The sequence below is a fragment of the Mustela erminea genome, chromosome 4, assembly GCF_009829155.1.
Source record: "Mustela erminea isolate mMusErm1 chromosome 4, mMusErm1.Pri, whole genome shotgun sequence".
NCBI lineage: Eukaryota > Metazoa > Chordata > Mammalia > Carnivora > Mustelidae > Mustela > Mustela erminea.
The window spans coordinates 136,223,888-136,368,066 of NC_045617.1; the positions used below are offsets into that span (position 1 = coordinate 136,223,888).

At 40.7% G+C, this 144,179-nt stretch overlaps 1 long non-coding RNA gene across 1 annotated transcript; it reads right to left on the bottom strand.

Moving 5' to 3' along the window:
* Nucleotides 1-21,895: 21,895 nt before the first annotated feature.
* Nucleotides 21,896-74,465, bottom strand: LOC116589152. Its single transcript, XR_004285213.1, has 4 exons — nt 74,305-74,465; nt 38,451-38,532; nt 38,233-38,348; nt 21,896-22,304 (listed from the first exon to the last, which is right to left on the bottom strand). It is a non-coding gene; the product is annotated as an uncharacterized LOC116589152 (long non-coding RNA).
* Between the last annotated feature and the right edge of the window lie 69,714 nt (nt 74,466-144,179).

Consider the following 144,179-nt stretch of genomic DNA (forward strand, 5'->3'; position numbering starts at 1 on the left):
GAAACCATGTCTAATTCCTGTCTCATACAGCTTCATATCTCTAACTTTCCTTATGGTGCCAGAGACCGAGTGTTTGTCTGATAATGAATGAATGAATGAATGAATGAATGATATTATAAGTGGTAAAATACAAACTGGCTGTTGCATTCTCCCATGAACTAGTTTTAGTTCCTTAAGGAAAAGTATCAAGTTTGGCCTATAGGGGAAATAATTTCCCCTTTAAGCCATATTTGTTGTGTGTTTTATTTTTCACCTTCTTCTGTATTGGAACCTGATATGTTGAGTCTGAAACACAAGATTTTACCATCAAGTGTCCATAAAGAAGGTCAAGGAAAATTCTAGCCTCTGGATTCTACTTCTTCTTATACATTTATTTATTATTTTTAAATATTTTATTTATTCATTTGACAGACAGAGATCACAAGTAGGCAGAGAGAGAGGGGGAAGCAGGCTCCCCACTGAGCAGAGAGCCCGAAGCAGGGCTCGATTCCAGAACCCTGGGATCATGACCTGAGCTGAAGGCAGAGGTTTAACCCACTGAGCCATCCGGGTGCCCCTCTTCCTATATATTTAAAGGTTTAAGTGTTTCAAGTTATTTGTAAGTGAATAATGAGACCCTAGAGCCTGCACATATCTGTCTGGATTGGTATGTTTATTCCTATGACAATGACTCTATTATTTCATAGTTGCAGACAGCAACCCGAAGGCTCCTGGAGCAGGCATCATGTTTTCAATGAGTAACTTATTGGCTTGACCACAGAAACTGGACCACTGTATGCTGACAGGCCACTAGTTTTCTTCCTTTCTGGAAGGCCATGTGGGAAGGCCAGTCGGAAGTTCTTGCAAGTCTAGGGGCATTTGAGGTGGAGGGCTAGGCAGAAAGTGTCCATTTATTAATTGGTGATAGACAGGTGAATTTATTGCGAGTTAACCCAAGCCCCAGACACTATCATCTGTTCTCTCAGAGTCAGTGTTCACAATAGCCTTGCATCACACAGTATTATGATTATTTTTAATGATTATTATGATTATTATTTACAGGTAATGAAAGAGAGCCTACGAGAACTTAAGTCCTCTGCCACAGCTCATGGAACTAGTAAATCAGACAGCGACACAGACCAAACTCTGCAGATTCCAAGCCTTCTTCTCTTTGCTAGGCCTGGTATCTCCTAGCAATAGAAATTTGGTAGGTCATCAGGAGTGACCTGTTTTGTTTTGTTTTTGTTTTTATCAGAGTCCTTCCAGGGCTCCTTAAAACACAGCACTCACAATGAAAGAGCACACCCTCTGGATTTCCAGGGTGTTCCTTAGCCTGGGAGAGAGCCCGCAGGAGATGGCGTGAGCCAGTGCCAATCCCATGGGGGGTGACCTGTCCTATTCTGCCGTTGACTCAAGGGCTTCCATTTTTCTCCATAGCCAGATTTTCCAACTGCCCCATTGTCATAGCCTTTCTGCTGCTTTCGAAAGTTCCTTATTTTCGTTTGTTTCTTCCCTTTTTGCTTATTTGGGCAGGAACGAGGAAGGGCCATGCACATCCAGACACCCCAGGTGGCTCAGAAGTGGTCAAGTGACCCCTTTCCTTGCAAAGGCCTTCCGGGCAGAGATTGGTGACATGACAGCTGACATGATCTCGCCTACCTTCTGACAAATAAACAGAGGAGGAGTTTTTATTAGTAACCGGGACAAAAGAGCAAACAGAGAAGCAGCAGTAAGTGAAGAACTCACCACAAAAGGCTTCTGCAGTCACACAGCCCCACTGGTCTTCAACCTGGGAGACTCTAGAACTCATCCTTGAAGCTATTACCAGCAATTACCTGCAACCAAATCTCACCTGCTCAGCCGAAGGCCATAAAGATGGCTCCCAGCACAGCCAGGAAGAACCTAGGGCTTGTGTCCGGACCTTGGTCCCACACCTCTCATGTCAGCAGGGTTGTGGGGTATGTCCATTGCCAGCTGATAAGGGCTTTCCTGTGTCACTCTCCTATGGGGACAATTTGCCTTTTGACACGTGGAATGGGGAATCTGTCATTACTAATTTAGGGTTGAATGTTTATTTCCTCTTGGGTGGTTCTATTCCATACATCTTTTTCTTCCCAATTAGGATTGATGAATTATTTAACCAAGCAAGACCTTGAAGGGACCTCTTCCATCCAGATACCTTCTCAGATAAGCTCCCGTTGCCGGTGCCTGTTTTACTCAGGTAGGTTGCTTCTAGAGGGATTCAGACAACACCGAGAGATTCATGGGTCATTTGGACTCAGAGGAACTCAAATGGCAACAATAGTATTGATAATGACTAGTGTGTCCTTGCTATAGGCCAAGACTTTTGCTAAATTTTTACGTTTTACTATTTTTTTGAAAACTTGGAAGAGCTCCAATGATCTCAACTTAAAGGAGAAATGAGCTGAAACAAAGGGTGGTAAAAACTTTCCCAAGCCCACTTTTTTTTATGGCCCCTTCTGGCAGAATCATGGTGTCATCCTTCCTCACGCTGTCCTGCCCTCCTTAAGTGAAGCAGGGTCACACAGAGGGTGACTAGCCCTCTTGCTTCCATTGTTAGTGGCCTGAATGAAGTCCATAAGTCTCTGAGAGTCAAAGCAATGAAGGTGTATATCTAGAATGATGGATCTTAAGGTTGCTATTTAGAAGTTAGGGAAGAGGCACCTAGGTGGCTTAGTTGGTTAAGCTTCTGACTCTTGACTTTGGCTCAGGTCATGATCTCAGGGTCCTGGGATCAAGCCCCACCTTGAGCTCCATGCTGAGTGTGGAGTCTGCTTGAGATTCTCTCTTCTTCTCCTTCTGCCTCCCCCAACCCCACTTGCTCACATGCTTTCTCATTCTCTCTAGAAAAGAAAAGAAGAAAGAAGAAAGAAAGTGGAAGGAAGGAAGGAAGGAAGGAAGGAAGGAAGGAAGGAGAAGGGAAGAAGGGAGGAAGGGAGAAGGAACCCAAAAAGCAGGGGCCAGAGGAGGCCATGTCCTTGCAGAGGGCAGGAACAGTGTGTTTCAAGAGGGCGTTCAAGGGTTCATGAGCAGCAGCAGGTGTGGAAGAAGATGGAGAAAAGAGGATGGGAGTTTTAAGGAGAATTTCTCAGGGTTGTGAATTAGACCTGTTCCTTGAAAGTGTCTCAAGGTATACAGTAATAATTGCAATTACTGTTACATTTTTATTGGTGGGCACACAGTGTTTCTGAGTGGACTGGCAAGTCAGGAACAGACCACATGGAGCCCTAATTCTCAGATGGGTTGCACACCCATTTTTTTAAGCATGTACTGACAGGTATATTGTCCTAAGGATGCAAAGATAATAAGGTAAGAGTTTTAAGATTAAGAATCTCACCAATGAGTGTCTACCCTTCTGTCTGGAATGACTGTTCCACCTTTGCCTTTCTTGGCTGTGTGCTCATTGTATCTGCACCCAAGAGGAAACAAAACAAAGTCAAGGTCCTTGGGAGCTTGGGCTTGGGAGGGGTGGACTGTAATTCACAATGCCAGAAGTGACCCAAAAGGCAACTTAATTCAAACACTTCGTTTGACAAATAAGAAACCTGAAGCCCAGAGGATGAAGTGGCTGCCCAGGGTCTTGGTGTAACAGGACCCCAACAGAGATCGGAGACCCCTGACTGTCTCTTCTCACAGTGGGCTCTCAGTTGTTACTGGGATGAATCTGGGGATCTCAGCCTGCAATTCCATCTCACTTACCTTTTTTTGGAGTGGACAAGACTTGTCAGGGACTGCAAGAGGGGTTGCATGAAAGCTGGAGGCCAGAGGGCCCTTCCATATTGCCATGGTAAATGTCTGTGATACAAGTCACAGCTCTCGCCCAAGCAAGTCTTCCCAGCTGCTCTCAAGTCCTGTCTCCCCTGGGATTCTGGTCTTGACACCACTTCCAAGCAGGTCCGAGGACTCTGGTCATTCAGTTTTACCTTTCACTGAGGGGAGAGTGTGAGAGGGCTATGGGACCCTGTTCTTTTCTGGAGAGTGTTGACTTCCTGCCTCTCTCCACAACCTCATAGATGGGAGGCCCACACATCAGAGATAAATTAATACTTGGAAAGATCAAAGGTTCATCAGGAAGGCAATTCATTCCAGTGATCTATCAGCTGTTTGGGGTTGTCTAGGTGGGGAAAGAGATGACAGTTCTGCTTGAGGGACCACCAAAATGCTGCACACGTGGCAACGTTGGAGCCACAGAGGAGGCTGGGAGGCTGGATGGGCCTCAGCCTTGTCACTCATCAATGGTGTCAGCCATCCCAGCACCTGATTCCCTTGCTTGTTTGTCAAATGGGGAGGAGACATTCTCCTGGGCCTAATGTTATGAGACTAATCTTTCTCTCTCAGCCCAGTGGAGAGCCTGCCATCCTCCCATGGAGTAGCTCGGTCCCTGAAATTCACCGTCAAGACAGGGGAAGAATTAGGGTGGGGACAAATTTTTGTGTCTCCAATGAGTCCTCAAGGCTCTGGGTCTGCCATCGACTGGAGGCTGGAAGGGCAAGTGGGTGCTTCCTCAATTTCTCTCAGACACACAGAGGCCCCAGAGCTCTGAAGTGGGGTGTTGTCTTAGAGATGCTGTGCCCTGGGGCTAGCCCTGGCCTGTGGACACCCCCAGTAGGCCAGTGTAAATGACTGTGTTCCTGACCTTGCCAGTTCCTCTCCCAGAAATGTAGGCCATGCCATGAATTTACTGTGTGATCTTGAATGAGCCCCTCGACATCTCTGGCCCTTGGTTTCCCCGTCTATCAGTAATGATCTCTGTCCAACCATAATTGACCCTATGTTTTCCAAAGTGTGGTTTGTGCCAACCCCTGCCCCACTTCCTATCAGACTTCCTGGGGACATCTGTCTAAAATATGTGTTCCTGGATCTCATGCCAAGGAATGCCAATTTAATGGCATTGGGGTTGGCACAGGTATCTGCATTGTTAACAGACCCCAAAGGTGACATTTTAATGCCTTTCACTTCCATAAATTCATGTCCTGGTAGCAAACTGAGCCATTGCATGTAGTACTGGATCACATCACTTACAGTGTTGATTTGCAAGTATTTTCATCACATAACTCAGCCTTCTTTGATCATGCAAGCTCCAGGACAACCAACATTTTAGTCTTTTTTTCTCCTTTTTCAAAATTGCCCTACAGTGCAGATTGATTAGAAAGGAGTGGAAAGGAACTTTCTAGGGTGACAGAAATATGAGGGATAGAGGTTACTCTGGTGTATTCATTTGTCAAAGACCTGAATTATAACACAGAGAATTTGAATTTCACCGTATCTATGTTGTATCTCAATTAAATAAATTAAATCAATTAACATTGAAAAGAGCAACAAAAATGTTGACTCAAAAGTCCCATATAGTTAACACAGAAGCTGCCAGCATGAATCAGAAATGCCTCGGCAACGTTTGAAAAGGCTCTGCGGCCAACAGTTTCTTTCTAAACTGAGCCCTTTCCCACCCCGACCACCAAAGGGATGGCAAAGCCAATCGTAGGGTTAGCCCTTAGAGTGGGGAACGGCAGGGACTCTGGAGTGACTCAGGGGAGCTTGTGGAGAAGGAGGAGCGTCCTGTCCACACCAAGAGGGTCTGAGGCGTATGCAATCAGCCCCAGCTTCCGTCCTCTGCCTCTCCTGCCACGGTCACCAGGATGAAGCTGTGAAGGCTGCCCAGCTTCATTCCAGACATTTCTCTGGCGCTGCTTTCCTACATGAAAATGTGCATTCCTTCCTTCCTTCCTTCAGTCCGCACTTACCGAGCATCCCCGGAGCAATTACCGGGCTGGGTGCCACAGTCGCTAAAATGAGCAAGAAGCTGTGTTGGTCCTCAAGCCCTCACAGTCCAGGGGGTCAGGCTAGGCAATGTGCAATCTGAGGGCAGGCTGCGGGGACACCTGGGGGGCTCAGTCGGTGAAGTGTCTGTTCAGCTCAGGTCATGATCCCAGGGATCTGGGATGGAGTCCCCCATTGTTGGTGGGGAAGGGTCCCTGCTCAACAGGGAGTCTGCTTCTCCCTCTCCTTCTGCCCAACCACGCCCCCACCACCCCACATGCCGGCTTGTGCTTCATCTTGCAAGCTCTCTCTCTCAAATAAATAAATAAAAATCTTAAAACAAAAAAATCTGAGGGCAGGATGTGACCCATGCTCACAGGTCGTCTGAGCCTTGACCCCAGAGGAAAAACTCGTCACCAAGGGTGACGCCTGGGGCACAGAGGAAGGGATTAATGGTGAACCAGGAGGGTGTTCTGGAGAGGGAGATGGCATCATTTAGCTGGGGGAGTGGTGAAAAGGGAGGCCTGGGAAGGGGCTAGATCACAAATTTTCTCTGAGTTTGGACTTTATTCTGAAGGTGCCAAGCCATTGGTTGTTGTTTTGTTTTTGAGGGTTTTGTTGTTGTTGTTATTGTTGTTTGTTTGTTTGTTTTTATTTCCTTCCCCTTTTAACCTAAGGGAACACAGAGTAAATTTCTGCCACTCTGGTCTCCACCCCACAGTGAACGACCCTGAACTCTGACAGGTAGACCTCATCCTTGGGGTCCACTTCCTTCACCACTTCTCTTCCAGTCATGAGGAAACCCAGAAGCACAGCTTGTGGACCTCAGGTTCTCCAAACTCCAGCTGAATATGCAAATCTTGATCTTCTATGACTGTACCTGGGACTCTTATACCTCGTGTGACTTCCACTCTGGCTTGTTAAATAATCGGTTCCACCAATTTCACCAGCGGGAATGCACGGACCATCTCATTCATCCCAAGGTGTCCTGTCTGGTAACCTTGACAACACCAAAGAGAGCTGGGGAGAAGAACATTTCCAAAAGTATAAAGTCAATGCCATTGCTGGTACATATTCAGTCACCCAGTCCTTTATCTGGAGACTCATCTGTTCCTGTTAAACACAATTGGGGGACACCTGGGTAGCTCAGTGGGTTAAAGCTTTTGCCTTCAGCTCAGGTCATGACCCAGGGTCCTGGGATCAAGCCCCACATCGGGCTCTCTGCTAGGCAGGGAGCCTGCTTCCTCCTCTTCTCTCTCTGCCTGCCTCTCTGCCTACTTGTGATCTCTCTCTCTGTCAAATAAATAAATAAAATTAAAAAAAAAAAAAAACACACACACACACACAATTGGGACGAGCCTAGCATTTTCCATTTCCAGCCCAGGGCGTATGAAAAGCAACAGCTCACAGTGAGGGCAAGATCCAGTTCCAGAGGTGAAAGGGAGAATTTAAAAGGCACAATCACCTGCAGCAAAGGAAGAAGAGAGAGAGACAAAAGTTCTCATAATTCCCTTTGGGGGAGCATGGTGGGGAGGGCATTTTTTCCAGTAGCAAACATTTTCACTGTTGTAATGAAACAATTCTTTTAACAGCCACCATGTAGAGGCTACTCAGGTTTGCTGGGCTCTGTTTAATAAGGTAGGGACGGGTGCAATAAGATCAGAAAAAATACCATGAAAATGATTATAATATAAAAATGTTAGTGTTTCAAGGAACACGTCTCAGTTGTCTGGGAATTCCATTTGTGGGGACTGCGTCACTCTCCGGTGGTACAAATGAATGAAGCATTTCTGTGTTTGTAAATTACATCCAGCGACTCTCAGGTCATGGGCCCACAACAGGCTTTACACATAACCTTACAAACAGAACTCTAAGCCTTTCTTTTCCCACAGTATCAGCCTGCTTCCGTGCATAACAAAGTGCTTTAAAAAAGGACTCCTTTACCCCTTTTTAAGGTAGCAGGCAGTGAAACTCCCTGGTTCCGACTCAAGAGTCTTTTCCAAACTTGCAAGAGCAGGAAGACACCATTTCCCCCTGCCTCTTAGACCCGCACTGGGAATGGTGGTTGTCCCCGTGCCCAGCACTCCCTGTCCTTCAATCCGGGACCAATGAATCATATAGGTCAGATGCAGTCCACAGCCGGCAAGATTCTGCTACCATCAATAAAACTTTGCGCAGGAGAGCTTTTGGGGCAGTGTTTGGTGGAGGTGAGATTTTGAACCCCCTCGAGGCTGGGTTTTGTGATCCTTGGTTGAAAGCATCCAGGCTTGAAAGCCATGGTTGGGTGGAGCTCTTAGGAAAAAATTTAGGAGCTATCATTTAGGTTTTTGATAATACTTCAAGCTGGCGAAAAGCTCTCAAATTCAATTTCCTGCAGCAATTATTCTTTTCAATTTACAAAATGCTTTTGAATGTACTACCTTATCCCTTACATTCTGACCCATGTTTCCCAAAACTCCTTTCTTCTGACATTGGCTCCTTAGTTAGGGGAAAAAAAAAAAAAAATAGTACGCAGTCAGAGGAATAGCCGGTCCGGGTTTCTGTTAACTAAGTTAATGAAATGGAAGCCTCCTCATTGCATAACTTGGGGTTTTCTGACATCGCCTTTTCCTGAAAAATTAGCAAAACCAAAAGGGGAAGATAAAAGCATTATTTTCTTTCTTCACATTTCACTGGTATTTTTCGAATCTCGGCGGTGCTGCTCCTGAAAAAGGGTTTGGTTGGGGAGGTCCAAACTCTTGTGCTGGCTCGAGTCAGGGTTTTGGGTTACTTGTGTTCGGTGACACCCCACGTTTTCCTACCTTGCTTTGAATGAAATCCTAGCGGCCTGAACAGGGACGAACAGAAGGCCATAGACCAAGAGAACTACGCTCAGGCCATTTACTACCTTCCGGTTTTGCCTTCCTGGGCTACAGCATGAGACTAACAAGCCCTCCCCACCCCCCCACCCCCCACTGCTCACCCACCTCCACCTGGCCTGGCTCACAGTTGGTGTGTGGGCAGTGGGAGAGTGCACAAGAAGCATTTTTTTTTTTTTTTTTAGATTTTATTTATTCATTTGACAGACGGAGACTACAAGTAGGCAGAGAGGCAGGCAGAGAGAGAGAAGGAAGCAGGCTCCTGGCTCAGCAGACAGCCCAACGCGGGGCTCCATCCCAGGACCTTGGGATCATGACCTGAGCCAAAGGTAGAGACTTTAACCCACTGAGCCACCCAGGCGCCCCAGACGAGAAGCAATTTTAAAGGACAGACCTTTACGTGGCACAAGATTGTATTATCCCTGGAACAGAACAGCCTATTTCTAGCTCTTTGGGAAATGGTGACAGTGAACTTCCAAACCAGAAAACCCGTGGAGGTCATCCATGTGGTTTCTGGTTAAACTGTCAAGTTCCGTGCTTCTTATCATTTTATTCGAAAGCAGATCTCTTGAGAAAGAGTTGGCATGATTCGAATTATTGGACGCATTGCCTTAGACATCACACCCCACCTCGGTGGCGGGGAGGGGCTGTCAGAAGCAAGGTAAGGAGAGTATCAGGAAGGCCCCCCGACATTTACTCCTCACCTGGCATATTTTCTCTGTTCAGGTTTTCTGATTTCAGTGTGTTTGCAAAAGGCTAGTGAGACAGCCAGCTGCTTCTGGCGGAAATTCCTATGGACATCGCTGCAATCAGACCCATTGTGCACAGTGGTATATTTGGTCATAGTTCTTGTCCCTGTGCAAATCGCAGTGGCTAACATACTCCCAGCAGGGCAGAGAGGCTGCGTGAGCCCGCACGAGGGTCTGTGGGATGAATTTAGCTTTCCTGGCACCCAGAACCTGGAGAGGCTGCAGATTTGGGTGGATGTTTTCCTTTGCCCTATTTGTCTGCCTCTCACCTGCTTTACCAGCCAGCTGGCATTTCCACTGCCTCCCTGGTGTTGACTGGAACTGGGGATGTGTTTGGCTTTTCACAGGCTGTAAGTAATTATTAACTCTGTGGGGGAGGTTACCGGTTTATGTGCATAACATCGCAGGGGGCTTTGAGATGCCGCAGTCTGATAAGACCTTCAGAGGCTGTTCTCCTGGGGGGTTCCTGGGAACCCGCAGATGGTGCCATGGCCCCACACTGGGACTGACCCAGTTTCCTGAGGAGGAAGTGCTTTGCGCTGGAGGGCAGGGAGCGCGCTCCATCCCCAGCCTGGCTCCCCGATCTCATACCAGGAACCTGAAGCAGTAAAATCCTTTAAACAACAAGGTTCGGGTTTCGCATAAAGCTGTCTGGTTTGGTGAAAGCAAGCAGCCGGTTCACATACAGTTTGGACCTTTCCTCTGCATTGCCCAAGAGCACCTTTCAGGCTGTCGTGCCACCTGTTTGTGACGGAGAGAAGACTGGTTCCAGAAAGGTGCCCACAGTCCCTCGGGGGGGACCATAAATTGAGAGTTCTCTTGGGGCGGATACCTTGTGACAGGGAGACAGGAGACTGGCCAGCGGATCACAAGGAGAGGGAGATGTGGACCAGGCAAGAACGAAAGTGAGACAGCTGCCTCCCCACTCTTGCCCTCGAGGAGTGAGAGCTCCAGCACAGGGACCACACCTTTGCCCACGGAGCAGTACCAAATGTCTTGCTTCATCCCCAGCTGTGAATGTCACATGCAGTCTGAGAGAGACAATCAGGACTTAACCCTTTCCCAGGAAGCCTGGTGCCCGCCAATGTACGTGGCACTTTGCAACTACAAGCAGACACCCTTGTTTAGTTAACAGCCACTTGCTCAGGATTTCTAAGCATTCCGTGCTAAATGATATGAAAGCCAGTATACCAGTGATAGACACTCGTGGGAAACTGGCTCACTCTCTTCTCTGGCCTAGGCCCCACACTGTGCATCAGTTGCCCCTTCTGGTCAGTTCTCCACCCACCTCCGCAGCTGCTCAGGGACCTTCTGAGCAGCCTCCACCTCCAATCAAAGCCTGCTCACAGGAAGAGAGCCTAAACTAAGTCCATTCACACTAAAAAGGCCAGTATGTTACCGCTTCCAGTGATACTGGCACGATTATTATCCTTACCGGGAGAAAGAAGCTTCAGCCAAAGGAAAACATATCTAACTGTAAAGTTTTGAGAATAGAGGAACAAGTACTTATTGAGTGTCTACTCTATCCCTGGTATGCGACAACACAATCTAGTTTAATCTGTAAAACAACTCTCTGAGGAGGCAGTTTTCTATTCATTTCCTCAAGGAGTAAAAAATGAGTAACCTCTTTAAAGGTACATAATGGCTTCAACCTGAAATGGCTTCTGGATTTCATTGTTAGGTCTCTAGTTCATTAGGATCCAGGTTTCTGGAAGAACCTCAGAGCTGCTACGGGGAAAGGGGAAGCTGAGTAAGTGAGAATGAAGAATAGAGGCATTTCCCCTCAGTTTTGGCCAGAGCAGCATCATGTGCATACGTTTTAAATCTTGAATTTCAGGAAAGTTTCTGCATTGAGAGTCAACTAAAATATAAAATTTGAAAATAACTTATTTGGCAAAGTGGCACTTTTTGAAGGGATTGAGGCAGGGATGTACATGGCTATATTCCCTTTTTAAGCCATCACCCTTGGCCGGTGTGGAGAATGGATTCAGCCTAGAACCAGTTGTGCCGAGGGCAGGCATGGAGGACCTGAACTAAGGCTTATGAGGTTTGCAAAGACAAGAGGCCAGATGTGAAAGATGCCAAGGAGATTGGCTTTCCAGCCCCTGGTGACTCCAAGCCTGGTGTTTGGACCAGCGGCCTCGGCACCATTTGGGAGATGGGGAGAAAGGCAGGCTCCCCTCCCCCAGAGCAACTTCTTTCAAGATATGTCTCCAAAGGCAAAGGAAACAAAAGCGAAGATGAACTCTTGGGACTTCATCAAAATCAAAAGCTTCTGCACAACAAAGGAAACAGTCAAGAAAACAAAGGGGCAACCCACGGAATGGGAGAAGATATTTGCAAATGACAGTACAGACAAAAGGTTGATATCCAGGATCTATAATGAACTCCTCAAACTCAACACACACAAAACAGACAATCATATCAAAAAATGGGCAGAAGATATGGACAGACACTTCTCCAATGAAGACATACAAATGGCTATCAGACACATGAAAAAAATGTTCATCATCACTAGCCATCAGGGAGATTCAAATTAATACTACATTGAGATATCACCTTACAACAGTTAGAATGGCCAAAATTAGCAAGACAGGAAACAACATGTGTTGGAGGGGATGTGGAGAAAGGGGAACCCTCTTCCACTGTTGGTGGGAATGCAAGTTGGTGCAGCCTCTTTGGAGAACAGTGTGGAGATTCCTCAAGAAATTAAAAATAGAACTTCCCTATGACCCTGCAATTGCACTCCTGGGAATTTACCCCAAAGATACAGATGTAGTGAAAAGAAGGGCCATCTGTACCCCAATATTTATAGCAGCAATGGCCATGGTCGCCAAACTGTGGATAAGGAAGATGTGGTCCATATACACTATGGAGTATTATGCCTCCATCAGAAAGGACGGATACCCAACTTTTGTAGCAACATGGACGGGACTGGAAAAGATTATGCTGCGTGAAATAAGTCAAGCAGAGAGAGTCAATTATCATATGGTTTCACTTATTTGTGGAGCATAACAAATAGCATGGAGGACATGGGGAGTTAGAGAGGAGAAGGGAGTTGGGGTAAATTGGAAGGAGAGGTGAATCATGAGAGACTATGGACTCTGAAAAACAATCTGAGGGGTTTGAAGTGGCGGGGGGGTGGGAGGTCGGGGTACCAGGTGGTGGGTATTATAGAGGGCACGGATTGCATGGAGCACTGGGTGTGGTGAAAAATAATGATACTGTTATGCTGAAAATAAATAAAATAAAATTAAAAAAAGGAAACAGAATCTGCATTTTGACCAGATTACCCAAGTGATCCCTATGCCCCCTTCAAGTGTCAGAAGCATTGCTTTAGGACTGTTTGCCTTGCAAGGGGAAATGAGGAAAGACTAAAGATGACTTTGACCTTCTGTTCAGGCATCCCAAATTTGGGGCGTGTTAGAAGAGCACTTCACCTCAGCAGCCCAGTTAGAGCAAGGGCTTGGGGTACAAAGACCACTATTTAACTGAGCTGGCAAGGAATGACCCTAGTTAAGGACCCAGTTGCTCTCTTCCCATATTCTTCCTTTCTCTGCAGGTACAGATTTCTTCAGGCATCAGGACCATCTCTCCAGATTTGAAGTATGCTACTGCACTAGTTTATAGTAAACCTTTGATGCCTAGACTCTTCTTGACTTTCTTTTATTCTCCCCCCACATTTCCTTGTCCAGTGTTTTTTTTTTTTTTTTTTGCTCTGGGCTTGCTAATTTAAACTCAAATGCCGGTGGCCAGGTATAATACATCTTCAAAGAAATATTTCAGTATTCTCCGAGTCTTAATACACTGCCATGAGAGATGAGACTACTTGAAGCATGGAGTTAATGAGGTCACATTTGGGGGCACAGGGGTCTTTAAGACCTGCTAACCTAGACGGCCCCATCTCCTGTGGCTCCTCTACAGATAACTTGTACTCCTGAAATTCTTGATCTCAAGGGACTATGTTCATTCCTACGTGGAATGCAATTCCCCAGCTTCCTGGCAGACTCCGGGCTGAGATAGGTACCCCCCACCTGTGTGGTCTCCTTGGGCGTATCTCCTTCAGGGCGTTCTATCACACTATGCCTTGTTGATTTACATGTCCCTCCCACCCTTGATTCTGTGTCTTTTCATCTTTCCACCCTCAAAGCATAGCAGAGTACCTAGCTCATACCGGAGGCACAATAAATATTTGTTAAATGAGTCAATGAAAGAATGTGTGACTGTGGATGAGGCTGGTTTGGGGGGTAGGATAGATCTGGGGAGTCAGAACTGTAGTTCATTGAACCGTTTGGGGTTAGACTCATGATCTTCTTGACCTATGCTAAGGTCAGGAGCTACTCTGTATTCTTACATGGGTTTTTGAACATCTCTGAATTACTCTTAATATCCTCATGGGCCCTTCTGGTGAACAATAATCTAGAACATTCTTCCCCACCTTAAATTTACAAGCAAACATCAAAACCTGCTGCTCGGTTATTTTGCCTAAGAAACACATACCTCTGACTTTGAAGTGGCTTTGGGTTTGGTCACTTATTTTTACTTTTATGGGTGTCTTATTCTTAGTTGCAGAGGTATTTTTAGTAAGTTTTTACTCATTGAACACTTACAGCCCAAGAAACAATAGGCTTGCTTAAGTTGACCCTGGCCAACTCTGTTTGTGGGGGAATTCCTGGCCTTAATAAGTGATGCACTCCTACCCAGTCTAGCTACCCCAAACAAATTCCAGGACAATACAAAGAATGTCAAGAATAGCCAAGCAAGAAAATACTTCTGTTGCAGCTTCAAGCTTCGAGGATGCATTCCTCCCCACCTTAACTAAAGAATCTCCCCACAGAAGGAGGAAACAAAAATCCCTGGGAGCCAAGAATGACAGAGTATGTGTCTACATGAATGGACACTATTTTGTGTTTTGTTGTCACTATTGTCATCAATGATCCTCTGTTGTTGCGCAAAGACCATAATATTATCCTGATGGGCAAGCTGGCATTATGATTTACCTTGTAATTATTCTCTACTAACAATCCTCTGAACATAGTCTACCAATCCTTTTTTCTCTGCCTTTCATTCTTTATCCTAATACCTCTGAAATGTAGTTCTCATTCTGCATGCTCCCAACCTCCATGGTGGCCATTTCTTCTTCAAGGTTCCATTTCCCCATAGCTCCACTCAAAGTTACAGAGTCCTATGTGGACATAATTGCTCTTTTCTGGTCACTACCGCATGTATATTACATAAGAGCATCAAGAGTATCTTTGGAAATGAACCCCAAGCTTATTTTGAGCTGTTTCTTTCCTGTGCCATGGTAACATCAATTGGCTTATTACATATCACAGATGAGCCACCCATATGGACAAAGATCATTCTCTTGCCCTCCAGCAGAAGGACGGCAGCAGGCTCCTCTTCCCACGTTGGAGAGAAATGCCTTGATTTCATGTTCCAATCATCAAAGTTAGATGGCATGCACATGGTCAAGACTCAGACAATCCTCTGAACATAGTCTACCAATCCTTTTTTCTCTGCCTTTCATTCTTTATCCTAATACCTCTGAAATGTAGTTCTCATTCTGCATGCTCCCAACCTCCATGGTGGCCATTTCTTCTTCAAGGTTCCATTTCCCCATAGCTCCACTCAAAGTTACAGAGTCCTATGTGGACATAATTGCTCTTTTCTGGTCACTACCGCATGTATATTACATAAGAGCATCAAGAGTATCTTTGGAAATGAACCCCAAGCTTATTTTGAGCTGTTTCTTTCCTGTGCCATGGTAACATCAATTGGCTTATTACATATCACAGATGAGCCACCCATATGGACAAAGATCATTCTCTTGCCCTCCAGCAGAAGGACGGCAGCAGGCTCCTCTTCCCACGTTGGAGAGAAATGCCTTGATTTCATGTTCCAATCATCAAAGTTAGATGGCATGCACATGGTCAAGACTCAGACAATGTGAAGATGAGTGGAGGTCCTGGAAATGATGCTGGCTGAGAAGAGAGAAGCACCAACGGCCTCCTTTGCCTCTTTTCAACATTTCTTAGAGCCAGTCCCAACTTGATACACTACTTCTAATTTAAGAGACTTCACTGGATTTCCTCTTGTGTCTGCCATAGTTTTGTTAATCCCCAAAACAATATTGTTTCAACTCTAACAGCATTTTTGACTAGGCAGAAAATTGACTAATGCAGGCAAAGTATACTTGAAATGATTAATATTTTTTCAAGTTTCTATGTTGCATGTCTAAGGTTAAAATGAAAGATTCAGAATCCATTGTCAATGGAACCTACCACTGCCATCTAACCAAAAACATTGACCAAACTAGCTTTTGATATGCAAATGGGTGCCTGGCTCTGGCACCATCATGGAAAAGCAACAACTTTTCACTATGCGAACAATTTATATGTTCTATGAAATAGCCAAGGAAAGAAAGAAAGAAGAAAAGAAGGAAACGAAAAGAAAGAAAAAGGAAGGAAGAAAAGAAAACTGAAACACCATGTCCAAACTAAAAATGCTTTCATCGATCTTAGTGACAATAAGAGATTTTTCTTTTTTAACATCTCTGGAATGGACAAGAGAACATAGGGGTAAACTGTGTTTAAAGTCCCATACAGCAGGGGGCTTTCAGCTCAGGTTATGATCTCAGGGTGATGAGATGGAGCCCTGCATTGGGCTCCCCACTCAAAGGCATCTGCTTGTGATTCTTTCTTTCTTTCTTCCTCTGCCCCTCCCCCTACAGGCACACAGGCTCTCTCTCTCTCAAAAAAAAAAAAAAAAAAAAGTCCCATATTGCAGGGAATATTATTTTATGTTCTAATTCAGTTATTTTATTTCCTTTCTTCTTCTTCTTTATGTATTTAGTTGGGTGTTTTTTTTGTTTTGTTTTGTTTTTTGGTTTTTGCTTTGTTTTTGTTTTGTTTTGTATGTGCATGTTTTGTGTTTTGCTCTCTGGAAGATGACAAATTGTATAGTTTAGTGACATAAATTACCTGAACAATTTACTGGAGAAGTTCTTGGCAGAAAAGGCCTGCTAGCGCCTGTGTTCCCTTCCTTGCTGCTGTGGGAACGCTATGTACCCTCCGGAGCCTGGGGCGGCCTGATTGGGCTCTATTATTTTCATATGCACAGTCTGCTGCTGAGAGGCTTAAGAAGCAGGGCACATTCTCCTACTCTGTCTAAGAAGGGTCGGGCCAGACCTTATTATTGCCCCTTCTGTTCTGCTCCTCTGCCTCCAGTAATGCTCAGGATTTGGTAATTCAGGGAAAAGACGATGCCAGTTATGCCTCTGGACAGCTATGACATAATTGCTGTCCAAGGCATGCCAGGATTTTATAAATTCCAGCCTGTGATCGGTTCCTACCCTGAAGAATGTGTTCTGATGGTGTCTACCAGTGCTGGCATATCTACAAATAAGATCTAAGCACCATTGTTAATCATCTGGCACCTTTTAAAAAGACAGGATCGTCGTGCTGTCTAGCTTTTGGTGCTATTATGGTCTGATATGCAATTGCAAGACGTGTTAGTGCTTTCCTCTACTGGCTCCAAATCAGGGATGATCAAAATGTTTGCAGATCAGGGCTCAGCCAGACCCTTGAGCTGCAAAGGCTCCTTTAACCTGGCCTGAAAGTGGTGGCTCCCCGGTCTCTCCAGGCTTACTCAAGCTTTCATACTTCTTCTGGAGGGCACAGGTATAAATACATTAAATGTATCCAGAAGACAGCACATAAAATAGTCTCAACTTTAGGTGGTAGTGAGCCTTACTGATTCAAGATATCCTCGGCCAGAGAATAGAATGGGATGGGCCACCTTTTTCCTTCTCTTTCCTTTCTCACATTCCAAAGGTGAGTTTGGTGCTGCCCAAACACCAGACATAGAATGTGCCCAACCCCAAAAGAAGAGCCAGTTAAAACCATCAGTTTCTCCCCTGAGGTGGTCTCCCAGTCCCTAAGTTCCCATGTCTGGGGTTAACACCTGTATCCCCTGTGTGTTGTTGAACACCTGACTTTCTGCACCTGCTGAAGGCTTGGGCATGTCTTCCTCATGATCGCCACTGCTAACCCTCGCAACCCGGCTCACATCTGGGTAGTGGAAACAACTCCTAATCCGTGTACCGGCATTCAGCCTTTCTCTCTACTCCCTGCCCCCATGACTGCCAGAACGAGCATCCACAGGTGCTCTTGGCAGTGCCATTTGGTGACACAGTAAAAGGTTTTGGCAATTACCTTAGACGTCCAACAACAGGCTTTATTGTAACATTTCTCCTTCCTCTCTTATTTCTCCTCAACACTGCCCATTTCCAACTCAGACAATGTGCTTGTTTTTCACTTCACAAGACTGGCTAGATATTTGCCCTGAAGGCATTGTTCAAATCTTTCCACTAATCTGGGACTGTCTCTCTCTCCTACTCTCCTTGCTCCTCTCAAGACCCGAGTTCGTTATCCAGGAGCCCACTATTGTTAACCAGGGGCTCTCTCGGGTGGCCTCTTCACTCTGCTTCCTCTGTTCCCTGGAAGGTTTTAGTCTATTGATGCTTGAGTCAATAGCAAATCATTTTGACCTGATGATCTTTCGTTTTATAATGACTCACAAGGCACTCCTGGTATTTGGAGCGTACCTGCACCAAACCCTCCCCAACCCACCTACATCACAGAAAAGTTTTTGAAGTCAGGAGCATGTCTCCTCTTGTTTGGATGCTGTCCCCCCAGCAAAGTCATGTATCTATTCAGCATTCTTTCAACAAATGCCCATCAGCATATAAGGGCTGCAGGCATAAGGTGTGAGGAAGACAGACCCAGTCCTTGGCCTTAAGAGCCAGTGTGGAGTGGGCTTATAGAGCCAATATCCTGGGACATAAAAGGAAACAAGGCATATATTTTCCGAAGGAAGAAAAAAAGCATATGTGATAACTTCATGAATGGTGGCAAGAGAGTTGGGAGAATCACATCTAATGATGTATTTCATGACACAATGATGTAGGTGGAGAATACCATGGCAGGTGGTGAACACAGCCCATCTGCCAGATTCTGCAGACTTTCTACATCCTCTCGAAATAGTAGGGCCAGTCTTCAGGGGTATTCTGGAAGTATTCTATATCTTGGTCTGCGTGATGGCTACACAGGTGTATACATAGATAAAAATGCATCAAGCTGTCCCTATTTCATAACTCCATAAAAAAGGTCTTGTGTGTCTGTGTATGCTTAAAGAAAAACGGTGAGAAGGAAAGCAAAGTGAAACACCTGACTGCTGGTGTGACCTCTTATTCCCATAAAAACACTCCCAGATCAGTCCTGCCTGGATCCCAAGGACACAAGCTGGAGATGTTTTTTGGCCATAAAGTGCAGAGCCACCCAAATGGGTTCTTGTTGCATTCCATGGGAGCCTTGGAGGGAGTCAATGTTCTCACATGCTGGAGGATTAGTACTGAACCTGAAGATCAGGGCAACGTTTCTGAACTCTGGCAGCACATTAGGACCACCTGAGCATTCTTAACAAAACCCCAGTGCCTGGACCCCGCCTTCTGAGACTCTGATTCAGTTGGCCTTGGATGGACCTCCTGTACCACTATTTTTAAAAAGGTGCCATTTTTAATGTGCAAGAAGAATTCCTAATCCCTAGTGAATCCCATGTCTTCTTCAGAGCGTTAAGGAAATGGGATTTCACAAAGTTTAAGTGATTTGCCTCAAGCAGTGCTCCTGGGTACACGTCTCAATTATCGGAAGAGCTTGTGGAGTGTATCCATGCCTGAGAAGAACCACTGGCTCAAGGTTACAAAGGACTGAGTGGTCAGAGCCAGGAATCCCATCCAAGTGCTTTGATTCTTAACCTCTAGTTTGTTCCACTTCATCTCCCCCAAAGGGAGACATCATTATTGGCAAAAGCTTTTGAAATAAAAATTGTAGCTATGGCTTTAATCTCAATTTGAACTCATTAGAGCAACCCCACTGACTGGAAACATTAGAAGGAATCTAGGAAGGTGGAATTCACTCTTTAAAATTCTTCTTGATGGGAATAAACAATGTCAATGGCTCTCCCAGGTCTTAGTTCTCACTTCGCTTCTCACCAGCCTCCCCCTCCCCCAGCCCCCACTGATAGATTCTGTCGGCTCAGTTAATACATTTGACATAACACACTTTGTGCCATCACTCTGGCACACCTCCACATTAAAACACAGTAACTCGAGAAACCAGAAAAATGAGGTGGGAATTAGTAAGAAAAAGACTAATGTAGAAGCTGATGTATCTTGAAACATCTGAGAAAGAGCATTAATGAGATCTTCACAAGCTAACTTAAAACTTCCAGCAATAAATGAGCTGCCCAACGAAAATGACTTCCCAACTCTATAACGATAACTTGAAATCTTCAAGCAGTTGCTTAAGACATTGACTACAATGTCTGTTTTTAATTCGTTAGTGAGATCAGCATCTAGAAGCAAATGCGAAAGACTTTCTCAGAAATCCATCAATCAGATGAGTTGAAAATAGCTCATCTCCCTACAGCTTTTTATCTGTGCCTTCCTTTGAGGTAATCAAGGCCATTTCTGCCTTCACATGTGATGATGCTCTTTTCTCCATTTTATCACTTTCATTTGGATAGTGATGTACATTTTTGCGAGGGGATCATTATGTTTTTAACAAGAGTACAGAGTACATTCAAACATGAAAGAAAGATTCCTCTATTAGACTGTGTCAGTGTGGTTAGTGCATGTTAGATGAGAGATTGGTTTAGATCAGATCTAGCTTGTCTTCAGGGCTGGCAAATGTAGGAAATAAGGTATGGTGGAGCCCTGATGCCGAGTAGCACTGAATTCAGCTGCAATCTGGCATGGGGAGGACAGCACGGGGATTTTTCCAGATGCTCTCATCCTTCCTTTGTTTTTCTTAGTAAATTTTTAAAAATTTTAATTTCAGTGTAGTTAACATACAGTATTATCCTAGTTTCAGGTGTACAGTCTAGAGATTCAACAACTCTATACGTGACTCAGTGTTCATCATATAAAGTGCCCTCTTAATTCCCTTCATCTGTTTCATCCACCTCCCATCCACTGCCCCTCTGGGAACCACCAGTTTGTTCTCTCTTAAAGAGTCTGCTTTGTGGTTTGTCTTTTTTCATTTGTTGGTTTGTTTGATTTCTTAAATTCCACATGTGAGTTAAATTATAGGGTATTTGTCTTTCTCAGGCTTATTTCACTGAGCATTATATTTTCTAGCCCCATCCAGGTTGTGGCAAATGGCAAGATTTCATTCTTTTTTTTTTTTTAAGATTTTATTTATATATTTATTTGAGAAGGAGAGCAGAGGGAGGAGCAGAAGGAGAGGGACAAGCAGACTCTGTGCTGTGCATGGAGCCGGATGGGGGGTTAAATCCCAGGACCTTGAGATCATGATCTGAGCTGAAACTGAGTCAGATGCTTTAACTGACTGAGTGACCCAGATGCCCCAAGATTTCATTCTTTTTTTTTTTTAATGACTGAGTAATATTCCAATGTGTGTGTATGTGTATGTGTGTGTGTGTGTACATGTGTGCATGTGTGTGTGTGTACCACCTCTTCTTTATCCATTCATCTATCAGTGGACATTTGGGTTGCTTCCATAATTTGGTTATTGCAAATAATACTGCTGTAAATATACTGGGTATATTTACTGGCATGTATATACTATACTATAAATACACTGGGTATATTTACTGGCATGTATCCTTTCAAATTAGGGTTTTGATCTTCTTTGGGTAAATCCTGGGTCATGAAGTTACTGGGGCATAGGGTAGCTCTATTTTCAATTTTCTAAACCTCCATACTGTTTTCCAGAGTGGCTGCACCAGCTTGCATTCCCACCAACGGAGCACAAGGATTTTTCTTTCTCTGCATCCTTGTCAACACCTGTTGTCATCTTTCCTTTCTGACTTAGAGGAAGTGTTGCTTCACAGATATTCAATAAATGTTTGTTCATCCATTCATTCATTCATCCAACCAATTACATAAAGTTGCCAACTGTTTAACAAGTGCTGCTAGGTGTTAGAGTATACATGTGAATAAAACACAGTTCATGACTATAAAGTTTTTATGGATTCCTTACTGAATGAATGAATATAAGGAGGAAAGGGGAAAAAAAAAGTGTTTTCAAGGGGCACCTGGGTGGCTCAGTTAGTTAAGAGTCTGACTCTTGATTTTGGTTCATGTCATGATCTCAGGGTTGTGAGATCAAACCCTGTGTCAGGGTTCCACACTCAGCGTGGAGTCTGCTTGAGATTCTCTCTCTCCCTCTGCCTCAGGCCCTCCCTCTGCTCTAAATAAATAAATAAATAAATAAAATCTTCTAAAAACCAGCAACAAAAAAAGTGTCTAGGGGAATAACAATACTAGAACAGTGTTAAGAAAGTATGAAGTTTTGAATCAGGCAGATGCTGGTTCAAATCTAAAAATCCCTTCTTATCAGCTCTTCATGCCTAACGTCAAGAATTCAGAGTAACAGAAGCATTTGGTCAAGAATACTTAGGTTCATTGGGATCCTTTGAGAATCAAAATGCAAAATAAGACTAGACGTGACAGATTTATTGAAGAAAACACCTGTGAAGGGTAAGGAAGGAGGAAGAAGGAATATGTAGGAAGATGCCTCAGACCATGATGCAGGTCTGATTCCTGGGAAGCAGAAAGGGAAGGGAGGAGGGTTGGATAGGGAGAATCTGAGATTCCAGTGCAGTTGCAAGAAAGTTTTAGCCGAGTTGATGGGAGTCTTTGAGCCAAAGTCACTCACTGGAGGAAGCCTGCATCTTATGGAGGAAGCCTTGGCATCTATGCTTAGCCATTACAGAATAGCAATTTACCTGAAGTGTGGCTTCTGAGAATGTGGTCACGGATCCAGAGGGTAGCATGGATCTGGGGTTGCTGTTCACTTATGCCATTTCCACAGCATGACATCCAAGTAGCCCATGACTACCACAGTCGATTTCACTGGAAAAATAAAAAAGAAAATTCAATTAATGTTTGGTTAAATCAAGAGTTGAGAAGATTAAAAAAAGAAAGAGAGAGAGAAGATAGTAAATCTTACAAGCTTTGTGGCATACAACTCTTTTGCAGTTAAGAGAAGCCATAGACATTATGTTAATTTGGAGGTGTTCCAATAAAACTTTATTTACAAAAACAAGCAGGAGGACTGTTGGACTGTGGAGCATAGTTTGTGGATACCTGGTTTGCGTGGATAAGGTGCTATTTCCTCACATTATGTCTAGAGATAAGATTGCAGGTGATGCTTCAGGGACTCAGCATGACATAAGACTTTTCCATCTTTTGCTCTTTTATTCTCAGCATCATTTTAAGGCTATCAGCTGATTTTCAACAGAAATATTCTCAGCAGTTTTAAAGATAGCAAATGACTTCTCAAGGGATGCCTATCCCTTATATAAGGGAGGAAATGACATCTTCTAAATTCCCTAGCAACAATGAACTCATTAATTAATCACATATTTATTGAGCAGTTACTTCAGATCAGGTATTATTCTAGGTGTTCCCATAGTTAACAAAATAGAACAACTTTTTGTCCAAATGAAGCTGACATCCTAGTGGAGATGGAGGGGGTGATGGAGGATAAACAAGATAAGTAAAATATGTAGTAGTAGATGGTAGGAGATGCTATGGACAAAATAAAGTCAAGGAAAGGGAAGGATACTCCATGTGGTGGCAGTAAGGAGAAATTGCATTTTTAGTGAGGTGGATCAAAAAAGATGTCATTGAGTGGGTAATATTTGCAGAAAGATAAGGTAGTGTTAAACTATGAAAATAAATTATGGAAAAATTTTCCAGGGGAGGGGAATCTATCCAGTGCAATGTTCTAATGCCAGATCTATGTAGCTGGAGTAGAGTGAACCAGGAGAGAGGGGGAGACTCGAGGAAAAACAGGTCAGGAGGCCAGGTCACGTGGTGGGGACTTCTGGGGCTCTGTGATGACTTTGGCTTCTATTCTGAGGGAGATGAGAAGCCATGGGACCATTGTGAGCTGAGGGAAGAACACAATTTACATATTAACAGAGCCACTGTGGACACTGTATTGCGACTACATGGAAGGAAGCGGCAAGATGGAAGCATGGCATCCCATTAGGAGGCTTCAAAGCCAAGAGTTGCTGGTGATTTGGAGCAGGACAGCAGCAGCAGAGGTAAGGAGAAGCCTAGAGTTGCAGAATCTGTGGATTGACTGGATATGGACGGACCGTGAGAGGAAGAGGAAGCAGTGATGACTAAGCTGGCAGACTTGCACACTGGGGACACTAGGGTTGACATTTAGTTAGATGGTGAACATGGAGCAGGCAGAGACACTGGAAAGGCCAAGAGGATGAGTCGGACCAGTTGGACTGAGAGTCTTATCAGCTCACTGGCTAAAGATGCTGAATAGGCAGTTGGTTATGTAAGTCTCTGCATTTAGACTTGAAGTCTACCCTGGGAATCTTCGCAGATGCTTCCATATCATTGCCTGGAATTTTGTCATATAGGCAGCTTACCCCTAGCTGCAGGGAAAGTAGAGATGTCCATGTTCACCTTTTCCATCTTCCACAGAGAAAGATAGCAAGAGAGAAAGGGATTGGTATTTCAATGAGCAACATCTGACTTATTGTCTCTTAGCTCTTTCTATCAGGGATAATGAAATCTACTTTACATGATTATGGCAACAACTCACCCGAGCTAATCTATAGAAGGCTCCAGGCATACATAACGTGTTCTTTAAATACCCGAGTTCCCCTCCCTTCCCTTCCCTTCCAGTGACCTGAGATGTTCTGGTAAGTTGTTAACTCTGTCAATAATACTTATTTTTGGACTTCCTCATTTAATGAAGCAGTGACACCACTATTTTTATAATCACTGCTGTGGCAGAAGAAAGGAACTTTTCCTCCCCCATGTTTCCGCCCCCCACAGCCACATACTTTCAAGAGCTGGATCAGTGAAGCTGGTTTTCTTCCTCTCAGTGACTCTTCCTTCTCATTTCTCAGAGGGTTTCGTTTTCACTTTTACATTTTAGTTTCTGTGCGTAATGATGGTCAGAGAATCTACAAATTCTTAGTAATGATCAACCATCATGAGACAGGCACAACTCTCCCCCAGTCTGAGACTTCATTGAAGAGTGTCTGGGAAGAACATTCACAAATACAAAGAAGTCCAAAGCAACATGAAGGGTGTCTCGTTCAAGGCCAGGTGGAGGCATGTGTTCGGGCCACTTGGTGGGACAAAGTCAGAGCGAACCCAATGGCTGTCAGAGGAAAATAACTCTAGAGACATTATTCTCCACTCCCACATCTGGCAGAAAACTATGTAGGAGCATTCTGAAGCCCTGTGTCAGCCTTATCTGTCCATTTTATATTTGCTTTATATCCCTTTCTCTCTCCCAGTGCAGGGAGAGGGCAAAATGTTTGTGTGTGTTTCTACCTATACAGGATGGCCATAAAGTCTTGACTCTAAAATAATATCCTTTTATCCTTTACTGTAGTGTGATAACAGTAAATCTTTTACAATGTGTTTGTCTGCTTTTCCAGACTTTGTGGCCACCATGTGTGTGTATGTGTGTGTGTGCGTGTGTGCGTGTACGCGTACACATGCATGTGTGAGTGTTATGTATTGGTTACTAGGGCTGCCCTAACAAAATACCACAGAGTGGACGGCTTACACAACAAAAATTTATTTTTTCACAATTCTTGGAGGCTACAAGTCTGAGATCAAACCTTCAGCAGAATTGGTTTCTTCTGAGAGCTCTCTCTTTGTTTTACAGATGGCTGCCTTCTCCCGTGTTCCCATACAGTCTCCCCTCTGTGCATTGACTGTGTCCTAATCTCTTCTTATAAGAACACAAGTCATAGTGTGTTGGGATCCATCCTTGTGGTTTCATTTTAACTTAATAATCTCTTTAAATATACTCTCTTCAAATACAGGTACATTCTGAGGTATTGAGGGTTAGGACCTCAAGATATGAATCCTGGAGCTACATAATATACAGCTCATAACGGTATATATTTATATATAAATATAAAATGTTACATATAAAATACATATATAAAGCACATATTATGTTTTATATAATGCATTATATTTATACCTTTTATACATATACATACATGTATCTGTGCACATGCATTATACACACAAAGATTTTGAGATATTGTCCAATTTGTGCTTGAAACTTCCTCCTGTCTGTAGAAATGCCAGTCCCCTGACTGCCTAGGGCAGCTTTCCCCTGTAACTGTAGATGTCTGCCAGAGGCTCATTGTCCAGATCTGTTAATCTTTATAAGATGCTCTGAAGGGCAGAATACCTTAACCTTCTAACCTCACCATGCCTGTTAAGTAGGAAAGACGGTGCTCTGCTCCTAGGGCAACTTCACCTGTGGTGTTCATGAGCAGAATCTCAAAGCAGAAAAGCCTCTTGGATGGGGGATAAAGGGAGGGGGGTGGGGTGCGTGCTCCGTGCTTTTGTTTCCCTAAAATTCCTTTAGCAGCAGGCAGGAAAAGTGACCACAGCAGGGTAGGCTTCTGTTTAGGCTGAGGAAGCAGGGAGCCAGCCAAAGACCAGGAAAAGACCCATGCTTCTGGGTTAAAGATAAACTGAAAAGGTATTTTAAGAGCTAGCTGTTGGTCCAGTGGGAACAATAGATAAGTTAAAGGCCTGGGTATTAAGCCAATTTCATCTCTGAGTAATATTTTTTAGGAAACTATGAATGACATTGAGATTGGCAACCATTGTTCACTTGAAAGGAGATTTTTCAAGAATCTTGACTTTTCCCGTGATGTATGGTCAAAATGGGGAGAAGAAGCTAAGATTTCCCTGTCTCTCAACTTCAGTCCTTTGGGATTGACTTCTCTACTTGTCAGTTACAGATTGGTCAATTTTATTTTCAATCATGTATAGGCACTAATTTGTCCAATTTCTTTACTACTCAGATTAACAAGTCTGGACCAGCAAAGTTCACACCTCCTGGGAGTTGTGAGACATAGAGTCTCTGGCCCCTCCCAGACCTACAGAATCAGAATCTGCATTTTAAAAAGATCCCCAGTTGATTTCTATTCATATTTAAGTTTAAGAAACAGCGGTCTAAGGGCCTAACACCCTAGTTGTGACCTTTTCTGGAAGGTAGAGACCATATTCAAAAGTATAATACTCTATTAGGAAACATTTCCTATAGTACCCCATCTTGAGTAGGCAATAAACAACCGGTGTGCTCTGATGATCGACAGGTGATCATTAATAGAAGAAACAAGTGAACAGTAAGAGATGTTCTTTCAAGACTCCAACAAACTGACACCTGCCTATTCCTTGGTACATTGGTAACTTTATTATTCATCTAATTACAGTATTTTTATGCTGTGTTATCTTGAGTCACTTACTTGACCTTCTGTGACTTAGTTTCTCTTCTACAAAATGGGATTTAAAATAATACTTATCAGGGCGCCTGGGTGGCTCAGTGGTTAAGCCTCTGCGTTGGGCTCAGGTCATGTTCTCAGGGTCCTGGGATGGAGCCCAGCATTGGGCTATCTGCTCAGCAGGGAGCCTGCTTCCTCCTCTCTCATCATCTCTCTGCCTACTTGTGATCTCTCCCTCTCTGTCAAATAAATAAATAAAAGCCTTATAAATAAATAAGTTTATACCTGTGAAGCACTCATATTGGCATATTGTGTCTGGCATATGGTAAGAGCCAAATAAGTGTTAGTTAAAAATACAATACAGCAGGACCTGTATAAATGTTTATGTCTCAAAATCTTCCCATGTGTGAATTGTTATGATTTTTTTTTAATGTATTATCTGGTTTCTCCCTATATATTTGCATACTACTTTTCCTGTTGTTCTTTAGGTTTCTTGAAGGAAGAATAAAAGACGGTTACCATCTTCCCATAAAAGTATATAGCACAGTGCTCAGCACACAGTAGACTCTTAGTTTTGCAGAACTATGTATGTTCAGGTGCACAACCATTTTGAGAGTGAGAGCTGATTTGACTAGTTTGATGTTTTTCCACTGCATTGATGACAACATTGGCTATAGTTCACATATTCATTCATTCCCTCATTTGACAAAGGTTTGAGCACCTACTGTGGTCTAGATTCTGTCCTAGGTGTTCAAGATATGCAGGAACAGATCTTTTAAAAATTCTTTGAGGAGTTTTGCTCTAAAGAGAAGCAGAGAAACTAGGTACTCATGAAGGGAGAGGGGGGTGGGCAAGAGAAGTTAAAAAATGGATGATGTGTTTCTCCGCTGGACTTATTTCGCTAAGCATGATACGCTCTAGTTCCATCCATATTGTCGCAAATGGCAAGATTTCATTTCTTTTGATGGCTGCATAGTTCCCTGATATGAGGAAGTGGTGATGCAACATGGGGGCTTAAGTGGGTAGAAGAAGAATCAATGAAACAAGATGGAATTGGGAGGGAGACAAACCATAAGTGACTCTTAATCTCACAAAACAAACTGAGGGTTGCTGGGGGGAGGGAGGTTGGGAGAAGGGGGTGGGATTATGGACATTGGGGTGGGTATGTGCTTTGGTGAGTGCTGTGAAGTGTGTAAACCTGGTGATTCACAGACCTGTACCCCTGGGGATAAAAATATATGTTTATAAAAAATATAAAATTAAAAAAAAAATGGATGATGTGGGGCGCCTGAGTGGCTCAGTGGGTTAAAGCCTCTGCCTTCAGCTCAGGTCATGATCCCAGAATCCTGGGATCGAGCCCCACATCGGGCTCTCTGCTCGGCAGGGAGCCTGCTTTCTCCTCTCTCTCTGCCTGCCTCTCTGCCTACTTGTGATCTCTGTCTGTCAAATAAATAAATAAACAAAATCTTTAAAAAAAAATGGATGATGTTACAGCACGTGCATACTCATGGAAATTGAGACGAGATGATGAGAGAGAGATGGGGGGCAGTTCCCTCCTTGGGATAACAAGAGAGGATGAGCTCTAATGCACCAGTGTTGCAACTGACCTTGGCTGGCAGCAATGACAACTTCACCATAAAGAAAGGAGAGAAAGCAGAAATACATGGATGGCACAGATGCTGGGTAGATGTGACAAGAGGGAGAATGGGGAATTTCTCATCTAATTGCTACTTAAAAAAAAAAGTGACATAGGAAACAAGGTAGGTATCAGCTCTATCAGGAGACAGTCAAGGGGAGAAATTGGAATTTTCAGGGGAGAGAAGGTGGGCAGTAGTCCTTGAGGACAGCGGGAGAGGTAATGGGGTCTGCACACACAGAATGCCTGCCCGATGGTGGTAAGGTCCATTGTCCACTGTGGTTATGAGTTTAAGGGAAGACCAGGCAGCACATTGGTGTGTTTTTCTTTGGTCCCTTTTAGCTCCCCGGGTGCAGGTGTGGAATAGGCCAAGAGCTGCTCCTCACCAGATTGTACTCATGATTTGGCACCGCAAGTACATAGCCACTGGAAAGACTAGATGCGCCAGTTCCTTAGGAAACTCACAGAACAAGTACCCTGGATATGAATTATTTGCATAATAAGAAATCATTTACTCCCAAGGACTATGCCATATCCCCTGGTATTATTCTGTTCGTGTTGGGTTTTCATATTCCTCTTATCAAAGGCTTTCATTTCTGGAGAAGTGACTGATATTCCCATAATCTTTCACCCGTATAATTCCTTGCCTTCACTTGGACCCCACTTGGACCCCAAGTTTACCTATGCCTTCTTATGACCCTTAAAATATAGTGACCTTATTTAGTACCTCTGCCTTGGAATGGGCAACCCACAACTGGAAATGTGTTTGCTCTGCTGACTCAGTAGTTTGTTGAACAGCCTGAAAGCGTTAATGCAGCTCTTTCTGGGATTTGGGGTATCTCTTCTATGTCAGGACCTTGCTTTTTTCTTTTACATTCAGAATGGAAATTTTTTTTTCTTACAGATAGATTTGTGTCACCCAAATTTCCTTTTTCGTCCCTTCCTCCATGTCAACTTACGTTATTACCCAACTTCCATGATTGTCCTTTACCTGAAACAGCAAGGCTCCAGAATAGCTCTTAAAACTTTGCTGCCCCAACAAGGAGGAAATAATGAGCTTTTTTCTCTTGAAAATCTTTTGTAACCTCCTGTGGTGAGTGCAGGGGTTGCTCTGTGCATTCTCAATTCTCTCTGGCTCCTGGGCCACTCTAGGGCAATGGGAAGCTGACTGTGCTCTGGTCACTAAATTGTCCTTGACTTGGGGGTTGCATTGTGCTCTCTAATGTAAGCATTGTTGGCTGCATATTTCTTACCATGCACAGGTGCAAAAAGTACCCAGGGGGCTTCCCCACAGCTCTGGATCATGCATATCCTTCCCTTGATTACATTCTGTACCCTCTTCACACCTCCCCTCCCTTGAGTCTTTCCTGATAATGCCAGCGTAGGGACATTCTGTTCCAAGCTCATTAGTCAAGAATGTTACCAGACTGCCCTGAAGATTTTTTTTTTCCTCCCTGGTGTGGGCTCTCCCCAGTTCTGCAGGAAATCTGAAAATCATGCTGTCTTTATACTGAATTCAACTCAAGATCACATTTCCTCACCTGTGCCCGGGCATTATAGAGATGTTCTCTTAAGACCCCAACAAACTGACAAAGATGTTCAAATTAACAGTTCTTCTGCATGTGGAAGAATTCGATGACTCCCTGGGATAGTCATTCCTGAACTCGTTCTTCCAAATGGTGCAGCTTTTGGCTTCATCTTGCTGGGAAGAGTAGCCCTTCTGAAACACTAAGAGCAGGGTAACATTTGTGTCTGCCTACAGCCACTTTGTGGGGATCTCTGGGAAAGCTAGAGAGCCAAGCATTTGATTCATGAATATTTATCAAGTGCCTACTATGTGGCAGGTGCTGTACTTTGAGAATCACAGAAGTGATTCTAAAATTTTGCCACATTTCAGAATCTCCTGACGAGCTTAAAAATAATACTGATGCTTATGTTGAGCCCATATCAAATAAATCAAATCAAGACAGCAGAATTTTTTGAAGCTCCTAGCAGATTTTTGGGACACCTGTGTGGCTCAGTAGGTTAAGCATCTGCTTTTGGCTTAGGTCATGATCCGAGGGGCCCTGGGATCAAGTCCCTGTCTGCTTCTCACTCTCCTTCTGCTCCCCACCCCTCACCCCATGCTCTCTCTCTCTTTCTCTCTCAAATAGATAAATAAAAGAAAAAGAAAAAAGCTCCTAGCCAATTCCAATGTGCAGTCAGGGTTGGAACCAGTGTTTTTGACAGTGCTCTTCAGCTTTAATATGAAAATGAGACCCCGGGACATTTTGTTAAAAATGCAGAATTTGATTCAGTAGGCCAGGGTAGGGCCTGGGCTTCTACATTTTCTTAAAGTTCCTCGGAAATACTGATGCTGCTCGTCTGCAGACCACACTTTGAGTAGCAAGAAATAAAGTTCCTTTATCCCTTGATGTGTCAAACTTTCCTGCCCTTGAGTCTTCACATAGGCTCTTCCTTTTTCTCTGAAATCACCTCTCTGGAAATCCCCAGAAAAATGCTTTCTCATCTTTTGGTCCTTCAGGTTTCCCCTGACCACCCAATAGAGAGTAATCTCTACCTTCTTTCTCTATAAATCTCTATTTCTTGTTTTCTCAAGGGTTCTTCTGACACTAGTGCAAGTGCCAAGAAGCCAGGAGCCACCTCCATTTTGTTCTAGACAAATTATATTCAGCATTTAGTGGATGTCTAACACAGAAAAAGCAGCTGATAAATGCTTGTTGAATGAATGACAACAGGGGTGCCTGGACAATTTCACCTGTTTTTCTATTTCAGGTGAGACAAGAAGAAGTGAGAATAGTCCAGCCTTTTCTGTGAAATAGAAGAGAGTATCTTTGAGCATGTCTTATCTGGCTCTTAAAAAAAAAAAAAAAAAAGAAAGAACTTTGACTAAAAAAGTATGGGCAATCTCAAGAAACTCAAGAGCCATTCCTAAAAACAGAGCTTGAGGAAAAACACTAGGACAACCTCTTGCATTGCTTAGTGAATACCTTCAAAACGCTAAATCATCAGTTTGACAGTATTATCTTTTCAGGTCACTGCAGCTCACTAAGATAGCACCGAGTTGAATAATCAACAGAGAAATACCATAAACATCTCAGAAACTGAAGTGACCTTGGGGCTGGTTCATTACTAAACTAAGATCATATCAGAGGCCTTAATTCACCATAGGCAGTGTCTCATCCTTGCCAAATCTGGGCTTAAGATGGCAAGTAGACTGATAATCACATGTAACTCCTCATTTCAGATTTAACTTGTGAAAAATAGAAATTTGTATTGCTTTCTCATGGATGGTGCAGTGGTTAGAGATAGTACCAAGGCTGTGGGTGCCCCCATATAAAGGACCGTGGAAAGTCGAAGTAAAGTTATTTGATAGGATTAAGAGATACAAAATTTATCCAGTCTCACAAAATGGGAGGAGAGGGCTATTACTCTTGAGAGAACTAAGGCACAAAAGAACTAATTATTCACCTGAAGTTGTTCAGCAACGGGATAGAGGAATAGGACCAAGTCATCTCTCTACCCAATGGAAGCCGGTCTACTCAGTGACACAGTTTCCCTCTTCCTAAATTCATGACACAAAAGATTTATGTATTATGTTTTCTTTAATCTTTCTGAATGGGGCACTACAGAATCTCAGCCTTTTTCAAGCATACAGATTCTAAGGGTAATGAATTTTTGTATTTGCCTTTAGTGTTTATTTAGTTTTTCATTTTGAAAAAATTGACTGTTACCATTGACCTTTTCCTTCATACTGAGAATGCCCATGGGCTGTGTATGCTGGTGAGTGTTTGTTAGTGACGCTACCTTTCTACATTATAGAAAAATAAACAGGGAAATGCCCAGAAGGAGCTGAAGTAGTATTTAGGGACAGGACACAGGACACATTCCATCTATGAGTCTCGTGATACTGCCTGAATCAGTGCCACAGTATTATTTAGTCTGATCCCCATGTGGAAAAGGAAACTTTTGGTAGGATTGTCCATCTCTCGTGCACATTTCCAAGGTCTGAATGTCTCTAAAATGCATGGAACTGAAATATTTTGTGTAATTACAGCCTCTAGAGGCCTCTACAGCAAAAGATATAAATCAGTAGGAGTACGTGTATTCCAAGGGAAGTTTCTCTGTTTGTCCTTCAGCCATTCAGTTCTAAATTCTATGAGAAGAGAATGAAATTCATTCTGTTGTGGGCTCCAGGAAAATCTTTGGAGAACAAGCATGTGATCAGCATACATCGCACATTGCTAGCAAAGCTGAAGAAGCTGCCTTGAGAGATTATAGAAATCATAGGATCTCAGCCCTGGATACCAATTGGATGGGTCTCACCTAAGTAGAGAACATCCTCTAGGCCTGGTGAAGAACAAAGAGCTCAGAACTTTGGGGAAAGTTTTTCTTTGTTGGATTTAATTTTAAAACATGTCTTCCTTAATTTAAGCCTATGTCTGTATCACTCTATCTTCTACACATCTATCATAGTTCTCACCTCTTAAGCAATATATGTAAGATCAATTCTTTTTCTGGCCATTTTACATCCTTTATAGGAATGGTTTTATTTATAAGTTTAAAAATGAAAATGTCTTTCCAACAATAATCCTTTGAACATTTAAACAAAGATATGAAGACCTGTCTTACTTAATGTCCTCTACTACACTTGAAATGAAAATGATTGATTGTTATGTATGGCTCTAGGCCCCTCATGCCAGATGGTCTTCATGCACTCATTTATTCACCAGGCAATCACAAATTCATACAATACACCGTATTGTATGAAATATACAGAGTGCATTATTTACCTTGTGCCTTCAAGAAAGTAGGTTTATTGGGGGTTAGCTTCTTTTTTAATTTTTTTAAAGATTTTATTTATTTATTTGACAGACAGAGATTACAAGCAGATAGAGAGGCAGGCAGAGAGCCTGAGCAGAGAGCCTGATGCGGGGCTTGATCCCAGGACCCTGAGATCATGACTTGAGCTGAAGGCAGAGGCTTAACCTACTGAGCCACCCAGGCGTTCCAGGTGTTTCTTTATTAGTATCTTTTTCACATAGTGATCTGCCTCTAGCTAAGTCCATCTACTTCTGTCTGTGGCTGGGAAGATGTTTGTCAAAAGATTCATGATAAATATCTTCAAATTCGTGTTAAAATGGTCTTGAGAGAGAGTGGAACTATACCACACAATAGATAGTTTAAAGAGACAGGTAACCAGAAGGAAACATAGACAAGAAACTAGAGTCTAAAACAGGTAGTGAATTGTCTTGTGAGTAGCAACTTTCCCTTCACTAGAATCTTCTCAGATGTTGTCGAGGGGCATCCTGCCACTAACACCAAACTAGAGAATTTGATTTAATTACTGGAGTTGTGATTTCAACTGTCTTTAGACTTCTCCACTTTTTTCTCCCAATTATTTGGCTTTGTTTTGTTTTGTTTTTAAACATTTCATTTATTTGACAGACAGAGATCACAAGTAGGCAGAGAGGCAGGCAGAGAGAGAGGGAGGAAGCAGCCTCCCCTGCTGAGCAGAGAGCCCCGATGTGGGGCTTGGCTTTGTTTTTAAGGAGTGTAGAGAATAAACCCTCCCTCTGCTGAACTGCTGAAAACTAGCCCACTCTTTGCCTCATGGAGCCATCCATGCATGACCCAGGCAAAGGTTGTATCATTTACCCAGTTCCAGGCATGGCTCAAAGAGCTTCACATGCATTTAATCTCACTATTCTTCTAACAGTTTTATAGTTTTAGCCTCTACATTTAGGTGTTTCATCCATTTTGAATCAGTTTTTGTATGTGGTGTGAGGTAAGGGTCCAATTTCATTCTTGTGCATGTGGATATCCAGTTTTCTCAGTATCAGTTGTTGAAGAGATTTCTTTTCCCCATTGAATGGTCTTGGCACCCTTGTCAAAAATCATTTGGCCTTATATTCCAGGGATTATTTTTAGGCTTTCTACTTGATTCCATTGCTTTAAATGTCTGTCTTTATGCCACTACCATGCTCTTTTGATTACTGTAGCTCTGGGGTTAAGTTTTGAAATTAAGAAGTGTGAGACCTCCAACTTCATTCTTTTTCAAAATTGTTTTGGCTATTTGGGGTCCCCGGAGAGTCCATAAGAGTTTTAGGATAAATTTTTCTATTTCTGCGAAAAATGCCAGTAGGATTTTGATGGGAATAACATTGAATTTGTGGGTCATCTTAATATCATTATGTCTTCTGATCCATGAACACAGTATATCCTTCCATTTATTTGTGTCTTTAATTTCTTTCAACAATGTTTTATAGTTTTTAGTGTACAAGTCTTTTCTTCATCCTTGGTTAAGTTTATTCTTCTGTGTTTTATTCTTCTTGATGCTATTGTAAATGGAATTGTTTTCTAATCTTTCCATTAATAACCCATTTTATAGATGATGACACTGGGGCACAGAGACATTAAGTCACCTGTTCCATGAGTAGTAGTACTGACAGGACCACCAAATTGTGAAATCAGGATTTGAACTCAGTTTGCTTGATCCCAGAGTTGACTTCTTCAGTGCCCCACTGCACTGTCGTTGCAGAAATAGGAATGGACCTTCAAAGGCCCTCAAGATGGTGATTTCCAGTGGAAAAGCAGGATTTCTGTGGTTTCTGACCACTCCTCCCTGTCCTTCCTTCACCCTTCCAAACTCTCTTTCCAACAGTTCATTGCAAAAGGGAGACAAATTGTAAACAAGAGACCTTCAACTTTCAAACTTTAGAAGCTTGATGAAGATTTATAGCCCATTCTCTTTAGAGTGCCCCTTTTCCTTCCTTAGCTGGACTGTGAATAATTCTTATCTACTTATGTGTTCTTATTTTTTTTTTTACAGTTTACTCCAATTTCCCAGAATAATTTCAATAAATGATTAGAAACTGGTTTGAACACATAGCAATAAATTTTTTTAATGAGCTTTGTAGTAAAGCCTTTGTCATTTTCCTTATTATGGATTTGTCTGGATTGAACAAGGATCCCTTTGTATAACCAACCTCAATAAACCAATACACCAAAGAGAGGCTTCATTTATCTCTGGTACAGTAGCACTAACCTAATTCAGGTGGCTGACTTGAATTAGTATGATAATCTCTCTCACAAACCCAGATATCAAAGGCTTGAAAATACATGTGGAAATACCCCAATGTTTCACCTGTTTTATTAGGGCCATGTTCTAAGAACTCAATGGAGAGCCCCCAGATGAAAGTACTGGAAAAATGTCTATTCTGTAACATCCTCTATGCAATCAAATGAGGAAATAATGGAGAAAAAGGTGGTGATTCTTCATTCCTTTGTCTCTCTTTCCATCCAAATAACCACCAAATTCTACCCATCCTTATTCCTACATATCTCTCCAGTCCATTCACTCCCTATTCCCACTGCCACTGTCTTCGATCAGGCTCCCATTCTCATTGCCCCAGATTGTTACTGCAGTGTCCTCACTGGACCTCTACTTTCAGTCTCCCCCCAGGGTGATCCTCCAGAAAATAAGGCTCATCAATGGATCTCCTCACCTGAAAACACTTGATTGTAAGTCATCCCTCTTTCTTTTTCTTACCCCTTCCTCTATCATGCTACTTTATTTCTTCTCCTCTAGCTAGACTTGTATATTTTAGGACATGCTATTCTCTCTTTCTGGAGCACTAGCCTTGCTTATCTTATATATCAGTCCAGGTCCACGCAGGAAAATGAAAACCACTGTAGTTTAGACAGAAAGAAATTTAGTAGAAGGCATTGGTCACATAGATGACTGAAGAACTGAGAAAGCAAGCAGAAGAGGTGATACAATGCCAACTGCCAAAACAGGAAATAGATACCATTCTTTGGCCTGGAGGGATAAAGAGAGAGAATGGTGTTATTTGATCCCAAGGTCAGATAGACACTAAACTCAGAGTAGAAGCTGGAGCCATGGAGAGAGTGGATATCTTATGAGAACTGGAGCCATTGAGAAGATGCAGCCATTGCTTGAGACCCTAATGAAAGAAAAAGGAAGAAGGGACAAATACCAAGCCTTTTTTCTCCTCCCATTATCCAGAATCCCACAGTGCTTCTCATTGGCTGAATTTACATTGAAGCTATAAAAGAAGAGTTTGAGTCCTTCCTATACACAGCAAGAAAGAGAAGGGTAGGAAAGTGATCTGTATATTTAACTAATTCCGTCTTTTCAGAATTCAACTTAAATGTCATTTCTTCTGGAATATTTTTCCTGATGCTGTCATGATATCCAATTATGGCCCTCTCTTTAAATTAATTTTATTATTCTTACCTTTTACTTTTTAATATTTTTACCTTTTAACATTTTATTATTATTACCTTTTATTATAGATGCTCATGTCATTATTGATTTCTGATTTAATCCATGAGGTCTTTCGGAATATCCGTAGTCCCAATAACATAGTTTCATAATAATAAATATTGGTTAAATGAGAAAATGATTTTGGTAATTGCTTTCCCTAGAAATTGTACCAGTTTGCACTGGCCAAAACAATAAAAGTGCTTATTTTTGACATCTTCACCAGACTGTATGCAAGTAAACTGCTTGATCCTTGTGGACCTGAGAGTTGAAAATTGTATGTCAATGAAATTTATATTTGCATTCTTTTTATTGCAAGTGAAGATAAGCATCTTTTCATACATCTAAGAATCTACAGTGACTATTTATATCTTTTGTCTTTTTTTCCATTTGGTTGTTGATCTTGGTAATACTGATTTATAGGAGTTTATATATTAGGAGAATTAGCCCTTTGCCTCATGTGAGCTATGAATGCTTTTTCTTAACTTATTATTCATTATGAGACTTGGGTTCTTATGGTTTTACCATATAAAAATTTTCAAATTTGTTAATATTTTCCTTTAAGGGTTTGAATTCAATATGGCTTTTGACTTACACTTAGGTCTTCCCTAAAGGATTATATTTTTTTAAATTCCCAATTTTCTTTTAATATTTTAACCATTTTATTATAAAAATTTTTATGCTTAAATCTGTGATCAGTCTGGAATTTATTTCGATATATGGTAAAAGACTTGGATAAAGCTTTATTTTTTCCCCTAAATATTTTTTTAGTTGTCAAAACAACATTGCTTAATATTTTTTTCTCACAAACACAAAAGGTTAGTTTTATCACATACTAAACATGGATGTCTCTTTGGGTTTGTTTCTGTACTTTCCATTATGATCCACTGATTTGTCTATTGATGCAACAGTTCCATAATGATTTAATAACTATACATTGAATTTTGATTGCAATATTCAGATGTTCTGGTTAAATGCCTATTGAAAATGTATGACAAATAATGAATCAGAAATAATAGTAGTGACAAAGTTTCCTGTTAGAGATTCCAAACTAAACCATGAAGAGACATATAAAATTAAATAAGCAAGACTTCTGCATTCAGTTTGCATATAGGCTAATCTTTCCACTGCAAGAAAATCTGGATCAATTACAAACACATTGTATTTTTAAAGATGCCAGGATACTGCAGAAACTAGAAGGACTGGATATACTAATTTTTAGTAAAGAAAAAATGTTTCTGAGGAACATTGATATCATTCAGACATCTTTTTTTTTTTTTTTTTTTTTAAAACTTAGGGGCATTTGTTAACTATGAGCATAGCTTCAGCATTGGGTTTACCCAAGCAAAGAGACTCTAGTGGAATGAAAACCAGCAAAAAGCTGCAGCAGTCATGAAGAGTTGGTGTGACAGGATGAAAACTCACAGGGACCTAAATGCACCATCAGATTCCCATGGAAATTTTCCTTGGTTCTGGTGTTATGTGGAAGACAGGGGATCTAAGATGGAAGATTCTAAAAGGCAGAATAAAACCTCTCTCAGACATGTGTGCTTGGGAACCAAAAAAAAATTCTAGGATAACATTGACGGTGATACATAGCCACTCTCCCCCTCAAGACACTTTCCAGAGTGTGAAGACACATGGATATGAAGCTGCCTATTCGATCCCTTGATCTTTCAGTACTGAGGAGATGGAGACTCTTCAGGCTTTCAGTCAGAAGATCAGATATCCATGCCCTAAGGGCAGAATTAAACCAGAGAGAGATAATTCTCACTACATTTCAACCCAACAGGGCCCCAGCTCAATTTCTGATTGAACCGAGTTGTTCAGAACCTCACCTTGTTTGCCCAGCAGAGAAGAAAAGGAATATCCTCTGTTGTAAGAAAACATCTTGTAGAATGGTCCTTTAGTACACAATATCTGGAGAAAAATTAAAAGTTATTAGTCATGCAAAGAAATAAAACTGGCTGATAAACAACAGAAAAATAATATAATAGCTATAGACCCACAGATGATCAATGTATTGGAGTTAGCAGATGAAGGCTTTAGCAAAACTGTGATTATTATGCTAAAGAAAACAGAACAGGAAGAACAAAGTAGATCAAAGTGTGGATAATTTTAATAGATAAATCAAATCTACAAAAAAGAAATTAAGTGGATATTTTAAAACTGAAAAACAGGATAAACATAAAGAGAACCTCAACAAGGCAAATTGTAGTCAGATTGCTTAAAATCAAAGTCTTAAAAATATCCAGAGGAAAAATAAGCACATTACCTTTACAGGAACAACAGTAACACTGAGAGCTCTATCTCAACAGTAGTGATTAAAGCCAGAGGTAAGTAAATAATACTTTTTAAGGACTGAAAAAAATTAAGAACTAATTCATATCCAGTAAAAACATATCATTTATATCCAGTAGGAACATCCTCAAAAATGAAGGTGGAATACATATGTTTTCAAAGGCAGAGTTAGAGAATTCGTTTAAAACAGACTATACTAAAGGAAAAACTAAAGAACATAGAACCAAATCCTTCAGATTAAAAAAGTGATTCCAGATGGAAACATAGAAATATTGGAGGAAATAAAGAATAGTATAATGGGAAAAATACATGGAGATTTAAACAAATGCTAACCATATAAAAGAATAATCTTAATGTCTAGTGAAACAAATTATATGCAGAACTCGAAATGCATGGCAATGGTAACACAACAGTGATTGGAAGTAAACGGAACATAAAGACTCCTACCAATGTCAGGAAAGTAGTAGAAGTAGTAATTTATATTAGTACTATAATAAGCTGAGAATGCCTATTATAATCACTAACAGAATAATAAGGTAATTTAAAACTAACAAGTTAATAGAAGGAAAAATTAAGTAATAAAAAAACTGACTACCTCAAAAGAAAGTAAGAAAAGAAGAACAAAATAGAAATATAAATAAGCCAAATGGAAAAACAAAAGGTAGCCAATACATACTGTAATGTATCCACGGTTACATAAAATATAAATGAACAAAAAGTTCCTAGTAAAAGAATATTTTTGTTAGACTCAAAAATAAAAATATGCTACTCAGAAGAGCCTAAGTTTGAAGTAAAAGAATAGAAAAAGATACACAATATAAGCATCAATCAAAAGAAAGTTGGTAAATCTGTACTAATATCAGATGTTATATTTTAAGACAAAAAACATTACTAAAGATAGAGGGACACTTCACCATGATAGTGCCAAATCAAGCAGGAAGAAATCACAACACATTGATACATCAGTATAAAAACATTCTTCAAAATACATAAAACAAAAGTGAAAAACACAAATCTAAAATCATAGTGGGATACTAAAGATCCTCTTTTAGTACACAATAGAAAAAACAAAAAAATCAGTAAAGATATAGATTATGTGGATAAGAATATTAACTAAACTGATTTAATTGACAATAGAGAATATTGCATTGAAAAGTGATTAACACTTTTAAGGGCACAAGAACATTTTCTGAAACTGACCATATGCTGGGTTATAAAGAAAGCATCAACAAATTTTGAAAGATTGAAACCATTCAGTTTGTTTCTTCACTATAATGGAATTAAACCAGACATCAATAACAAAAGGATAAATAGAAAAATCTAAATGCATGGAAATTAAACATATGTTTTGAAATTATTCATGAGTTAGAGAAAAGATCTAAATGAAATTATAAAACATGTTAAATGAATAGTAATAAAGACACAACACAGCAAACTTACAGAAATCCAGCTAAAGCAGTTAGTGGAGGAAAAGAACTCCCTGAAGGACATATATGAGGGGAAAACATGAAAATTTAAGTTTCTATCTCAAGAAACTATAAAAAGAATAGCAAATCAAAGATTAGGGAATTTGAGGAAAAGAAACAAAAAAGATACTAGTGAACAAGAATAAAACAGGAAAGAAATAAACAACTGAGAAAATCAACAAAGCCAAAATTGGTTCTTTAAGAAAAACCAAAAATACTCTAGAATTAACAAACCCATAATAAAAATGATCAAGTAAAAGAAAACACAAATTGCTACTGTCAGTGATGAGAAAGAAACACTACTTTAGATCTAGAGACAGCCAAAAAATAAGAAAATGTTATATACAATTTTACTAAAATAATGTGTTAATTTAAATGAAATATATAAAAATCCTCAAAAAAAACTTATATAAGAACAAAGAGAAAATATGAACGTTACATACCTATTGGAAAGATTGAATTCTTTATTAAAAACCATCTCACAAGAAAACCCAGGCCCAGATGGCTTCGTCTTTGAATTTCTCAAAATATTAAGGATAAAATAATACTATTTTGCATATAGTATCCAGGGAGTTAAAAAAAAAAAAATGAAAGAAAGAAAAGAAAAAGAAAAGGAAGAGTAAGAGTAAGGAAAGCTTTCTTAGAATGCAAAGAATATCTTAACTGAAACAGAAAAAAAGATAAATAGGGTTTTATCAAAATGTAAACTCTGTTCAGCACAAGAAACACTAAGAAAGTGAATACCAAGGCAGCATCCAAGAAGAAAATATTCACAATACATACATCTGACAAAGGTCATGTATTTTATCCAGAACATTATTTTAAATGAAGTCACCTAGGGCTCTTACTGTTCCCTGCCAGCCAGGTCCAGTAGGCATAACGACACCAAATATCTGTGCCAGCATGATGTTTGGAGGCCTACCAGGTATCAGGTTCCTTCTGGACGATATTATGACAAATAACAGAATTGACACTGCCCAAAGCAAAACAGTTAAACTGCAATATACTCCTTGTTTCTGCCATGTGTATACAAATGATTTCTTCTGGAGCTCTAGATGAATTCATGAACACAAACGTGCCCAAAGGTGAGAGAAAATAACCGCAACATTTCAGGGCCTTGAATGTATTGGTGAAGTCTCCAGGGGTCTAATTTTGGGGACACTTGGGATATCCCTTTACACTACTCACCAAAGAAAAAAAGCACAAGATGGACAGTTCTCTTTGAATTATAAAGGCAGAATATACCATATTTAAACATGCTGCTCCAATCCATTTATCAGCTAACCCACAAGGATATTAGTTTTGAATGGATCAGAAGAGAAGCCTCTGAAGCAGGTTCATGCCACATGGCAAGCTGTTCTGGCCATTGGGTCATAGGCTGCACCACAACCAACTGTATTAGAAACTGGTTCTTAGAAGGCACCGGAAAACCTTGAGAGAGCATTCACAGAACAAGGTGTAAGTTTTAGAGTATGGGCGTGTTCTCTTCTGCCAATAATTCTCCATTTGAAAAGTAGCTCCAGGGATGCCTGGGTGGCTCAGCTGGTTGAGTGGCTGCCTTCAGCTCAGGTCATGATCCCAGCGTCCTGGAATCGAGTCCTGCATCAGGCTCCTTGCTCAGCAGGGAGCCTGCTTCTCCCTCTGCCTCTGCCTGCCTCTCTGTCTGCCTGTGCTCACTCTCTCTGACAAATAAATAAATAAAATCTTAAAAAAAGAAAGAAAGAAAGAAAGGAAGAAAGAAAGGTAGCTCCAGATTATGCCTGATCATGGGAAGTGAAATGACTCTGCAATTCTAACTTCTCTTAATGAAATGAGTATTATCTGATCCACTACGAATCCTAGCATCCCATTGTAAAAAGAAGATGGTATACACAAAACTGGACCTGAGTAGGTCCAGAAAACACAAGTACAGTGTATAAGAGAACAACACAGACTCACATAGCAGCTGTTCCTACTACTTCGTAGTAGTAGGGTCTGCCTTGACCCAGTCCCATGCCACATGGAAGATTCTTATGACCAGGCAATGAAGGGCGAGATAATGTGAGCCTGGTTTACAGATGTTATCCACACAGCATCTACCTTATAGTCTTATGTGGGGCTCTCCTTGAATAGTAGGGGTGTAGGGACAGTCCCCCAGAAGTCCTAACTTCGTACACTATATTTAGTTGCCCACTTTGCGTGGAAGGAGGGATGATTTTCTATGGATCTACATTAATTCATGGAAGGTGCCGAGGAGCTGACCTGCTGGATAGGGACTTGTAAAATTGACTATTTTATTCCGGAAATTCTGTGGGGGGTGGGACTAGGAAGTGGATGAGCTTTTGGAATGGGCATACAGTATGTAAATATTTGTGTCCCACATAAATGTCCGGACAGTATCCACTTCAGAGACTTTCAATAATCAAGTTGTCAAGACAAGTCACCTTGTGGATCTCAGTCTGCCTTTTTCTCCCACCATCCTGCATTGATGAACACTGGGGGCAGGAAGGGCTAAGCTTGGAACTTGGTGGATTCACTGGGACATCTCTGAGTGCTGCTCTCTTGCCCAAACCTCTGGTAAAAAGAAAACCATGACAACCCAATAAGCATAGAATGGCCAAACACTCATAGCCTATAGAAATGAAGGTCCAGCTATACCCTCATAGAGAACCATGCCAGGCCAAGATGAGTGTAGGGAAATTTGTGATGGATGGTAAAACAAGGTTTGTCTGATTATACATTTAGTCTTGTGACCATCTAAGTAAGTAGAACTACACTTTGTATTAGTTGATTCTTTTTGCTCCTGCTATCTTATACCTTACATGGAGAGGACTGAGAGTGACTAATGTTTTAAGTTTTTGAAGGCAGTGTGACTGAGTTTATCCTGAAAGGATACAACATTTGATCGGATTTTGTGTGTCTCCTGTGTTGGGAATCATAATAGTTTTCATCCAAAGTATAAGAACAGATGCCAAGGGGCAAAGAGGTGGAGTGAATATTTTCTTTGGCCCATTGAACCTACTCTCCATCCTTCTCCAATTTACTCCGTGTCCAGAAAATCCACTTTTTTTTTTAAAAGATTTTATTTATTTATTTGACAGATAGAGCTCACACAAGTAGGCAGAGAGGCAGGCAGAGAGAGAGGGGGAAGCAGGCTCCCTGCTGAGCAGAGAGCCCCAAGTGGGGCTCGATCCAAGGACCCTGGGATCATGACCTGGGCCGAAGGCAAGAGGCTTAACCCACTGAGCCACCCAGGCGCCCCCAGAAAATCCACTTTTATGGATTATATTAATGGGCATTTTCACTTGCCTTCTTGTTGGGTTTGACCAAAAGAAGTCCCAAGCAGGGATCTAGACGGCAAGAGCAGAGAGAGAATTCAGGGTATTTATTTCTCTAGTTTCCATCCTGGAGGTGGGTCACATCATTCTACTTAAGGATTAGTTCCTAATGGAGACCTTCTGGCTTCTGGTAACTACTCCTTCTTTGACTCCTTCAGGTTTAGTAGTGGGAATAGCACTACCCCTTGCTGACTTCCCTAAACCCTACACATACCTTTGTAATGGGCTCTCTACTAAATTCCCCTTAATTACTCATTTGGGTGTGCCATATTTTCCACTTGATATACTATCATTTTATATCTCCTCTTTAAAACCCTTCTTATTCATGCATTCCTAATATTAACAGATGACATTACCACCTACCCAGTTATCCAAGACAAATATCCATGTAAATAACATCCTGGTGTGTTCTTTTCTCTTCAGTCCTCATGGCTCATTCACAACCAACTCTTCTTCAACATTTTTTTAGGGGCATCTGAGTGGCTCAGTTGGTTAAGCGTCAAATTCTTGGTTGAGGCTCAGGTCATGGTCCTGAGGTTATGGTATCTCCCTCTCTGGGCCTCCTCCCTGCTTGCTTACATGCTCTCTCTCTCACTGTCTCCAATAAATAAATAAATAATCTTTTACACTTACCATGCCTACTGCTACAGCTTTACAACTCAATACTTGCAAGTCTTCTAATATAACTTCCCTTTTTTAAAATTAACATATAATGTATTATTAGCCCCAGGGGTACAGGTCAGTGAATCACCAGGTTTACACACTTCGCAGCACTCACCATAGCACATAGCTTCCCCAATGTCCATAACCCCACCCCACTCTCCCTCCCCCACTCCCCTTGGTGACCCTCAGTTTGTTTTGTGAGATTAAGATTCTCTTATAGTTTGTCTCCCTCCCAATCCCATCTTGTTTCATTTATTCTTTTCCTACACCCCAAACCTCCCACGTTGCATCTAACTTCCTCATATCAGGGAGATCATAAGATAATTGTCTTTCTCTGATTGACTTATTCAACCCAGCATAATACCCTCAAGTTCCATCCACGTCATCGCAAATGGCAAGATTTCATTTCTTTTGATGACTGCATAGTATATCCATTCATCTGTTGATGGACATTTAGGTTCTTTCCATAGTTTGGCTATTGTGGACTTTGCTTCTATAAACATTTGGGTGCATGTGCCCCTTCAGATCACTTTATTTGTATCTTTAGGGTAAATATCCAGTAGTGCAATTGCTGGGTCATAGGGTAGCTCCATTTTCAACTTTTTGAGGAACCTCCATGCTGTTTTCCAGAGTGGTTGCACCAGCCTGCATTCCCACCAACAGTGTAAGAGGATTCCCCTTTCTCTGCATCCTCACCAGCATCTGTCATTTCCTGACTTGTTAATTTTAGCAATTCTGACTGATGTGAGATGTTATCTCATTGTGGTTTTGATTTGTATCTGCCTGATGCTGAGTGATGTGGAGCACTTTTTCATGTGTCTGTTGGCCATCTGGATGTTTTCTTTGCAAAAATGTCTGCCCATTTCCTGATTGGATTATTTGTTCTTTGGGTGTTGAGTTTGATAAGTTCTTTATAGATTTTGGATACTAGCCCTTTATCTGATATGTCATTTGCAAATATCTTCTCCCATTCTGTCAGTTGTCTTTAGGTTTTGTATAACTTCCCTTTTGAGTTCTCTGCCTACCTATCCATCCTACATGCTATTGCTTTTCAAAAATGCGTAATCGAGCACATCCCATTACTGCTTAAACCTTTTGATGTTGCTTCCTCATTCACAGTCCAAAGCCCTGAGAATGATATGGAGGGTTCTTCAAGCTCTAGAGCTCCCTATTTCTCTCTTCTTTGCCTCACACAGTTTGCTTTGGACATACTGAATTGTTTGACTTTCTGAGAACTGATTAGGCTTGTTGGTGTCATCATGCCTTTGTGCATACTGATTATTCTGCTTGGCAGGCCCTTCTTGATCTTGTCTACCTGGGAAATATGAAATCATTTTTTTAAGACACGACTCAAATATCACCTTCTGTAGGTACACTTTCTTTTTTTCTTTCCTCTTTTTTTAATTAACATATAATGTATAGTTTGTTTCAGGGGTACAGGTCTGTGGTTCATCAGTATTACACAATACATAGCACTCACCACAACACATACCCTCCCCATTGTCCATCACCCAGCCACCCACCCCTCCCAACCCCCTTCCCTCTAGCAACCCTCTCAGTTTGTTTCCTGAGATTAAGAATCTCTTGTGGTTTGTCTCCCTCTCCGGTTTTATCTCTTTTCATTTTTCCTTCCATTCCCTTATGATCCTTTGTCTTGTTTCTCAAATTCCTCTTATCAGTGAGATCATATGATAACTGTCTTTCTCTACAAAATAAGTCACTTACACTTTCTTGACTTACTTGAAAATCATGTAACATTTATTTTCTTACTTTACATTAACTCCTTTAGTAAATATTTATAAACACCTAATACCACATACTTAATCTATCATCAGAGATATAGTGCTGAATGAAATATGGTCCCTATTCTCTTGGAGCCAGTAATCTAGTAGAGAGATAAAGATAAATAAAAACAGGTAAATATATAGTATATACATTTGTGATTCAGGCTAGGAATAACATCAAGTAAGTTGAGAAGCTTGGAATTCCCAGAAGGAAGGCTATTTTATAGAGGATCATCAGGGCAGGTCTCATGGATAAGGTGATATTTGAACAAGGGCCAGAATGAAATAAGACAGCAAGCCTTGTGGGTAACTGAAAGAACACTGTGCTAGGCAGAGAACCCTACAATCTCAAAAGTCCAGCGGCAAGTATGCACTTAACCTTTCAAAGGATCAGCGAGGTGGCCAGTGGAGCAGAAAGCTATGAGTGAGGTAGAGAATTGCAGGACATGAGATGAAAGAGCTCTAAAACTTGGAAGAATATTCGATTTTTCTCAAGGAATGATGGGAAGATGTTGGGGAGTTTTAAATGGGAATATTAATGTGATCTGACAAAGTCATTTTTTAAAATGATTCTGTGGGCACCTGGGTGGTGCAGGGGGTTCAGCGTCCAACTCTTGATTTCTGCTCAGGACATGATTTCAGGGTCATGAGATCAAGCTCCCAATTAAGCCCTGCTTCAAGCTCCATGCTCAGCATGGAGCTTGCTTAAGATTCTCTCTCTCCCTCTCTCTCTCTGCCCCTCCCCACTCTCTTTCTCTTCAAAAACAAAAAGAAAATTCTGCTGGCAGTAATCTGTAACTCAGCTAGGGCAGAGTCAAAGAGGTCAGATAGGAGGCTGTTGTAGTGATCCAGAAGGTGGTGGTGATATAAACCAGGGTAGTGGCAGTGGATGTGATGAGAGGTGCCTAAATTCAAGATATAGCCTGCAAGGAGAGCCAATAGATATACTGAGGGATTAGATGTGAAGGAGGCACACACACACACACACACAGAGAGAGAGAGAGAGAGAAGAGAGTTAAGAATGACTTCAAGGTTTTTGCTTCAGCAGCTGAGAAGTTGGGTTTGCTCTTTCCTGCCCTGTGGAGTCCAGCAGCAGGTGCAGCTCAGTGGGGTGGGAGGGGGAGGCAGATGAGGAGTATGTATTAAATTCAAGCTATACACTAGACGTCTCTGCGGAGATCTCAAGTAGACAGCTGGATATATATGCCAGGAGTCAGATGGGTGGGATAAAGATCTACTTATGATCTACTTAGTTCTCTGTAATAATACCCATGACATCCTGTTGGATTTCTTTTGTTTGCACATTTGCACCCCTAAGTAAACCATAAGCTCCTTAAGGCCAGCAACTATGTCTGATTCAACTTTGTGTGCATAGCAGCTGGACCAATGCTTAATAAATACATATTGAATAACATGAATGTGTGCCCTCCTTTGGCCTCCTCTTCTTCTGCCTTGCATACCTGTTCTCCTAATTCTCATCCCCGTGGAGGAAGAGATACTCCGGACACATCTATTTCCTCTTAACACCCAGTACACCATATATATTTGCTATGTTGAATTAATTATCCTGTACTCTATTTACACCTGTATTTTGGATACACTTTTGGATTAACAAGCACAATTATAATTTTGAGATGAGCTTCTCATCTCAATACCTCTCCCATCTCTAGTCACCTTTTCAGTGTCAGGCAAAACTCAACATAAGTGGGAAAAAATAAAGGAATTTATCCCGTAGTCAAATACAATTGACTTTAGCATGCTCAACTCTTATCTCTATTAATATATTCCTCCACTTTGTGGTGTCCTATAATTTTAAAGACCTTTTGCACACATTTTTTCCTATAATTCTTAAAACCAATACATCACCAGTGAGGACACTACTTGCCAAGTACTGCACTCTTATTGAATGACAGGGCTTAGATTCAAACCTGTTGTTCTTGTTTGTTTGTTTTTGTGGGGTTTTGTGTGTGTGCATGATTCTAATTTCCAGACTCCTTTCCTCACACCATTTTATCTTCCTGGTGGTCTCTATATTTTTAGCACAAAATGTTGAGTTTTGAAACTAAATTTTCTACTGAAGACTATTGCAAGATGTGAGGAGGAAGAAAGATAAGTGTTGGTGAAGATGTGGAGAAATTGGAACTGTCATGCACCATTGGTGGGAATGCACACTGCTGCAGCCACTTTGGAAAACAGTATGGCGGCTCCTCAAAGAAACAAAAATACAACTATCATCTGATCCAAGAAACCCAGTCTGGGGTATTTATCTCCAAGGGATCCCAAAGAGATACGTTCACTCCCATGTTCATTACTGTGCTATTCACAATAGTCAAGTTGTAAAAACAACCTAAATGTCCACATATGGATGAATGAATAAAGCTGTCACACACACACACACACACACACACACACACACACACACACACACGAAGATTATTCAGCCATTAAAAAAAAAAAAAGAAGAAGAAAATTCTGTCACATACTACATGGATGAACTTGGGAGGACATTATGCTAAGTGAAACAAGCCTGTCACAGAAGGACAAAGAAGACACGATTCCTTTTATATGAGTCTCCAAAATGGTTAGAATCAGAACAAGAGAGAGTAGCGTGGTGATTGCCAGGGCCTGGCAGGAGATGGAAATGGTGGGGGTAGGGGCAGTTGCTGTTCAAACGAGTACAAAGTTTCACTAATATAATATGACTAAGTTCTAGAAATCTGTTGTACAACATTCTTACTTAACAGCAGCATGTTGTGCACTTAAAATTTTGTTAAAAGCGTCTCTCTTCAGTGGTGTTCTTTCCACAATGCAAGAAATTGGAGATGATCTGTTGCCTAGAAGAGAGAAGATAGGCTGCCACTGTGCTGGCAAGATGTTGAAAAGGTCACACTGATTGGCAACGCAGGTCGTAGGCATTTAGCTTAGCAGTGGGGTGACCCTGGTGCAGACCCTTGTCTCGTGAAGAAAAGGACACTCTATGGTCATAATTGGTGATTTCTGTTTGCGCATTTTCAGTTGTAACTTTTTTTATTTTTATTTTTTTAACACACAGAGAGAGAGAGAGAGAGATCACAAGTAGGCAGACAGGCGGCAGAGAGAGAGAGAGGAGGAAGCAGGCTCCCCGCTGAGCAGAAAGCCTGATGAGGCGCTCGATCCCAGGACCCTGAGATCATAATCTGAACCAAAGGCAATGGCTTAACCCCCTGAGCCATGCAGGTGCCACTTTTCAAGGCAAGTCCTGGAATAGAACACAAACTTCTGCTTGCTGAGTTCTATACTCCAAAATGTGAAGCAAATGTCATGTTTTCTCCTCATTCTACAGTTTCATTTTGCTCTCTCGTGCAGGGACCTCTGCATTCCCCCTGCCCAGCCAAAGTTCCTTGACATTCCTTCCATCAATATTTCTGTTTCATATCTAGAACAAGCTCTGGAAAAGAGGTGAGGTTAACACCATGACCTTCTCTCTTGTCTCAGACACCTGTGTTTTCAGACCCAACATACGGAGTATTTCTGTCTCTTTTAAATTCCCCGTCATGCCAGACAGACATCAAAGGAGACCATCTGGATCATTTACAAGATGCAGACAACATACCATCCACATAGGACATGGAAATAGCGAATGTTGAAACACCCAGACCTTCCCCCTTCTCTCTGAGGGGGTCCTTCGTGAGTGTTTTCACTCTCTGCGGCGAGGAAGACACAAAGGGGTCTCTGTGTAAAGCGTGACCAACCTTCACACATCTGGAATGCTCCTACGATCTGTCTGCACCAAGTTTCTGGAGAAGGACCAACAGACCCTGGCAATGTACCTCGTGCTACCAGGGCACGTCACAGACTCTGTCCTAGGACATGTGCTGCGCTGTCTGCTGCCGCTGCCACAGTCTTACTCCACTCGGTTGGTGGAGATGTGTCCACTGACTCCCAACACATCCTTCTTCTCCTGCTGCTCCCTAGGCTGGTCTGGGTTCGGGATGTGACACCAAATCATTCTGGGAGCTGGATCCCTGGTTGCAGTTACATGGGCACCCACTCTCCCCCACCCCACCCCTTCCCGCGTTCTTCATGGGCATGGGAGTGTCCACATTTGACAGTCAAATGGCCAGTCCGAATGATGTCATCTGCCTTGTTGTCAGTGTCATGATTCTGTCTGATAGTTTGCCTCACTGGCTCCTTTCACTGGCCTGTTCAGGTCAGGGTCATTTAGAAAGTACAGAGCTGAAAGAACATGCACCGTTAGGAAACCTCTGCATTTTCACAAAAAAGCCTTCATTCAATTTTCCCTTCTCCTGGAGCCTTGGTTATTGAAGTCAGGCTAGGAATGGTGTTCGTTATGAGGCAGCCTCAGTATCTATAATCACGTGATCGATTTTTACATGCTTTCATGGTCCAAGCTCAAATATAGAACTATACATTTCTACTGCCGTGTTCATTTGATGTGCCAGTATTTCATGGAGATCCTGGGGTGGCAAGTTATTTTTATCTCAGTTTTTACAGAATATAAAAATTCTATGCATCTGATGACAAATTGTCTTTTTTTAAAAAATTATTTAATTATTTGACACAGAGAGAGAGAAAGTGAGAGAGAGCATGAGAGGAGAGAAGTTCAGAGGGAGAAGCAGACTCCCTGTGGAGTTGGGAGCCCGCTGTGGGACTCAGTCCTAGGACTCTGGGATCATGACCTGAGCGGAAGGTAGTTGTTCAACCAACTGAGCAACCCAGGTGCCTCCAATACCAAATTATCTTAATCATCTCTTTAACTTTTATGGATATGACTAGTTCTCACTTCGGTCAGTATAAAAATTTTTTGAGGGGCATCTGGTTGGCTCAAATGGTTAAGCGTCTGCCTTCATCTCAGTTCATGATCTCCAGGTCCTGGGATCGAGCCCCAAGTCCAGCTCCCAACTCAGCGGGGAGCCTGCTTCTCCCTCTCCACTGACTCTCCCCCTGCCTGTTCTCTCTGCCTGTCTCTCTCTCAAATGAATAAATAAAATCTTCCAAAAAAAAAAAAAAAAAACTATTTTGGAAGCAATAAAGAGAGAAGGAGGTGTTATAAATTGTTGGGACCTTTGTAAAGTACGCTCTGTAGTAGCGGGCCACACACTAACAAGAATTTAGGTCCTGTCATGGTCTCTTTCTTTATAACTGGTCAAAAAAAGAATTCTGTACTGTTATTGTTCTCCAAACTGCATTTTTAAACTTACTCTGACTTTTAGGTAAGCCCTCTTCTGGTTTCTTTCAGGACCTGTACCTTTGTCCCAGAGGAAATTTGAGGAAAAACAAGCTTGTGATTCTACCAGCTCTGAGAATTCACCAAAGGAGGTGGTGGGACACACAGCCTCCTTGCAGAATGCTAACTCATACGTATTTTTAAGAATCCAGTGTAACCAGGAGTATTTTTCAGTTGGTCCCCTTTAAATATTTTTTGAAGATTTTATTTATTCATCTGACAGAGACAGATCACAAGAAGGCAGAGAGAGAGAGAGGAGGAAGCAGACCCCCCGCTGAGCAGAGAGTCTACATGGGACCCAATCCCATGACCCCGGGACCACGACCCTAGCTAAAGGCAGAGGCCCAACCCACTGAGCTACCCAGGCACCCTAAATTTTTTTTTTTTAAGTGCATTCAAATTTATATACTTATTCCAGAGCATGTGGAAGGCAAGAGCCTGCTGGGTTGGGCTGGGGGTCTTTAAAATGACCAAGGACTCCTCACTGTTCCACGCACGCTACTCCATGAGAGGAACAGTTCTCTGGGAGAGAATTATTTCCATTTCCACTCTACTGAGGGGCTAAGACAAAAAATAAATGTCCTCAGAACAAAATGCAAATGTGAAAGAATCATAAAAAAACAAAGACACGAAACATTGAGGAGATGCCATTGCAACTTCTTTAACGTTTAAAGTTAGAACCATGGAAAATCGAACTCCAATGGAAATATCTTAGATTTCTACCCTGAGTTTCTTTTTTTTTTTTTTTTTTGTCAGAGAGAGCGAGCGAGAGCGAGCACAGGCAGACAGAGTGGAAGGCAGAGTCAGAGGGAGAAGCAGGCTCCCCGCGGAGCAAGGAGCCCGATGTGGGACTCGATCCCAGGACGCTGGGATCATGACCTGAGCCGAAGGCAGCTGCTTAACCAACTGAGCCACCCAGGCGTCCCGTCTACCCTGAGTTTCTACCAAAGGGAATTTATCTATTTGCTGGTATATCATCCATTCTTTGGATGTTTATAGCTATTATTTTTTTAAGGATTTTATTTATTTGTTCGGGAAAGAGAGAGAGCATGAGTGGAGGGAGGGATAGAGGGAGAAGCAGACTCTCCACCGAGCAGGGAGATGTGGGGCTCCATTCCAGGAGCCTGGGAATCATGACCTGAGCTCTAGTCAGACGCTTAACTGCCTGAGCCCCCCAGGTGCTCCCACAGCCATTCTTAACACATTATCCTAGTTAATTAATTTTTGACCTATTTGAAAGGAGCTAAGATTGTCCTACGGAGATTACAGAATTCAATTTTGCCTTCATTAGAGATTAAGATAACTGGATTATTTCAGTATATAAAACAAATCTATTATAGATGTTCTCTCTGAAACACACTCTGTCCCACAAATATACACATATATTCCTGCACATACAAGCCATGTATACACGTGATCTACACATAAATGTGCACTATTTCAGGAGCTGGCAGTAGGGAAATTTAGTTCTCCCCAGAATATGCCTTGTGCTATACACATAGCCCTTGTACTAAAGCCTATATGTTAGTCGTTCAGTTGAAGGGATTGAGGACAAGAGTGTCATTTTAGGAATCTGTCCCAAGTATGATTAAGATGGACTGCTTAAAAGACACAATAGAAGATCTTTTGTTGTGAAGAGCAAACAGGCATCATTTAGTTTGCTTCACTGACTTTCTGGGGATGTCCTTACTTGGCACTGAATAGAATCTGATTTGCAACATTTGGAAATTTACTTCCCCCTGTCAGGGCTTCCCTCTTATAGTTGCTGGCTCCCAGTATGCCCCCTAGGGTTACTATAAGTAGGTGTACTGAGGGCATATTATTATTTATTATTCTTTTTTAAAATTATTTAAATTCAATTTAGTTAACATATAGTGATTATTATTTGTTTCAGAGGTAGAATTTAGTGATTCATCATTTGCATATAACACCCCGTGCTCATTCCATGAGGTGCCCTCCTTAATGCCAATCACCTAGTTACCCCATCCTTGCCCACCTCTCCTCCAGCAACCCTCAGTTTGTTTACTATTCTAAGATTTGTATACTATTACAATTTCCATTCTACTATTGGAAAATGAACTATTGGAGAAATTGAAGATTAGAGAGGTTAACCCGGCCTCAGTCTTAGGGTTAGAGAATAGTGTGACTTTGTGTCTGTTGGACCCAAGATATATGCTTTGAACCCCTGTGTTAGGTTGTCTCCAGAGTTCTGAAATCTAGCTGGGACTGAGGGGCCATCTGTTCCCATCCCAAAGTTAAATTAAAAGGAAAAGAGATAAAAGCTTACTTATTCGTTAACTTTCTCTACTGGCCTATCTTTCTAGAATAACCAGAGTAAACTGTCTTACAGAAAACCCTAATTAAAAGTTGTAGCACCCTGAGGCTCATAAGGATTATGATAAATAACAGCAATAAAACAGAAATCTATGGCTCAGCCCCCATCCAGAGATAACTAGAATCCCAACTGCCTTACCAAACTTTGCTTGGGAGAGGTTTCCATGTCCTTCCACCACTCAAGATGGCTCCTTCTCTCGTTCCTTCATGTTGGTCTCTGGAATTCAGCTCTCTCTGGTGCTCCCACTCTCAGCCAGCCATCAGGTTGGCAGTGTTTTCTCTCAGCTTCCACATCGGCAATGATGTTGCTATGACCCTCATAGCTTTTCTGTTCAGCTCCCTGAACTGGATGGATACTACTCTCGTACTTTGGCTCCTGGGACACCAAGCTGTATTGTGTTCCTAGCTTCTCACTGTACTTTCAGCAATTCAACACCTCTATTTCCCATTCTTTATGGGAAAATCAGGACATCTAGTCCTCAAGTCACAAAATTCATCTTCCTTGGAGGTAGGTATAGTCACCAAGCCAATGCCAGTCACCTGGCCTCTCCCTTAGGACCCAGGCCCAGATGTTAAGGAGTGGCCTCTTTCCTGGGAGAGCTCTGCTGCTGCGCTTCAGCCCTTAATCTTGGCATGTCTACTGGGGTCCCTTGGTCCTCCAGAAAGGTCCAGACATGCCTGAACTCGTGGTGTTCACATGATTTAGGCCCTTGCTCTGGGAACTTTGCCTCCTATTGGCGGGGTCCTTTTTTTTGTTCCTGGGTTCTCATTTAAGTGATCCTCTATCAGATCTTAGCCCTCCAAAACCCAGCTCTGAAACCATACTCTGAAAGTCCTCAGCTTTACCCATCCAACTCCCAACCAATATGGTACCCCCATTTTTCTGTGACTAGTGTTGATATATACTATTATCCTTTTCTAGGACACAATTTCCTCTCACTAGGTTGAATGAAGTCATATACATGCCTGTACTAAAGGTCCACTAGGCAACTGTTCCAGGAAACTCTTTTGTTCCTATCCAGAGGGCTCCAAGGTGGGATAGTCATACCCTCCTTGGTGAGCAAGACAGTCTTGGCAACAGAGCAAGAAAATATTGAACTAGTATTTTCATTTATGTTTTACCAGAAGAGAAGTAAAGTGCAAACTTTATAGTCTCGGCTCTGTGTCTTGACATGGTTGTCCTTTGTTCACATGACAAAGGATGCCATATCACCCATGGACCATGAGGGATCCCAAGAGAAAGTTGTACTGAAGGCTTGCTAGTCACTTGGTAGCTGGTTGTCAGCATAGCGGCACATATTGTCATTTGTTGCCTGATTTAGTGGATTACAGTTGTTTTCCGGATTTATTAAATGAAATCTCACAATATGATTAAAGGCATACAAAAATGGCTGGAAGAGATGGCTGATTGATAATATTAATAATGTTGACAAAAAGGAAAATGTAGTGAGGCTGACTCTTTTGAGTCCCACATAAGCTTTCATTGGCCAAAGTAGGTGCTAAAAACAATGACTATTTAATCCAATATCAAATAAGAAGTCAAAGTAACAAGAATTCAAAAAAAAAATCCAAAATCATCAGGAAGACTCCTTGATATATGGATTTAAACTCATTATGATTAAGAATGAATCTCCTTTAAGGATGCATCTCCGTCGTTTAAAATATCGGCCACTGTAACTAGAAAGACATTTAAAAATATCATTCAAAATGTCACTAATATTTTAAGTGGGAGATAAAAACTATTTGATATCATTAATATGCAGAAGATAAAACTATAAACAAAATAGTACCAAATGAAATAAAAATTACTTTCAAAGTATTTCATTTTTATCTTATTCTTTTAAAATGTGTTCTTTATAGTTGTCCTATATGGTGTCGATATAAATGCATAATTTATAAACGATGAACTGTGTATATATAGATGCATTTATTTAGTATTTTTATAGTGATAGGAATAAATGATCGAAAAATCCACTAGAGATGCTAACTGTGAGAGGAGAAGGAAAGAACATCCTGCTCCAATGCAAACTTGTATTAAGAACATTTCAAGATTCTTGTACAATGAGTAAAAATGAATTAATTCTCCTTATTTGTCCTCTCATGATTTTCTCTTCAGAATTCTTCTAATTTCAATGGCATCTCCATTTTGTTTTTTCCCTTTTAAGTGGAAATGCCAGGGCTGACCTCATCTTAATATCGTAATACTGTGAAAATAAGGCCAAGCACATTACATCCCCGTTCCACACCTTCTTCCGCTTACTTCCCATCAACACCCCCACGATGGCCTTCAAAGCCCTATGAGCTCCCTTCCTTCTTCTCCCCTTCCAACCTCATTGATTAAAATTGTCCCTGCCCTCACTGGCCCTCCCCTGGCTCTTCACGCATATACCATTTAACTACTGTCATTTTATAATACACAGAAGGGTAGATTTGTTTGCTTAAGGACTACAACTCCTTGGGAGGGACAAATACTATCATTTAGATGCATCATATTTGAGAAGAGGACAAAAGTTTCATCAGAAATGGTTTGGGCTTTCCACATAGAAAATATTTAATTTTGGAGACCTGTGCATTTTTAAAATTCCAAGAATGTATTTAGAGGAAATCTCTTTTGACAAATTTATTTTAATTTATTTCTTGGAATATTAAAAGGACTCTGTGGAGAAAATGCTTCATAAGTATCTAAGCATTTTCTGACAGAGTCCTTTCAGGGGGTAAGTTCATGAATGCAGGACTGAAAATAATATAGATTCAAAGAAAATAATTTCATTGATTCTCCTTTGCCACAAAAAAAGTACCCAGAAGGAAACTAATCTATGGAATCATTGAGATACTAGATCTTTGGAAAAATTTAATTACAAAGTTACCCTAAAATAATTTAGGACATAATAGGATTGGGTGAATCACTGAAGGAAAAAAAAAAAGAGATTTTATGGATAAAAGAGATTTTATGGATAACAGGACAGAAGAGGAAAAGCATTAGGGTAACATCAACTTGAGAAGGCAGTGTGCACTGGGAATATACAAAATAATCCTTGTATCTTTTGGAAGTGGGCAGAAGTCAGGGGATGGCTAAGGCCTTTCTGCAGAAATGTAATCAGAATTATTGCCAATCTACACAGAAAACGTTCACTTGAAGCGGACCTGCTGACCAGCTTCAATACCTTCTTCTTTCAGGGATCAATCTCATTCTGGTCCAAAGATACTGGAGGAAATAAGAACTCATGAGGATGATGGTGCCTCCCAGTTATTTCCTCTGCTCTGTTGGTCCTACTCTTTTATCAGCAAGAAAGGCCTTCAGGAAAGAGGTCATACACTAGTTATCACCAGTTACACACTCAGCTTGCAGGACATTCCTGAAGCCACATATTTCCAGGGCTAGCTGAGATACTGCAAAAATGAACCAAATAGTTACATTTTGTCTGACCTACAAAGACCCTGCACAGACATCTTATTCTTCAGCAGCTCCTGCAAAGTCAAGTTATCAAGAGCTCTGTTGAATAATTGGCCTCCCTTTTGTTTCTGACTTTTGTCAGGTAGAGACACGAGTTAGAGGACATACAATCTATTCTGATAGCTCAGTGGGGCAGACAGAATTCAGCTATTTAGGATAATTGGATGGACTAAGTTTTTAAAATGTAATGTTGCCGGGGCACCTGGGTGGCTCAGTCAGTTTAGCATCTGCCTTTGGCTCGGGTCATGATCTTGGGGTCCTGGGATCGAACTCCAGTTGGGCTCCCTGCTCAGCAGGGAACCTGCTTCTCCTTCTCTCTCTCTGTGTGCACTCTCTCTCTCTTTCTCCTCTTCTCTCTAAAATAAATAAGTAAAATCTTTACAAAATAAAAAGAAGGGCATGTGTTGTGATGAGCCCTGGGTGTTATATGCAAATAATGAATCACTGAACACTACATCAAAAGCTAATGATGTACTACTATATGTTGGCTAACTGAACATAATTTTTAAAAAGGAAGAAAAAAGAAAAATAAATAAAATAAATAAATAAAAAGTAAAATGGCTTCATGATTCTGGGGCAGGATTACCTCTACATTCTTTATCAATGGAGAAATCAGACCTTTTTAAATGGTAATAATTAATTGTTCTATTTGGGCATTTGCTACGTGGGAAGAACTTTCTTGGTGATTTTAAGATCCTTGACACCAAAGGCTTTCCCTAATTCACCTTTTCTGTCCTCACAAAATTGTATTTTACCATGATAGATGATCAGTCAAGTTTTCTTAAATGAATGGGTCAGTCAATAAATGAAAGACTGAATTATAAATAAGTATCAGAGACATACTCTCTGTCTTTAAAAGTCTTAAAATGTAGATGAGACAATACACGATCTGAGGGAAACATTGAATGGGTCAGTAGAGACCAAACATGTGGTCCAGATGGTATCTTCTAAGGGATTCCAGTGGTGGAAAGGCCTCTTGGCAGGAGCTGGATTTGAACTGCATGTGGAAAGATGAGTAGAATTTTGACAAGCAGAACAGATATTAGAGTATTCCTGACAGGGGAATGTTGGGGAGAAAGACGTAGAGATGGAGATATACTAGGTATGCTCTGGGCAGAGTGAAGAGATAAGATTAACAGAGGAAGGAGGTTTTGAATGCTAGAGAAAGGCACTTAGACTTTATCCTGTAGACAGCCTCGAACTGTTCAGTTATAAAATTCATCTTATAGACTCTAGGGCTGGTACTAGAGAGACACATTTAGGAGAGATACAGCCACAGATAAATGCCACACAAGTGACAGGCACTCTGATGACTGTGTGAGTTAGGGTATGGTGGTTGGTTCTATGTCAGCTAAGAACACAGGGCTGCTGAGGACAAGCCTGCCTCTCAAGCTGGACAGCTTCCACTGTGCTCAGATAGAGCAAGAGAACAATGCCCGTGTGAAGAAAGGCCCCAGATGTGCTACCCCGGGGCCCACCTTCGGCCATCCATCTCATTGTCCGGCGTTTTCCCAGGAGAGTTGAAATCCTACCCGACACACTGGCCACTGGAGAGCCTCCAGCAGCACTCATGACTTGCATTCCCCAAGGGCTCCAAATCTATCCTGAGTTGTGCAGGAAACTTGTAAATTATTTTCAAAATTTTTTTTAAAAATCATAGGGAAAATTCATTGTATCCCTTCACACTTAACACATAACATCAACATTGTCTCTTCTTCAATCAAAATATCTGATGGAAAATAACTAAGATTTCTTTATATTTTAGTGACTTTGAAAATTAAAATGAAGTCCACATGCAGAAGTATTTTCATCATTTTGACCCCCCTTTGGGGAGTAACGAGAGCCGATAAGTAACTTGTATCATTGGGGCCATGTAGAGAATTATCACAATGTTTTAAGCATGAGTTATAAAGACATGTACTTTTTCTGAAATCTATAACGACAGTCTTAAAATTTTCAAGTAGGAAGAGACTATATTTAAGTTTGTTTGGGTTTGCAGAGGTGGTACTTCTGTCCTTGCTAAAAATGTAACTTGTTTTAAAAGTAAACTTCAGGGGGCACCTTGGGTAGCTCAGGTGGTTAAGCATCTGACTCTTGGTTTCAGTTCAGGTCATGATCTCAGGGTTGTAGGATCGAGGCCCATGTCAGGCTCTGCAGTCTGCTTGTCCCTCTGTCTGCTCCTCACCCTACTCTCTCTCTCTCTCATAAAAAAAAAAAAAATCACCTTAAAAAAAGTAAACTTCAGAAAAAGAGTCCATTGAGTCCATTCAGAATTTTAATGGTGGGGGGATGGGTGTGGGGCGGCTAGGGAGCTTTTTTTCCTGCTAAGATAATCTGAAAACTTCCCCTGTTGTGCTGTTGAGTCTCACAACTTTGTGGACTAAGAGAGCGTCATGACCTTGGATAGCCACCATTGTAGAAAAATCTAAGCATGACAGAACTTAGCATTCATGACTTTGGTAGCTTAGAGAGATGAAACCTGAGGAGCCTGCCTGCCCTCACAGGATGCTAACGGAGACAACGTGACTTCCACATCTCCAGTGAGGTTTGGTGTTTGTAAATATGTCCAGCCCTGGAATAAATCCCACTTGGTCGTGGTGAATGATCCTTTTAATGTACTGTTGAATCCTATTGGCTAGTATTTTGGTGAGAGTTTTCGCATCTGTGTTCATCAAGGATATTGATCTGTAGTTCTCTTTTTTGATGGGATCCTTGTCTGGTTTTGGGATCAAGGTGATGCTGGCCTCATTAAAGGAGTTTGGAAGTTTTCCTTCCATTTCTGTTTTTTGGAACAGTTTCAGGAAAATAGGAATTAGTTCTTCTTTCAGTGTTTGGTAGAATTCCCCCGGGAAGCCGTCTGGCCCTGGGCTTTTGTTTGTTTGGAGATTTTTGATGACTGTTTCAATCTCCTTACTGGTTATGGGTCTATTCAGGCTTTCTATTTCTTCCTGGTTCAGTTGTGGTAGTTTATATGTCTCTAGGAGAGCATCCATTTCTTCCAGATTGTTGAATTTGTTGGCGTAGAGTTCCTCATAGTATGTTCTTATAATTGTCTGTATTTCTTTGGTGTTAATTGTGATCTCTCCTCTTTCATTCATGATTTTATTTATTTGGGTCCTTTCTCTTTTGTTTTTGATAAGTCTGGCCAGGGGTTTATCAATCTTATTAATTCTTTCAAAGAAACAGCTCCTAGTTTTGTTGATTTGTTCTATTGTTTTTTTGGTTTCTATTTCATTGATTTTTGCTCTGATCTTTATGATTTCTCCTCTCCTGCTGGGTTTAGGGTTTCTTTCTTGTTCTTTCTCCAGCTATGTCCAGAGTTACATGCTTTAACCGGAAACTAGTAAAAATAGAATAAAATAAAATAAAGTAGTGTACCTTAAAACTGCATTCTCAGGTGGTTCAGATTGATGATTCTTCTTGTCCTCAGGAGACCCTACATCTAGGACCACAGAAGCAACTTCTGTTTGTAACTGACCTTGCCTGAGAACCACGTTTGCAGCAGCATGATCTCCCTACTAGTGTTTTCACCTGACGTTTTCTTAGCTTTTCCATATTTCTCCTGTCTGGACCTCAGATACGGGTCTCCCAATAACCTATGACATTTCACCTTTGATCCCTTCTTCTTTCCCACTCTGACCTCTGGTAACTCCAAGCACTGTGAATCTATTACCTTGGCTACCTGAACTCCTGACACCTGACTCACACTTGCATGAATCCAGGAGTACCCGCTGGTACAGCTGACAGATTTGCTAGTTTTGAACTTGACTTTGATTTTTCTCGCCAAACTGCCATTCTGAGACACTAAACGGCTGTAAGATCTCATTAAGGAGGTTTGTGGAGTCACTTCCTTGGGAAGTTTTCATAAGAAAAGCTGAATAAACTTACGTAGGTATATGAGTCTAGCCTTGGACTCAGAGGCATCCTTATAAGTCTGTGGTCCTTATCAACATGACTGCTCTAACCCCACACGGCGCCATGCTGAAAAGAAAGGGTTTCTGTAGGTTACTAGAAAATGCTGACAGTCTCTCTCAGTTTCAATTTCAGGTCCTCCTCACGGGAGATGTGTCCTGTATGTGTGGATGTAAGTCACAGAATCCCTAAAGAAATGTGGAATTATGACAATAAACCTGCAGCAAGAACTGCAAACACAAATAACTTGATTTTGCCCCAAATCATTAAATATTTCTGGTAAGAAACTTAAATTGACATCCTTTATCACTTATTTCACCTTTGGAGAGATTTCTGAACACTCGGAGGCACCTTTATTGAAATGGCTGTGGCAGGGGCGCCTGGGTGGCTCAATGGGTTAAAGCCTCTGCCTTCAGCTCAGGTCATGATCCCAGGGTCCTGGAATCGAGCCCTGCATTGGGCTTTCTGCTCAGCAGGGAGCTTGCTCCCCCCCCCCCACCCTTTCTGCCTGCCTCTTTGCCTACTTGTGATCTCTGCCTGTCAAATAAATAAATAAAATATTTAAAAAAAAAAAAAAAAGAAAAGAAATGACTATGGCTTGCTTTCTGTTCAAGGGATTGGAAAAAAAAAAAAAAAAAAAGAAAGTCAGGGCTTTCTGAATTAAGCCTCCCCATATCCATCTGGGGGAAGGAGATAGCTGTGAAGCCTTCTACGGAGGGAGTCTGGCCCAGAAAGGTGCAAGATGAGAGCATGTCTTAAAAACATGAACAAGATGATGTCGGCATCCAAGAGTCTGGGAAGAATGAGGCCCTGCTAGGCTGCCCCATATGAAGACACTGTGGGACATGTGGGACCCCAGGGAGGCACAATGAGGCAGGTTGACAGGATGAGGCTGAAGGAAGCCTTTCTCTTTCTCCTGGGGTGTTGGCTTAGCATCCAGGATTGCTAGGCCCGGGGCCCTGCCTGCCTTCCTTGCTGAACATTTTCCATTGTGCCCACCCAGGAATAGAAATCACCACACAAAGGGACTGAACAAAGAGGAGCCCCAGACGCTCAGCCCTGGGAGCCATCTTCAGGCAATTCATCTCACTTCCAGCTGTCCAGTGTTTTCCGATGGGAGCAGAAATCCTAACTGACACGGGGCCACCAGACAGCCCAAGCTGGGCATTTCCCTCGGCAGCTCTAATTCCCCGGGGTCTTTACAGGGATCCTGACCCAGAAATGCATCTCAATAGGTAAGAAGTTAAAAAAACACAAACAAACAGGGGAAACAACCGGGTGATAAAACATTCTTGAGTTCGGGGGAACTCAGAAAGGGTATTTGGAGCACAATTCAAGCTTGGGCCAGCCAGCTCTGTTCATGCTGATAAGTCATTTTGGGAAAAACAAATGAATTCATATCTGATAAACCAGCACATTGATAATACCAAATTCCTTTTGCTTTTCTAAGGCTCTATCAGGGAGGGGGCAGATAAATTCCTGCTGTACGAGGACCGAGGAAGGTAAGATTTAACCACGGGTGCGACACAATGGAGCGTTTCTCAGTTCAATTGGTTTTGCAGGGACTCGGGTGATAAATGGCCTTCCTCCCAGATAGTTAGGACATACCTTCATGCCCCCATACCTGCTGGCAGCTGATAGACTCTGTTTCGAGAGTGTGGTTCCAATCATAAATCAGCTAAGTGGATCTCAGGGGAGATTTTTTTTTAATGGCTCCGGGGTGTAGGTCAGGCGCCGTCTAAATGGTACTCCCATTGCACACACACACGTGTATACACACATTCATAAAAGTTCTTCTCCTTGTTTGTTGTCTCCTCATCCTTACCTAGGCAATAGGTGACCCTGGAGAAAAATAGGGTTAATAAATTAGAGATTGGGATTATGCTGAATGAAATAAGTCAAGCAGAGAGAGTCAATTATATGGTTTCACTTACTTGTGCAGCATAAGGAATAACACGGAGGACATGGGGAGATGGAGAAAAGGGAGTTGGGGGAAATCGGAGGGGGAGACGAACCATGAGAGACTATGGACTCTGAGAAACAAACTGAGGGTTTGGGGGGTGGAGGGTGGGGAGATGGGGAAAGCTGGTGGTGGGTATTATGGAGGCTCGTATTGCGTGGAGCACTGGGTGTGGTGCATAAACAATGAATTTTGGAACACTGAAAAAAATTAGGCTAAATTAAATTTAACCTAAATATTAATATTTAGGTTAAATATTAATAAATTGAAGATTGGGCTGGATTCTGAATGGTAGCTCTTGTAAAATGCCTTCTGATTCCGCATCTGGTCTTAGCAGTGACGTATATGTGTATTTACTCTTTGTGATGGTAAATGGTGGAACATAGACAAGTAAAAAATGCCCAGATACTCTGGTGACTGCTAGCAAGTTATACACGAAGTAGGTAGGGATACCGGAAGAACAAGTGCTGATTCTTTCTGGGTAAGTTAAGGATGAATTTATACAAAAGATCTTGAAAAATGGTTAGGACATCAGCAGACAAAAATTCTTTTCTGAGTACTCCTAGTACAACATAACCACGCTCAAATCCCCATTCATTCATTTATTCACCAGAAATACCTACACAAGCACTTGGGATATAATGGTTAATAAGGCGGACGTCCTTGTTTCCATCACGCTGTGATGTAATTATTTAAGGACTACGATTGTAACACAGTCTGAGGCAATAGAAAGGACCAGGCAGGAGGGGCAGCTTGCTTTAGCAGCACATCGCAGAAGGACGAAGACGTTCCAGGCTGCCTCTCCTTTGGCTCTTCCTCACTAAAGGTAAAGTGCTCCCTTGTTTTCCCTGCAATTTATCAAGCTTATTCCTTGGAGAATAATCCCTTAAAAGAAACTTCTGATGTCATTTGGTCAAAATATTCAGAATCAAGGCTACATTCATCTTCCTGCTTTGTTCCCTGAAAACCAAATTAAAGGGTCTTCCTTACAATACAGATTTGATTTTGTTTTCCATCACCAAGCAGGGGCCTGGGAAGACAGCTCCCTGTACTTGTCTTTCAGAGACAGTCCTCAGAGTCCCAGAGGCAGCCCTGCCTGCTGGTCCGCGCTGAGAGGCAGACGTTGCCTCTCTCTTACGAGCAGACACTCCATATGAGACCGTGGGGGCCGCTGCCTCTCTGAGCCTCAGTTTCCCTTTTCTTCTAAAAAATTGAAATTCAGTTAACTCTAAGGTTCTTTTCTACCCTCATACATTCAGAATCTCCTTTTCTGTCTATTTATTAGGAGAGAAATCTCTGGAATCAATGGTGCTTTTGCATCATTAGAGGGCAGACTTCCCTTGGAGTAGGAAACGAAGGAACGTTTTGAGAAATTAAAATATTTATTTCATGTGCAGCAGTGGCTTCTTCTCTTGGTGAGCATCAGAGAGGGAAGGACGGGGGAAGACAGTGGAAGTGAGGAAGCTGTCAATCAAATCCTTGGGGTACAGTGTACCGTGTGGAGCTGCAGGTCCCATTAGTCGGCCATGAAATCAGCTCATCACGTTAGAAATAGCGTTAAAATTAAAATGAAGTAGGGGCCCCTGAGTGGCTTGGTCGGTGAAGCGTATTTGACTCTTGGTTTCAGCTCATGAGACCGAGCCCAGTCTCGGGCCCTGAGCTCAGCGAGGAGTCTGCTTGTGATTCTCTTGCTCCCTCTCTCTCTCTGCCTCAGAACGTACGCTTTTTTCATCTCATAAGATTCCTTAGTTAGTTTGGATCTTTGTAGTCTTTGTTATTGGCTTTAAAGTTAGACCTGCACCCAGGTCCCAATCCCACCATTCCAGAGGAGTGTGACTCTGGGGAAATAATTTAGCCTGTTTCTGTCTGGTTGCCTTATCTTTTAAAAATGAGAATAATGGGGCACCTGGGTGGCTCAGTGGTTAAAGCCTCTGCCTTCAGCTCAGGTCATGGTCTCAGGGTCCTGGGATGGAGCCCCGCATTGGGCTCTCTGCTCAGCAGGGAGCCTGCTTCCTCCTCTCTCTCTGCCTGCCTCTCTTACTACTTATAATCTCTGTCTATCAAATGAATAAATAAGATATTTTTTAAAAAATGAGGATAATTGTACCTTGCACACAGGGTTGTTGAGTTGTTTTTACTCTATTAGCTAATGTATGTAAAGGTTAGTCCAGTCCCCAGCACATAGTAAGCTTTCAAAAAATTATAGTTCTCATAGTTAAAAGAGAATTAAATGGTTTTCCTTCTTAATTTAGGAAGCCTAAGTGCAGAAAAAGCCGTGTGATGACTGATAAACCGACACAGAGATCCACCTTCTAGAAGCTGCCTCCCTGCCCTCACCCGGGCCCCGAGAAACCGGGTATTAGGTGACAGTCATAAATTAGCATTCACAGCAAAGAACAAAAACTGATCTCAGCTCATATGCACCTCCTTTAAATTGCTCCTTTAATCTGGCTAAGAGACCATATCATTTCTGGGCTGTTTTCCAGTTGAAAAACTAAAGAACACGATGTTCCTATTTAGGGTGAGTAAGTTGGCTGTTGACTTGGGACAATTCACTGCCCTGAACGGGATCTGACTTCTCAACTCGGCATCAGGACATGATCCTGAAGCGGGGCATGAAATGTCGTGTGTACACTCGGTAGCTTTCAGAGTGCTGGTGACAGAGGAATCCCTTAGGGGTAATATAGTTGTTTTCTGAGAATCCAAGTCTTGTTATTCGTGAATATCACCAATTGGAGGTGATGAAATTCATGGGACATTCACAAAACATGGAATATCTTTTATCTTCAGCCCATCTTGTGCCCTATCTGTGGCCAACAATCTCAGCTGACCCAGACTTGGTCCTTTCCAGAAACTGAGCTCACAGTCTTCCAAGTTACTGGAGCTGGTGGGCAGATTGATGGCTTATCTGACACATGACAGAGTTATATAATTTTCAGTTGTAAGACAGGACAGAGATCATCTAAAATAAATCCTTCCTTTTACATTGAGGAGACAAAGCCAGAGGTATGAGATTCTCTGCTTAATTTTTTCACTCAGTGTGTGGCTCAGGACCTGCACTCAGACATTCTGTCTCCAAGCCCGGTACCCGTCCCACTGCATTCTAAATTCCCAACAATGGGTATGAAATAAAGGCAGTTCAAGGTCATGGCAGGACTACTTAGAGTGGCCTTCACAAAGCAGGCCGTCAATTCTCCACCAGCCTGGCCATGAGACAGACTTTCCAGGAAAGGCAGGAAACGAGGCTTTCTGACACCCAGAATCTCATATTTCTAAAGAACAAAAAAAGACAGACTCCCTTTCTGAAGGGCATTTGACTATATGTTTCTAAAGCTTTGTGAATATTCATGACTTTTAGCTTAATGATTTCACTCCTAGAAATTAATCATGAAGAAAGATCCTAGATAAGAACATAGAGTTAGCTACCAGGATGACATGACATTGTTTTTATAACAAGATCTTGGACCCAGGAGAATTGTTTAAATAAAGATGATATATGTATATACCATCATTTATTTTATAACCAAAAACGTTCTAACTTTTAGAAAGTAACATCTAATAACCTGGGGGAAATGTTCTTGATGTAACAGCTTCAGAAAACAGTGTGTGCAGAATGATTCTAATTCTGTAACAACAATCTATATTTATACCTCTGTTTGTTTAAAATAAGGAGTCAGATTAGATATTTCAATATATCAAGAATAGGTGGTAAAATGACTGAGCCATTAATATTTTTGTCTTTGGGTTTTGTTGTATTTTCCAAAATTTTGTACATGCACACACATCATTTTTGTAATGAGACAAAACTACTTACAGTCTGATTTCTTTCTTTACTGTGCTTCTGGAGTAGTCCCAACAAGCTAAAGATGTAGGGTGCCACTCTAGACCATAAGTGGGGGTACAGTGGTGAGAACAGGGAAGGAACAGACTCTGCAGATTTATTATAGCTAGTGTTTCCTGCCCTTTGGGTATATGGTAAACTTCATCAGACACAAGATATTTTTAAAGATTTTTATTTTTTAATGTTTTTTTCTAGACTACTTGAAGGTAATTGATCTGAAACTTTTTTTTTCTTTTCTTTTTCTTTCTTTCTTTCTTTCTTTTTTTTTTTTTAGATCAAGCTCCAATCAGCTCAGTCAGCTTAACATCCTACTCTTGATTTCGGCTCAAATCATGATCTCAGGGTCTTGAGATTGAGCCCCGCATTGGGCTCCACACTCAGTGGGGACTCTGCTTGAGATTCCCCCTCTCCTTTTGTCCCTTCTCTCTGCTCTTTCCCTCCCCTTCTCTCTCAAATAAATCTAAAAAACAAAAACAAAAACAAAACAAACAAGCAAAAAAAAAAAAAAAAAAAACCAATTTGGGAGGGAAAACCCCATGACCTAACCTTTCTATCTATTTCCACTTTCTATTGGTTATATAAAATTGGTGAGAAACAAAATAAAACACATTGTAGCAAACTGTTTGCTGGCAATAGATGAGAATCACTTACTGTATATGAAGAAACTATGAGCTTATCCACAGGATCTCAAGCTATAAAGCCATGTCCCATAAACTTAAAATTAACCTCCTAATGTTACTATCTTGTTAGTAAGTTGCAGATTACTTACAGAGAGCATATGTATTAATGGTACATGCCACCTGGCGGTTTTACCATCCAAGCATTATATCTACTTTAGCACAGGGTGTGGGTGAGTCATATTTGAACCAGAACACACATACTCAGTTTAGGAATTGGGAAATTATAGGCCAAAAATAAATTGGATACAAAAATGTATCACTATGCACTATAAGGCCAATGAAATAAACTACATCAAACCACATTGGCAGTAACGAAGCTAGACCAAGAGCAATTTGTCACTGAAAAGCAAAAATGACAGCTATTGAACACTGCCTCCAACCAAAACAAAAATGATGAGGCACGGATTTGAAAGTCACCTTCTCAAAATTTATGGAATTCCAAATGTCAGCTTGTACCTCTACACCATAGGGCATGGGCAGTGCAGCCACACAGTTCCATCCTTTGGTAGAATATGAGAGAAATTAGAGTGCTCAGTAAGTCCAATAATAGATTATTCTTGGTTTATGGTTGTGAAGTTTGTGTAACTTTTTTTTTAAAGGATTTTTTTTTTTTAAGATTCTATCCATTTACTTGAGAGAGTGTGAGCAAATGAGAGAGAGAGAGAGAGAGAGCGCACATGACGTGGGGAAGGGTAGAGGGAGAGGGAGAAGCAGGCCCCCCACTGAGCAGGGAGCCAATGTAGGGCTGGATCCCAGGACCCTGAGATCATGACATGAGCCAAAGGCAGATGCCTTAACTGACTGAGCCCCCCAGGTACCCCCAGTTTGTGTAAATTTATAATTTCCTTAGCAGATTGGTTCTATGTACAATGGAACTCAGCAGCCTTGCTCCGCTCCTGCCTGCAGGCGTATAGGAAAGGATTCTCATTTTATTTATTTTATTTTTAAAAAGATTTTACTTATTTATTTGTCAGAGAAAGAGCACAAGCAGGGGAGCAGCAGGCAGAGCAGGCAGAAAGAGAAGCAGGCTCTGCACTGAGCAGGGAGCCTGAGGTGGGGCTTGATTCTAGGACCCTGAGATCATGACCTGAGCCAAAGGCAGCTGCTTAACTGTCTGAGCCACCAGGCACCCCAGGATTCTCATTTTAGAATCACCATTCTGTCCGAGGGTCACCACTGCATCAAGTTAGTCATGTAGATTACCATGAGACTACAGAAGTTTTGATCAATGTGAAGAAATGAGTGAGAATCTGGGTGCCTGGGTGGCTCAGTGGGTTAAGCCTCTGCCTTCAACTCAGGTCACAATCTCAGAGTCCTGGGATCGAGCCCCGCAGCAGACTCTCTGCTCAGCAAGAAGTCTGCTTCCCCCCTCTCTCTCTGCCTGCTTCTCTGCCTACTTGTGATCTCTCTCTCTATCAAATAAATAGAAATGAGTGAGAATCTAATACCTGGGTTCACCCCGGGCCTCTGAATTTTGACCCCAGGAGTCAGGGGGCAGAGAAAGAGGCCTCTTCTAGAAAGAAAATGCAGATGGCTTTTCTGTTTTCTGTTTGATCTTGCCTCCTTTCCTGTTCAAGTTCTGAGTAGTCACAAAAGAGAAGATTGGTTGTGGAGGACATCCCATGTCAGTGGATTTTGGGTTTGTTTGTTTTTTTCTGATGACTTTTCATTTTTTTGGTTGTTTTTAAACAAGCTGTCTCTCATCTCTAGAATTACTTCCCTTTTCCATCACTGTGCACCCTTGTTCTGCAGAAATAAAGGCAGGGGTGGGGCTTTGGAATTTTAAAAACAAAGACAAGAAATTGGAACCTCTGTAATAGCCTCCACCTTCAGGGAGTGAGTGATCATGAGACCATTCCCGACCGACCCAAAAAGAAAACCCAGGGAACCTCACCACAAGACAGGCACTGTGAGGCCTGGGCCTTCCGAGGGTTGGAGAATTCGCTGGGATTCGTGGAATGGGTGGAGGGTGTGCATTCCAGCAACTGAAAGAGCTTTGCTTAACCCCCTCCCTTTAAAAATGGTTTGGCTTGTCAGATGTGATTTGGCCCTGACGATTTACATGTCTCCGTCCAGGGGCAGAGGATAATGGAACAGTAGCAGTGGTCTGGAGGCCTCACGATCATCCAGGCACCGGGACGACACCGCGTGCAGGCTCCCGCTGTGTGCCACATGGCCAGACTCTGAGGCTACTCAGGGCTTGCAGACTTGGGGGCGCCCCGGTCGCCACTGCCGGGTGCAGAGGCCCCGCAATTGCTGAGGCCGCCCTGTCAGAACAAGTCAGGTCTTGGCACCTTGGGTCTGGGTGAGGCTTGTCTCCCGGCCCCTCCCTCCTGCTGTCTGCTCTGCTGTGCGGCCTCTTTGAGCTTCTCAAGGTTTCTAGACTCTTCCTACCAACCCCCATACTCAGAAAAAGTGCTGATCTTTGCCTGAGGAATGAAAATCGGCTGAGGTTGACCACTACCTTTCTTTCAAAGCTGTGTATTTAAGATCTATTTATTTCAACAAAAAGAGAGAATGCACACGTAGAGGGGTGGGGCGGGGGAGAAGGGAAGACACAGGCTCCCCCCTGAATGAAGAGTCCGTTGGGCGCTGGAGCCCATAACCCTGAGATCATGACCAGAACCGAAGCCCAGAGTGTGTCGCTTAACCGACTGAGCCACCCAGGAGTCCCTGACCACACTGCCTTTATGAATGCAGTTGTCATTCTCACATTTTCCTCCAGTGGTGCAGACAGGGTCTGTCCCCTGGCAGAGACGGAGTGGTATTTGGGGGACTAGAAGGGCTTCTCAGGTTCCTACACATCCCAGAACTACTCCTTCTTCAGATAAGTTCTGCTCCTGAGGGAATGATTGAAAGGGGCAAACTCAAGCTGGAAACAATCACTGGCTATTGCCAGCTGTCAGAGGACTTCCAACAAAGAATTTAGATTTTTTTTTTTTCCTCTCAGGAAAGAAATTGCTCCTATCCAGAAGTGCCTCTGCCCTGTCTTTACTTACACTTCCCTGGTTATAGGGAAGTACTGGGTAAATGGCCTAAATGAGCTGTGCCTCAGTTTGCCTCATCTATAAAATGGGGATAACAAAACAGTATTATCTTTTAGGAGAACTAAATGTGATAGTTGGTGTGAGGAGGCATTTGGAAGAATCCTTGACACAGAAATCACACCTGGGCGCCATCACTGTTCACCTCTGAGGCGTGAGGGGTTAAGACTTAGCACCTAACTTTGGAATAGGGCCCAAAGGTGGGGTTGTTGTTTTGTTTGTTTCTAAACTGAAAGGACAAAAGTTAAGCAGCAGGACACCTTTTCTCACTTTGTGCATTTGGGGACTCACGTGGCAGGGGCTCATCGCCAGGAAGCCTCTTTGCCCTCGAAGTGGCTCTCGGTCAGTTCGACCGAGCACACGGGCCCACAGTTCCATCTTCTTCCCTCAGCTCCTCTGACGCAACTCCTTAATTGTCTGGTTTGGCTCACCCCATACTTCTGTCTGTTAATTTTGCTTTGTGTCACCTGTCAATCACTGTCCAAAACCAAGAACTAAGTTCTCTCTCAGCAAGCATGCAATACTGAGAGAAAAAGAAAGAGAGAAAAGGCAGGGCAAGTCTTGAGCATATGCTCAGTTGGGTAATGTAAGCTGAATCCACAAAATCCAAATAAACCATTGCATATTCCATCAACAGCTGCTTTGGCTGTTGGGTGTCCTGGTACAGATCACACAGAAATTGTGTGTTTCTAGGTCTGTCTATCCTGCCAGATTCAGCTTCTTCCGGCTTCCAGGGTCCTCTGTGTATCCCTCAAGCCAACATGGGAGGTTCTAGGGATATGTTTTCTGCTTAGCCAGTGGCATACCTCCCCTCTGGTTACTGAGACTAGTCAGGGAAGGCCGAGATGAGGGTTTCTTTCTGCAGATATACTAGTGGGAAGGACAGGCTCACCTAGCATCTGAGAAAAGAGGCCAGGCATGGCTGTGTCTTCTGGAGCCTATGGCAGCCTGGAGATCCGTCCTGCATGAATCTCTGCTCTGATGCCTGTGATTGATGCGGTCACTTCTCTGTCCGTCCCTTAGCTAGGGCTGTGCTAACAAAATCGCATGGGCTGGTGGCTTATAAACAACAGGATTCACTTCTCACTGTTCTAGAGATGGGGAGGTCCACGATCAAGGTGTTGGCACATGCTGTATCTGGTGGAAGCCTCCTTCTGGGTTGCAGACAGCTGACTTCTTGTCGGAAGGCGATGGGAAGAATGCTAGCGAGCTTGCCGGCCTCTTCTTATTAGGAGACTCCTAATGAGGGCTCTATTCTTGTGATCTGATTGCCTCCCACAGGTTCCACGTCCAGATGCCATCACACTGGGATTAGGCTTCCACTGCCTTAATTCTGGGGGACACAAACCTTCAGTCTGTTGCAGTGTCTCATCCACACCCTTCCGAGCTCTCTATCTCCACTCCCACTAACCAGGCAGGACACAGGATGGCTGCCTCAGGGACATTTGTTGGAAAGACTCACAGGGCAGCTTGCATAGCCCTGGCCGCTCATCCAAGCATGGCAGCAGCCCTGCTTTCTTCTAGCCACTCTTCCTGTGCCTAAAAAGGATGAGGACCAGTCGACAACACTACTTACCATCCAAGTCCTAGTGGGACCCTTTCCAACGTGGTTAGGACATTGGATCCAACAGCATGAGCATCAGAATTTGAAACAAGGTGATTTTTATTCTCACCCTTGTGACAAACTAGCAACAAACATGCCAAGGCCTGGGACAGAGAAAGTCAGGTCTCTAAGAGGAGTCAGCCAATATTCCCAGTTCTGTGACTCTGTCCGACTCGCTTTGTAGGCTACAGCCAGATCTCTTATCCCCAGTACCTTTCTAAGCAATTGCACACTCTCACCAGTGAGAAAAGGACAGAAAGATTCACCCTAAGACAAAGGAAATCTCCAAAGGTGCAAATCAGAACTTCCAGAAGTCACCTGGACAGAGCTCTGTGTTTTTGTCATTTTATTTAATCTCGGCATTTTTGGTTCGGGGTTGTCTCCACGCCACAAGACAAGGAGGGAAGAGACAGACAAGCAATCTACGAGGGAAGAAAGCCAAGAGGAAAGAGAGATGTGATGAGAAGGTTGGTGAGCAGTTGATCTAAAAGTAAGGGTCAAGCACTGAAATACTGCTTTACTGAGTAAATAATCTCCTGTATCTCCTATCGGACTCTTGGTCTGCTTTGTCTTTACCCCTGTCTCAGGCATCTGGGTGGCTCAGTGAGTTAAGCACTGCCTTTGGCTCAAGTCATGATCCCAGAGTCCTGAGATCGAGTCCCATATCAGGCTCCTTGCTTGGTGGAAAGACTGTTTTTCCCTCTGCCTGCTGCTCCTCTTGCTTGTACTCTCTCTCTCTCTCTCTCTCTCTGTATCAAATAAATAAAATCTTAAAAAAAAAAGAACCTTCTATTAAAAACAAAACAAAACAAAACAAAACAAACCTGTCCCTTCAGGGATGGAGAAAGAAAGGCTATGAGCACAGGAAGTCATCCCTAAGTGCAGTCCTCCCTCCCTGCACCTGGCCGCACACCCCTCCCCCACAGCTCCTGGTAAAAACCCACTTGCTGTCGCACCTGCCACACTGTAGCAACGCTGGCTCGTGGAAACAGGAGTCCACGGGGGCCTCAGACCAACTTATTAACCTTTATATTTGAGGGTACAGCCCCTACTCTGTTTAACAAATATTATTCAGAAAGAACTGAAACATTTCCTGTGACGAAACACAGTGAAACAAATAATTCTGCTATTTGCCTAGTTGATTAAAAATCCTTAAGTTAGGGGCATCTGAGTGGCTCTGTCAGTGAAGCAGCTGACTCTGGATGCCATCTCAGGTCATGATCTCAGGGTCCCGGGATCAATCCCTGGGTAGGGCTCTGTGCTCAGCAGGGAGTCTGCTTCTCTCCCTCTCTCTGCCCCTCCCCAGCTTAAATAAATAAATAAATAAATAAATAAATAAATTTAAAAAAATCCTGAAACTAGAAACATGTGTAACCTACTCTCCTTCTCTTCCCGTGATCATCGAGAGTAAACGACAAGCTTTACTAGACCTAGAGCAAGAAGGACCACGTGCAGTGCCTACACGGACATACTGGCAAGAAGGAACACCATCGAGGGGCAGTATTATTGTGGCTCAGCAGGTCCTTCCTTGCTAGGGTTAGAGGCCAGAGGTTGGCTGTCAGGTCAGTGCTGCCTGCAGACCCCCCAGCAAATTGCACAAGAAGCACTGAGGTCTTCTTGTTATAAATGAGCTGTGAGCCCCACAAAATAGAAGAGGGGACCTTGATGCATTAGCACCATACAGGTATCAAAACCAAAATTTATCCTGGTTTGAGAGTTTCTCTCTCCCGGACTCAGTTTTTCCACTTTTAGCTTTCCTGACAAGTTGTCATCAAATAGTTATGGTTGGAACAAGAGTCCTGTAGGCAGATTATTAGCCAAAACAACAACAACAACAACAACTCTTCCGGTTTTTAACACATGGAACATCCACCTTATTTCAAATGGCTTAAAATGAATAGAGGAAGTAGGATGGGCTCAAACTCAACAATATCCTCATCATTGTCCCTACAGTTTCATCATGACCCTGGTAGCTCCCCATCCCCTTCCGGCCAGGTGCCCTCCCCTTCTGTACACCCTGGACAGGCTTCCCCCTCTATTGGAAAGTTTGCTTTGTGCCTCTCTTGTAACGGTCCTATGCCGTTTACAAAGGACCTATTTTAGTACCTGTTTTCACGAACCAGTAGAAACCCAAAGAGGATTTTCCCTTTCATGAGACGTTAACTGCTTCTTTGCCTTTTGCCAGTTCAGTTTTCAAGACCTTCGTAGAAACACTCTACTTTCAGACAGTGGGGGAACCTGTGTTCTTCTTCTTGTGCTTTGGCAGCCTCTGCTCTGCTCAGAAAGGCATGCGAAATGACTGCTGGTGGAACCGCTCTCCATTGTTAGGGAGACAATAAAAGGATGTCTGATAAGGATCTTACGACAGATTTTTCTCCAGCTGAAGCATATTGGCGGCACAACTTTCCAAATTTGCTTTCTACCTGTGACTCCACGGAGCTAGCCCAGACCCCTTGCCAAGAGAGGACATTGTTCCTTCATTTCTAGAGGCTGCAAACACTTCACTGCATTGTTGCAGACATTGTCTTAGAACCGGCTGGTTCGCACATGACTGATTGGAGGCTATAAATCTCTGGTCCTTTAGAGGATTTCTGAAGCGTCTCAGTGTTTCAGGAAAATCTATTTGATTGAGAAACATGGGAGCAGGTACCATGGAGTCTGTGTTCAAGAAAGAGTAGATCTGAATGCACCTGTGAGAAAAACTTGGATTCTTTCCTAAAAGGGAGGTGGAAAGTGATACTTTGCTTTATGGAATAGTCACAAACAGAGGATGGGAATTTTTCAGCTATTTGTCTTTCACTGGATGTTTTCAACAGAGGCTCAGTAACCATTTCCAAGTACAGTCCAGAGGGGTGCGTTAATGTGGGTTGGGAACTACACGGCATAGCTTTTCAATGTCAACTCTAAGATCCAATCTTTCTATGAATTCCTTTAAATAAGAACATCCTGGGGCCCCTGGGTGGCTCAGTCAGTTAAGCATCCAACTCTTGATTTCAGCTCAGGTCATGATCTCAAGGTCGTGAGATCAAGCCCCGTGATGGGCTCCGTGCTCAGCTCAGAGTCTGCTTGTGATTCTCTCTCCCCCCCTCTCTCTTCCCCTTGTGCTGATGCTCTCTCTCTCTCCCTAAAATGAATAAATAAATCTTAAAGTGAATAAGAGCATCCATATGTATTTAACATATGATTTAATTAAAGAAATTTCAAGTTATATGCCAAATTATAGGAATGTCTGTTGGGTGAAACAAAACCCTTGTTTAAGATCTTCTATTCAACTGTATTTACTGTGTGTGTGCTGTCCTGAAGGCAGGGTACGTGGCAAGCATTTTGGAACATTAAGAAGTTAAATATCTGAAGGGAAATATCTATTGAAGAAACAAGTCATAGGTAGATAGAAAATTAATTTTAAAATACCAAATGGTTGCCAGAAACTCTTGACAGGCAATGTGGGGGTTCATATCCAGGAGAGAATGTTCCAGACTGCAACGCTGAGGAAATCTTTCATTAAGGAAGTAGTATCTGACCTGTCCCCTTTGAAATTGTTTACCTCTGTTCTCACTGCCTCCATTTAACTGTATATTTGTGGTTAATCAGAAATCAGTCCAGAATAATAGTTCCAGTTGTTGCTTCCTATGCCTCTCAGAGAATCACAAAAGTAAACAGAAACATGAGAGATAACCCAGAAGTCGATTTGCAGGACAGCTAGAATGTAAAAAGGTGAATGGGATGGGAGGACAAAGTTGTTTATTGACAACCCATATCAATGATTTAACATCTTGGTTTCATTCATTCAGTTTAAGCAGTATTTTCAGCATCATAGTCACCACAATAAAGAAACAGCTGGAAGCAAATTAACTGCCTCAGACCCTCTAGGTCAGTATCAACAAAGCCACCATGATTGCAACACTTTGAAATTGTTGAGAATAGCTAGTGTGGCCCTTTCTAACACAGTGTGAATAATAAGGAAGCATTTCAAGAATTGGACTGCAGTTCTGTATTTTGTAACATTTGGTAAACATAAGGCGCCTTCATTTTCTGTTCACCATATGCGCCATCTTTTCTATTAGCACCAAATTCCAGTGACCCTTAAGTCATCCAGATTCAGTGACAGAGCATGACTAAGATTCTGTTACTCTTAAATAGACGAATAAAATTCTATTTAATCTCATACATTTTTTGAAGAAGATTTCTCCTTCTTGAAAACATTTTTAATAGTATGAAGTATTGTTTAGAATCCAGATATTTGTTATAAACTCGTTTCATTTAGAATAGTAATTTTCACTTGGCCTATTAATTACTTTAAGCATTTTTTTTTTAGAATTAATAAAATAAGCTTTCCACTTACTTAATCTGTTCTTTAAGTAACTGGGTTTCAGTAGCTTTCTTTGTCCTGATATTTTGGACAAGGCAGAAAGAAGCAAAATGAACAGATAAGCACCCAACTTCATACACTTGGGGAAAATTAAACAGATGAGAGTTATCTGTAGAGTGTGCACTCAGCCTGGTGCTAATTACTCCCTTGTGTATAAAGAAGTGAGCCTTGGTCCAGACCCTCAAAGTGCCTCCCATTTTGCTGGGGAAAGAACACTCCTACAAGTGACCAATTAGGCAATAAGATCTAACTTGAGTGATTCACAATGATGATATTTAGGATTGGAGATACATAAATGGAATCAGACCCCTAAGGGGATGTGTAGGAGAAAGTAGGACCTGACATGGTCTTTGAAACAGATTCCATTCTGAACAGCCTTGAGGGCAACAATCATTGGAAAGAGGCCATTCTGTTCATGGTCAGTGAAAAATGATCACTTAATCAAACAAACAGAAACCAGAATTAAAAACAAACCAACAAAAGAACCTTCCTGACTGGAGTGGAGATAATCTTGGGAGAATAGCAGACACAGGTGAATCCATAGTTACCATGTGGCCAAGTATACATGGGCTTTGAAATTTAGGCAGAAGCGTCTACAGTGATAAGATGGATGCTTGACTCTGGTACAATCTTGAGGAACACTGGAGAACCCCCAGCTGGACAAGCTATTTCACAACTAGTATAAAATGGTGTGGTTTCATTTTTAGTTAGTGTATAGACGTAAGTTAGGAGATAACATTATTTCATGGTAAGTGGTGTTTCTAAGTAGTGTTTCATTTTCAGCTTGTTGGTTTAACCCCATCCTGTGTTTTGATGTCCAGTGATTGCTGATGATGGTTTTCTAGGCTAATTCGAAAAGACATTTGAAGTCAAAGAGCCATTCACCCATTTGAAGTCTGATGGCTAGCTTTGTACTTTGTTTTTAAGGAAGCCTTATGCTTGGGGCTCTAGTATGTTACATATATTTATTACATCCAGATATGGCAACTGTTGAGTAGAATAACTGGGAACACACCTTAGAATTAAAGAGTAAGATTAAATTGAATTGAGACACCTGGGTGGCTCAGTGGGTTAAGCCTCTGCCTTCGGCTCGGGTCATGGTCTCGGGCTGCATCGGGCTCTCTGCTCAGCAGGGAGCATGCTTCCCCCTCTCTCTCTGCCTGCTTCTCTGCCTACCTGTGATCTCTCTCTCTCTGTCAAATAAATAAATAAAATCTTTTTAAAAAAAGATTAAATTGAATCCCAGCTCCACCTCTCACCAGTATATGACTTTCAAGTTGTTTTATGTACCTGTGCCTTAGTTTTCTCATATACAAAATGGGAAGAGGATGGTGAGAATAATGGCAGTAATAATAATAATACCCACTTCATGGAATTAAATGTATATTTTTCTATGTGTTTATGTATGTATGTATGTATGTATGTATGTATATATGTATCTACCTATCTATCATCTAGCTAGCTAGGTAGATTTTGGAATAGTACTTGAACAGAAGAAGCCACCAGTTGGTATTAGCTATGATTATTTTATAGTAGCAAACATATCTCAAATATTATACTATAATTAAATGTATAAGCATTTTATTTTATTTTTTGTATCTTTTATTTTATTTATTGTATCTACAAAGATCACTCTAAAATCTAGATATTGTATTAAAGAGTTTGAGAACCACAGAGCCAAAAATAGGAAGCAATTATAGTTTTTGTTTAAAAAGTGACATGATGAAAATAATTTGGGGGGAAGATTAGTTATTTTCCTTCCCTTTTAAATGTATTTTCACTGTCTATATTTTTCCTAAACAATCTTATCCATCCCCATGGCTTTATTGATGTTGTTCCTTATATGCTGACATCCAAATTCTTATCTCCAAACCTGACCTTTTCCTCTAATTTCTAACCTGTCTATTCAATGGCCTCCTAGAAATCTATTACTCATTCAGAGATCTCAGGGGACAATGTTTCAAACTCAGGTGTTGTCTGAATCTGTCATGTTGATAGACTCCAATACACTGGTTCTCAGAATGTAATCCCCTATCAACAGCAGCAGCAGCAGCAGCAGCAGCAGCAGCAGGAGCAACACCAGAGAACATGCTGGAAATACAAATTCTTGGGCCCTACACCAGACCTCTTGAATCAGAAATTTGGGGATGGATGGGTGGAAGGAAAGGCATCAATTTGTTTTAATGAGCCCAGGTGAGTTTGATGCATGTTGGAGTTTGAGAACTATTGGTCTAAAACTAAGGTTTATACTTTGTTCTTCACCTAATTTATGACCTACTCTTCACATAAATGGTTGTTTTTCAAGTAGGAAAGATGACTCTGGTGACCTAAAAGGAGCGTGAGTAGAAGGGACAAGCCCTGATCACTAAGGAAACAGCACTCATGAGAGCCTCACCTGGCGCAGCACAGTAGACTGCCTCATGGCTAAAGCAAGAATATTCTAGGTTCCATTCTCTCAAGTCTACTAGTATTAGCTCCCTCTTTCTAACTCTTCCCTCTTAATAAGCTTTGATATTCTTAGTGGAATTTCTGAAAATTCAACTTAAATTGTTATGATTGTAAATCTTTTTAAAAGAGTTGAGAAAGGTGTCTTACTCGCCAAAGTTAAAATAATTTATCTAGATTTTCTGAATCATGAGATTTTGTGTCCCTTAAGAACAACTTTTAATGTCTATAAATTCTTGATAGATGGGGAGATTGTTTATATAATTAAGGAAATTATTTCCATGGAATTTCCCCCAAATTCATTTTCGTGTATCTGGAAATAGTTTTACATTAAATAAGCGTGAAAATTAAATCATAAGGTGAAAACTTTTTTTAAAAAGATTTTATTCATTTGTTTATTTGAGGTGGAGAGTAGGAAAGGATACAGAGGGAGAAGCAGACTCCTCACGGAGCAGGGACTCCAGTGTGGGGCTCTGATCCCAGGACAGACCCTGGGATTATGACATGAACTGAAGACAGATATTTGACTGAGCCAACCAAGTGCCCCATGAGGTGAAAAAAATTTAAATATTTTATGTTTACTATTTGTGACTAAAAAAAAAAAATGATATCACAGGTATTCTAGAGTTTCCCGATTTGTCTATTGATTCTTTTAGATGCCATTCTTCGTAAGGAATTCACCAAATGGTTTTCTCTTTGGAACGAAAATATAAGAACTCAAGACCTCTCCTGTTTTTAAATGCAGGCTCTTAGTAGGGCAGGTGGAATATTTTTCAAAAAGAATATAAGGATTCAGTTAATTAAAATTTAAAGCAAATTATACTTTATCTTCCAATAGTCAGAAGAAAGAGAAATAACCAAAGGTGGGTTTCATGTCAATCTGTAATTTAGCACAATCGAATTTCCAAAAGCATTTATTCTAGTGCATTTAGGAAGTTTGTGGGGGAGATTACAAAGCTTTTATTCTTATTTATTTAGTTTTTAATTTATTAAGTCTTCACTATGACCCATGCATTTGTTTGCTATTGATTATAAAAAATGAATTAGACACTATTTCTGCTTTCACGGAATGCATTATCTAGAGAGGAACTGAGATTATAAAATTTCATATGGGTTTAAACAGAAAGTTAAATAATGGCAGAGAAAATTGATGTTTCCTAATGTGTAACAATATGTAATATTTGAAACAATATGTAATCTTCAAAAATATAGCTAGATAATTAAGAATCAACAGATTTTATGAAAAGCAACAACAAAAAAACAAGTAGTGATAAGAATAAATGCTACAAATGATATATAGCACAAACGACAGAAGAAAGATAAGAGAAATAGAAAGTGTTTCCTTTTTGCATTTTACTGTGATAGTGATTGGAGATAACATTGCATTTTAGATTATGAATACAATTCTCTGACAAAAAGAAAAATTCAGAAAACAAAAGTATTAAAAATATTGTTAAATAAGAAGAAGCAAAGAAGGGCAGAAGAAAATAGGAAGATAAAGAAATTAAAATTAAGAAAACTGATGAGACTTCAAAGATGAATTTAATAGGTCCAACATCTGGTTAATAAAAATTCCAAAATAAAAGAGAGAGGGAAGGAGAAGGGGGGAGAGAGAGAGAGAAGAAAAGAGAAAGAAATCGGGGGTGGGGGGAGGGAGAGAGAAAATTAGAGAGAGGGAGGGAGGGAGAGAATGAAAGAAAGAAATGATCTAAGAACTAAAAGTTGTAATATCGTAATATCATCAATCTTCAGATTAAGTGCTGGACTAAAAATGAAAAAAAAAAAAAAAAACACAGCAAAACCAGACACGTTATGTTAAAATCCCAAAGTAGTTTAGATAATAAGATGGTCTAGAAGTCTGCATTCTGAATCTTTAGAAATGCAAAGATTTAGAAAGTTTAACACCCATGCACCATAACTGTAAAAGTTGTGTGAGAATAAACTAGCAATACAGGAGAAGAATACACAAAAATATCACGGAGTTGAAGAAAAGGGGAGCTAATTTGAGTGTACAAAAGAATTACTGGGAGGTAACCATGCAGCAGACAAAGAAAACATCAGGTCCAAGTTCCAACATGAATATCTGTTCATCTGAAAAAAAAGATCATTTCAAAATGAAAATACTGTGCATTTAATTTCATGATGCAATTAATAAGTTGGAATATCTCATTCATAGAGTAGAGGTGACTTATATTTCTATTCTCAACAAAAACAGGGCAAAAAATGACTATTAAAAACTATAGGAAGAACCAATAAAATAATTATAACCAATAAACTAATTATAATCTAAATATGAAGCAAACAAACATTCGCATGGTTTAGAGGAATTCAAGTGTGGTGAAAAAGATTCACATATGGTGAAAGAAAAGAGGTCTCATTTATTCTTGTTCTTTCATTTCAACTTGAGTGGCACAAATTTAAAGCCACAGAATCTATTTTACGTACAATCATATTAGTTGATTTTATAGTAAGCAATATTTTTCAGTCAAAACATTCTAAGTGCTCTTTATTGATTTTCCTTTTTTATGGTTTCCATATCTCTGCTAAAATTCTCAGTCTTGTCTTTTAATTCCTTGAACATATCAAGCACAATTATTTTAAAGTTTGTGTGTGATAATTATTTCTGCATCCTTGTGGTATTCTCCTCCCCCTTATCTTCCTCCTCTCCCCTCCTCCCCCCTCCTCCCCTCCTCCCCCTCCCCCCCTCCTCCTCCTCCTCCTCCTCCTCCTTTTTCTCCTCCTCCTCCTCCTCTTCTTCCTCCTCCTCCTTTCTTCTTCCTCTTCCTCTTCCTCTATCAATTATTGTCTCTCTTATTTCTGGTGTTTTTTAGTTTGTGTTCTAGACATTGTTTATGAAAAATTACAGAATTAATTTGAGTCCTAGGACAATGTTATGTCTTTCTAGAGAGGATTTGTGTCCACTTCTGAGGGACGGAGATGTTTCCAGAGCTGAATTTCAGTTGCATCCTATTTCTGGCTCACTGCTTTTCCTAGAGTGTGGCCCTTCGGAGTCACAAGTTAAAGTCCCAGTGGTTTACCAGGGCTCATCCAGCTTGTAAGTCCTTGTTCAAGTCCTAATTCTTCACTTTACAAACTGGTGATTTAAGATATAGTGCTTAAGTTGATGCAACTGAAAGTAGAGGCTTTACACATATTAAAGTCATAAAATAGTAGATGAATCTAAAAAAATAACAAAAATCTACCTGAAAAAATTTAGGATCTTCAGGGAAATAGGAAAAAGTATAAGAGATAAATCCTCCTCTTTCATAGCAGTGGTCAAAAAATAATGCTGAACAGTGACAAACCAACCTTACTTAGATATGTGGCAATAAACAACAGATCTAAATGCAAAAGGTTATCTCTTGGGAATAGAACCAAGGATTAGAGGAATTGGTGGAGAACTTTTTCTTTTCACTTAGACCCACTCTAAAATGTTCAACAACAACAAAAAAATGCTAATTCTGGGGAATTCAATAAAAGTTTTACAGAGATAGAACATTTTTCATTTTAATGGATAATTTGCTTTCTCCCCCTTAGTCATAGAAAAGTTGTGGTCATTTTAACCAGAAGGAGTGGTTTGGAAAACGACATAGACATTCACAGTTCCTATTTTAGAAATGGCAGAACATCCTGTAGATTGGAGCATGCAAATGAAGGATGGGAGAAGTAGGAAATGAGGCATACAACTGAGTTAGGGGCCAAAGCATAAATGGCCTTAGAAGCTCTCAAAGTTTTTCTCCAAAGTTTTTCATTTAAAAGTTTAGGAGGATACTGGAAGCAAAGCAATGTGAAGTGGAGGACACAGTGAAAAGCAGGTAATTCTTCAGGTATTTCATAAAAAGAGGTATTTCATTAAGAAGGTTCTTGTCTGTTGTATGCTATTGTACGTGGTAGAGGAACTCAATTTGTTGATTGCTTTGGCACAATAACCTCAAGAAGATTCGGTAGGATGACTTATGTAAGACCCTCTACTCCAGTCATACTCTCTAAAGAAAAAAATCTTTTAAATTGTGTTGGGTCTCGATGTCTTTTTGAAACATTGCCTTCATTCACATTTACCCTAGATAACCACTCTTGTTATTCTCTAAAGTATGTACAAACCATTTTAACTTGGCATGCGATGGATAAACATCCACACCACAGTAGCAAAGAATAATACTCATTTTCATTATCATAAGCTCCGTGAAGGTCTGATGGGTCCTTCAAATTACAAATAACTTGAGATATTCTCTATTGTCAGGAAGGGGAACTAGGGAAGGGCTTGTGTATTTAAAAGCCCTCTTTTAAAATAGGATATTAATTTACAGAAATGGTTTCATGTGTACTAAAGCCTTTAGGTTTACTAAGAATTTGTGCAGCATGAAGGGCAAGAATTGATGGAGACACTATCAATATGTGTAAATCTCATTTTTTAAAAATTAAATTTATTTATTTTCAGCATAACAGTATTCATTATTTTTTCATCACACCCAGTGCTCCATGCAATCCGTGACCTCTATAATACCCACCACCCGGTACCCCAACTTCCCACCGCCCTGCCACTTCAAACCCCTCAGATTGTTTTTCAGAGTCCATAGACTCTCATGATTCACCTCCCCTTCCAATTTCCCCCAACTCCCTTCTCCTCTCTAACTCCCCATGTCTTCCATGCTATTATTTGTTATGCTCCACAAATAAGTGAAACCATATGATAACTGACTTTCTCGGCTTGACTTACTTCACTCATCATAATCTCTTCCAGTCCCGTCCATGTTGCTACAAAAGTTGGGTATTCATCCTTTCTGATGGAGGCATCATACTCCATAGTGTAGATGGACCACATTTTCCTTATTCATTCGTCCGTTGAAGGGCATCTTGGTTCTTTCCACAGTTTGGCGACCGTGGCCATTGCTGCTATAAACATTGGGGTACAGATGGCCCTTCTTTTCACTACATCTGTATCTTTGGGATAAATACCCAGGAGTGCAATTGCAGGGTCATAGGGAAGTTCTATTTTTAATTTCTTGAGGAATCTCCACACTGTTCTCTTAAAAGACTTTATTTATTTATTTGATAGAGAGAGTGAGAGAGAGCAGGAGAGGGAAGAAGATCAGAGGGAGAAGCAGACTCCCTGCAGAGCCGGGAGCCAATGTGGGACTTGATCCAGGGACTCTGGGATCATGACCTGAGCTGAAGGCAGTCGCTTAACCAACTGAGCCACCCAGGTGCCCTAAATCTCGTGTTTTAAAAGGCTGAGGGGCATGAGTATGTATGTGTCCTTTTCTTGATTTGCAATGACAGTGGATGTGTGGTCTCACTTTTTCATCTAATTAACTGAGCGTTCAAAGGCTTATAAACAAAGATGCCAGAATCCAAAGTAAGGCAAAGCAAGGACACAGATGCTAGGCTAGTTGCACAACAACTATTGATACCACATAAGGGTGGATGCCTTTTAACAGCCGGGCTAACTGCCACCCAGATTCTTTCAGGACAATAACAGGAGATGATTGAGGACATCTCTGGACCAATACCTATTATCACAACTCTTCAGTGAACCAAGATCAGTGACTATGTCTTGTATCATACTTCATTTTGTATTGGGTTGGATTGTTCCCTCCCCCTCAAAAAAAAAAAAAAAAAAAGAAAGAAAAAGATATGTTAAAGTCTTAACCTCTAGCACCTCGGAATGTGATCTTGTTTGGAAACAGGCTTTTTGCAGATGTGATTAGTTACAATGAAATCACATTGGGGTAGACTGGGTTCTTAATTCATATGACTAGTGTTCTTATGAGGAGACAAGGCAGGGAGAATACATGAGAAGACAAACACACAGAGACTGGAGTGATGCAGCCACAAGCCAAGGGATGCCTGACGGTGACAGACACTAGAAGAAGCTCGAAAGGAGGCTTGAAACAGAGCATGACTCAGTTGTCACCTTGATTTCAAACTCCCTTCCTCCAGAACTGTGAAACCAGAGGTTTACATTGTTTTAAGCCACCCAGTTTGTTGTACTTTTTGGGACACCCATTGGAAACTAATATACCACTAATAATCCCCAAATGCAGATACACTAGAATATGAAAATTAATCTCTCAATTAAATTCAGCAACTTCGTTATAATGACTGAATATTTTGGTCTCAATATCCATTAAATATTTTTATTAAAATTTTTTTAAATGTCTCCCCAAAGGACCACATAATCTTCTGTCTTATGAATGCAGTCATTTATTTTATTATTTCTCTGTGAGGTATTTAACTTATTTTGTTTTCATCCTTTTTTTTCTTCTTTTCTTTTTTTTTTTTTTTAAAGATTCTATTTTATTTATTTGACAGAGAGAGATCACAAGTAGGCAGAGAGGCAGAGAGAGAGAGAGGAGGAAGCAGGCTCCCTGCTGAGCAGAGAGCCCGATGTGGGACTCGATCCCAGGACCCCGAGATCATGACCTGAGCCGAAGGCAGTGGCCCAACCCACTGAGCCACCCAGGCACCCGTTTTTCTTCTTTTCTAAATACAGTTATCATAAACACCTGGTATGGAGGTATTTGCCTACTTCTTTGACTCTTATTTTAGGATGTATATGAAGACATAGAAGTACTAGATCAAAGGCACAAACTTTTTGGTATTCTTAATACATGTAATCAAACTGTTTCCCATAAATATTGTAGCAATTTATTACTTGCACAGGACACTAAAAAAAAAAAGAAAGAAAAGAAAAGAAAAGAAAAGAAAAGAGAGATCCATTTTCAGAGCTATATCCCAGCATTCAGATTTTTCACTGAAAATTAATCTCTGCTAATTTGGCTAGTAAGGGATTTATTGTTTCAGTTTTGATTATCTTGAATACTGCAGTAGGACTCCCCCCATGATGATTAACTCTTGTACTTCTATGACACTTTCTACTCTTGTTCTTCATTCTTTTTTTTAAAAGGGCCTTTGTGTGACATCTACTTCTTCTTTGTATATGGAATATATTAATATTTTTCAGTGTCCTCATTTATAACATGAAGGCAAGAATAAGTCCTCTCTAAAGTTGCAGTAAAAACTAGATATGATGAATTCACCAAGTACCAGGTACCTAATAGGCTCCTAAAAGGAGGGATGATTTATCATAATTTCACATGAAGGTAAAATGAAATGACCTGCATATACTCTCCCTTGCTCTCCCAGGCTTAGTAGCATGGTTACTTTGACTTTTCAAGTAAATTTAATTCCCCTTTGTGTAACACCCTTGGTCGTTTTCTATTTCAGCCTCTGTAGTCTTTGTTAAGGTTGAACCGAAGTGGGGGAATAAGCTGTTCTGAGGACTCACTGTGGGGAAAAGCACGGAAACATGGAATGCATTGTGTGAAATATGGTCGAAGGCTCTGCACTCAGACCATTTGTGTTCCGATCCTGATTTTGTAAGAGGGTGTCTTTGGACAACTAAATTAATCATTTTATACCTCAGTTTCCTCTTCTGAAAATGGGGATTAATAATTAAACTATCTCAGATTACTATGAAGGTTAAATAAGTTCTATTAGTTGTTGGATTTCTGCACACCACCTTACCCCAAATCCAGCTAGTTGAAACAATACTAAACACTTATTATCCCATATAGTTTCTATGGGTCAGGAATTCAGGGGTGATTTAGCTAGGTGCTTCTAGTTCAAGGTCCCCCAGGGAGTTATGGTCCACATGTCATCTGAGGTAGTAGTCTTATAGGCTTGACTAAGGCTGGAGGATCTGATTCCAGAATAATCATTCATGTGGCTGACAAGTCATTGCTAGCCCATGGCAGGAGGTCTGAGCTCCTCCCCACATGAATCTCTTTCCAAGGTTGCTTGAGCGTCCTAACAACATGGCAGCTGGCTTCCAAATGATCCCAAAAAAGAAAGCAAGGAGGAAGATATAATGCCCTTTTGGCCAAATAGTGAAAGTCTCTTATTGTTACTTCTGCCAGTCTCAGATGTAACCTACACTTAAGGGAAAGAGATTCAGTCCCCACCTTTGGAAAAGAAGAGGAACAAAGAATCTGTGGACTTATTTTAAAACAACCATATGCCTTAATGCATGTTCTATGTGTAGCTGGGATGGCAAATAGGAAGAACTCAAAAGATATAGCCACCGTATCATCATAATCATCATTGTTATCCATAGCACTGTCATTAAGGAGCTTCAAATTGTTTTATAGTGGTGCCTTTTGAGTGTATCTGAGGCATAGTAGAAAATGAGTCTGTAAGATACACCAGAGATAGATCAAAAAGGGATAAGTAGGTCATAATACAGCACTTGAGTTTTTCCAATCAGTCTTAGTTTTCAAACTGGGCTACTCCCAGGACACACAGGATAGGCACAAGGGACAAGTACTACTTAAAGAAATAGGATAAACACATCATAGCTACTGAAGTGCTATTTTATTTGGAGAAAAAAAAGTAATACTAAAAAGAAATAAGCTACCAAGTCATGAAAAGACACAGAGGTAACTTAAATGTATATTACTAATAATATTACATATTATTACATAGTAATATTATATATTACTTTTGAGATTGGAAGAAGCCAATCCCAAAAGTCTCCATACTGCATGATTCCAACTAGATGACATTTTGGAAAAGGAAAAACTACAGATACAGTAAAGAGATCAGTAGTTGCCAAGGGTTAGGAAGGAGGAAGGGATGAGTAGCAGAGCATAGGGGATTTTTAGGGCAGTGAAACCATTCTGTATGATACTCTAATGGTGGGTATAGGTCATGACATATTTGTCAAAACCTACAGAATGTATAACACTAAGAGTGAACCCTCATGGAAACTATGGACTCTGGGTGATAATGATGTGTCTCTCTACCTTCTGTTAAATTTTACTGTGAATCTAAAACAGCTCTAAAAATACTGTGTGCTTGAAAAAAAAAAAAGTAGATGTATTGGAAAATAGATTGCAAAGTTGCTTCGATTTTTAAAAATAGAACAGTAGGCAAGTAGAATATTGGCCTTCTGATAGACTGCTTTGGATTATACCCCCTGATCCTGAGTAAATAATTTACTTTTCTTTCAATTTGGGGTACCTTAAGGGAGAAATTAAATCACTCTGTAAGCTGATGAGGAATCACTGAAGGATCTTCGGCAGGGTAAGAACCTGGTTTTTTCAAAATGTACCTCATTCAAGAATATTGAAGAAATGTTTAATAAAAGAAAGGTGGTAAATGTTTGTGTTAATCCAACAGATATTGAAGGTGTTACAAAGCCTTAATAATTAAGCATTTAAAAAACTAGGACTAGAATAATGAGATGATCCATTTATAAGAGTAATTGGTCCAGAAATAGATGCTGGTATATGCCCAAAACCCCAATATATAACTAAGAAGGCATTACCAGTGAATGGGGGAAGGTGTGGATTCAGTGCATGTCAAGAGAAAATGAACTCTTTGGGAAAAAATTTAAGCCCTAGCCTCATTTTGCTTTATATGCTAAAATAAATTCCAGACAGGTGGGATAAATGTAATTTACTTGCTCTATGGATGGAAAGGGATTTCTAAATAGAAAAGCATTAGGGCTCACTAGGGAAAATAAATGAATGGATGTATCTAAGCAAGTAAGTATTAAACCTTTGTATAACACAATAAAATTTCTAAAACAAACCTCAAATACTTATGGGTAACATTCGTCATATACCAGTGCCAAACACCATGCTTAGAGCTTCTTCTGAATTACTTATCATTAATCTTCACAAAAAACACCAATCCCCAGTATTATTACCTGCACTTAACAAGTAAGGAAAGCCAGAGTACAAGGAGCGATAGCAGTAGTTTGCAATTCTGGATGCACATTGGACTCTATAGAAGGCTTCCCAAAACCCCACACCTAGCCCCCATCCAAGTACAATCTAATTAGCATCTCTGAGAGTGGTAAGTGGGCATCCAATGCTTTGCCCAAAGTTACACAGCAGAGACAGGGCCAAGGTCTTTCTTCCTCTTAAAATCTGGGCTTTTTCTACACCAAGAGAAGGATTTCTTTAAAATATAAACAGCTAGTTCTCAAAGATCGTAAAACCTAAACAAAGACTTAAAGCAGAAAACATTTTAGATATGAGCATATGTTTTTTAACCCATCTGCAACATGGACTTCCTGTGTTTTGCAGTATTGGGAAAGAAATAAAGAAAGAAGGAAAGAAGGAAGGAAGAAAAGAAGAAAAGAAAGAAAGAAAGAAAGAAAGAAAGAAAGAAAGAAAGAAAGAAAGAAAGAAAGAAAGGAAGAAAGAAAGGCAAACCAAAATAACCAAAGGGCTGGAATGGATGATCTTCTGAGAACTCCTTCAAAGCTGTGGGCCACAGGAAAGAATAGAAAGTGTAGGAAATGACTAGGGGAAGGATAGCATTTTGATGGTCTAATAACTTTGAAACAATTGGCAATGCAGGCAAAACATGTAGGATGTCTGAATGAATCTACTTTCTTTGGCTTATTATTGCCATTGTATTTTCTCCATCAAGCAATCTAAAACAATGTGCATGAGCAACTTTATTGCATCATTTTTTAAAAGTACAGATTTTGAAAACAAATTACCTAATTTAGTTCCCAAATATACTCTCTACAGCTCTACAATATTACTTTTATTAACTACTTCATGACTCAGTTTCCCCAACTGTAAAATAAGAATAATTTTAGTATCATCTTAATGCTGCATAACAAATAACCTGAAATACTAATAGCTTAGGACATCTTTTATGGTTTTTCTGCAGAAGCAGCTTGGATTGGTGTTTCCAACACAGGTTTCTTTAATTGAGGGCTGTGGTCACATGATGGCTCAATTAGGCCTAGAGGACCCATTTCCAAGGTGCTTTGCTCACCTGAATGACAAAATGGTGCTTATTGTTGGCAGAAATCTTTGGTTTCTGTCCCCAGAGTCCTCTCTGCTGGACTGCTTGGGAGTCCACCATGGCATACTATCTGATTTTCTCCAAAGCAAGCAACCCAAGAGACCAAGGTGAAACTTGTAATGCATTTCATAACTTAGCCTTAAGGTCATATGCCATCACTCCCACAGTATTTCACTGGCCACACAGATCAACCCTGATTCAATGTGGGAGTAGACTACACCCTTGACCAATAAACAAGGATCCCTTGGGGTCATTTTGAAGGTACCTACTGTAAGTAACTAGTTTTATAGACTTGTTGCCATTGTAAGCAGCTAATTTATAGGCTTTATATATTATTTGTTAGATATATATCCACTTAGAATAGAGCTTAGGCCAATAACTTAGAACACACTTAGACCAGGGCATATTATATTGTGTGTGTGTGTGTGTGTGTGTGTGTGTGTGTGTGTGTGTGTGTGTATCTTACATTTAGAATAAAGCTTAGACTATAGTATTATATAACTAAATCAGATATTCGTAGTTCAAAAATCACCTCAAGTGATTCTAATATGCAACCAGTTTTGAGTATCCTGACTATATCCCCATACTTAGCTTCATAATGATAATCAACCCTGAAGCCCTAGTAAAGAGGTTTTCTACCTTGGCTGACCAGTGGAATCATCTGGAAAGCTTTTTTTTTTTTTTTTAAAGATTTTATTTATTTATTTGACAGAGGGAGATCACAAGTAGGCAGAGAGACAGGCAGAGAGAGAGAGAGAGGGAAGCAGGCTCCCCGCTGAGCAGAGAGCCTGATGTGGGACTCGATCTCAGGACCCTGAGATCATGACCTGAGCCGAAGGCAACGGCTTACTCCACTGAGCCACCCAGGAGCCCCCATCTGGAGAGCTTTAACAAATCTAGATACCCAGACTACATAGTGGTCCGATTATGTTAGAATCTCTGCAGCATGGGACTCAAGCATCAACATTTTTTAAAGCTTCCTAGGCCATTCCAGTGCATTCCGGTTAGAGACCCTCATTCCCATTATTTAACTTAGATGATTATATTCCAATCTCCCCATTTACTCAGTGAGCTGAACTCTATCTCAGTATTTAAGTCCTGGAGACCTAATTTCACTTGTTGAAAACAAAGGGAAGACCTTTGACTCACCCTAATGTGTTGGGAATGCTGAAGATGGGTGGGAATGTGCAGCATGGCGCCAGTTGCTCTCTGTCTGTGCTCTGTGTGTCTGGAGAATCTGAGCCTCTAGCATGTCAGCCAGGCTCCTTTGGCCAGAAATTGCCTTCATGCAAGAGTAGAAACCTTCTAGGCATGTGATTGCTGGGCCAGGAAAATGTCACCCATTGCCAGAGAAAAACCAGCCTTCCACAAAATTAGAGTGAATGGCACATGAAACCAATTTAGCCCAAGTGGTTGGAGAGGCATCAGAAGCATTGTGAGATGGCCATTCTAGAAACAATGCCTAAAAGATGCACCTGGTAGTGTTTATAGGCACTGTTCAGGCACAAAACATGCCTCCAATTCAAGAACATGGAGCTGCCTATTTGCTGCTCTATGAGTCTGCTTTTGTAAATGAGCATTAATTAGCATAGCACAGAAAACAGTCAATTATAATATGGGGAAGACAAACAAGAGAGCAAATGGCAGCTGTAGTTGGGCAAGAAGGATACTAGGTGAATGGCAATTTCTAGTGAATGATACCATCAAACCAGACATAGAAAACTTGTGTTCTGGAAAAGGCAACCCTTTTTGCAAATATTTGGGATTGAGGGAAGCTCTTAACAAACTGTGCTCATAGCTTTCCCCCCACACTTAAACCTATGTTTGTTTTAAGTAAAGCTTAATCCATGTGTTTTTGATTCCTTTACACATAACTCATCAGTCTTTATTTTGAAAAAAAAAAAAAGGCATTTTAATATCCAAGATGCCTTTGTCTTTTAGCCTTTTAAAAGGATTTTCCTTCTTTGAAAGGGGGCTCTAAGAGCATGTTTGCCAAGTTTAGAGCCCACTCAACTTTTGTGAATGCAGAATTTTGTCACTGTTCAGGATTTGAATTTCTCCACATTTGCCAAAAATGTGACTTCTTGTTTGCTTTTAATATACAAATCCCCCTTTTAAGTTGAGCTTTAAGTTGAGCTCTCAATGAAGTCTTAATATAGTGGATTTGTCCATCCATAGATTCTTTTTCTCTCTCTAGTGTGGAGTTGATTGATGTAACGGTCTTTCTGACCCTTGAGAACAATTTTTATTTGTGTTGCCTATTAATATAAGAAAAATATTTTGAACTTTTGATAGCATGTCTTATCAAGAATCTCAAAGCTGACTTGAAAACATGAGCACAGAGCTATGATAACATCAGTCTCCAAATACTTACAATGAATGCAGTCTTGATTCGGAAGAATAAGGAAATGAGAAGTAAGATTGTAAAAGAAGAGTGTATGGATATAAAGGAAGCCAAATGGGCCATTTGGACCCCAATAACTATTTTCTTATCTGTCTGCTAAGAAAACTAGTTGGCGGGGGGGCACTAGAAACAACTAGAAAACTAGTCTACCTTCGGCTCAGGCCATGACCCCAGGGTCCTGGGATCATGCCCCATATTGGGCTCCCTGCTTAGTGGGAAACCTGCTTCTCTCTTTCCCATTCCTCCTGCTTGTGTTCCCTTTCTCACTTGTCTTCTCTCTGTCAACTAAATAACTAAATAAATAAAATCTTTTAAAAAAAACTAGTTAGGTGTTCCTATTTTTAAATTTTTGAGAAACAACTGAGTATTTACCCAAAGAAAATGAAAACACCAATTTGAAAAGATATATGCACAGTTATATTTATTGTAGTGTTATCTACAATAGCCAAGATATAAGAGCAACTCACATGTCCACCAATAGATGAATGGATAAAGAAGATGTGGTATGTATGTATGTATATGTGTGTGTGTGTGTGTGTGTGTGTGTGTGTGTGTGTGTGTGTGTATATAATGGAATATTACTCAGCCACAAAAAAGAATGAAATCTTGCCATTTATGACAACATAGATGGACCTAGAAGATATTATGCCAAGTGAACTGAGTCAGAGGAAGACAAATACTTATTATTTCGTTTATATGTGCAATCCAAGAAATAAATGAATAAACACAAACACCAGACTCTTAAATACAGGGAACAAACTGGTGGTTGCCAGGGTGGATGGGAGTGGAGGAATGAGTAAAATAGGTAAAAGGGATTAAGAGATACAAACTTCCAGTAACAAAGTAAATAAGCCACTGAATGAAAAGTACAGCATAGGCAATATAATCAATTATATTGTAATAACTCTGTGTGGGGGCAGATAGTGACTACATTAGTGGTGAGCATTGAGTAATGTATAGAACTGTGGAATCACTATGTTGTACACCTGAAAGTAATATAACATTCTATGTTGATTATACTTCAATAAGAAGGAAGGAAGGAAGGAAGGAAGGAAGGAAGGAAGGAAGGAAGGAAGGAAGGAAAAGAAAAAGAAAGAAAGGCAGATATCTCTGTTTTACATCCTCTGTTTCTTACAAGGAGAGGAAAAGAGAACTGACCAAAGTTGGGTTGAAATAATGCAAATCAACTGATAAAGACTAAATGAATGTTAGTCAGCTATTCAGATGTATTTATATCTATATAATACTGTATGCTTTGTTAATTGGAATATCGTTTTTGTTTCTTTCTGAAATTTTTAATTATAGATGCGTGGTTCAGGCAAACAGAAAGAGGAAGGAAATAAAGCTCAAGAAAGCTGTAATCAAGTATCATCAATAAGCAGGGATAAATATAAATTTCCTAGATGCTGGAAACTGACCTCTAATTTAACACTCAGATGAGTAATGTGGATCAACGCCATATTTTATACTGATTGTTATTTGGTAATGCAGGACATTTGTATAGGAAATGGAAGTCATAGTTCTTGCCCTTGAAGAACTTGCATTAAGAAGAGTTTATAAAATTTCATTATCAAATATAAACCACAAAAATAAAGGATTAATCCACAGCAATGACAGGTGTTCAAGCAACTTAGTACTTGGGGAGGTGAAGAAGACAGAATGTGAGCAGACAGACTTGAATGACCAGATCAGAGAGACACACAGCACTTTGATTGTCAGTACACCACAGGAAAGAGTAAGCATGATTTTCCACATAGTAAAAATTCATTTTTGAAAAAAAAAAAAGTATGGTCAAAACATTCCATTTTATACAAGTAGTCTCAAGTTTGATATTCAAAGAGAAGATGGGGGACCTGAGTGGTTCAGTTAGGTAAGCAACTGGCTTTGGCTCAGATAACGATCTCCGGGTCCTGGGATCAGACCCCGAATCAGGTTGCCTGCTCAGTGAGGAGCCTGTTTCTCACTCTCCCTCTGAAACCCCAACCCCCTGCCCTGCTCATGCTTTCTCATGCCATCTCTCCCTTTCTAATTAATTAATTATTTATTTAAAAAAATAAAGAGAAAACAATTGAATAATGCAGTGTGGAGGGACATACCTTAATAATTACTTTTGACAGTTTGAGTTTCTTTTCTGTAACAAGGTCACATCTACTATACCTTACTAATATAACCAGTTGGATCAAAGCATTTGTTATTATAATAATCCATTTTTAAGTGAATATTATGAAGACCATTCTTCAAAATGGTTATATATTTGATATGTAAACACATTTTCTTATTTTATTTTATTATATTTTGACTGTGCAGACATTTTATCTCAGGGCTGGATTTTTAAAATGCCAATGATTGGGACATCTCGGTGGCTCAATCCATTAAGCAGCTGCCTTTGGCTCAGGTCATGGTGCCAAGGTCCTGGGATTGAGTACCACATCAGGCTCCTTGTTTAGTGGGAGCCTGCTTCTCCCTCTGCCTGCTGCTCCCCCAGCTTGTACACATTCTCTTGATCTCTCTGACAAATAAATAAATAAAATCTTTTTAAAAGTGTCAATGATTAATGTAAACTGCAATTGCCTCTTGAAGATTATACAACTTTTTTATTAATCAGAAAGAAAAATTAAACATTTTTTTAAAAGATTTTGTTTATTTATTTGACAGAGAGAGATCACAGGTAGGTAGAGAGGCAGGCAGAGAGAGAGAGAGAGAGAGAGAAGCAGGCTCCCTGCCGAGCAGAGAGCCCCATGCGGGACTCGATTCCAGGACCCTGAGATCATGACCTGAGCCGAAGGCAGCGGCCCAACCCACTGAGCCACCCAGGCGCCCGAAAAATCAAACATTTTTAAGGGAAGATTTGAATTTGTTTTCTTTGGGTAGTTTACCTTAATGCAGTTTGTCTCTCAGTGCCCCCCCCCCACTTTTTTTTTTTAAGGTAGGTCTATCATTACTTCTCAGAAAAATAAGTATGAGATGATTCAAGAGTAAATGCTTGAAGAGGACATTTGGACTCCATAGTTATAAAAACGATTATTCCTCGGTTTCTGGGAAAATAGCAGAGTAGCAAGCATGAGTATCTGTCTCCCCTCCTAGACAAATACTGTCTGATGTAACTACTTTGGTACTCAGGAGTCTATTGAAGGCTTGCAACTTTCAGGGGAAGACTTGGATGGTAAATTACGGTTGTGATCAATTTCAGCCCTTAGCACAGTAGCCTCTACCTCTCCTCCACCTCCAGCTCTGTTAGGCAGCTGTGCATGTGTTCCAGGAGCAGCTCCTAGGAGCCAGGGTGGGTATACTAATCAGGGTTCTCCAGAAAATCAGAATCAATAGGTTATCATCAAACTTCCAAAAGACAAAAGCAAGGAGAGAAACTTGACAACAGGAAAAGAAAGGTGACTCACTAACTATAAGTGATCTTTAGTAAGTTTAGCGAGTCAGCAGATTTCTCAACAGAAACTTTGGAGACCGGAAGAAAGTGAGCAGATATAGTCAAAGTGCTAAAAGGAAAAACAAAAACAAAAACAAACTATCAACCAAAGAATTCTGTATCTGACAAAACTGTCCTTCAAAAACGAGGGAGAATTAAGACATTCCCAGGTAACCAAATGCGGGGGAGTTTGTTAACTAGACCAGCCCTGCAAGAATGCTTGAGGGAATCCTGCAAGTTACAGTGAAAGTAACTCAGAGTTATATGAAGAAATAAAGTCAATACACAATACTCACTGAAAGTCAATACACCAGCAATTATAAAATCTCACAATATTGCAACAATAATTTATAACTCCTCTTTTTGTTTCTACATGATTTAAGAAACTAGTACATTTTAAAAATTTCTAGTTTGAAAGTTATCATTTTGTCGCTTTGGTTTGTAACTATACATTTTGTCTTCTACATAATTTAAGAGATTAGTGCATTTAAAAGAATTATTAATTTATGTTTGGGGGTACCCAATGTGTAAAGATGCAATTTAGTGGCATTGACAACTAAAAGAGGGGGTGGAGTTGTAATGGAGCAGAGGTTTTGTGGTTTATTGAAATTAAACTGGTATAAATTCAAACCAGAGTGTAAGTAACCACATGCCCATGTAACCACAGAGAAAATCGCTATAAAGTATACACAAAAGAAAATAAAAGGGGAATTTAAATGTTTTGTTATTAAAAAATAAACTAAACACAAAAGAAGACTAATGCAGGACATGGGAGATGAAAAAGCTATAAGATGTGGGAAACAAACAGTAAAATGACAGAAATGAGCCTGTTGTTATCAGTAATTACATTAAATGCAAGTAAATTAAACTCTCCAAACAAAAGACAGAGATTGGCAGAATGAATAAATAAACCAGGCACGAAAAGACAAATAGTGAATGATTCCACTTTTGTGGGGTAATTAGTCAAGTCATAGAGATAGAGAGTAGAATGGTGTTTGCCAGAGGCTGGGGATAGGGGATCAAGTAAGGAGTTATTGTTTAAGGGTATAGAGTTTCAGTTTTACAGAATAAGAAAAGTTCTGGAGATGGATGGTGGTGATGATGGTACAAAATTAAGAATTTTCTTTAAAGATTTTATTTATTTATTTGACAGACAGAGATCACAAGCAGGCAGAGAGGCAGGCAGAGAGAGAGGAAGGGAAGCAGGCTCCCTGCTCAGCAGAGAGCCCGATGCGGGGCTTGATCCCAGGACCCTGGGATCATGACCTGAGCAGAAGGCAGAGGTTTAACCCACGGAGCCAACCAGGCGCCCCAAGAATTTTTTTTTTTTTAAGATTTTATTTATTTATTTGACAGAGATCACAAGTAGCAGGCAGAGAGAGGCGGGGAAGCAGGCTCCCGCCGAGCAGAGAACCCTATGTGGGGCTCAATCCCAGGATCCTGGGACTATGACTTGAGCTGAAGGCAGAGACTTTAACCCACTGAGCCACCCAGGTGCCCCAAAATTAAGTATGTTTTTAACACTACTGGACTGTATACTTAACAATGGTAAAGATGGTAAATTTCATGCTATGTATATTTTGCCCCAATCAAAAGATGAAATATAAAGGAAACATTATTTCTAAATAATCTGCTGCCATTTAAATTCTGCATTTCTGGCCAAGACCAGGGAAGTAGATGCATCTGGCTTAAAGCACTGAATAGTGAAAAATGTCATCTGAGATGTGCTTGGTTTCTCTGGGCCTTTACTCATATTACCCACTGCTGTCACTTAACGGTGTCAGCTGTACCTTCACTGAAAGCCAACATACACCTGGTGCTAAGGGATCATTGGTGGGCAAAGTTTCATTCCCAAGAGAATGAAATAATTTACTTAGTTTTTCCTTAATCAAATAAGTATTGAAGGAATATTGCACCACATCGAAGTCCCAACAATAATTTTGGCTAAGTCTAGAAAATTTCAATTGCTCTATTCCCTTGTAGAAATGGCATATAAAATCAACATATAATAGGAGACATGTTGCAAAGTGCTCTCCAGAATTATAAGTTAAAGTGAAATCCATGTTTTAAACCAAGCCAGTAGTGTTTTGAACTTATTGTGGTCCCAAAGCAATTCAGTTTCTAGCTTTACTCAGTGAATTTATGTGGGTCATTTAACACCACTGAGCCTTCCCTGGAAGAAAAACATTGATAATTCCCACCCTTCTGTGGCAGGCAGTGTTGATTTAACATCTCATCCTCTTTTCCCCTTGTCTGCCTCTTCTATAGTCTTTCAAAGTTAAATATTAATTTTTCAGCAACTCTTGTAGCTAGGGATGGCTGTGTCATGAAACAAACCAATATAAGTAGAGAGGTAAGTACCCAATGAGATACAAGTAGATGCTTCCTGAAGTAGAGTAGAAAATTCTGGAAAGGGGCACCTGGGTGGCTCAGTGGGTTAAAGCCTCTGCCTTCAGCTCAGGTCATGATCTCAGGGTCCTGGGATCAAGCCTGCATCAGGCTGTCTGCTCGCAGGAGCCTGCTTCCCCCTCTCTCTCTCCCTGCCTGCCTCTCTGCCCACTTCTGGTCTCTATCGGTCAAATAAATAAATAAAATCTTAAAAAAAAAAATTCTGGAAAACATTTGCTTTCCAGATAGAATAGCACAGACTCAGTTGGGGTCACTTCTCATCCTAATATTCTCCCCTCTTCTTTGAGTAAAGCTGTGGTATCTAAAATGTGACAACCATGCTGTGATGATAAGGTGACCAGCAGACGACAAAATCCAATGTGCTAAAGGTAGCCATGAAAAATAGAGTGTGAACCCTGGAAGAAATACTGAGCCACTAAATTGACTTCAGCAAGAGGTAACTTCCCAATCTCCTGTTTTGTAAGGAAAATACCATGTACCCTCGATTTATTTAGACCTCTGTTAGTCAAAGATTGTTTTTCTTGCAGCCAAATGCATTACTATGTGGTGACTTTTTCTACCCAAATCCTTACAATTGTAAGGATTTCACACAGAAATGACATCAAATGATTGTTTTACATTATTAATTTCATATTTCCATTTTACATATGAATAAACTGGGACTCAAAATGATAAGTGACAGAGTCCCACTAACCAGGGTCCGCAAGTCGCACTTTCTCCTCCTCCTCCTCTTCCTCTTCCTCCCCCCCCTTCTTCTTCTGTTTCTTCTTCTTCTACTCCTCCTCCCCCTCCACTTCCCCCCCTTCTTCCTCCTCCCCCTTTTCCTTTTCCTTTTCCTCTTCTTCTCCTTCTCCTCCTCCATCTCCTCCTCCTCCCCTTCTCCTCCTACTTCTTCTTCTTCTGGACTAGAAAAAAGCCTTTACTGTAACTAGAACAAGATAAACAAAACACTCATATTGGCCAACACTCAAGATAGGGGAACAGCCTCGTTAACAGAAACCCACTCCCCATCCCCAACTTTTATTCTGTTCTTTTCCCTTTGTATTTAGATAGTTGAACTTGTGTACTTTTAGAACAAGACTGGACTGAAGGTACCTCACCATTTTATGGGTCAGAAAGCTAAAACACTTACCTAATTATTCATATTTTGAAGGGTTTGAAAATTCTAATTGTTCCAATACATTGCCCAGGTTTTTCAACTCAGATATAATTAGTATTTATATATTAAAAAGCATGGGTTGTTATACTGATCTATTTAGTTTTTGAACTAACCAATGAGTGATCTCTAACTGCATGTCTTAAGATCATGCTATGCCTCACATCCCTTTGAAGCATGCAGAGTGTATAAAAGCATTTTGTAAATGGTGATGTTCTTATAACACCTCTAAACATTGGTCTAGTCCTTTAACATACTCAGTGTGTTTTCAAACATTTCATCAACTTTGATTCTCAGAGCAACCCAGTGAGGCAAATATTAATATCCCTGGGTTGCATCATTAGTGTCAATATTTCCCTTCACTACTTTCATGATCTCTATTGTTGCTCAGCTCAGCATTTCTGCCATCACAATGAACAATTCCCAGTTACTGTCCTTTTTTTCTCTATGGGTTCAAGCTCTTTCTTTGCTTCATGTTCCTGTCTTGGTCTCTCTCTACACATCCCTTGTAAAATTCTATTTTAATTCAGCAGTGCACTTAACCACAATATCAGCACAGACTTCAGCTTGGCTGAGGCCAACGAGCTCTTGAAAATCTCACTAAACATGCTGTCTACATTGCCAAATTCACTTATTTTTTTAAAAAAATGTTTATATTAGGCATGAAATGTGATTACAGCCAGTCCTGGTCAGGGATGACTTTTAGAAAGGTGGTGCCTTCCATTTTGAAGGATCTTCAGCCCAGTTTTTTCCCTACTAAGCGTGTGTATGTACAAGAGCTTCTTTGCCTCATTTGAGCTAAGCCAGTAATGTCTGCCCCCTGCACATACCCCACCTACTCCAACACAGCTGGTGACTATAAAGTGATACCAAATGAAAAAGACAATACCAGTTTTTTGAAACAGATTGTATGAATAAAATAAGGCAGTTCAGTGCAGATAGGAAGCTAAGAAGCTACTCTACCTACTATCTCTCCTATGAAGTCTTTGCTATTCCAGGCATGGCCTCTGGACCAGCATCATTAGCATTACCTGGGAGTTGGTTAAACTGCAGGCCCTACCACAGACCTACTGTATGAAAATCTAAATTTTAACAAAAGCCTCTGGGGTTGTGTGGGTATGCTGAAGTTTCAGAAGAGTTCTGTGAAGAGTCACCTATCACAGAGGTGCACCTGTTACGGATGACCACAAACCAGGTTTTGCTGGAGTATGCATTTTTGCCATCTCTCTCTCTCTCTCTCAGTATTTTTTTTAAAGATTTTATTTATTTATTTACTTATTTATTTGGCAGAGAGAGGGAGAGAGAGAGAGAGAGCACAAGTAGGCAGAGAGGCAGGCATGGGGGCGGGTGGAAAGCAGGCTCCCTGCTGAGCAGAGAGCCCGATACAGGGCTTGATCCCAGGACCCTGAGTTCACAACCTGAGCCAAAGGCAGAAGCTTAACCCACTGAGTCACCCAGGTGCCCCTCTCTCAGTATTTTTTAAATTAGTTTCAGAGGTAGAATTTAGTGATTCATCAATTGTGTATAATACCCAGTTCTCATTACCTCATATGTGCCCTCCTTAAGGCCCATCCTCCAATTATCCCTTTCTCATACCTACCTCCCCTGCAGCAATCCTCAGTTTGTTTCCTTGAGTTCAGCATCTCATGGTATTCCACCCTCTCTATTTTCATTTTATTTTTTCATTCCCTTCCCTTATGTTCATCTGTTTTGTTTCTTAAATTCCAAATATTGCCATGTCTTTTTTTTTTTTTAACTACTTTTCAGTGTACTAGAATTCATTGCTTATGCACTACACCCAGTGCTCCATGCAATACGTTCCCTCCACAATACTCACCACCAGGCCGGCCCAACTTCCCACCCCCCGCCCCTTCAAAACCCTCAGATTGTTTTTCAGAGTCTGTAGTCTCTCATGCTTCATCTCCCCTTCCAATTTCCCTCAACTCCCTTCTCCTCTCCATCTCCCCATGTCTCACGTGTTCTTTCTTTTTTTTTTTTTTAAGATTTTATTTATTATTTATTTGACAGAGAGATCACCAGTAAGCAGAGAGGCAGGCAGAGGGAGAGAGAGGGAAGCAGATTACCTGCAGAGCAGAGAGCCCAGTGCAGGACTCCATCCCAGGACCCTGAGATCGTGACCTGAGCTGAAGGCAGAGGCTTAACCCACTGAGCCACCCAGGTGCCCCCTCTGTGTTATTTCTTACACTCCACAAATAAGTGAAACCTATGATAATTGGCTTTCTCTGATTGACTTGTTTCACTCAGCATAATCTCTTCCAGTCCTGTCCATGTTGATACAAAAGTTGGGTATTGGGGCACCTGGGTGTCTCAGTGGGTTAAAGCCTCTGCTGTCAGCTCGGGTCATGATCCTGGGGTCCTGGGATCGAGCCCCACATCGGGCTCTCTGCTCAGCGGGGAGCCTGTTTCCCCCCCCACCCCGCCTGCCTCTCTGCGTACTTGTGATCTCTGTCAAATAAATAAATAAAATATTTTTTTTAAAAAAAGTTGGGTATTCATCATTTCTGATGGAGGCATAATACTCCATAGTGTATATGGACCACATCTTCCTTATCCATTCATCCATTGAAGGGCATCTTGGTTCTTTCCACAGTTTGGCGACTGTGGCCATTGCTGCTATGAACATTGGGGTACAGATGGCCCTTCTTTTCACTACATCTGTATTTTCGGGGTAAATACCCAGTAGTGCAATTTCAGAGTAATAGGGAAGTTCTATTTTTCATTTCTTGAGGAATCTCCACACTGTTCTCCAAAGAGGCTGCACCAATTTGCATTCCCACCAACAATGTAAGAGGGATCCCCTTTCTCCACATCCTTTCCAACACATGTTGTTTCCTGTCTTGTTAATTTTGGCCATTCTAACTGGTGTAAGTGGTATCTCAATGTGGTTTTATTTTGAATCTCCCTGATGGCTAGTGATGATGAACATTTTTTCATGTGTCTGATAGCCATTTATATGTCTTGATTGGAGAAGTGTCTGTTCATGTCTTCTGCCCATTTTTTGACATGATGATCTGTTTTGTGTGTGTTGAGTTTGACAAGTTCTTTATAGATCCTGGATATCAACCTTTTATCTGTACTGTCATTTGCAAATATCTTCTCCTATTTCGTGGGTTGCCTCTCTGTTTTGTTGACTGTTTCCTTTGCTGCGCAGAATCTTTTGATCTTGATGAAGTCCCAAAAGTTCATTTTCACTTTTGCTTCCTTTGCCTTTGGAGACATATCTTGAATTTCCATGCTCTTGTATTGGAAGAATAAACATTGTTAAAATGTCTATACTGCCTAGAGCAATCTATACTTTCAATGCCATTCCAATCAAAATTCCACCGGCATTTTTCAAAGAGCTGGAGCAAATAATCCTAAAATTTGTGTGGAACCTGAAGAGACCCCAAATTGCTAAGGAAATGTTGAAAAAGAAAAACAAAACTGGTGGCATCACATTGCCTGATTTCAAGCTTTACTACAAAGCTGTGATCACCAAGACAGCATGGTACTGGCATAAAAACAGACACATAGACCAGTGGAACAGAGTAGAGAACCCAGATATGGACCCTCAACTCTATGGTCAAATAATCTTCAACAAAGCAGGAAAAATATACAGTGGAAAAAGTCTCTTCAATAAAATGGTGCTGGGAAAATAGGACAGCTATATGTGGAAGAATGAAACTCGACCATTCTCTTACACTGTACATGAAGATAAACTCAAAATGGATAAAAGACCTCAACATGAGACAGGAATCCATCAGAACATAGAGAACATAGGCAGTAACCTCTTCGATATCTGCCATGTCTTTTATATCTTGCTTTTGGTGCCTGAAGAATCATAGTGACCAAAAGTGCACATTCCTTGCCCCACTTTATTTTACTACTCCAAAGTATAAATTGGTCTACTAATGTGGCTTTATATTGAGTGGTTCAAATGTGTCCACATGGAGCACCAGTGAACATCTCATTATCGTATGTTTTCTCTGGTTAGATTTGGACTGAAATTCATACTAAATTCCTGAGATCTTATTGATCCTCAAGTTCCACTCCAACTTATAAAATCAGCTGAATAGAATATGTGAAAGCACGCAGTGCATATAATAGAGAGGTGTGCCCAAAAAATGTCGTCATATTTTTGCTTCATGAATTTTGTGATATTGTTGTTTGTATTTGGAGATCCACATTTAGAGGATGCTGATGGGGATGGAGGGAGAAATATGGACTGTGACAAATTTGTTTAAAAATTCTTTTAACAGTTATGTACAAATCTTCTCCTAGATTCCCACATTGGCCCCATGATAAGCATATGAAGATGAAAGAGACCCAAGATGAACTCTCCCAAGAAGATGAACTCTCCTGAAGTTGCAGATGGTCACATGGAGGCAGAGCCCTGCACAGCAGGACTTCAAAGGCACCAGTTACATTCCAGTCTATGTGGATGCTGCTGTCAGGAGATGGACCTGCAGCCACCTAGGGAGTAGGTGACCATTCGTGCATAGTGAATAAGGCAGAAAAAAGCTCAGAGAGCACTGTGAATGGAGTAGCTGATGCCTATGGAATGAAGTGTGTGTGTGTGTGTGTGTGCACGCAAATGGTGTGAGTGTGTGATGGATCTGTGTAAGGTGTATATGTGTGAGTGTGATTGGCATGTGGGAGTGAGTGAGGTGGTGTATATGTGTATATGAGTGTGTGAGGCATGTGCACAACTCGTGTGTGTGTTGGAGGAAGAGGTAGGAAGTCTGGCTATAGACAGAACTTCTGGAGGTAAATCAGATTCATTCAGGTGATACCTGAGCTATCTGTGAATTCAAATTCAATAAGGCTTTCTTACCATCCTCCATTGAAATGACACTTGGTGAATTCTCCCTGTCTTTATCACCACCAAACATAATGATCACGTCCTAGTCTTCACCGCATTCAATCCCACTGAATTCCCATCTTAATAAATGGTACCTGCTTCGCATAGATGCTCAGACTGTAAACCTAGGTATTATTCTAGACCTCATGTTCCCTATTAGTTCTGCCTTAAAAATACACTAGAATCTGAACACTTCTCACAACCTTTGTTGTAACAAAATTGGTACAGCTTTGGCAACAGCTGGAGGTGGGTGAGAGGAGGCTTTGGGCCGCTGGGTGACTGTGGTTTCACATAATGAGAGAAATAACATTGTTTAGAGGTATGATGATTCATTTAGTCCTGGACATTTTGAATTTGAGGTACCAATGGAGCATCTAGTTTGAGATGTCTGATAAGCAGCTGATACCATGTGCCTGGAGCAAAGAGTAGGAAATTCAAGATTTGGATGATGGCAGTTGGTGGTTGGAGTCATGGGGGAAAATGGGATCATTCCATAGGCAGTCCAGGGGTGAGCAAGAAAAAGCAATCAGCTACTGCAGAGTTCTGAAGTACCAATCCTCACTGCTGCTTCGTGTGGCCACTCCATGGCCACATGAATATCACTCCCAGAGCAATGAATGTAGATTGAGCCTGATGTAGGTGATGGTGGTAGCAGGTTATAGGGCCATTAGAATTACCTTGAATCCTCTGTATCCCAGAAAATGCCCCATTTATGCTTCTACCCACCTGACATGATAGCTGAGTGATCTGCTTCTTTACATTGTGATATATAACAGAAGGATCATTCATCAATGTCATGGCAATGGCTGTCTCCTCATGGCCTATTCACCTCTGCAATCCCCACACATGTGACTCCAGAGTCTACCACTCTGCAGAAGCTGTTTTCTGAAGGCCTTTGTTCACACAGTCATAATACCTGTAGCGTACTTCCCATGGTCGTCTTTCCTTTGCTGTTTCTGACATTTGACACTGTTAATCACATCCCTTGCTCTGAAGCCCTCTCTTGTCCCTGAGAAGTTAATTATGATCATTCTTTCTCCTTCCCTCATTCTAGATCTTTTCCTATGCGTTCTTTCCAAATTGTAGAATTTGGCCTTCCCTTATTTAGTTTTATGCTTTCTCTTTGGGATCTCAGTCAAATCTCCCACAGCTACATAATCTCCAAATCTGTCACTCTACCTCTGACCGTACTTCTCCCCCCACAACCCTGACATGTGTCACAAGCTTATGAGCTTTCTGTTTCTAACAGCCTTCTGAACAGTACCATTGGATGTCATACTTCATGACCATGACACCAACATATCCTGAAGCTGAACTCACCATCTTTACCCACAACACTAGCTCCTTTTCTGGATTTGCTTATTTTCATCCAAGGGGAATCAATGTGCTGAACTACAAAATTATCTTTTTTTTAAAAAATATTTTATTCATATATTTGAGAAAGAGAAGAGATATCGAGAAAGGGGGAAAGAGAAAGAGAGAGAGAGATTGAGAGAGAGAAACAGTGGGGGAGAAGGACAGAGCCAGTGGGACTCTCCTGGGATCGCGATCTGAGCCGAAGGCAGATGTTCAACTGCCTGAGCCACCCAGGCACCCCAGGAACTGCAAAGTTATCTTGAATATTTCACTATCTCTCATGTATTTAAATAACCAGCCACTAAAACACATAAATTCTTCCTTTTTAATGCCTTTTAGGTCCATCTCCCCCTTTTTCTGTCATTGCTATCACTTTGGCCCAAGCCTTTAATGGTCCATGCTTAATCAGATTGGGATGGGAGGATGAGTACAGGCTCTGGAGCTGGGCCACTTACATTGGACTTCCAGCTCTACTCCACTATGACATGCTGGACAAGTCAGACCATCACTGTGTGTCTCCATTCCTTCTCCACCAAAAGGACATAATAATGACATCCATTTTATCCATTTGTCAAAGGATTAAATTAGCTGGTGAATGTCACACACTTAGAATAATCCTGTCAGACTGTAATGATACACTGTGATCACCATTGGCCATTATTATTATTTTCATCAGTCTTTGCATAGCTCACTAACTGGTCTTCCCAGTACATCACCACAATGTTCCTAAGATACTTTTGTCATTCCTTCTTACCAGGGGTCTATAATGATTGGTGTTTCCTTCCATTTATTTACAGGATAACTGTTCTATTTGTCTTTCAACATCCTCTATAACCTGGTTATAGAGGGTGACCACCTTATTTCTTGCCACTCCTAAATATCAGCTGAACTTCATTCAACTTTCATTTGAAACACAGTATGTGGAGAGATTTGGAGGAGTGAGGAAAGAGAGAGAAGCACGTATTACTTTTTACCATCCTAGTTTAGCTTCTAATCTAGTTTCCAATCCCAGCTCTGTGTAACCTGGAACAAGTAATTAATCTCTCTTTGCCTCAGTCTCTTTATCTGCAAAAGCTTGGGAGTATAGTGTTCTGAGTATGAAATGTAAGGATATGTGTTAACTGTTCAAGTCCTCTTTGGAATTATTCTACATATAAAGAAAATAAATTATTTAAATGAAGTATCATAAATGGGATGTAAAAAAGGCAGTTGAAATGGGTGCACATGGAAAGTTTACAGAATACTTGAAAGTTATGCAGGTTTAAGGAATGTATGTGAGGAGTTGACCTAAATCAGTCTAGTTCATTCCCTTCTTTTGGCTTAGTTAAAACTGCAACTTCCGAACTCATCTTAACCCTCTCTGCCTTCCTATCTTAAAAAAAAAAAAATGTATTCCCAGTATAGTCAGTGTACAGTGTTATATTAGAATCAGGTGTACAATAGAGTGATTCAACAATTCTGCACATTTCTCAGTTCTCCCCATGAAGAATGTACCCGTAAGCCCCTCCACCTCTTCCCCTTATCCCCCACACCTACCTCCCCTCTGGGAATCTGCCTCTCATCTCAAACGTCTAACTCCATTCCTTACCTTTGCAAGATGTCTCTTTTCAACTCAGAGTTGTCTTTCTTCCTTATACTTACAACACATATTGTCTAGACTGTTAATTTGGGGTTTACTATGAAGGGCCCTTTATTGTTAGTTCAACTTTTCTGTTTGCATGTTTAATTTATCAAGCCAAACTATCTGTGCTTCTTGAGCACAGAAACGATGTCTTCATACTCCCTCAGCATGTAGTACAGGCTTCTGTAAATAGCAGTCCTTCAAGTTTGTGTTTTTAATTAAAAGATTTTATTTATTTATTGGACAGAGAGAGAGTGTGTGTGCTCACAGGCAGGGGGATCAGCAGGCAGAGGGAGAGGGAGAAGGAGAAGAAGACTCCTGCTCAGCAGGGAGCCCCATGAGGAGCCCAGTCTCAGGATCCTGGGATCATGACCCTGGTTTATCAACTGTGCCACCCAGGGGCCCCAGTTTGTGTTTTTAATTTAATGTGCTGTGTACAAAGAAACATTTGAAAGGAACATTTGCCATGCTGATCTGTCATGTTATATGAATTCTGTAGACTCAGGATGTCTCTCCTTTTCTGTAGAGGAAGTATTAACTACCCTCAGGCCTTTTGAAGCCAATGGGGCAAAAGCTGCACTCACGCCATTTCCAGCCCCATGCTCTTCTATATAAGTTCAGTGTAGTTTGATGTAGGTCGTTTGCAAAATCTGGTTGTTCCATACAGTAATTGCAACTGCTTTCTCTCTGGTGGGAGCATTTAAAGCAGCCTCTGAAGAAAATAAGATCCAGCAAGTCTTACAATAAATAATGCATTAAAGCATTTTTGAAACAATCCCTAGAAACAGCCAGCCCTTTCCTCATCTGGCAACTTTGATTTGGATTTATACGAATTTTATTAGTTTAAAATAAGACGTATTCATAGACCCTTAACTTACCACATTATTTATTTCAAAGTGCAAACCACATCGATCTTGATGTATTATAAGTAATCCTATTATAATATTTAGGTGGTTGCCTGAGCTAACTCAGGCTTTCTGTCCAAATACATTATAAAAACAACCCCTTCTTCGATAAATGCTTAAATGTTGACATTGGTGCTGTGGGCCACAGTCCCAGTATAGCCCGTTAGGGAGGCTGTTCCTGACACGCTTTAGAGATTTATTCTGTAATGAGGTTCAACAGTCATTTTAAAGAGCACAGAGCGATGCGAGGAAATTTGGATCTACAGATTAAGGAACTTCAGCACAATTCCTGTTTCCCATGCCTTATAACTCAGCCCGAGCAAGGACTAGATTACTGGTATAATCTCATGGGCTGATTCATCAGTTGAGTTTACCTGCTATTTGGAGAGGTAACAAGACTAGCATTAGTGGATCAGTAACTCTATGAAAGTGGTACTCATCCTGGGGCGCCTGGGTGGCTCAGTCGATTGAGCATCCGACTCAGGATTTCAGCTTAGTCATGACCACAAGGTCATGAGGTCAAGCCCCAAGTTGCTCCTGCTCAGTGTGGAGTCTGCTTGAGATTCTCCCTCTGCCTCTTCTCTCACTCACGCGCTCTCTAAACAAACAAATAAAATCGTTAAAAAAAAAAAATAGTGCTTATGCTAATTTATAGAGCAGTGTACTGAGCATTTTATATGATGCTATCTCGTTCCACCATCATAGCGGTCCCTACAAGGAAGGTGGAAGACTGAAGTCAGGTAAGTGACCTAGTAGTTAAGTGTCAGGGATATTATTTGAACATAGGTCTAGCTAGCTACAAAGTTTCTTAGGCCACATATTATATTGCGTAAATGAGGATGTTTTCTGGTGTTGTAAATGTTTTGGTGGCTGAGTCTGAATTACTGGGGGAAATGAATCTATATGGTTTGACAAGTTATTTATTTTGAAGAAGATATTTCAGTAACATCTAATAACAACAGAGAACTTCACCACTTCGTGGAATGACTGTATAAATCTTTGAAACTGATTTTAGAAAGCTCTGACTGTATCGATTAAATTTCTATGTATGGGGGCGCCTGGGTGGCTCAGTGGGTTAAAGCCTCTGCCTTCAGCTCGGGTCATGATCTCAGGGTCCTGGGATGGAGCCCCACCTCAGGCTCTCTGCTCAGCGGGGAACCTGCTTCCTCCTCCTCCTCTCTCTCTCTGTCTGTCTCTCTGCCTACTTTTGATCTGTGTCTGTCAAATAAATAAATAAATAAATGAAATTTCTATGTAAGTTTATCACTTATAGATCTTTTTAAAAAATAATGTTTTCCAGGCATTTACATTATATTTAATCAATTATAGATTATTCATTCTCAAATAATACAGTACCAATAATATATTATACTTTCTTCTATTTTTGTGTTATTATTGTCATACATTTTATATGCTGTATGATATAAATCCATGGTAGAATGCTATTATTTTTCACTTAGTAACATCTTTTAGAGTGATGAGAAATAAGAAAAGATGTCTTTTATACTAGTCTTCATTTTAACCATTTCTTGAAGTCTTCATTTTCTTGTTTAGACCCAAATTTCTGCTATAATATTCATTTTGCTTAAATAATGTTCCTTAATGTTTCTTGTAATCCAGGTTTGTTGAAGATTAATTCTCTCAAATTTTGTTTGCTTGAACAAGTCTATTTTCATTTTTTCTTTTAAGATTTTATCTATTTATTTGACAGACAGAGAGAGGGAGATCACAAGCAGGCTGAGAGGCGGGGGTGGGAGGAACAGGATCCCCACTGAGCAGAGATCTTGATGTGGGGCTCCATCCCAGGACCCTGAGATCATGACCTGAGCTGAAGGCAGAGGCTCAACCCACTGAGCCACCTATAGGCATCCCCATTTTTTTTTTCTTTTTCTTTTTCTTTCTTTTTTTTTTTTTTTGGAGCAACGGCGCACAGATCTTTTTCTTTTTTTTTAAGAGACAGAGATCAAAAGCGTGAGCAGAGGGAGTGGTAGAGGGAAAGGAAGAGAGAATCCCAAGCAGACTCCCCAGTGAATGCAGAACCTGATGCAGGGCTCAGTGTCATGATCCCGAGATCATGATCTGAGCCAAAATCAAGAGTCAGATGCTCTTAACTGACTGAGCTACTCAGGCACCCCTATTTTACCTTCAGGTTTGAAAGATATTTTCACTGAATGAAGAATTTTAGATCGACTTTTTTTTTTTTTTTCCTTTCAAGTTTTTAAAGAAGTCACTTCACTATTTCCTGGCTTGCAAGGTTTCTGACAGGGAGTCTCTGGTAATTATGATCTTTGGTCCTATGTTTGTAATGTGTCTTTTTTCTCTGGCTGCCTTCAGATGTGCTTCTTATCTTTGGTTTTCAGAAGTTTGCACTTGATGTATTTAGCTATGTATGTCTGTTCATGACGCTTGGTGATTAATCTGCTTACAGTTCATTGAGATTCTTGGATTTGTAGCTTAAAGCCTTTTGGTATTTTTGCAAAAGCTCCAGCCATTATTTCCTCAGCCAATGTCCACATTATACCTCTTTCGAGGAGCCTGTTTCTCCTTAGATTTGAGGCCTGCTGCTTGTCTTGAAATCTAGCTCCCTGGGGACTCAAGGGAAAGTCTGATATTATAGTTTACCTAGGTTGTTCTTATTATCAGAGAAGAAGCAGCATTGTTTCTTAGAAGGAAGTGGAATTCTCCTTATTGGACACATAAAATAAGTCTTATTGGTATATGAAACTGTCAAACTTATGAAGGGTTTGAGATTTTATCCTACTTGCAAGTTAACTAGGTAGGCTGCCTCTGTTTTATGGATTCTGACAATAGACACAGGACTCCTGACTTAGACAAAGGTCAGTTTTTTACTCATAGCAATAAGGGCAAGCAGAATATCACCCTGCCCATTCTGCAAGCATTAATTCTCATAGAGCAATAAGCAGAGGGCCAGATGATCTCTGCCCGTGAGATGGGTTGTGTTACAGGGGAGCCCTGATTTTAAGGAAACCGAATATCTTATAATGGATAGTAAGTAGGTGTGCCCTTTGCCATAAAGGACACACTGTTTCTTGCTTTTTTGCTGTACAAATACCCTTGAAGATATAGTCCAAAACAAAAGGAGTTAGTACCTCTGTTTCTAAGATACACACAAATGCAAGAGACCTATGGGGAATTTTCTCCCCAGAGAGGTAGTATCTCATGAATTGATCTGTTTTCTCAATCCACATCTCAATCCAACATATCAGTAACTCAATTATGTATTTTGTCTCACAGAGAATCTATTTTCATTCATTTCAGTGATTTTATTGGGGATCTCTCACGTACCAGCAAATGGACAAGGTGCCAAAAATATTATACTGGACAAAATATATATGGTCTCTATTTCCCCAAGCTGATAAATAGGATAAGTGGAGTTTTGCAGGGTTTTAAAATCCTGAAAGCCATAGAAAGTCCTAAAGGGCTAAACTATGGGGTGGGGCGGGGTTGGGGGAGAGAGTTCAATATTCAGACCATAATTTCACATGAATGCCACTTACATCTCTAACTGGACATAATTGCTCATCCCCATTGCAATCTTAATATTTATGTGAATATTAATTTTATGTGTGCATTATATGTGCAATTTTAATTTTAATGTGAAGTTTTTAAAAGCAAGAACTGCATTTTATTATGTGGTGCTTTGGTGTAACTTCTCATAGACTTTATCACCACATAAGAGACATGAGAACTTTCCGTGCAAATTTACCTTTAAAGGTGTTTCCTAAGCCTCACATGTTATTTCATTAGAAAATGATCCTGAAGTGCCTGGGTGGCTCAGTCAGTTAGGTCTCTGCCTTTGGCTTAGGTCATGATCTCAGAGCCCTGGGACCAAGCCCCAGGTCCAGCTCCCTGCTCAGTGAGGAGTATGTTTCTCCTCAGCCTCTGCCCTTCCCCAGCTTGTGCTCACTTTCTCTCTCTCTCTCTCTCTCTCTCTCAAACAAACAGAGTCTTAAAAAAAAAAAAAAGAAAAGAAAATTATACTTCACCCCACTCTTTTTTTTATAAGATTTTATTTATTTATTTGAGAGAGAGAGCACAAGCAGGGGAGAGGGGGTAGAGGAAGAAGGAGAAGCAGACTCCCTGCTAAGCAAGGAGTCAGATGTGGGGCTCTATCCCAGGACCCTGAGATCATGACCTGAGCCAAAGGCAGTCACAACCAACTGAGCCACTCTGGCACCCCCATCCTGCTTTTCAATAGCATGGTAAAATATCCACACAATTTTTACCTGGATGTTCGCCACATCAAAAAGCTCTGAATCATTAGGCATAACATGCAAATTCTGATATTTTATCACCAGCAACCTTTATACTTCATAGAACAGATATGCTGCTTCCTATTTCTGTACATGAAGGTGAGAGATAAAATTGAAGGAAGTTTGGATTTGCAAATGACTTGGAACCACATCTTGAACGTGATTTTTTAGCACATGTCCTTTCAAAACAGATATAAAATATAGTCTTTTTTTTTCTTTGTTTTCAATTGCCAGGAATAAGAAATATGATGACATTTCATTTCTGACAAAACATCACAGACTTACCTATTTTCCCCAAATAATGCCTTTAACTTAGTCAAAGCCAGCCAATGTGTTTTTTTGGAATTCCCCCCTAAATTTTTAAATTCTGTAAATGTGTGCATGTGTATATCAATATATGTATGCACATGAGTTAAATTATATTCTTTATTCATTCATGCTCAATTTGTATGTTTTGATTAGATGTTTCTGTGCCTGAGGTATCTTGTCAATACAACAGTATAAGTGCTGACCTTTGAACCTAGGAGTTATGTTTTACCAGCACTCAACTGTAGAAGGGCCAAAGTCTACCTCTCAACTCTGTGTGTGCTGCTTGATTTAAATGTGAAACTTGGCACTGAGTGTCCTCCTGTGCCTGGTTATTATTCTTGGAATGCAAAAGGTACATGTTTTTGCAATTCTCTAAGGAACTCCTCTATAGTTTTTCCAGAACTGAAGTCAGGTTTCGCTTCCAGGCTATGTTCCAAGTCCTAAAATGCATTTTTTAGCAGCTCTCAGACAAACAGGGTGCTATTTTTGAAATCCATATGGGCTTTCCTGTCTGCTAGGGTCTATTTAATGGTCTCCATTACTACTACAGAAATACACTTGGTGCATTTGAGCTTCCCTCGTTGCATAGAGGACTCTAATTTCCATCCAAAACACTGAAGCCGACCTGGGAAGGAAAGGGAGAGTAAACTCATTTGTAAGTGAACTTTAGTCAGCATTTCTGAACTTCCACAGATTCCACTTCAACATCTATTGGGAACTTCAGGCGTTAGCAATAGTAAGAGTATGATGCCTCCAACGACCCGTGCAGCCTGGGAGAAGGAAATAAGAAATGAAATAGACATAGGCACACGTTAGGAGGTTTACAGCTGGTAAATTCTTAAAAGGGTATGTGTAGATTAAGGTTTGGGGAATGAAATTGCATTTTAAAGGCTATAGGGGAGCATATGGGAACAGAAGTCTAAGTAAGTAAAAAATCTTCTGAAGCTAAGGGCTCATTTGGTGTCCGTTTTAGAATTCCTTGTTTTTGGAACTCTGACCTTACCTATCTGAAAATCATGCATCCTGGAACTCCTCCCATTCAGAACATAACCCAGAGTCACAAAATAAGCCAAAGATGTTGCTGTAGGCTAAAATCGACATCTCCGTGTTCGTGTGCTAAAGCAGGGGAACTTGACTCCGAGATGAGCCCCACGTCAAGATCCATTTATTCATAGTTCATGCGCAATTCTAAAAACTACTATTCATCTTTTGCTTGTGAAATTTGGCTAGGGCCGTCATAACGAGTGTCACAGACTGATGAAACAAAAGATGGATGAAACAAAAGAAATTCGTTTTCTCAGTTCTGGAAACTGGGAAGTCTACGATCTAAAGTTGGGCAGGGTTGATTCCATTCCTTGGTCTCTCTCCTTGACTTGCAGATGGCAGTTTTAAAATTTATTTTAAAAGCTCAGGTAGGTTCATTGAAAAGCACAAAAGTGATGTAAGCATTTTTTCTCTCTCAGCAAGTCCTGAATCATCTTGATATACCTGCAGAATTTTTACAGAGCAAAAGTGGAGTGTTCATCAAATAGAAGCAGTGGTTTTTCATAGAATGACAAATAAAAGTATAAGTCCTAACGGTGTCACTTGAACATCACACTTAAACTCTCTTAAGTATTTGTTTTCTCATTAGTATCATGAGAATAAAATTATTTGTGCAGATACCAGAGATAAGAAAGCCATATGTGGGTAACTGCTTCAGAAACTGATAAGCATCCTACCAGGAGTTCTTAGGTCCCGGTCCTGTAAGAAAGCATAACAATGTGTACACAAGTAAATAAGAGCTAGATTTACATGCCAAAGGATCGAGGATGGATCTGTTTAATTTTTAATGAAACATATCCTTAGTTCTCTAGACAACTTTTTTTTTAAATATTTATTTATTTATTTATTTGACAGACAGAGATCACAAGTAGGCAGAGTGGCAGGCAGAGAGAGAGAGAGGAAGGGAAGCAGGCTCCCTGCTGAGCAGAGAGCCTGATGTGGGGCTCGATCCCAGGACCCTGAGATCATGACCTGAGCCGAAGGCAGCGGCTTAACCCACTGAGCCACCCAGGCACCCCTAGAAAACTTATTTTTAATAATAAAAAAACTAAGTCAATTTCTAAGAGTTCCTTAAGGTTTTATTGCAAAGAACTTTCTTAAGACAAGAATGGCTAAAATAACCAAAAATGCCCTTCTGACTATATCTCCCGTATTCGAATTCAAGAAATAAAAGATGTAAGAAATAATATGATATAAGAGAAAGAGTTCTGCTCTGTAAATAAAAGGAATTGGATTCTGATCAGAACTTTGTAATGACCTTGAACTCCTGTTTGTTTTTCTGGGTCAGTTTCCACATATTTAAAATAGAGGAATAGAACCAGAGGGTTTCCTTGGTGTCTTCCAACTGGAAAATTTATGAAGAGCCCTTTCTACTTCCTTTGTTCTCATTTCATAGAATTAAGAAAGATCTAAAAGAGATGGTCTCTACTTACTTATCAATTAATTCCCTTTCCCATGCCCACCCACAGTTCGTGGAGATAAGAAGAGCAAGGATATGCCTGACCAGGAAGCCTGGTCTCCATCTCCTCAACCACCTGCCATGGCAACCTTGACTCTGTGAATCTGTTAGAGGTCTGTTCCTGTGTAGAGACTTCCAGAACAACACATGATTGTCATGTCTAAATCTCATAATGGGTAGGTTGGTATTTTAAGCTGCTAACTCCTCCTGAGCAAGGCACCACCAGACTCTGCCCTACTCTGTCAGGAGTGTGGTAATTTCTGCCATTCAGAAGAAACCAAATACACTGACAGGTCACAGCGTGTATATAGTGTCAAATCAAATGTGCCTTTAAATGCTGTCAATAATGTCATCACTATAGGAAGCCCAGCGCTCTCAGATTTCTCCGTGTCCTAAGTCCTAAGAAGAAAGCCTTTGCCTTAGATGGAAGCACATCCCAGAGTCCCTCTTTGGTTAAAGACAATAAGAACCTATCACACATTAAAAATAAGTTCTTCAGGGACACGTGGGTGGCTCCATAGGTAAAGCATCTGTCTTTGACTCAGGTCATGATCTTGGGGACCTGCTTAGCAGGAGTCTGCTTCTCCCTCTCTCTGCATCTCCCCATGCTTGTACCCTCTTTGTCTCTCTCAAACAAAGAAAATGTAAATACATGCATATGTACATATTCTTTAATGTCTCTACTTAAACCAGTTAAGGACTGGGGGATGGCACCAGAAATGGTTAGAGAAGCAAGCACTTTCTCAGGCTGTAAGTGATACAGGGTTGCACATGAGAAGACAAACTTCACTGGGTTCATGATCTAAGACAGAAAGAACAGCGTGAAGTACTAATACCAGGGACTTAGGAAATAGGGCCATGCTTCTGCAGCAGAGCATTGAGGGATACAGACTTTGAACTCCCAAAGACAATATATATCAGCAACCAAACTCATTATTTGCCACCCTTCAAACCAATTCTTCTAAGTCACCCAAGCGAAAACATAATCTCCCCTCCCATACCTAATGAGTAACTAAGACCTACTGATTCCATCTCCTAAGTATTTCTGAAATCCATTCTGTTCTCCTGTTTCAAATACTATTACCCTAGTTAAATGCCTCTATCTGCCTCTTGTCTTACCAACCTCTACATCATCTTTTACACAGCCAACAGATTTATCTAAATAAAATACAAATTCCACTGTATCATTCCTTTGCCTAAAGACCCTAAATAACTCCTCAATTTCTTCCATAGAAGGTCAGCCTTCTCAGAGGGTATATAAGGCCTTCTGTCCCTGAATCTCCCCTTTGATATGATCATTTTTCTTACTTCCTTTAGAACATATCAATTCTAATTCATGTGTACTTCTTTACACATTGCTTTAATACACTTTATCTTAGGAAAGCAACATAAATGTTGATCATTTGATAACACAGGTACTTTATAATAATTTTATTGATTCTCTGGAACAAATTATGAATAAGTTTAAGTGGTAAGAGCCATTCACTAAATTGGGGATCTAGGTTTTGTTTTGTTTTTTTTTTTTAACCATGAAGATAAAACCCCAGATTTAAAAAAGATAACAGCAACCTTCATAAGCCAAGGGGAACCTGCTCTCCATTGTTTATAGCAGCAATGTCTGCAATAGCCAAACTATGGAAAGACATAGAATGTCCATTGACAGATGAATGGATAAATAAGATGTTTTATATATATATATATATATATATATATATATATACACACACACACACGTATATTTTTATATATATGCACACATATATATTTATATATCTTATATATTCATATATATATATATTATGGAACATTAAACAGCCATCAAAACATGAAATCTTGCCATTTGCAACGACATGGAGGAAACTAGCAGGTATTATGTTAAGCAAAACAAGTCAATCAGAGAAAGACAATTATCATATGATCTCACTGATATGCAGAATCTAAGAAACAAGGTAGAGGGATCACAGGGGTAGAGGAAAAAAATGAAACAAGTCAAAAACAGAGGGAGACAAATTATAAGAGACTTTTAATCTTACGTAACAAACTGAGGGTTGCTGGAGGGGAGAGGAGTGGAAGCATGGGGTAGCTGGTGATGGACACTGGGGAGGGTATGTGCTGTGGTGAGCACTGGGTGTTGTGTAAGACCGATGAATCACAGACCTCTATCCCTGAAATGAATAATACATTATATGATAATTTTTAAAAAAAAAATCCAGGGCACCTGAGTGGCTCAGTCAGTTAAGCGTCTGCCTCTGGCTCAGGTCATGATCCAGAGTCATGGGATCCAGTCCTGCATTAGGATCCCTGCTCAATGGGAAATCTGCTTCTCCCTTGGCCCTTCCCCTGGGCTCATGATCGCTCGCTCTCTCTCTCTCTCTCTCTCTCACACACACACACACACACACACACACACACACAATAAATAAATAAATAACTTAAATTCCTAAAGGGAAAAAAAAAATAAATTGGCTTACAGAATACAAATTTAGAAATAGTGGGGGAGATAACATAATAGTCTTTTGATAAGACTTATTTAGTGCAAAGCATTTCTCCCCATAGGAATAAACTAATATTGGGGTAGGATGAGGGAGGGGGTGGAAGGAACATGAGGCACTGTCCATGGTCCTGATACAAAAATACATACCATGACTTGGTTGTTCTTTGAGGTCCATGTGCCTCCTTCCCCATTCTTATCATCCTGTTGCATCCAAGAGTTATATCAATACTGCTAGTTGTAGTTACTTTTGAGTGAATCAGCATTTTAAATGAGCACTGTTGTAGGTTGTATTCCGCTAAAACATAAGCTGAAGTCTTAACCCCCAGAACCTATGACTCAGACCCTATTTGGACATAGGATATTTGCAGATGTAATCAACTTAATGTGAGGTCATCCTGGATTAATGGGTATCATTATAAGAAGAGGGAAATTTGGATATAGATACACAGTGGGGAAGGCCATGTAAAGACAGAAGCAGAAATTGCAGTGATAGATCTGTGAGTTAGGAATGCCAAGGATTCCCAGCAATGGGAAACTAGAGAAGGGAAGGAAGGATTCCTCTGCTAGAGCAATCAGAGAGAGCATGACCCTTGATTTCAGACTTTGAGCTTCCAGAACTGTGAGAGAATAGATTTCTGTCATTTTAAACAACCAGTCAGTGGTAATTTGTTAGGGAAGCCCTGGGGAACTTATACAAGTACATTATAGATACTCTTGGAGTTCTTTATTTTGCCGTTACTTTATAGTCCCAAGTCTTAACTAATTACCTTTCTTTAAGTTCTAGGTTTGGCATACTCATTAGGCTATATAAAGGATAATAGTGCTCCGGGCTGAAATACGATCATGGCTACAAGTGAGGGAGATCACACTGTCAACACTGAGTTAAGCTTGAGGTCTCAATTCCATGATACTTCTCTATTTCTGCTTCCGTTCAGGTGACAGGGCAAATGCATCTTTCACTTAAAGGAAGAAAATAGCTCCATATTGTTCAAAGTTAGAGGTGTTTCGTGGGTAAATTTATAGGGATGTTGCTTTCCTACTTTTCTCTTTTGGATCTTTACTGGTTCAGTATTTCTCTGAACATTAGCAGTGATTAATATGTCCACTTACTGTTTTAAGACATTGTTAGGTAAAAAGAAAAATTGGAATTATATGTCAAAATATCTATTTTCTTAGATCTCTTTTGCACAAGAGGACACGCTGGTGAAGAAGTTGCCAGTCAGAGAGGGTGGCATGGTGGACATCGCTTGCTTTGCAAACTGTAAACATTCGTTGTGAATTGGTTCCTCCTGACTACTGTGATCTAAGTTATTTTCTCCCCATGCATATATTCAGTGACCGACAAGGTTATCTGGACTATTCTTCTGCCTACAAATGCCATTTTGTTGTTGATGAGAACACAGAAGAATGCCTTCTTCCGTATTGTCTCATCTGGGGTATGTGGATATGACCAGGGTATGTGTGCTCAGTACTCTGTCTGCTGATGTTATCAAGATATCCTATAGTGCATACTGTTGAAGAGTTTCCTGTTCCCGCAGAACAGAACAACCAGAGTTTTCAGACAATGTGCTCGGGGTCGATGGTGCTGACAGGCTGCACGTTAACTCAGAAGGAGCCTTTGGCATGATTGGCAAAATGACATCCAATTCATAGATTGTTTTCCTTCTTTTCTTTTCAAGGGAGTGATCTTTTCTCATCGTAATCTTCCTATAGATTTCAAAACATACTGTATCCCACTGTAAACACAGGCTCTAGGGGAGGGCTTCCTGAATTGGATTTTCTGGGGTGAATTTTGGGACTGATATCTAAATATGTAATATAGACAAATTGACGTCACCAGAGTTGCCTTCAGGTTGTGGCATTAGTTTATGAAAATTTGAAACACAATTAGAACTTCTGTGGGATTCATTTATTTTATTTTGTCATTTGCCGATAGAGTGAAACGAAGAACTTTATTTCAAAATTGTTTTCACTGGTGCTAATTGAGGTAAGAAGTGTCATGAAGATAACTGGCTTTAACTTGTGAGATGTTAATCCAGAATCTCGCCCTTCATTTTGGCCTCTGTGAATAAGTGAAATTATTATTATTTTCTTGCCAAAACTGTTTGTCAAGTGAATTAATGATTACTTAATAAAACTATTCTTATGGTTCTTGTTTGAGTGTGGTGTTACTCTTGACCACTGTAGGACTGTGTCTTTTGGATTAAGCCAAAAGATTCAGGTGACTTAAAAGCAGTAAATTCTATTCTTATCAGTCATCCGCCTAAAACAAACAAACAAAAAACTTACTATGGCATTTTTCTGCTCAAAAATCTTTGTATTGTTGATTCAACTATTGAAATACTTTGTCACTTACATCTCCCTCTGATTGTTCCCATTTTTCAAACACGCAGCAGAATGCATAGCATATCTTATGTTACACAAATGACTGTTCCCAGAGTGAATACGATTTGTGTGCCTATGACATGGCCCGTGCTCTCTCTGTGAGGACACAAATAAGAAAATGGATCCTGTCTAAGTTCCAGAAAAGTTGAAAACTAGCTTACTTTAGTTAGTAATGATAGAGCTAGCAAATAAGCTTAGCATGGGGTTGATACTTAGAAGCTTCTCAGATGATTTGGATATTGAATTTTAGCAGGACATTTGAAAAATCTTATAATATACTTACACACAAGATGCATAGTGACTGGGGCACAAACTACTTTACAGTTAAGATGCATTAATATTAATAGAAACCTCCTAACAAGGTACCTATAGGTCCCACCTAGATCTGTGTTAGTCAGGACTCCTGTGAAGTTGTGAACTCAGTTTTGAAGACAGTGACTGTATGGAATGTACCCAGAGAAGAGAGACTACAATGGTGATAAGAGTCAAACTTGGGGGGGGGGGGTAAGGGGAGGAGGAGGGAGAGGAGAAGAAGAAGGGCTTTCTTTCTTGTATTGAACACATTCTAAGAAGAGAGTTGGGGGGTGAATTCCTTCTTGTCAGAGTGTTCAGAGTCTGTATGATAACCTGAATTATCTGTGTTGCCTTTCTACCCAGCGTCTATTGGCTTGCCCTTTGCTGTCTGCTAGAGGTTCTAGGCACAAGCAAGTGGGAAATCATATAAGGAGGGGGGATAATTTTAAAGACTAATTTAAAGACTAATTCTGATCTACCTCATGGATTTGTAATTCAATCTTCTTGAAAGAGTTTGCTCATTTATTTCTAATATGGATGTGTTCATTTATTTCAGCCAGTTGTACCTCCAAAATTGTATCTTTTAACACCATATCAGTTACTTCTACCCAATCACATGGTTATAGACTTAAGAAGAGTCCTCATTCTCTTAAGCTTGGAAATCATAAATGAGTTTTAATTTCTCCAAACCAAACACACACTGTTTTCAAATGGGGAATTATACTCTCTGAAGAGAATAAAGCTAAAGTGCAAGAATGCATCATTTTCTATTTTCACAGATAAGATGAAAACTCAACTTACATATAATTCCTGCAAGAAATATATAAATGACCCTGTGAAAAGCACAGGGAGTCCCAGTGGAACACTGAATCTAAGTTATAGCACCGTGAAGCTATGTTAGTGTAATTTATATACCACTAATGATACTTAGATGAATTTCATTAATATTAAAAAGTAAATTGTTGCTATCTCTGTGTAGATAAACTATAATTCTTTGGTGGCTTTTGAAAACTATTCTGGGTGCAAAATGGGAACTATCATGGGAATTGAGATTCTGCACATAAAAATTAATGTGCATAAATCAACCACTGTAGGCCAGCTCATATTATTGTTTAGTGCAACATACATTAATAAATTAAAGCCGCATAGATCAAACTAATAGACTAAAGAGAGCTAACATGGTTTTTGTTGAAGGTTTTTGTTTTGTTTTGTTTTTTGTTTTTTGTTTTTTTTTTTACTCAGCTTTATTAAATGCAGTAAGAAAGAAGATTCTAAGACACAGTTGAAATTAGGAGTCATTCAAGTCTAAAGGAATGTATGTCATTAGTTTATTTCTGGACAACAAATTTGACTTACAAATGTAACATGTATTTTCAAAGATTTGAGAACCTTATACAGAAATCAGGATAAATTCATCAATGTGTTTTGGTTACCAATTAAATAAGATGGGTATAATATAAGTGAATTTTCTCTATAACAGAAAAATTGATCATATTTTCCCCTCAAATAGGAGTTGATTGAAAAATCTCTTGAGACAGCCTTTCGCTGACAAGTTGACTTTTCCAAAGTATTTTAAAAGACTTTGAGATTTGGTGAGTGAGGTATCTCAAGTGCCTCAGGTAAGAAGAATCACCCTCAGCTGTGAACAGATAAAGCAACTTATGTATTAACCTGTCCAACCTACCGTGCAAATATGTCAGTCATTTCCTGAGAAAGAAAGCATTTGAAATAGGAATAAAAATTTTTGTGAGCATTATATAAACCTATTAGATCTATATCCATGTATTCTTTGTCTCGACTTCCTCACACTTTAATAAAAGTTATTTTAATCAAATCAAAAGAAGAATTTGCTCTTGCTTTCCTAAGTGCCTCGGAACTAGAAGGGGCTCGTTTTGAGCCTTTCGAATATGTGTAATGCTCTTCCAAATTCAAAAGTGATCTTGAATTTAGAGAAGCGAAATAGTTTCCCCAAGGGGTACAAAGATGATAAGTGACAAAGCTTGGACTCAAACCCAAGTGAGATGTTTAGAAATACTGGCTTTGTTTTTCTCAAGACACCACTGTCTCTTCTGGGAAAACCTTTCCATCCTATTTTTTGACCTCATTCCCTCCCTTTCCCTTCTAAGTACCAGAGTTCTTTGGGGCCCCGGACCATGCCTTCTTCTTTCAGTATGCTCTTCATCTGGATGATCTTTCCCAGATGCACAAATACCACCTGAATGTTGACAATTCCCAATTTCCATCCCTACATGAAATATCTCTTCTGAGTTCTAGATTCCAAATGTCTTACAGTCAACTTCATATTAAAATTTCAAAAGACTGTCTTCTCCACAAACCAAAATGGACCATCTCCAATTTTTCCATCTCAATAAGTGGCACCTCCACCCAAGTGTTGGCTCATGACTTGGATTCATCTGTGCCCCCCACAACCTACTTCCTAACTATGTTCTGTTGAAATCTTTCTTACATATCCCTTGGGTCCCTTCCCTTCTCTCCATCTCCTGGTGGCTCCTGAATCAGAAAAGTCAAGTTGATTTAATGTCATCATCACAAAAAGGAAAGAAAAGTGTAGTGTGTTCTACTTCTTGTTTTTTGGAAAACTATGGTCATGCATTCATTCATTTCTATAAGAACTTGCCATCCTTGGGGCACCTGGGTGACTCAGTCGTTAAGCGTCTGCCTTCGGCTCAGGTCATAATCCCAGGGTCCTGGGATCCCAGAGCCCTGCAGGGAGTTCCGCAGGAAGCAGGCTTCTCTCCCAGCTTTTGTTCCCTCTCTTGCTGTCTCTCTCTTTTTGTCAAATAAATAAATAAATCTTTAAAAAAAAAAAAAGAAAGAAAGAAAGAAAGAACTTGCCATCCTTGCTTTAACAAATTTTGAACTGTCTTTAATTTTGAACTGTCTTTAATTTCATCAAGGTAAAAATAATTTCAGAGTTTTTCCCTCACATCAATGCCTCTTTTTCTCCTTTTCCTATGTGGCATGTTCTATGTTTTCTAGAAACCCTTCCAATCCTCACTGGGGTCTTCTTTGCTTAATTACTCCTCCAATAGCCTCCCTTTTTGACTAGACAGTCCTCAAATCCTGGTTACTTAGGGACTGTGTTTTTATTATTGTTAATGACATTTGAACATATTTTGTATAATAAGACATGTGAAAACACTTTGTTTTAGGGTTTTCCTTATTTTAAAAATATTATAGAACAGAATTATTTTATTCTAGATAAGTGAGAAAAAAGAAGAGATGTATTAGCATTTCTAAGCCCTGAGATTTTGCCATAGGAGGAATACACTATAATGAAGTTTTTGAAAATATCACCCAAGCCATCAAACACCAGTTCTCACTCTGCGTTAGCTGAGCTGACTAACTTTAAAGCAGACTTAGAGTACCTGTGACACTTTGGAAAGAGATTTTTAAATAATTGCAATTCTGTTTCAAGGATTGTTTGTTTTTATAATTTCCAGAAATAAATAGCCAAGAGTCCAGTTTCTGAGAATGTAAAACAAGGCTGAACATGGATTTGTTCAAGGTCTTCAGGTATAGTCTTACAGTTCTGGAAATTGACAGGAATCACAAAGTGAAAAAAATAGATTTTTGTAAATCCTTTATATGCAATAGCATTTCTAACAAAGTTCTCATTAAGCCTACTTCTCATCTATTGGTAGTTAATTATAGTCCTACATTACTGCATAACAAAATGTGTGTTCAAAATAAGGCAGTAGGGGGTGCCTGGGTGGCTCAGTGGGTTACGCCACTGCTTTCGGCTCAGGTCATGATCTCAGGGTCCTGGGATCAAGTCCCGTATCGGGCTCTCTGCTCAGCAGGGAGGCTGCTTCCCCCTCTCTCTCTTTGCCTGCCTCTCTGTCTACTTGTGATCTCTCTCTGTAAAATAGATAGATGAAATCTTTAAAAAAAAATAATAAGGCAGTAGGAATTTTTTTTTCTTTTAAAGGAAAAGTCATGAGATTTGAGAATCAAAATCATTGAATCAGAAAGATATAAAATTAATATTGTCAGACTCAGTCTAATGAAAGTAGAACAGAACTCATGGGGTTGGTACTCAAAGTCCTGCTTTGCCACTCTCTAGAAAATTGATCACTTTCTAGAAATTGACCAGATTGTTTTCACTTCTTCCTTCATCTATAAAATAGAGATCTATTTTTAATTCAGTAACTATTCATTGAGCATTCGTTATGTGCCAGCAACTATCTTGGATTGGGATGAGGGGTGGTTATGGAGAGGCAGTGATAAAAAAAATAATAAGAACAGACAAGCAGGGGCACCTGGGTGGCTCAGTTGGTTGAGCAGCTGCCTTCGGCTCAGGTCATGATCCTGGCATCCAGGGATCGAGTCCCACATAGGGTTCCTGGCTCGGCGGGGAGTCTGCTTCTCCCTCTGACCCTCTCCCCTCTCAAGCTCTCTTCCTTTCTCTCTCTCTCTCTCTCTCCAATAAATAAATAAATATTTTTAAAAAAACAGACAAGCAGACAAATAATGTTTCCTGTTTCCCAGAAGCTTAGTTTATTGGTGGGAAATATTAAACAGATAACCAAGGAAATAAGTATGTACTACGGTTGTGGTTAGAACTATGAATTAACAGAACGGGGTGCTATGAGAACCCATTATGGGGTTAACCTTTTATAGTACGGTATTAATAATAATGTCTGCGAAGGGGGGAATAATGGCCCACCAAGATGCCTGTATCCTCATCCCCAGAACCACTGAATGCTATATGGCAAAGATTTTGCAAATATGATTGAGTTAAGGATCTGAAGATTTCCAGAATTATCCAGATAAGCCCTAAATGCAATCATGAGCTTCCTCATCAGAAGGAGGCCGTGTGACCACGGAGGCAGAGAATGGAGTTCTATCATAGCCAAGGAAGCCTGGAGCCACCGGAGGATAGAAAAGGCAAGGAACCGACTCTCCCTCAGAACCTCTGCAGGGAATAACCCTCCTGGCTTCTTGGTTTCAGTCCAATGAAATGGATTTCATACTTCAGGCCTCTGAAATGATGAATTAATACATTTGTGTTGTTTTAAATTTGTGGTAATTCATTACAGCAGCCTTAGCAAACTCACCCAGTTCCCATGTCACAGGGCATGCCAGGAGCAGGCACAGTGCCTAAAATATTGTAAATTCTATTTTTATTCATTGCCGTTATTATCTAAACCACCCAAGTTAGGGGGAACCTGTCCTATCTTTACTGACCTCTCCCAAAAGAAGATGCCCTTGCTCCTCAGAGAGAAGGAGAGTTTGACTAGCCATTTCACTTAGCGGACAATGACGGTCATTTAGAATTTGTTGTGTGCAAAATGTTCTGGGGGTTTGGTTGGCTATGTTGTTGTAAGGAGAAAATATTCTCTACGACATTATTTTTCTTCTTTCAGCATTTTAGTCTAGGCTTTGCCACAATGCTTATATTTATATTTCAATGTATTCAAGTTTACATGTCTGTATCACTAAGGGTGGGGGCCTTCTGAAATCTGGCTCTGTGTTCCCAGAATATAGTGTCTGGCAGGCAGTAGGTTCTTTGTTGTGAATGATGAATTAATGGGCTGACTAGCTGAACAGACGCATACTTTCTAGTTCATCTCATTAAATGGTGGTCCAGGCTGGAGGAAGAGAACCATAAGCAAACGTAACCATGAGTGTCTTTTGGGAATGTACACGGATGTGCATAGGGAAGACTGCAACCAGACTTCTGTGCAGCCTAGGGAAGGCACTGAACCCCCAGTTTCCATTTTCTTCTCTAATAAGGATCAGATAAAATAAAAGAAGGGGTTGTAGTGGGTTAGACAGTTTAGTCATACCAAAGGTATTTATTGAATACTTTGGCCAGACACTATTTGAGGACCTAGGAATACAGCTATGAAAACAATAAGATCTTTTATTTCACGGGACCTAAATAGAGTAGGGGAAGACAGGGGATAAACAGACACAAACATGTTAGGTAGTGCTAGTGATTTGACAATAATTAAGCAGGATAGTATGATAGATTTTCACTAAAACCACAACAGGAAAGAAGAGAGAACGATGAAATGATCTGGAGAGAATGGTTTGAAGTTGAGTGAGAACCCAATGCATATAGGCTTTATGATGATAAAGGCCTTTGTGTTTGCATAGTGGAAAGAAAGCAAGTGCGGCTGGAGACACGAGACAGAGATAAGGTGTCTATGGCCAGACCATGCAGGGTCATAAAGAACAACAAAGGGAGCTTGTAGAATTTTTTTTTTATGTTTTATTTTATTTTATTTTTTTGAGCACTGAGGGGTCTGAGTAGGGCACTGTCTTCACTTAGGCTATTTGTTTTTTCAAGATCACATTTTGGAAGGGTGGACCACAATGAGAGCAAAACACCAGATTGGACCCCCTTGCAAAAGTCCAGATGGGAAAGGATCCTGATAGCTTGCATTAGCGGGGAGCAGTCAGATGGCAGGAACAGGACAAATCCAAAACCTCTTTCGGCCACCAAGTTGACAGGACTTCTTTCTCTGTTTATTGGTCAGAGGGATGAAAGAAAGAGGATTCAAGAACAACTCTTTGGTTTTTTCTTCAGTGACTGGGTGAATTGTGGGAAATTTACTAATATGAGGGAAAATGAGAGAGAAGTCAGGGTGCAGGGTGGAAATCGGGATTTCTGTTCTGAGATTCCTGTCAAACGTTTCATGGCATGTCAAATGGGCAGTCAGATATGTAATGTGCGTTCAGAATCAGTCAGGGTAGGAGACAACATCTGGGAATTAAAAATATGCAGATGATATGTTGGTCTCCTAGAGCTTCAGTAACAAATTTCCCCAATCTGAATGGTTTAAAGCAACAGAAGTTTATTGTCTCATGGTTCTGAAGGCTAGAAATCTGAGATTAAGTTGCTGGTAAGGCCATGTTCTCTCAAGGCTCTAGAGGATAATCTCTCCTGTATCTTTCCCTGCTAGCATTCCTTAGCTTGAAGCTGTATAAATCCAGTCTCTGCCTCTGTTGCCACCTGGCACTCTTCTCCCTACCCATCCGTGTCCAAAGCTCCCTCTTCTTATAAGGGCACCAATCAATGGATCAAAGCCCACTTTAATGGCCTCATCTTAACTTGATTACATCTTCAAAGACCCTACTTCCAAATAAGGTCACATTCCCAGGGACTGGGGAAAAGGGCTTCAAAAAGTTTTGGGGAGGAATAGAATTCAACCCACAACAGATGATCTTTGCACTTTGATTTTTAATGAGATCCCTTGGGAGAAGATTATATAGAAAAGAGGTCCACAGATCTGGTCCTGGAGTGCTCCAACATTTAGAGGCTTAACAGCAGAGGGAGAAGCCTGGGATGGAGGCAGAGAGAAATCAGAAGAGTCTGGGGTCCTAAAAGATGAGGGATGAGTATTTTTAGGGGGATAGCAATGAAAGGTCTTTGCTATTCAAAAATACTAGATCATGGGATATTCTGTGCTACTGGAATTTGATTTTACAATAGAGAGCAGTCAGTGGAGGAGCTACATCTTCTGAAAGTCAATAAAGGGCTAAAACTGACCTTTGACTGGAAGGGGAGTACATTGTCCTCCACAGCACCTCCTTTGACAATCTCTGATCTTGAACAGACTTGCTAGATCCACAGGCAGGAAGCTTGAGATATGATGATGAAAAGGAGCAATGGTTCTTTTTGGAACCCTCCAATTTTCTCCCTAGTGAGTGAAGCAAAGCTATTCACTGAGAGTGAGTCAGGAAGAGGGAGAGTAGACATGAAGCAGTGGGGGGAGGTGTGAAATGCATTTTGGAGAATAGGAAAGGGACATTACTAAAGACATGTACTAGAATTGATGAAAGATAGCTTCTAGTGCGGGTTCTGTGATTCGAACCCATGATAGTTGTACGCACGCACACACACAGGCTTAGATCCTTGTTCTCCTACATCTTGTTCTACATCCTTGATTTGTAAGCTTACCTCACATATTAAGGATATTGGTATTGGGCGATTGTCATGTTGTTATACTTTTTACAGTCTCTTGTTTGGTCATTGATTTCGTTATGACTTTTTGGTTTTAATTTTTCTTGTGGTCCAATCTCATACTCCTTTGTGACTTTTCCCCTTATTCTTATGCATTGGAAGTCCTTCCTTTAGAAGAGCATTACAGCTGTCTTTTCTTCATGTTAAGCTGCCACCATCTCTAAGACTTTCTTAATTTAAGATTCTCTTTTCCATTGTCATGCTCATCCTGGTCCTGATCCCCAGCCACATCTACCACTGAGTGTTGAGCAACTGACCTGCACAACACCGGGTTGTACACTTGACGAGTGTGGAAAAGACACAGAACCCAGACCTCAAACTAATAATCAAGTATGTTAAGCTCCTAATTTTTCCTTTAATTAAATATTCAACATTCTCATACAGATTCCAAAAAATTTTGGCTAAGAGTCAGTGGAGTTTGGAGTTGGCAAAAAATAAAAAATATAAAGGAATAAGTAGAAAGACTAAACATCCAGGGCCTTTGTGGAGATTTGTTCTTTTTCACCATGACAGCTTGCTGTCAGATACCCAGAGCAGAGAAAAAAAAGCTCTTGGAGAAGATTTAGTGGCTAAGAGAAAACTCTCCATCTTACTCTGGTGAATGTCCCAGGGCAGGGAAGGGCATTTGGCTCTCAAGGTTTGAGGGGTTCTCCAGGGATTTTTTTTTAGGGCCTAAATAAGGGCCTACGGTGTCCCTCATCACACTTCACTTCATCTAGCCAACATGAGTTCTGTCACTCCTGGCTTGGGAAAAGCAGGTCTCCCTTGGGCAACTTTAAGTTCAATGCTAAAGAAAGAAAGTGGAAGCAAGTCAGCATGAAGCCTGTTGCCTGGACATGTGCAGGTTGCATTCTCACCAGGTTGGGAAGAAACAGGCTGATGCCTCCTTCCAGTATAGGGAGTCAGGAAACAGCAATTAGTTATTGAGCACCGAGTCTGTACCAGGCATCGTTGTAGAAATGGGAACTCATGCTGGTGTCACTGAGTTTGCATGAAGTGGACGCTCCTTCTTTCAAAAGGGAAACTAACTGCTCCATAGTTTGCAGGCTGGGGACACTGATTCCTTAAGCACTTAATTCTCCTTGTAAATATCTACACCAACGTACACTAACTGTTTCATAATTATATTTACCCTACATCCAGCCATTTGTCTTTACTCATCTTCTACTACTACTATTACTACTACTAATCATTCTCCCTTTCTCATTCATTAGACAGGTGGCATCGAGATCATTAGAGACAATGTGCCTTCCGTGATGTCATCAGAATTGCTTTTGCTTCTGTGTCCCTTTGCTCTATCCCTTCTCCTTCTACTCTTCATCTCCCTTTCCTCTCTCTTTCCATGTGCGCCCATTTCTTTCTCTCTCTCTCTCTTTCTCACACACACACAAACAAACAGAGAACACATCTCACACCTGGCTTTCAAACACTGGGGACACTTCACCATGTTACTGACAAAACGCAGGACTCCTGCTCTCTTTTGTTGCAGATTTAGTGACTACAGAGTGTTCATGTCTATTGTCACGTACAATTTTCTTTATTTTGTGGGGTAATTGAAGTGGAGTCATGACTCAACCCTTACCGAAACACCACATTGTGAGGCTGACAGATTTGGAAAATACTGGAACTCCTACCCTAACCAAAGCTGTCTTTCTGGTCTCATTCTATTATTCCTCCCATCAGCTGCTGTCCGTGCTTGGAGACTCCTTTTCCTACTTAATTTCATTGCATGACTCAATGTAATGAGAAGCCTAAGTGAACTGCAGATTAGGAATTAAAAAAAAATAGTGCTCTGTCTTCAGAGCAAATTAGTTAAAAAGTAAAGGGATTCTTACATCAAAATTTCTGTATGCGAAACACTGGGGAAAAATCACACAGAGCTAAGGGAAATGAAATGATTTTGGACTCACTGGATTATAATTGATCCGTGCATATGTTGATCAATTTTAAGTGGTTTTAATTAATGCTAATGTGGTCATAAAAGTAGTACATTTTAAAAAGATTTTTCTCTTGATTAAACCCCATTGTTTGCCTTATCACTTCCCTGGGCCTCCATTTTTCATAAAGAACAAATTGAGATCTTTAGAAGTTAAACACTTAGTGTAATTTCAGGATACAGTGCGATCTGGAATGGCATTTGCAGCTTCTGGTATGTAGAACTGGAAATCCCAGATCAAAGGGGACATCTGCTTAAACTCCCTCTGTCTCGTCCTGCTAGTCAGGTGCCATGTCTACGGCAATCACCCAGTGGGTATCAACACCCTGACTGCCTGCTTGCACAGGGGGTTCTCACTTTAGGTTTTTTTTTTTTTTTTTTTCCTTGCCATGCAGGATTATACCTTTTTCTTCTCATCCAGAATACCAACTAATTATTTGTGACTTTCACCTCTTTGCTCTCCCCTGTCACTCTCTCTCCCTCCCTCTCCTTCCTCCTTCCCATAGCCCATCTCTCCTCATTAGGGAATAGGGTCATTCTAACCAGGCCCCAGAGACACTGAGTCTCTGACCTAATTCTTTGATGACAGCATCTTGATTTTGCCTTGCCATCTTCTTGGGTACTTCAGAGAAGTACCTTTTGAATTTGCTGGAAACCTGATATTTTCACTATAATTATGTGCTCTCAATTCCATGAAAAGTGCTAAGTTGTTGCCTGGACTGAGTGGCGCCTTTTGGGAGCTCCGTGTTGTTCTGTATCCCACCTGACTGCACCTTGCACCGCACTCCTCTGGGCTCAGAGGCTGCACTTTTTTCTTGACGCTGGAAGAGAAGGTCCCTAACTGACAGCCTCCGAAGGATTCCACCCTGCTCCACAGGCCAATGACGTCACTCATCACATTCCTAATTCTCTCCGGGTTCATCCCGATGGCTGTTAGTTTTTTTTCTGGCACCCGGTCCTACTGAGCAGACCCTGGCTTCGCAGCCTGCCTCACCAGAGTCCATACTGTGCCGCTTGGCCTCCGGACCCTGATGGCCACATACTGACTCTCAGATCTCTGTGGTCCTTTTGTGGCTCCATTGATGGCTCTCAGCAGGCCAGACAGCTATTTGTCTTGTCCTGTGGTTTTGAGCTGAAAGAAATAGCCTCTAAGCAGTCAGGCAGCATGGAGACTTGCTCTTCTGTGAAGCAGAGATCTCACTCCTTACATGGCGTTTCCCTGCTCCTGATTTCAAATGCTCCTCGAATGGATGGCACACAGCCCTTTCTATGGAACCTAGTCTATTAGCGGGGCCAGGAGCAGAGGACATTAGCTCTTTCTTGCCTGCTAAGTGATCAAGACTCATGCATAGGTCCTTACTTTGGTAAGTTTTAATTCAGTCTCCTCTGGAAACTCATTGTGGTGGGCACAAGTAACGTTCTCTCATAGGGTAAAATATTGTCCGTATTTCCTAGGGCAAGAAGATGGAATCCTTATTTCATGCATGTAAATGTTCTAATAAATACCTACAGTAAAACACACACATGCACACACACACACACACACACACACACACACACACACACACAATATTTAGCACTGTCAAGATTGGACACACACTCTGAAACACTCACTCCCACATGCGCCCATGTGACCACAGCAGTGAAATGTTAGGCTTATTCTCAAGACAGCCATTTTGAATTCAGTCAGATTTCTTTTTTGAAAACTGAATTTTGAGTTTTAGATGCTGCTTTGTCATGCCTTCACCAAACTCCCTGCATAGACAGATTTATTTCAAGTCTTGATATAGTTTATGTGATCCCAGCTATTTATTCTAGACATACCTGAGTCTCTTTGCTTGCTATGCTATCAGTTGTTCACCTAGGAAACCTCAACTACAACTCCAGACTTACTGTCTAGTCTAGGATGATTTCCCTTAGATTCCCACCCAAACAAGTGGTTCTGCTCTCCTTGTTCTATAATCATATAGCACTTGGTACATTCTCAAATATTTTGATATAGGGTCATAACTATTTGACACAATTGTCTCCACACTATACTGTGAGCTGCTCAGAAGAAGATGCTGTGCTCAGTCAACTCTAGGACATGGTAGTGCCCCGCCCCCAGAATATGGCAGACCCTGAGTAAATTTCCACTGACATACAAATGGTCGACATGTATATAAAAAGGTGCTCAAAATCACTAGTCATTAGGGACATGCAAATCAAAACCACAATAACATATCACTTCACACCTGTTAGGTTGCCCACCATCAAGAAGACCAGAGATAACAAGGGTTGACCCTTACACACTGTGGGTGGGAATGTAAAGTGGTGCAGCCATTGTGGAAAATAGCAGGGATTCCTCAAACCATTAAAGACTGTGGGGCACTTGGGTGGCTCAGACAGTTAAGTGTTTGACTTCGGCTCAAGTCATGATCTAAAGGTTCTGAGATAGAGCCCTGCCTGGGACTCCATGCTCAGCAGGCAGTCTGCTTCTCCTTCTCCCTCTGACCCTTCCCCTGCTCATGTTCTCTCCTCTTTCTCTTTCTCTCAAAAAAAATAAATTTTAAAAAAGAAATATTATAGACTAAACTACCATGTGATCCCGCAGTCCCACTCCTAGGTATATACTCAAAAGAACCAAAGTCAGTATCTTAAAGCAATATCTGCACATTCACATTCACTGGAGCATTACTCACGATAGCCAAGATATGGGAACAGCCAAAGTGTCCTTTGATATATGAGTGGATAAAGACAATACGTATATATGAAACTGGGAGGTATTATCCAAGCTAAGTGAAATAAACAAGACAAAGACAAATACTGCTTGGTATTATTTACATGTGGAATCTTAAAAAACAAAACAAAACAAAAAAAAACCTGATCTCATAGAAGCAGAGAATAAAATGGTGGTTGCCAGAGTCTAGGAGAGGGGAAATGGGGTGATGTAGGTCAAAGGATACAAATCTCCTGTTATAAGAAGAACAAGTTCTAAAGATCTAATGGGCAGCATGGTGACTACAGTTAATAATGTGATATCGTACACTTGGAAGTTGCTGCAAGTTGATTTAAACATTCTTACCACACACTCACACAAGACCATTATGTGAGGTGATGGATGTGTTAGTTACCTTAATCGTCGTGTAATCTTTCCATAATAAATATCAAATCATCACAGGGTATACTTTAAATATGTACAATTGTGTTCATCCAAATAAAGTATAAAATAACTAAATAAGTTCCACAGAATGGCTGGCTAGATGAAGGGTTAATCTCCAAGTGATTTGCCACTTCAGTCATGCCCTCATACAGTCAACAACCATGTGGGTCAAAACCCAAAGCAATAAATGGCGGGCACATGTGGACCCAGCCTAAGGAGCTCTGTGGTTAGAATCCTCCCGGGAGGATCCAGTGCTTTTCTCAGTAAATGATTTTGCTCCTCCCAACACTGTTGCTTCATCATGCCAACATATTCCAGGATCCCGTTAGATTTGATTAATTAATTAGTCTCTGTTCTCTTTTAAGCTTTCCATAAAGTTTTCTGTGGAGAACTCAGTGGCCTCGTCTCTACGGTTTTCCTTCCCTCCACAGCTAGCTGGGGAGTTTCTTTCAGAGGGAAATCTAAGGCCTTTTCTGTCAGTGTGGAGGTTCCGGTGAGGTGGTTGTTTGCGAGGTGAGGACCAAGGACGCTTAGTCATCTGTACGTAAACCATGTTCTCTTCTGTCATTTCAGTGTAGGAGCCAATGAAGACATCTTCATCTTCTTAGTAAGTGACAGATAATCTCTCTCTCTCTGCGTGCGTGTTTTTCTGCCTCTAGCTTGGAGCCAAATGTTGGCTCACACTGAAAAGAATGATGTGTGTTTGTTTGTTTTGCTATTAACTCTATTTTGATATATGGCGTAGTTTTGTAATTCAAATTGTCACCCCTGGCACTTTCTACCACATGTGTATTTTCTTTCTCCCCACTTATTGTTATGTTGGCTGTTTCTCTGTGTAATATGCGCTGTGTGGCCTCCGTGTGGAACTTCATTTACTTGGTCATTAGGAAAATTCAGGTTTGGCTAAAGTTTACCATTGCCGTCTATGAATATGAGGCTTTCTAAATAAACATCAAAAGCAAAAGAGTTTCAAGAAATGGTGCATCCACTTAAGGGAAGAAGACGTAGTCATTATATGAAAGCAAATGAATCCTGCTAACCAGATGCCAGTCTCTTCCATCATGAACAAAACTTCTATCTGGAAACACCTTGCTAATTTATGTGCATGTCTTTATGTAGGTGAAAATAATAAAAAAGCATCTTTATGTTTCTATAAGCTCATGAATTTATGTTTTTTTTTCCCTCCTTCTATCAATCCAAGTGAGAGCCTTGTTCACCTTAAAAATAAAAGTCAGCTGTTTTAGCAGCAAAATGGGTTTATTCGGGCATAATAAAGAATTGCCACTCAGGACATGCAAAGTATGGCTAAGCCATAGACAGGTCCAACAAACAAAGGAGAGGACAGTTATTTTATGGCAGAGGAAGCTGGGAGGGATTGTTTTGAACAAAAGTCCTTTGGAGGAGAACAAGAATTCAGGGAGAAGATGGTTTCTCACTGGCTGAGTTGTAGGCGGTCAACCTCTTGTAGAAGAAACCATGTACGTCTTTCCCTGTGGGGTCCTGTAACTGATGATTCTTTCTTGTTGAGGATTCTTCTGGTGGGGTCTGTAATGGACACTTCCTCTTATAACTGACTCGGAGCAGTGCAGCTCCCCCATCTTGCTTCTCCTACTAACCTCCCCATCCATCCTACTCTGTTAGTGAGGTCTCCCTTCATTAATTTCCACAGCTTCTGCAGTCTGTAGAAGGGAACTGAAAGACCAGAACAGAGGGACAAACACAGAGCATTCTCCACTTCCATTGGGAATTCTGCATGTCTCCATGTCCCAATGACTTACTTTTTCTTTCTTTCTTTTTTTATTAGAGAATTTCTCTAGGATTGCAGCAGAGATTCCAGAAGTGTGTGCTGGGAAAGAGGGTAGGAGCTGGCAAACTTTTTCTACAAAACACCTTACAGTAAATATTTTAGATAGTGAGGCCCATATACTCTGTCTTCCATACAGTGTCTTCCTCATGGCTTTGTTTCTTCACTTGCACACCAAGTAGTACTTTAAAAGTATAAAAGCCCTTCTTAACTCATGAGGTCATGCAAAAACAGACACTGGCTGGACTTGGCCCACAGGCAGTACGTTGCAACACCCCAGGAAGAGAGGATTGCTTGCTCCTTAAGGACGCTTATAATTATGTGTGTGGGGTGTGTGTGTGTGTGTGTTCGGGGAAGGGATTTGGATGATGGTCATTGAAAGCCTGAAAACTTTTTTTCTTTTTAGCTTATGAAATACTTTAGTTTTTTACTGCTTAAGTCAGATTCTTCTAGTGACCCAAACTAGCTACTTTAAATACTTTTCACAACAAAGTTGGGTAAATGCATGCTCATCCGTAAATGAGTTGAAAGAACACATTCATAACCATTTTTGAATCAACACATCCATCTAGAAATGTATATTGATGAACACAGTTCTAATACCACAATCCAGCCAAAAACCACAATTGCCCTCCAAAATCTTTCTTTATATGAGTTCCTATTATATGTACACATACAAAAATGTATGCTTGTGTGTAGAGCTAGACCTATAAATGTGAACAAATTCAGACATTTTCATATTTCAGAATCATTTCCTATCCTTCTATTTTCATTTAATATAAATCTTTTTTTGATGTAATCACTGAGCTTTTGTAAACGTAATTTCAAATTACTAAGCAACGTTCTGTCTTACCAGAATACCATCATGCATTCAACTTTTTTTCTACCGGGTTTTTTTGCTATAGTGTTTAACACTGCAAGGAACAGTTTCATGTCTGCAATATTTGGGGGTGCTTTTTAGAAACTGGCAGTTTTGTCTTCTTGAATGAGAGCCAAAGATTTCACTCATATGTAAGTAGTGAAAAGCATAAAACAACCACATTAGAGTTTCTTAAAAATTTATGTGAATAAACAAAAGCAGTACAAAAGTTTACTTCTTCCCCGGAAGGAACTAATTGCAAAGAATCTACGTGTCCGTCTTACTCGGCAAGATATGCCAAGTTCTTCGTGGTACTGGTTCACCCAGTTTATCATTCCATTCTCCAAATTCTTTTTTCCGCTTGACTGAACCTCCCCATTCTCCAGGAGTCCCTGAGGCCTGTACTGTGCACAAGGTGTGTGGGGAAACCAGAACTTGACTGCTTAGTGCTACTTTTAAAAGGAGTAATTTCTGTTAGCAATTCAAGCTAGAGTAGGCCACAAATCTCAGGTTACAGGGAAATAAAGATGATTTGAAACATAAAATTCAACTTAGTGGAAAAGGTGTAGTGTTTGCTTTTATACTGTCCACTCCAGCTCTATTAGTTTTGAGCTCTGCAGATAGAAATGCAGAGAGTGAAGCTTCTATTAACAGAGGGTCTGATATTGAGTGTTGGAAAGGAAAAGTTTTGATGAAAAACACCATATTTTAACTACTTGGTGTTTGTTAGAGAAGCTCGAAAGATAAGAGCAAGTTCAGTTGCTTATCCACCATAAGGAGTGCTGCAAATCATTAAGCTAATGAGTCACAGTTAAAACCGAGAGAGTGTCTGAATTCAAAATAGGGATAGTATTCTCTTTACCTAAAAAAGTTATATACACAGCAAAAGGAATAAAAGTGAGCATTCCCTTCAAGTAGGGACAATTGGCTGACTGATGATAGCCAGAGACCCAAAGGGGCCCCTCAGTGGCTCCATGGCTTAAACATCAAACTCTTTACCTCAGCTGAGGTCTTGATCTCGAGTTTGTGAGTTCAAGCCCTGCACTGGGCTCAAAGTGACCAACTGTGTTGCCAATAAGTCAAGAAGGATCATGATGGAGAATTGGTGACTGGATTTAGTGGTGCAGAGGTCTGCCTGCAGTTTCAGTGAAGTGATGGCCTATGAGCCTGTCCAGAGTTAGTTTAAGAAAGAGTAAGAGGAGAGGAGCTGGACACCAGGAAAGCAAACAGTTTTAAGGAGACTTCCTGCTAAAAGGGACAAGAAATGGCCTAGTAGCTGCCGGGGGAATGGGATATTGATAGCAAATCTGAGTTTCACTCTGGGCATGGAGCCTACCTAAATCAAAAGTACACAGAGCCTTCCCTGAATGATTAGGTGGGTTCATTTAGAGGACCTTTTCAGGGATGATTCCATCTTCTGTCCAAAAAAATCCCCTTCACACAAAGTCAATTACAGGGTGCTTCGGGACCCCAGGGGGAGGGTGGTGGTCCTTAAAACCAAGTCTCTAATTCTTACTTAGCCTGCCATACTCTTCCATTCTCCATCTTCACTCCACTCTATGGTGTCCGAAGCAATTCTGAAACATAAGTGTCTATCACCAAGGCTCAAAAAGAGTATGTGACTTATCCAGGCGTCCTTCACCCAAACACTAGGGCAACTAGACTCTGAATCTTAGATTTATTTTCAACAAACCTTACATGTGGCAGGAACTGAAACAACCTGCCACTTTTCCTTGTCCAAAGACTCTCATCATTGACACCATGTCATTCTACCGGAACAGATTTCTTCTGGTTTAATCAATCTCAATAGTAAGAAAAATATCGAGAATTTGTGGTCATTCACAATGGTAACTTTTACGTGCTGACTCTAACCTTTGTGAAAATTCAGCAAGGTAGAGATTCTTCTTTTCAGTCTGCAGTTTATAGGAATGTGTGGTTCAGAGCAGTTAAATAACTTAAGTCCCACCATTAGTAATGGGACACCTGGAACTCAAACCCAGGGCTCTAGAGGCAGCTCTCTCTCTCTTTTTTTTTTCCTAGAAATAACTGTTCATATTACAATTTCCCTCAAGGAGCAACACATTCACACCTTCTACAGAAATTGTTTACCTGGCTGAAAATGCAAAGATAATTGGCCATTAATTATTGATAGCAAATCTGAGTTGACGGTGGAAAGGACAGAGCTCGGAAGACTGGATGTGCCCTGGATGGGAGGAGGGCATTGACAGCATTGTCAAAGGCACAAGGATAGCGTGTGTCCTAGGCAAGTTACGTAGTTCCTCTTGACGTCATATTTTCCTCATTTGTAGACATAGCAATTCCTACCACCCAGGGCTTTCATGAAGAAGGGGAAAAAAGAAGTTGTGATGCATCAAACATAATCTGTGTTTACCTGAAAATTTTGCTTCCAGCCAGCCCTCTGTCTGAAGAGAATCTATTTTTCACTACTAAATCTTTGTTATGAAAACAAAGCAAAAAAAAAAAAATTGAAAAACCTTTTCTTGGTCCCATTCCCCCACAGCTACGAAGCCATTTCTCATCCCTTTTAGCAGGAAATCTCCTTAAAACAGCTGTCTGTTGTCCTGGTGTCCAGCTCCTCTCCTCTTACTCTTTCTTAAACTAACTCTGGACAGGTTCACAGGCCATCACTTTGCTGAAACTGCAGTCAGGTCTCTGGGCCACTAAATTCAATCGCCAATTCTCCATCATGATCTTGCTTGACTTATTGGTGATGCAGGTGGTCACTTCTTTCTTCTTGATTCATTTTTTACTTAGTTTACAAGATGTACTACCATCCTGGTTTTTCTCTTACCCAACTGGCTACTCTTCCCCTATCTTTTTTGCTGCTTTATCCCCTCATTCCCAGACACCAAATGTTGGACTGTTCAGGGCATCCATCATCATTTTTTCCCCTCTGGGTATTAAATCCATGGTAATCATGGATTTAAACATCATCTATATGGTGACAACTTCAATTATATAAGCCCAGACCCGGCTTTCTCCTAAGCCCCAGCTTCACTGAGCCAATTGCCTACTGGCCATCTCCTTTTGGATGTGTAATTGGCTTTTCAAATTCAACCATGTCTAAAACTAAAATTTGGAAGCCACCCTCACCCCATCTGAAGAAATCTGCTTTATCTAGAGACTTGCCCATCACAGGGGAGGTAACTCATTTTTCCAGTTGCTCGAAGCCAAAACCTTGGAGTCACCTTCACTCTTCACTCCTCATACCTCACTTCTGATCCTTCAGGAAATCCTATCTCCACACTGTATGGGCTCTGACCCCTTCTCTCTACTTCCACGGCTGCCATCCTGGTTTGAACTCCCTCATCTCTCAGCAAGTCCATAGCCTCCTGAATTCCACTTTTGATCCTTCATGGGAGGCAGAGTGATCTGTTAAAATGTGGGATCAGCACATCACTCCTTTGATCTACTATTTGCAGTATCTCCATTGCCTGAGGAATAAAAGCCAAAGTCCACCAAGTGGTCTGCTTGACCCAATGTCCTGTGAACCCTGTTCCTTCCCAGTCTCCATTTCCTGCTATTCTCTCCCTCTATCCCAGCCACCTGCCCTCCTCCCTATTTTTGGAAACCAGACATACTCTGTGTTTGGAGTTTTGCTATAGCTCTTCTTGTGCCTGGAACACTCTTCCCCCAGATATGTATATGCTTAACTCCCTCACCTCCTTCCAAGCTTCATGCTAATGTCACCTGTTCCATGAGAAGAGACCTTCCTATTTCATACCTCATGTTACTCCCCATGGGCACTTCCATTCTTCCTAATACTGATCTACATCTTTTATTCCCCATAACAATTACCATATTTTTAGCATTCTGTGTAATGTACTGATTAATTATGTTCATTATGTATTTGTTTCCACCCACTAGAATGTAAGTTCCTTGAGTACAGAAATGTTTATCTATGTTACCACTAGTGCTTAGAATAGTGGCCCCACAAAGTAGACACTTAATAACTATTTCCTGAATGAGTGATTGAATGAATGAACTGAAAATGAACCAAATCTGATTCAAGGACAGGGAGGGCATGTCCTGTGCATTGGTCTCTGAGAAAGTTATAGGTGCAAAGAAGAGAATCTACCAGTAACCACCCTCTAACACTATCCCAAGGGAGAGGTGTGAGTTTTTCAAAGAAAAGTTTAGCTTCTCAATTATAATGAAAATGTATACCAGCTACTTGGAAACAGAAATCAGAAGTCAGTTAATGTAGACTTTCATTCCTAGAAATGGATTTTTTTTTAAATTTAAACAAGTGTGTATGCACACTTGTTGATTCACTGGTCAGTGATTCACTGGTCAGTGAATCAACATTTGAATTCAAATCTTGTTCTTAAAAAAGTAGAGATCTGAGAGTCAGATTCCTGTTAAGAAATTCCCTGTTTTACAAAGTATGTTCCTAGAACCCCAAGCCTGGGAGACATTTAGTAAAAGAAATGTCCCTGGGTCCAGAGAGATAATAAATGGACTCAGTGGAGTGTGAGAGCTGGCTCATAGTGGCTCCTAAGAGTCAAATATACACAAGTCTTCTCAACTTCACACTGGTACCATGAACTCTGCTGGACTGGAAGTATTTACACCATGGGAATAGGCAATTAGCAATAAGAAGATGCTACAAATCAGACATTGTTCTTTCTGATCAGATTTAAATAAAATTTAAATAAGAGAGTCCATTGTTAAACATGTACCATCGCAAAAAAATCTATATTTGTGTATTAAAATCACAGAGATTTCTATGGGAAACATCAATGTAATATTGTCTTCTAGTTTTACTGAATGTGCATCACCGTGGGATCAGTTTTTATTTGTTTTTTTGGGGGGGGGTTGTTAACCTTGGAACATAGATTAGTGTTTTAGTAAAACATACTTTATTAAATGCTGGGATAGTGGACATTGTGTGGAATTTTTGAGCTTAAAAAAATAGGTTATCAAATGTGTAATCTTGGGCAAAATATTTCTTCACATGAAGTGAGGAAAATATCTAACTGGCTAGATTTGTGAAAGACTGAAAATGAAAACAAAGATGTAATGGTTCCTGACATTTATTAGGTACTTTAAAAACGTTAAATTAGGGCAGCTGTGTAGCTCAGTTGGTTAAGTGTCTGCCTTTGGCTCAGGTCATAATCTCGGGGTCCTGGGATTGAGCCCCGCATCAGGCTCATGCTGCTCAGCAGGGAACCAGCTTCTCCCTCTCCCTCTACTGCTCCCTCTTGCGAATGCTCTCTCTCAAACAAATAAATAAAATCTTTTAAAAAATGTTAAATTTTCTTTTCCAAGTCCCCAGCCTGGTTTCTGGGAAATGTACAATAATGCTAAAGACCCTTCCTCTTGTGAGAATGAGATTAGCGTCCAGAATCCTATTTCTCACCACAGAAACAGACATACAAATTCAGAATGAAGAATAAGAAGTGTCTTGTTTCACCATTCTATTTGTAATGATATCTTAAAAGACATTTAGGTATCCTGGACTTACATTTAGACTTTGATTCATCATGAAGTAGTTTGTGTGATTATTTAAAAAAAAACATAAATCTTACTGTACAATTTCAGTTTTTGTTTTGTCCTTTTGGACCACATTCTCTAGCCCTCTTACTTTTTTTTTTTCCTGATGATTTTTCTTAGAGCTAAGAATCATGGAAACATCTTCTAATTTTATTTCTTTAAGACAGATTATTCCATTCCAAATTCTAAGTAATGGCTTTGGATCCAAAAAGCTTCAGGTAAGAGTGAGTTGTTTTTACATCTGATAGGTATTCTTTTTCCCAGTAAACAAATTGTTCTTCATATGCTGAGTGGGTATTTCATAACACACTTTAAAACATTCTTAGGTAAATAACTTGGACTCTCTTATTTATTACGAAGACCAAATGGGTGATTATAGAGGTTTCTAGGAAACGTCACTTCCCAAACAATCCCAGTACCGATCCCAGCTCAAGCAATTGTTTCTTGCCAAAGTCAACTTGCCCCGTACCAAATGGTATCAAACAAAACTCCAATGACTTTCATCAGAATAATGCAGATATTCCAAATGATGTTTCAAAACAAATCATAAAAAAATCCTCCTATGTGTAAATTGGAGACACAGCAGATTATGTAAGGGGGAAAAAAAGATTTATTTTACATCTTGATTGAAACCTGTCACATGATTTTTCCCTGAGCATCACTCTGCAGACTGGGGGGAGGCTGAGTGAGTGGGAAAGTCATACTCAAGCAAATGGAAGATCCCCTTGGCACTAGTCACCACAGAGCTCTTACCGAAATTGAGACTGAAATGCAGGTGTGTAGGAAGTCCTAACAATCCACGACAATCTTAAAGACCTTCTTCCCGGTCTTCAGTTGAGTCATGAAATAATAATCTCCAGAAACACAAAGTGGGGAGCACCTGGGTGGCTTAGTCAGTTAAGCATCAGCCTTCAGCTCAGGTCATGATCTCCAAGTCCTGGGATTGAGTCCTACATCAGGATCCCTGCTCATCAGGGCGCCTGCTTATCCCTCTGCCCCTCCTCACAGCTTATGCTCTTATGCACTCTCTCTTTCTCAAATAAGTAAATAAAATATTTAAAAAATAAAAAAATAAAGAAACACAAAATGGTTAGCAGTAGCCATCTTGTGCATTGCAAAGACTTACCTTCCCCATTATCTCTAGGTATGAATGATCTTTGGGATCTCTACAGGTGTGCATACACTTCAGTGCAGAGGGAAGCAGGGACATTCAAGAGGAACCATCTGCAAAAGGCCTTCAAGGAGCACCAGATGTACTCTGATTATATGGTGCAATTTTGCCACAGCCAAAATTCTTGCCTCCCGAAACGGTCATTTAGAATTCCACTCAATGCAAAAGCACAGGAGAGATTTTGCCAAGAAGAGATAAGAGCTGGAACACAGACGTGAATAAGCTATGTAACTAACAACAACAAAAATTAAGCCATTCTAGAAAATTAATTAATGAATTAAATAAAACAAAAATTAAGCTGTTCTTTCTTCTGTGCACCCTTGTTCGTATTTGCCAGTATTGCCATGAAGGACAATTAATTTTGTATGTGAAAAAATATGTTCAGTCCTTGTTTTAATTCTTAGTAAAAGTGAATGGTTTTCCATGTTGGTGAACTAGTTATAGTTCAACCTTTAAAAATTTTATTTGGGTCCTTTGCATATTTTAATTGTGCTTTCATCAATATTTCTTATATACTTTATGTGAACTTTTTATAAAGTGACCCTTTAATTATTGAATATCTGAATTTGAAATACCCCTGAATTTTTGTTATATTTTGTACAAAGAGAAGTTTAACATTTTTATATAGTCATATCTACCACACTTTTCCTTTCTAATATTTTTCTCTCACACCTAATCTTGTACATTTTTTCCTGCTTTGCAATTTGCTAGAGACACTCTGATTTCCCTCTAATGCTCTAAAGTTTAACTTATATTTAATTGCTGAGCACATCTGGAATTTATTCTAATCCATTGTGTGAGTTAGAATCTCAACTGATGACACATTTGTTGAGGGCGGAGTCAAGATGGTGGAGAAGTAGCAGGCTGAGACTACTTCAGCTAGCCGGGGATCAGCTAGATAGCTTATCTAAAGATTGCAAACACCTGCAAATCCATTGGCAGATCGAAGAGAAGAAGAACAGCAATTCTGGAAACAGAAAAACAACCACTTTCTGAAAGGTAGGACCGGCGGAGAAGTGAATCCAAAGCGACGGGAAGATAGACCCCGGGGGGAGGGGCCGGCTCCCGGCAATCGGCGGAGCAACGGCGCACAAAATCAGGACTTTTAAAAGTCTGTTCCGCTGAGGGACATCGCTCCAGAGGCTAAACCGGGGCGAAGTCCACGCGGGGTCAGCGTGGCCTCAGGTCCCGCAGGGTCACAGAAGGATCGGGGGTGTCTGAGTGTCGCAGAGCTTGCGGGTATTGGAACGGGAAAGCCGGCTGCAGAGACAGAGCCAACAGTAAGCTCACAGCTCGGTGTTACCTTGAACCGGTCGCAGGCTCGGTGAGCTCAGAGCGCGGCCGGAGGTCAGGCAGACGGGAGTAACTGGGCGCTGTTCTCTGAGGGCGCACTGAGGAGTGGGGCCCTGGGCTCTCGGCTCCTCCGGGCTGGAGACCAGGAGGCCGCCATTTGTATTCCCGTCCTCCGGAACTCTACGGAAAGCGCTCAGGGAACAAAAGCTCCTGAAAGCAAACCCGAG